Genomic DNA, 137,432 nt, shown 5'->3' with positions numbered 1-137,432 from the left:
CCAGAAATGGGGGGAGGGCGAACTTGAGGTGGGAGGGGGGCCCGGCCGGAGGGGGGCCCGGCCGGAGGGGGGCCCGGCCGGAGGGGGGCCCGGCCGGAGGGGGGCCCGGCCGGAGGGGGGCCGACGTGTGCTGGGTCCTTCTCTGCTGTGCTTCCGTGGTGCCTGCTTATGTAGAAATTCATCAAGCTGGATGGTGTGAGTAATGCACTCGTAAAAATTCATCACAGTATACAGTTATGAGTAGTGCACATTAACAAAAATATCTCTTAAAACTCACTTTATTTGGGGATACCTGGGTGGGGCAGTCAGTTAAGCATCTGGCTCTTGATTTTGGCTCAAGTCACAATCTCAGGGTCCAATCCCGCTGTGGGGGCTAGTGTGGAGCCTTAGGATTCTTGACATTCTCTCCCTCTCTCTCCGCGCTGCCCACCCCCGCCTCTCTCTCTCTCTCTCTCTCTCTCCTCTCTCTAAAAAACAAACAAACCAAACCAAAACCATACAGAAAACTAGAAAGAAAAATACATTCCAGATCATGCCTGATTTCCTCAGTATGGCCCTCCAACACAGAAAGGCATTCTCTTACAGACCACAATACCATTATCACGCCCAATTACCTGTGAGTCCCTAAAATCATATCATTCCCTTTCCAGATTTCCTCACTGGCCCCCAGATATTTGTATTTTTGTTACCTTTTTTTTTTTTCCAAAACTGAATCCATTAAATGACATTTCCTTTAAGATTTTATTCATTTATTTGACAGAGAGAGATCACAAGTAGGCAGAGAGGCAGGCAGAGAGAGAGGAGGAAGCAGGCTCCCCGCTGAGCAGAGAGCCGATGCGGGACTCGATCCCAGGACCCCGAGACCCTGAGACCCTGAGACCACCACCCGAGCTGAAGCCAGAGGCCTAACCCACTGAGCCACCCAGGCGCCCCCATTAAATGACATTTTGCATTCAGTCCTTAAATCTCTTAAACCTATTTTAAATCTAGGTCAGAAGCGCTTATGGTAGGAATCCATGGATGCAATTCCAAGGGTCCATGAACCCTTTGGTTCGTAGATAGCTAGAAAATTACATCTTTATTATCACCATATTCAAAGTGAAATCTAGTATTTCCCTTCATCAGAAATGAAGGAAACGAGCTACAGCAACGCTTGGCTTTGCCACACTGCCAATGAGGTGCTTTCATGTCGCGTTTCAGTTCTCATGTGTATCTCAAGGCTTTCATTTACATTTCATCTTGACCTTGAAATAGACTGTGTTTCTTAGACCTGCAGCTAGATCTTGTTATTTAATGCATTAGAAATGGAGCATGTACATTACCATATTTTAAGACATTTTGATAACTCTATTCCAATAAAATTGTTTTCCTTTATCAACCTGTGTGTTTCATACATTTGAAATCATTCTGAGCTGAGCCGAAGGCAGAGGCTTAAACCACTGAGCCACCCAGGGGCCCACCGAGCCTCAATTTTTGAATGTCTGACGTTCTAAATTTGTATGATGGTTTACTCATGGTGTTAACTCTCTTCTCCTCTCCTTGTACTTTCCAGAAGCTTAAAGTTAGGTCTAAAGCCTTGATGAGATCTAAGTTGAGTGTTTTGGACAAGAATATCGTAAGCGAATCAGACACATGAAAAATAGCTCATCATCACTAGCCATCAGGGAGATTCAAATGAAAACCACATTAAGATGTCACCTTACACCAGTTAGAATGGCCAAAATTAGCAAGACAGGAAACAAGGTGTATTGGAGAGGATGTGGAGAAAGGGGAACCCTCTTACACTGTGGGTGGGAATGCAAGCTGGTGCAGCCTCTTTGGAGAACAGTGTGGAGATTCCTCAAGAAATTAAAAATAGAACTTCCCTATGACCCTGCAATTGCACTCCTGGGTATTTACCCCAAAGATACAGATGTAGTGAAAAGAAGGGCTAACTGTACCCCAGTGTTTATAGCAGCAATGGGCACGGTCGCCAAACTGTGGAAAGAACCAAGATGCCCTTCAACGGACGAATGGATAAGGAAGATGTGGCCCATATACGCTATGGAGTATGATGCCTCCATCAGGAAGGATGAATACCCAACTTTTGTAGCAACATGGACGGGACTGGAGGAGATTATGCTGAGTGAAATAAGTCAAGCAGAGAGAGTCAATTATCATATGGTTTCACTTATTTGTGGAGCATAACAAATAGCGTGGAGGACAAGGGGAGATGGAGAGGAGAAGGGAGTTGGGGGAAATTGGAAGGGGAGGTGAACCATGAGAGACTATGACTCTGAAAAACAATCTGAGGGTTTTGAAGTGGTTGGGGGGGGTGGGAGGGTGGGGGAGCCAGGTGGTGGGTATTAGAGAGGGCATGGATTGCATGGAGCACTGGGTGTGGTGCAAAAACAATGAATACTGTTATGCTGAAAATAAATAAAAAATAAAATAAAAAAAGAATATCTTAAGCGATGCTATGCACTTCTCAACAGGAACCCATGAAGACTCTGAAGTCTGGCTGTCTCGTCGGTGACGCTAGTTCTGATCACTGGGCTGAGGAGGTCAAGGCCATTTTGTTTTTTCATAATCAAATAGTATTTAAATTTATGGAGATTTACGCACATATACAAAAGTAGAGGGGATGGTATGATGACCTATGCATCAGTCGGACTCGATGATCATTAACATGTTAATGTGTTAATACCCCCCCACCCACCCCCGCCCTGCTACCGACCATTCCTCTCAGCCAAAATCCCTAACACAAATCCCACACGTCATATCTATTTCCGTCATAAACAAGTCAGTACACATCTCTTTTTCATTTTTTTCTCTTTCTCCAAATTTTTAACGCCACTTAGTTGACACACAGTGTAATATTAGTTTCCGGAATAGAATTCAGTGATTCATCACTTACAACACCCTGGTGCTCATCCCAGGTGAAGGGCTCTTTTTTAAAGATTTTTTTATTTATTTGACAGAGAGATCTCACAAGCAGATGGAGAGGCAGGCAAAGAGAGAGAGAGAGAGAGAGAAGCAGGCTCCCTGCTGAGCAGAGAGCCCCGACACGGGACTGGATCCCAGGACCCTGAGATCATGACCTGAGCTGAAGGCAGAGGCTTAACCCACTGAGCCACCCAGGCGCCCCTCTTTTTTAAATACAGTACTGTTAATACCCTTAAGAATAAATAACTTCTAAAAAATAATAATAAATAAATAAATAGCTTCTTAGTATCTTCAGTATCCAGTCAGCAAGTAGATTCCCCAGATTGTGTCATACATGTGTTTTCATGAGTGGTTGGTTCAAATCAGGATCCAGACATCCAAATCAGGATCAGGATTCATACATTTCTTTGCATTTCATTTGTAAGATATCTCCCTTTTTCTTGCCCTCTGCTTGTCAGAGACACTGAATTACAGAGAACTAGCGCGCTTTCATAAAATAAATCCTTTACAGGACAACTGAATGTCAAGTGTGCTAATATGAGTTCAGGGGACAGTCAGGTGTGTTGATTTGGCATATCTTTGAATACATTCTTTTAGCAAAAATAGTAATCAGTCATCAGTCGGTATATTAAATCACCAGCCAGCAATAAGAAAAACATATTTTTTTTCTTTGAGACCAAGCTCCTTTTTAAGTGTTACTTCTGACGGAACTGTGACCCTGACTCTCTCCCTGGAGCTCAACGTTTGCCTACAATCAAACCTTCGCTTTTCCTAACGCTTTTAAAATGAAATCAAATGAGATGAATGGTAATTACTGAATATAGAGCATTAAGAAATCAATTTAAATCAAAATCCCCTCCTAACAGAACACCGATTAAATTAGTGTCCTGGGGCTACCATCACCAGGTGCCACGAGTGGGTGCCTTAACGTCAGACGTTTGCTGTCCGCCGGTTCTGGAAGCCAGGAGTTTGCGATCAGGGCGTGGGCCGGACGGCGCCCCCAGGCTGGGAGGAAAGCCTGCCCTGCGACTGTCGCTGGAGCTCCAGGGGTGAAGCTTGGCCGCCCGGCTTGGGGGCCGCTCCGCCCTGTGCCTGCGCCCTCACGGGGCTGTCTCCCTAATGTTCAGATCTGCATTTCTGGGTGTGTGCCTGTGTCCAAATTCCCTCTTTTTATAAAGACACCAGTCGTGCTGGGTTCAGAGCCCTTTGGACTCCAGTGTGAACTCATTTTGACTAATGACATCAACAAAAACTCGATTTCCCAGAAGGCGGCCTTCTGGGAGACGACGTTAGGGCCTGGACAGACGCATCTCGGGGAGCTCCATTCGACCCCTCCGCAGCCCGTGTTCGGTTTCCAGTGGATGCAGGAAACGCTTCTGGGCGAGGGCGCGAGCTTAGGGCGGGGAGCAGGGGGCGGTGCCCGGCAGAGCGGTCTGGACGCCCCGACGGACGTGACCCTGTACGTTCGCTGGAATTAAAACCCGGTGAATCCATACATGGGTGAACCCTTCATTGCCTTCCTGGCCATCCACCGCTTCGCCTCTTCTCTGGTGGGGTTTTTGCCTTTGAAAAATCCTGCACCCCCCGCACCCCTCGGTGAAGACGGTTCAACTCGTGCCCTGACCGACGCATTGGGGGGTCTTCTTTTCCGAAGAGGAGGTTTTCCGCGCGTATTCCGTAGCCCGACAGCGCGTCCCGCCCCGGCGCCAGCGGCCTCCCGCGGCTGCGGGGGTGCCGGGGGCAGCGAGAAGGGCAGGGGCGTCCCGGACGAGGGACCCCGTCGCGGCTGTGGGCAGAAACGCCCGGCTGTGGCGCTGAGACAGCGGGTTTGGGGACACCTCGGCAGCAGAAGGTCTCCGGAGACTCCCGCGCGGCCGCGGGAAACGCTCCGTCTGGGCCGCTGACTTCGGGGAGCCGTCGGAGGAGCCCCGCCGGCCCGTTGCCTGAAGCGGTCCCGGCGGCTCCAGCAGCCCCGGCACCGCGAGCCCTTCCCGGGCAGAAGGCGACGGCGTCTGAGGTCAGGAGTCCGCGCGCCCCGGACGCCCCGGGCGCCCCTGAGCTGCGGGCTCGTCGGCGCCGCCCAGCGCCCGGACAGCAGCCCAACGACCACGGTCACGTGCGGGTCAGAAACACGCAGTGCGGCCTCCGGGCGAACCCCGCGGCCTCGTTCCTCCGGAGCCCTCGATCCCCGACGTCTGAGCCCGGCCCCGGCCCCGGGCGCGCGGCCGCCGCCGTCCCCCTGCCCCCGGCCGCCGCCGTCGCCCTGCCCCCGGCGGCCCGGGCCGCGCGCTCGCACGTCGGGACCGCACCCCCGCCCGGTGGTGGGTTCTCAGACGGGGTCGGTGTCGGCAGGTCTCCGCGCGTGGCCCCGTCCGAAAACGAGGAGCCGCCGCTCGCCCCGCGAAGGGCGACACGCCGGCGCCCCGGAGAGGAAAAAGACGCGCCGCCCAACGTGGGGCTCGAACCCACGACCCTGGGATTAAGAGTCCCATGCTCTACCGACTGAGCTAGCCGGGCAGGCGGAAGCCGGCCGCTTCCCGGAGCCTTTCAGCGGAATCCGGCGCCTCCGACCTGCGGCGGGACTTGGGCTTCTCGCTGGTCTCATTTCTCCTATTTCGGGGGACGGAGTTGTTCTCTCCGCGCCGCAGCCGGTTCCTGAGTCTGCGCGCGCCTGCGGCCCCCCAGCGGCCGGGGAGGGGCGGGGGCGCGGGGCGCGCGCGGGCGAGGGTGGGGGGCGCGGGCGGCCACGGCGGCGCGGGGGGGGGCGCGGGCGCGCGGGCGGGGGGGGGCGCGGGCGCGCGGGCAGGGGGGGCGCGGGCGCGCGGGCGGGGGGGGCGCGGGCGGGGAGGGGGGCGCGCGCAGCCGCTGCTGCCCGAGACGCGAGCGGGCGAGGGGGCGGGGGCGCGGGGCACCTGCTCTCGTCCACCGGAGACCCCGGGGCGTGCGCTCGCCCCCCATGAACGGGGGCCTAGGAAGGGTCCGACACCTGCTCCAGTCGGTCCTAGAGCTCCCCCACCCCGAGCGCGTGTTCGGCCCCGATGCAAGGGGCAGGGGAGGTGCCGGATACCTGCGTGGACGCGGATCCTGCAGAAAAGCTCAGAACTCAAGGCACCATAGTAGAGCTCGCCGGCCTCCGCGGGCCCGTGTGTCCTTGATTTTCTGGAACTTTTCTGAGGTTTTAGGGGATTTTGCAACCAAAGCACGGCATATTCTTCACACAGTAGGCGGTAATGGAAAAACGAAGCAGTCTCGGAAATTAACTGAAAATACCCTATAGTGTTGCCTCTCCCACAGATCTAAAGGGGTGAGGACCTTTATCTCCTAGACTCAGTGTGGGAAGGGACACTACTTCAAGGCTCTCCCCCTGAAACTGAAAAAGCAAAGACTTGTTTTGCTTTTCTAGCAGGAACTGTAATTATCACCACCTAGTTCCCCTCGATGAAGGAAGGAGTCCTCTGCTTCATGGGAAGGAAAAATCCCACAAACGTGTAGGATCAGAAAAAGCATAATTTCGCAAACCCTTAGAAACAAGGGTTATCAAACTGTAATTAAACCATTCGGCTAATAGTTGGTGGGGAACTGGACATCCACACGGATCAGAGTGACCGGACCCACATGCCTCACACGCGCAGGATGGGCGGTGGGATGGAAGAATGCACAGACGGGTGGTCACCACCCTGGGAAAGTCATCTGAGTTTTGCTAGTGGCTTTCCTAACTAATCCTCAACAGGGGAGTGTGTCTTTAGCAGTGATGCGGTGTGAAGGTCGCGGGACCAGTAGCCTTTGTTTATTCTACCCAGAAGTGTCCTGTGTGTTATCTGCCGGCCCCGAGTGACTCCCGCTCTCAGGAAGCAACCAGCCGGGTGACGCCACTCCGACGCAGTAACACAAAATCAGAAGGTGGAAATGCTTTTGTGTTTTTTTAAGGTTTTACTTATTTTTAAAGATTTCTTTAATTTTACTTGTCAGAATGAGAGAGAAAGAGAGAGAGAGCACAAGCAGAGCAAGCGGCAGGCGGAGGGGGGAAGCGGGTTCTCCCAATAGGGGAATCGTTCCCAGGACAGAGGGACCATGACCTGAGCAGAAGCTGGGTCCTTAACCAACTGAGCCACCCAACGTCCCTGGGGGGTGAGGACTCTGCAGGACAACGGGCCCAGGGTCTTCAATGAGAACTGTGTTTCCAGAAAGGACTTCTGCTCCATGAAGAGGCCCAGGGGCCATACCAGGCAGATGGGATGGGCGACCCTGGATTGGACGCTGTTCTGGGTAAGGAGCTGTCCAGCAGATTTGGGGATCAACGGGGGGAAATGAACATAGTTGGACTATCCGGTGAGCTGAAAATTCACTCTAGGAGAAAGTGGAGGGGACTGATTGGAAGAAGGGGACTGCAAGCAAAATGTAATCTCTCCTCTCAGGAAAAAGAAGGCCACCTAGTAAGTTATTAATGGTGACACTTGGGGCTAGGAATCCCAAGTTTTACTTTTCGAATTTTTGTTTGCCTTTATTCTCTAGCTTCCTAAAATGCATTTAATCCTTCCAAAACCGTTTTTTTTTAAAAGGTTATTTAAAAAAAATAGATGAGGGATGCCTGGGTCATTCAGTGGACTGGGCGTCTGCCCTCTGCTCGTGTCTTGATCCTAGCGTCCTGGTATCGGGTCCCGCGTGGGGCTCCTTGTTCAGCAGGGAGCCTACATCTCCCTCTGCCTGCTGTTCCTCTGCTTGTGCTCTCTCTGACAAGTAAATAAAATCTTTTAAAAAATAAAAAATAAATTTAAAAAAATAGATAAGAAAAAAGAAAGTAAAACAGAGGTAGGACTGGTGAATGAGACCATGACCCGTTTTCCACGTTCATAGGTTGCCTTACAATTAGGCTGACAGAGATGAGAACCCAGAAGTCCTGAGTTCCTCTCCTGTGTAGGAGAATTGCCAATGTGGTCCACACCTTTCTAGCTGTCCAGGCGAAGGAGGAAAGCTGATCGTGGGGCTCATGGTACCTCCGATTTTAAGCCATTTAAACCAAACCAATTCCTGGGGTACCAGGACCAAAATGATACAACTCCACAGAGCCTGTTACTCAGAAGGAACCACTGCAGACCAAAGATATCTGGATGCTTGCTCCTTTAGAAGTGTGTGTGCGTGTGTGTGTGCGTGTGCACGTGTGTGTGTGCGTGTGCGTGTGTGTTTCTCTTTTTCAGAATGGTGGTGGAATAACTCATGACGTAAAATTCCCTTTTTCAACCTTTGTGAACCCCGGGGCTCTGGGGTAGTAAGTGCCTTCATGTTGTCGGGTCACCATCATCCATCTCCAGAACTCTTTCATTGTCCCAAACTGACACTCTGGCCCCATTAGACTCTAGTTCCCCGTGCACCTCCCGCGGACCCTGGGTCCCACGATTTGACCCCTCCCGGAGCCTCACCCTAGTAGAATTATCCAGTCCTTTTCTTTTTGTGATGGCGTATTTCACCAAGCCTATTATCTTCAAGGTACCACTCTAGCAGGTGTCGGAAAGGCCTTCCCGTTCAAGGCTGAGCCGTATTCTGGTGCGCGTCTGTGCCTCCTCAGGTTTATCTCTTCGTCTGTCAAAGGGCATCTGCCTTGCTTCACCTTCTCCCTGAATGTTGGTGTGCAAATATCCGTTTGAACCCCTGCCTTCCTCCTTTGGACATACTTCCCAAAATGGAATTTCCGTGTCCTTGGGTAATTCTAAGTTTAATTTTTTGAGGCCGTTCTGCAATTTTTAGCCTTTGTGCAGACCACGTCCCTAATGCGGGCCTCTATTTCTTCAGCTGCAAAATAGGAGGGTAGGGGGAGTGAGGGCGGGCTTCGGGAGGCCCTAAGGAGCTCATGACCCAGTGCCCACCCAGGCCCCTGGATGAAAGCCCTGGTCTCCGTAGACTCTCCCCAAGTACGACGAGGATTCTTCCCAAGAAACATGACCTGACTGCCAGTAGGTGCTGGTCCTGGGAGGCCTGCAGGGGAGGGTGGACGGATGGAGGATGCGGGGCTAAGGCTGCACAGGCCCCTCTGCCTCACACCACCTGACCCCCACGTCTCCTGCCCCTCCCGCTCTCCATTCACTTTCTTTGTTCTGAGGCGTGGGGACAAAGGCAGCGGCCTGAGACACAAAGACACTTGAAATCTCTCGCAGGGATTTTTCATTCCAAGGGACCTGTAGCATCTTCCAGAGTCACCACGGAGATGGCTGAGCTAAGAACCAGCCCGGTGCCCTTCCCTCTGCCCTCTGGGTACCAGACTCCTCAATGATCTGGGGAGACCTCTGAAGCCAGCGCCATCTCTCAGATATTTCCCCTAAAACTCTCCAGGCTTGTCCACTGCCGGGATGAAGTCCGAGGTCGGACCGTCAGCAGACCTGCCTGGCGTTGAGGAGTCTTGCTTCACCTCTGGGCCTTGATTCCCGACTCCCCCCACCCAGTCCCAACCCTGCTGCTCCAGCCACACTGAGCTGGGAAGAGAGGACCCTTGCATCCGCAGGCCTCCAGGAGGCCAGTGTCCTTCTCCCGGGCCCAGTGTCTCACTCCCCACTCTCCTTTGCCAGCTGCATCCCGGAAGAGCCCGGTCAGGAGGCCCCTTCCCCAGGAAGGCGCTGCTGCTTCCCAGATGGTGAGCGAGCTCTTCTTTGCACACACACGGTCAAGTACACTCCCTTCTGCCTCAGCGCTGTTTCTCGGCCAAGTGTGCAGGAAGTCAGCGCACGGGCATTGGTCTGAGACCAGCTGGGTCCGGATGCCCACTGGGAACCCATATAGCCTTGCTGTTCGCAAACCGCCTCCCGGACCCCGGAGAAGCCTGTATGCATGACTTCTGTCTGGCCCGCAGAGCGCTGGACTTCCTCACTAGCCTGTGGGTCTGGCAGGAGAGGCCTGGTTTAAGTGAGGAGAATCCTGCCGCGTGCTCCCACCAGGGATCTCTTTCATCTCCAGGACACGGGCTTGATGTAGGGAAGGAGTAGCCCCGGCCAGCGCTGGGCATCGTGGGGATGGGGTGAGGTGGCCGGGCGGTTCAGCAGAGGCCACACCCCGCTGCCAAGTTCACCCAAGGCTGTCAGGAAGCCGACAGGTGGACAAGAGCACAGGTGAGGAGGAAGAGGAACCACAACCCTCCTAGGCTCTCAGCCGGCATGGAGGCACGGCCTCGAAAAGGGCAGGCAGGTCCTCCGAAGCTCGCACCCAGAGCTACCCTCCAGCCCGGCAGGGCCACCACCTAGCACGGACCCACGAGAAATGAGAAGTGGAAACACAGCCCCACAAGACCCGTACCCCGCGCTCACAGCAGCGCTGTCCCCGACAGCCACGACGTGGAAACCGCCACACGTCTGCCATCCAGTGAACAATAATCTCACCGTCTACCGGGAGCCCCACACAGCTTTCGGCCAGAAGTGCAAGACGGCTCAGGCGGCAGCGGAGATGTTCCTGAGGACATTATGCTCAGGGATAGAAGTGAACCAAAAAGAGCAGGTATTGTAGGATTCCATTCATGAGAATTGTCCAGAAGAGGCAGATCCGTGGAGATGAGACACAGTGGAGGCAGGTTAATGGCTGTGGCGGGGGTGGGGGGGTGGATGACAAAATGTTCTAAATTGCATGGTCTTAATTCTACATCCATACATGAAAAACTCACTGAACTGTGCAGTTTAAAAAATGAATCTTATAGGGCCTCCAGGGTGGCTCAGCCCATGGGGCATCTGACTCTTGATTTCAGCTCAGATCAGGGTCTCAGGATGGCGAGATGGAGCCCAGGGTCTGCTCTGCGCTGGGTCTGGGGCCGATGGGGTTCTCTCTCTCTCTCTCTTTCCCTTTGACCGTCCCCTCTCTCTGTCCCTCTAAGGGAAAAAAAAAAAAAACACGTGAATTTTATAGTATGTAAATTATATCTCAATAAGCTATTTTTTAAATATTTTTTTAAAAATTTATTTCACAGAGAGAGAGAGGGAGAGGGAGAGAGGTCACAAGCAGGCAGAAAGGCAGGAGGAAGCAGGCTCCCGAATGAGCAGAGAGCCCTATGCGGGGCTCGGTCCCAGCACCCTGGGATCATGACCAGAGCCAAAGGCGGAGGCTTTAACCCACTGAGTCACCCAGGCGCCCCTAAGCTATTGTTTTAAAAAGAAGGGGGGGGATGCCAAAACAGAATAGGAGTTTAGATATATTCTAAATATTTAAGATAAACGTTTACTTTTTTATATCTCGTCAGTATGGTTAGTGACAACATACAACCTCATTCTGACAAAAGGTCAAATGTCTAAAGTCTGAGTCTCTAAACCCCGGGAGAGGTAGGGCCTGGAGCCAGGGGCCGCCGGCTTCCCGAACCACCCCCCAGTTTGGTCTGTGACGTCAGGAAGCGTCTCTCCCGCCCCGGGCGCCCGATTCTTCATCTGCATCCCTGGGAGAACTACCCCCCCCCCCATCAGGGTCCTGATGGCGGTGCCTCCCCTCTGACCTTCCGGGCAGCGCTGGCAGAGCTCCGGGAGGGCTCCCACGTCCTCCCACCGGGCCCTCCGGGCGCCGGCGCAGGTTGGGGACAGAAGGGGAACTGGGAGCCCCGAGCGCTCACAATGGTGCCATTGTGAGCCCGGCAGAGCCTCTTTGTTCTCTTCCGCGCCATCCCCCGCCGTCGCCCTGCTCCGGAGCCGGCTCTGCGACGGGCGGGCCGCAGGGCTGGGGAGCGGTCGGCGGGACGGCCGCGGGGTGTCCGGCCGCCAGGTGTCCCCGGGGCCGGAAGCTCGGTCATCCTGCCGGGATACGGGCCTGGCCGCGGCCTCCGGCTCACCGCCGCGGGGCTGGGCCTCCGCGCACCGGTGCCGGCTCCGCGCCGTCGCGACCCGGGGACGCCGCCCTCGGCCCTTGCTCTCGCGCCCCGCCTCGGTGCCCACGACCCGGCGCCGGCCTGCGCGCTGTGTGGCCGCGCGGGCGTCGGGAAGGACGACGTTGTGCCCAGAGGGGCCTGGGGCGCAGAGTGGCCGAGGCGCCGCTCACGGGCCCTGACGGACGGCGCCGCCGGCCGGCACCTCCCCTCCGCAGGGCGCGCGCGGCTCGCGAGTCCCTCGCCGGGACCGAGCCCCTCCCTGAGCCCGGGCTGCATTTTCGGGAGAGTCGAACCGGGTCTGCGCGGCGGGCGCACGAGGCTCCGGGGCGCGGACGCGGGGAGGCCGGATCCAGGGACCCGCCGGCCAGCCCCAGCGGCTCTTCCGACGGTGTTTAGAAAGGAATCAGAAACCTGGTTTTAACTAAAAACTCCTGATTTTTAAATGTTGGCAAGTAAGTTGTTGTTCTTTTTAAAACAAGATTTATGTTAGCCAGGGAGCGTCCGTGCGCATATGCGAGGAGGAGGGGCAGTAGGAGGTGGAGGCCCGCGGACTCCCCTCTGCGCCCCCAGCCAGACCCCAGGACCGGGATTTGGACCTGAACAGAAATCAAGAGTCCAGCCCTCAACCCACCGAGCCCTCCAGGCTTCCGGGAGCGCCGAGTGTTTTTAATGCCAACACCAAGCCCGCTGAACAAAACCCGCCCCTGGGCCTGGGGATTTGCCCGATTGTAGGGTAGCTCTAGTTTTCGCTTTTCGAGGAACCTTCCCCCAGTGGCTGCGCCCCTTTGCATTCCCAGTACCAATGTACTGGGGTTCCCTCTTCTCCCCAAGGAGCCAAAGCAATCTTGGAAAAGAAATACAAATATTTAACAGCAGAGCTGAGCTGTGGGCTGCTGGGGCCCAGGAGGCAGAAATCTCAAGTTTCTTCCCTGGGGAGTCCCTGTGTCTGCACTGAACCCTGGCCGGCTTCCCCAAACCCCAGCTGAGGGCCTTCTGTGTGCAGGGCGGGTGTCTCTCCCTTACTCCACAGAGCAGCTCAGTGTGGTAGAGATGAGCATCTCTGTCCCCCCCGTCGAGCTCGGAGAGCTCAAGGCTCAGCGCGAGGCATGGGCCTGGTGAGCGCTGAGTCACACTTGGATGTGTCGTGTCACTGTATTGCCCTCGTGAAGTGAACACGACACTGTACAGGAACTCACGGCACTTAACATTTTTAAAATAACTTTTTTTTAAAAGGTGTGCAGATTTGCTCGAGGTGACACAGAGAGTCAGGGACAGAGCTGTGTGGGTCTCCCTAAACTGCAAAGTAACAGAAAGACAAGCCACCCTGTAGCTAAACTGTCCCCAAACACCCACTTTGTGGATCTCGGCATTTATCAGAAGAAATGTTGATGGAGACTGAGGTTCAGCTGTTCTGAAAGAGCTTTTAAATTGTCTTTCGTACAAGAGAGTGAGTCTGTGGGAGACCTGCCACACCAGAGATCTGGGGCTCGGGCATCTGGCAGGGCAGGGCCTGGGCAATGTCAGAGCCTCGAGCAGTTCCAGCTCCCCCCACCCCCCACCCGCCAGGGCCCAGAGGGTCCAGGGGACAGGCTGGGCCTCAGCTATGTCTGCCTATTTCATTGACCCCCTAGAACTTGCCTGGGAGACCTTAGAGACAGGGAAGAGAGAGAAACGGTAACCCGGGGGGGGGGCAGGGTGACCCACACCTGGGTTTGCACACGTGTAGCATGGTGGGTCCCAGGTGCCAGAAAACCAGCCCCAGGCAAACCGAATGGGCCGGCTTGCCTTCCTCCTGGGACCTCGTCAGACTGAGGGAGAGAGGCCATGCCATGGGTTTCTGTCCTGGGAAACGTCTTGGGACCAGTCTCCCCATTTCTAAGGCTGTGGCTTGGCTAGAACCTGGGAGGCTGCCTCTCCCCTGTTCCTCGAGTTATGAACCTGGGTCTTGCTGACCGAACTGCTGCCCTGTCTTCGTTTCTAGCTGGCCGTCTCCCTGGGGTGTCTCGGAGCAACCGCTGGGATTACTCATGGAGGCAGCTGGACCCCCGCAGGGGCAGCGCCCCCTGCCCCACATCCGCCCAGTGTGGTGGCTAGGGGGTTATTCATTCTTGGCACAATTCGGAAAGGAGCCCATCCACCCCCAGGCAGCTGAAAGTGGCTTCACAGATCTCTGTTTACTTGGCATTTTAACCAGTGACTTGAGAGCCGAGAAGCATCTGGTGGAAAGGTCAGGGCCGGGGCCGTGCTCATGTGCTGTTCAGCCGAGTCTCCACACCCTTCCCGGCGCGACAAGCAGATCAAGGAAGCCTGTCCCCGGCTGCTGCGGGAGGAGGCTCCTGCTCGGCCCAAGGAGGGGGTCAGGCCACAAGGGACTAAACTATGGGCACCCTGTGGCAGGTGCCCTGCAGGCCCCCAGGAAGCAGGGGAAAGCCAAACCAAGGGGTGGCTGGAGTGCGTGACTTATCAGTGCACAGAGCGGGGACGTGCGTGCCGTTTGTCAGTCAGGCCCAGCCCGCTGCCCGTGACCCTGACGATGCGCTGACAGGGGGGAGGCAAGCAAGGGAAAGGGGGTTCAGACCAGGAGGCGGAGAGCCCAGGGGCCGGAGAGCCAGGACAGCGAGCGCCACAGGCCCTGTGGGCGCACAGGCAGACCCTATCTCGCGGGGCCGGCCCCCCAGGCAGAGGGAACAGCAGGAGCGGGTCAGCGCGAGGTCTGGGTCTAGAGGAGGCCGGCGGGGGAGCCTACGCGAGTGCCCGCTTTGCCGCCGCGCTGCCCGGAGGCTGCTCGGAGCATTTTCTAAGTCTGTTCTGTCATGTGAGGATTTCTATAAAATCAACATGGAGCCGACTGCAAACTGGATGAATTTTGAAGATAAAACTCAAGGCTGTAGGGAAGTTTCACTCCCAGCTGAACGCAGAGCCCTTCAGGGCCAGGCACAGGGACCCAGAGGGACAGCAAGGTCAGTTTTGCAGTTCATGGCCCCGGGGCACCCCACGTGGGTGGGAGGGCTCCAGAATGGGCCCTTTGAGTTGGGCCTTGATGTGGGCTGGGGTTTCAGCAGGGAAGGCTGGGGCCCGGAAGGGGGTCAGGAGCCCCTAGGGAGCCAGGGAGGAGAGGCGGAAAAGGCTAGGCAGGGCCTAGTGTGGGGCAGGACGTCCAGACCGAGCTCTGACTCAGAAGCGGCAGGGGAGGGTGGGGTGAGGCTCCTGAGTTGGAATGAGGTGCCTGACGGGGCGCCTGCCTCGTGCTCACCCGTCCACGTGAAGGACCGGCCACGAGCCACTTCCTTCCAAGAGCTGGAGCTGAGAGGGCGTCAGCTGCTCCGGTGGGTTTGGACACGAAGCTCTGGACTGGACCTCCAGGCTGGCTCTGGCTCCCGCTCCGCCGCTCCGCCGCCCTGGAACCCTGCGGTTTTGTCACCACGCCGTGCCTCGTTTTCCTCCCCTGGGAAACGGGGTGGGGAGGTAAGAAGCGTCTGGAGCAGGTCTGACACACCACACACACGGAGGACCTGTTCTCGCCGTCAGCGATCTCACTGTTTGTTTGTTTGTTTTTTAAGATTTTATTTATTTATTTGACAGAGAGAAATCACAAGTAGATGGAAAGGCAGGCAGAGAGAGAGAGAGGGAAGCAGGCTCTCCGCTAAGCAGAGAGCCCGATGCGGGACTGGATCCCAGGACTCAGATCATGACCTGAGCCGAAGGCAGCGGCTCAACCCACTGAGCCACCCAGGCGCCCTCACTGTTTGGTTTTGAATGTGTCCTAATTTCCATTGTGCTTTATTTCTTGGCATCACTTATAAGCTTTTCCTGCAGCGTGCAGGATTTTGTTACGTTGTTAGCGGATTGTGATCGGAGGCTGGAGGTCTGCCTGGCCGGACGGCCCTCCTCCTGCCGTAGATGGTTCCGCGGCCGCTCACGGTCCATCTTTACGAAGTCACTTCCCCGAACACGTGAATGTCCTTTCTCTGTCGGCTGCGGGGCTTTGAACTTACCCCATCCATGGAGCTTGTTAATGGCATCGTTGGCATCGTTGAGGTTTTCTGTCCGCTGAGCTCCCGCTTCCCGAGAGCTGTGTCAAACCCCTGCCACCGGCCCCCATAACTCTGTCGGCTTTAGCATTATGTAATTTGAGGCTCTTCCATTTTGTGAATAGAAGCTGAACGTTTCCAAGCATCTTGCTGGAGAATTATTACTTCGTATTGTTCCGCCGTGAGCTGCTGTCCCCTTCACGATGCCTTCCTGCCCCTGGGCGCCTTCCTCTGCCGCTAGCAGTGCCTACATCCCTGTCCCCGGCTTGGATCTCCTAGTCCCCACCCTCTCAGCCTGAGGGCTGTCTGCACCCTTGTGTTCAGGGGAGTCCATGCAAACAGAATAGAGGGAGACTGTGAGGTGGTTTTCAAAGCCAGTCACAGCCGCTGGGCATAAACACGTGTGTGAGCGTACATATGTGCGTACGTGTGTGTGTGCATACGTGCACGTGTGTCTGTATGTGCGTCCACGTGTGTACGCTTGGACGCATGTGTATATGTGCGCATGTGCGTGCGCGTGCGCGTGCCTGTCCTTGCCCCGCCCCTCGGCCAACGCACAGGGCCGGATGCACAGCCAGCCTGCAGCAAACGTGTGCTGGGTGTGAGCTGGCCCGCGCAGACAGTGAAAGCAGTAGCAGGTGGACAGCTGGGTCGGCTTGCAGGTGAGGGAGATGGAGGCTACGCTGCACTTCGGTGCGTGGATCGGCTCGTGGCCCTCTTGTCCACAGCTGCTGACGGTTCACTTCTCAGGGTGCGTGGGAGCCGTGGACCCACGCCTCCCTCCTCACCGTCCCCTCCGCTCCAGGGGCAGGACCAGGCTGTCCCTCGAGGCCATACCTGGGTCTTGTTCCCACACTCAGGGCAGTCCCCAGTGAAGCCTCACGAGGGCCGGCTCCAAGCTGGGCTCGGGCCGTGACTGCCAACACCTCCTTGAGAGCCACAGTCCTCCTCTGGGTGAGCACGCTTCGATGGTAAGAGCCAGTGAGAAGCGCCCTGACCTCCATCAAGGAAACAATTCACAAGAACGAAGAGTCAAAGGAACTATGATGCTTATAGGATCTCCACTTTGTGGCAAGAAGTGACCCTGAAAACAGTTTGCATGGGAAGAGCACTGAGAAAAGAACACAGAGGTGTAGAAATGAATCCCTGAATCACGCACGGACACCCTCATTTTATGGGGGAAGAAACCGGAGCTCAGATCGGCAACGTGACTCACTCAGGGTCACACAGCAAGGCAGACCAGGGTCTTCTGACCAAGCGGACTCCAGGCTGAATGTCTCTGCCTCCCACACCTTGGCTGGTGTCCATGATGCAGTACATACGGACTGATTAGTGTAACTTTCTACAATAGTCTGTAAACAAGATGATATTAGGGGCACCTGGATGGCTCAGTCGGTTGAGTGTCTGTCTGCCTTCTGCTCAGGTCGTGATCCTGGGGTCCTGGAATGGAGCCCCATGTTGGGCTCCCTGCTCAGCCGGGAGTCTGCTCCTCCCTCTCCCTCTGCCCCGCCCCCCTGCTCATGCTTTCTCTCTGACTCTTTCTCAAATGAATAAATAAAATCTTCAAGGAAAAAGAAATAGGATGATTTTTAATATTTGATTTGACAGAGAGATCACAAGTTGACGGGGGTGGGAAGCAGGCCCCCTGCTGAGCAGAGAGCCCGATGCGGGGCTCGATCTCAAAACCCTCAGATCATGATCTGAGCTGAAGGCAGAGGTTTAACCCATTGAGCCACCCAGGCGCCCTGAGAGGATAATTTGAGAACAGGCCACCTGGGTGGCTCAGTCATTTCGGCATCTGCCTTTGTCTCAGGTCATCTCAGGGTCCTGGGATCGAGCCCCACGTCGAGTTCCCTGCTCATGGGGGAGTCTGCTTCTCAGTCCCTCTCTCATTCTTCCCATTTATGCTCCCTGGCTCTGTTTCTCTGAAATAAATAAAAGTCTTTCAAGAAATGACCATGTAAGAAGCTATTATGTCTGATTCAGAGTGCTCACGGCTCCCGGACCGTCTCATGGTCTCTCGGGAGAGCACCCTGTGTCGCACTGCTGGTTCCTAGGGCCAGCGCTTCGGACGGCTGGGGCCTGGGTGGCCAGAAGACAGGTAGGAACAACAGCAGGGGTCCTTCTCCCTGCTGTTGCTCCCACAAAACACAATCCCCTGCGCATGAGTGAGAAAGGAGCTTCACGCGGCTTTTAAAATGAACACCAAGAAAAATAATCACAATTTGGTGCTACCGATGAAGGCACTGTGGTTCTCTACTTTCCAAACACGTATCTTCTTTGTAAGCGCACACGCCCTCCAAGACACTAAGATTCTTCCCGATGGCCGAGCTTCAAAGAAGAGGCATTGTGTTGGGGCACCTGGGTGGCTCAGTGGGTTAAAGCCTCTGCCTTCGGCTCAGGTCATGATCCCAGGGTCCTGGGATCGAGCCCCACATTGGGCTCTCTGCTCCGCGGGGAGCCTGCTTCCTCCTCTCTCTCACTCTCTGCCTGCCTCTCTGCCTACTTGTGATCTCTGTCTGTCAAATAAATAAATAAAATCTTTAAAGAAAAAAAAAAAAAAAAGAGTCGTTGTGCTGTTCATACCAGGATCCGCTGGGGCCTGCCTTCCCTCGGGCGCAGCGCTGGCCCTGGGATAACACACCTGGTGACATTCAGGTCGACCCAAGGTCCCACCTGGACTCCTGGCCTGGACACCACGTGTGGCAAATGGGTTCTTCCTTTACATTCAAGCTCAAGTCTTCCTCCCGAGAACCGTCAGCCATGAAATTCAGGTGCAGATGGTTGCATGGATACGAGTCTGGCTCTGACTCTGACCCCTCCTCTGCAGCCCTGCTGCTGGTAATGTTTTACCGTGGCTCGGCGTTAGCACGAGCATCAACTGCCGTCGACCAGGGAAGGCATTTCAATCACGTGCCTTTTGATTTAGCTTCTGGGGCGCACGTGGGAGCTAGGGGAGAAGGTACTTCCAGCCACATGACATGCATACTGAAGATATGCCCCCCCCAATCCAGGCTCACGGGAGTGCAGAAATCACCTAGCACCTCCACACCCCTGTGGGATGCATCCGTCTGTCTCCCTCATTCTTTGTGACCAACTGGCATCTACTGGGATACCTCCAAGGACAGGGAGCTTACTACCTCATGATGCTAAGGTGCTCAAAAATGGGAAAGGTCTGTCATAATCAGGGATCAAAATCTGCTCCCCCTGCTCCCACCTGGGTGGCAGGTGCACCCTCTGTGGCCACCCAGGCCAGTGATGCACCCCTCCAGCACCCCCACTCCTTCATGCACACCTCAGGCCTTCAGGTTGCTCCCTGTAGCCCCTGATTAGTCAGAGAAGCCCCAGAATCTAGAGAAGACCGGAGGCAGGCAGGCCTCCTGGATGAGAGCTCAGAAGTCCCCAGCAACGGAGGGCTACCTTCCTGCCTTCTGCTTCTCCCCCAAGGACTTCACAGATGCTTACAGCTTCCTTCCAAGCACAAAGGTGACACCTAAGTGGGAGTCGGAGTAAGTCCTTAGAGGGTGAGGAGTGGACCTCATACAGTTGGCAGGCTGGGGTGGGCAGAGTGCCGCAGGACATCCAAGCCCTGGACCTGGTAGGATCCCCAGCGTTCAGGTAGGACAGGACACTGAGGTTGGGCGGGAAGGAATCCATCACCCTGGGTGGCCCAGAATGCTGGTGGGGCGCTCTCAGCTTAAGGAACCTCCATGGGCCCCCTGGAGCGGTGAACACCGGCCAGACGCCAGACACTGCTTCTTGACGTCATCAACCCCCACCCGGACCCCTGCAAGAGACCCACTCTGCCCCATCGCTCCCAGTACTGACATGGAGGGAGCTGTCCTCACTGAGAATCCCACTTCCCGGGGTTCAGGCCTGGCTGGCCATGCAGCTGCTGGGGCCGCTCGGCTCTTCGCCCTCGCCGAATTCCGGGCACTGCACGAGGCAAGGAGCAAGCTGGGGCGGCTGTTGGAGTGGGCGAGGCAGACAGAGCTGGCTCCGCGGTTGGCTCGGTCAGCACCCCCAGAGCGCGGGGGCCTCGCCAGGCTCTCAGCAGGGCTGAGCGCAGCGGCACACAGGCCGGGCAGGGGCAGCAGCGGCAGGTGTCCAGCGTGGCCCGTGGCGGATACCCTCGGACGGCAAAGGGCGGAGTGAAGCGCAGCGGGCACAGGCGTCCGCCACCGCGCCCCGCTCCCCACGCTGTCGGGGCGGCCCGCAACCCTCAAAGACTGGGCCGTCGGGCGTGGAGACTGTGTGAGCATCCGCGACCCCCCGCGCCGCACCCTTTAGGCTCAGCTGCGGTCGCGCACCACGCTCCCAGTGTGGACGGGCCGCGTCCGCTCCTCCCGCCCGGCGACGGCCGCGAGGCTTCCGGGCTCGGGTAGCGCGGCTGGAGCGGCGCGGGGACCCGCCCCGCGGTGCGCTTGGCCCGGACGGTGGAGGGGGAGCCCGGGCACAGCACGTGGCGCCCGCGTCGTGCCCGCCTCGCCACCCGCGGGCCGTTCATGCGAGAGCTCTGCAGCCCTCGGTCCCCGAGCCCGCCGCGCGCGGCCGTGGTGCGGGAGCCAGCCTCGACGGCGCGGACCCCAGCCGCGGCACCCGCCCCGCCTGCTCCGGGGCTAGCTCCTCCCGCTCCGTCCACTCCGCCCCCTCCGCTCTCCTCCCGCTCCGTCCACTCCGCCCCCTCCGCGCTCCTCCCGCTCCGTCCACTCCGCCCCGCCCCCTTCGGCCGCCCCGCCCCCTCCGCGCTTCGCTCCGCCCCCATTCTGGGGTCCGCGCCCCCTCGGGCCGCTCCCGGGCGGGGAGAGGCGGGCTTGCGGCGCCGCGCGGCGGCACGTGGGAGAGGGGACTGGTCGGCCGCAGGCGAGCCCCGCCCCAGGGCCTCCGGGCCTTGTCTCTAGGGCCGCCCTTCTGCGATTCCTCGTGACCGAGGCCCCGGGGCAGGGGAACCGTCACGAGGGTGCTCCGCGTCCAGCTGCGCCAGCCGGACCTTCCGCCCCCCGCCCCGCGCCCTCGGACCCCCCTCGCCTGAAGAAGGTGCTTCCCCCGCGCGGCAGCCGTGGGCCCCGCTCGCCCCAACCCCGTTTTGGTCTGTTAACGTATCCGGGCCCTCATTCGTTCCCAAGGCCGGCAGGGCTGCCGCACGGGGCCTGGACACCGAGAGGTGACTAGGGCAGCCCGGGGAGCAGGAGCCGACGGTGGGGGGGGACGCGCCCTGCTGAGCGTACTCAGAGTAGGGGGCCCCAGACCAGGAAAGCCGGGAAGTCTTCCCGGAGGAGGCGGCTTTGCGCTGCTCACAAGACTCGGCTTGACGCACTCCGGTGACTTCCTCTCCAAACTGGAAGGAAGTTACATTTCCTGCTTTGGCCCCGTGGCAGAGACAGACCCACAGCGGGGGCTTCAAAGCAAATCCAGAAACGAACCCCAGACCGTGGAGGTCGGGGCTGGAATCTTAAGGCATGGTATTTGTGAAGGCGCCCGGGCAGCGTCCGTGTGCGCCGCCCTGGCCTCTGACCTAGGGGAGCCTAAGTGGCCTGAGTGGCTCTCCTGTCGCAGATCTTCCTGTGGCCTGGCGGACTCCTCAGCGCTGGCGTGGACCCCAATGCCACCCCTCAGAAACGCCTTCCCTCCGCGACCCGCTTCCTCACGTCCCAGGACAGTGCACACCGTGTGTGTGGTAGGCACTCTGCTGAACACTGGGGGGGCCGCCGCCCTGGGGAGCCCCCCTTGTGCTGGGACGTAGGATTGGGGTCTTGCTGGGGGTGCAGACAGACAGGAGATGAGCTGGTACCGGGAACGAGCAGCAAACAGAACAGAACAGGGAAAGAAGACAGAAGATTAGTAACTGAGCAGGAAGTTCCAGGACTGTGAGGTGTCTGGGCTGAAGGACGGGAGGGCCCCCGGGGAGAGGAGAAGACCACAGTCCCCTTTATGTCACTAGCCAGCCATGTGTCCTGGGGCTGACCCATGACCCTTGCCTGTCTGTAAGGGAGGAGAAAGATAACCCCTGGCCAGGGTCATGGGAGAAGTAGCCCAGCGAATGGGGGAAAGGTCTTAGCCCCGCCGCTGTGGGCCCTTGCTCCTCCTTCCCTTCCTCTCTCCCTCCCCCCCCTCCGTCCTCCCCCCCTCCTCATTCTCTGCCCCTCGCCCCCCCCCCCTCCTTCTTGCCTTCGTTCCCAGGTTCCTCTCGGGAAGACAGTCCCCCACGGGCCTTAGCTCTGGCCTTCTTTCCTGCCCTCATCAGGAACAATGGCACCGCGTGCCACCAGGAGCTGGGAGGCGGTCCCCAGAGGCCAGATCTTCCCTCTGTCTTCTGTCCCCACAACCAGACCTGCTCCCAGGCCTCTGCCTCCCTTGCCCAGGAGGAGAATCAGCAAGACGTGGGATTCCCCGCCCAGTTCTCAGAAAGGGGGAAATGAACCTGATTACCCAGCTCCAGTCTGGGCCGGACGCTGATTGAACTAGGAATCTGATAGAAAGTTTGCAAAATTAGGGGGATTTCTTCTTCTGGTGGGAGATGTCACGGTGTATCAGGTGGCTGGGGTTTTAGTCTCTGTGCTCTAGCCATTAATGTGCTGTGCAGTTTGGGGCAAGTGACTTGCCTTCTCTGGTGTCTGCTTCCTCCTCTGTAAAATGGTCTGTAAGACCCCTTGTGTTCTCATACCCTAAGAGCTCTCTGGGTACCTGTTGTCTTCATTCATTCATGTAGGACTTCTGGGGTGTTTAAGCCCAGGTCCTTTTTTCTCCTCTGCAGTAAGAGGGGAAGTCACACCACAGCATGCCCCCAACCAAGACCCTCCACGACCTCCTGTCCCATTTAGAGTAAGGTCCTTACTCCTCACCTGGGTATAGGCCCTGTCTGATCTGGTGCCTGCACTCTGACCTGTTAGAGTCCTCCAACCTCACACTCTGTGCTGGGATCCACCTACATCTGCCGGGGCCTCCCTCCAGAGCCCAAACCTTTGCTCACCTCCTGGGCCTTTGCACTTGCTAGAACCTCTGCTTGGCACTTTTCTCAGTTTCCTCCAAGACTGGCTTCTTCTTACCCAACAGGTCTCAGATCAAATGTTGCCTCCTCCAAGAAGTCCTCCCTGACTACCTATAATCCCCAACCCCATTCCACTTCAAGTCTCCCTCTCATCACCCTAGGATAAAAAAAAAAAAAAAAAGGCTTTTAAGTAACTTTTTTTAAAGTAAACTTTTAAGTAAAATGTAAAATCCACAGACCACACACATGCCTATGTGTCATAAGAGTATGGATGATGGGTTTTCACAAACCAAACACACCCATATAACCAGCACCCACATCAAGAAGCAGAGCATGACGCATGGTGGGGGGGGAGCGGTTGGTGAAGGACCGTCATGTGGACCAGCATCCACTCTTACCCCAGGAGCTCTGGGGGCATCGGGGAGCACAGAGAGGGAGGAGCTGAGTGGGGGCACACGGTGCTGGGGTCCTCGCAGAGGATGTAGGCCAGAGAGGGAGGGCTGAGACCTGACTGGGGCCTGCAGGACTCATTCCTGAGCACGTGTGAGCACACCTTGTGTGGTGGGCCCTGTGAGGAGACCCCCTCCGGGCCCTGGGCCGGCAGAGCTGGAGGGGCCGTGGAGGACATGGGCTGGAAAGTGCCTCCACCAGGATGGTGGGGGGAGTGTCCCAGAGAGGGCCGGAGGGTGGATGGAGCCAGGGGAGGGGGCAATGCTGAGGCTGCGGTGTGGGGAGGGGACACCTCCTGTGTCCAGGCCCAGGGCCAGGATCGTCACAAAAATCAGCTCCTCTCCCTTACGGCCCCCTGTGAGATGGGGGACGGGACCCCATTCCCACGGGAGGGAACTGGGGTGCCTCGGCTCTGCTCTGTGATGCTCTGATGGCATCTCCAAGGACCCGCACTCGGGATCTCCCCAAGACGAAGCAGTCACAGCAGGGAGAGGGTCGCAGGTTGGGGACATTTCGTTTTCTTTTGTAAAAGGAGTCTCTTGGCTATTGTTACGACAGTGGAAACGGAGCACTTCCACAGATCATGTTTCACCAGGGATGTGGTCCATGTTTTTCCCTTTGGATGAATTCCCCCGCAGAGAGATTACAGGTGGCTGAGTCACTGGGCGCGCTGCTCCTGGGCTTCTGCCGCTCTGTCCCTGCCAAGGCCCCCCTCGGCCTCCCGGAGCGCCGGGGTGTGTGCGGGGAATTCTCCGAGACCATGTGCCCAGCGGTCCTGGACGGCCTCCAGGACACGCAGGGCTAGGAAGCAGGGGACAGCGGGTGGCAGTGGGGATAGGCCTGGCTCGGGAGCCCCCTTAGAGCGGCACCCCCACCCTGCCACAGATCGTGTGTGTGTGTGTGTGTGTGTGTGTCTCAGAGAGGTCGGAGCAGGGTTGGCGGCCATCCAGCTTCCTTGGAGCACTGTTTGCCTCTTTAAATCTTGAACGCATGTTACTTGGATATATATGGAAACTAAACACCAAAAGACAGATACGTTTACAAATTTGACAGGTGCCAAGAGCTTCACGGGTGCGCGGTCCGACACTGCCTTCCTCGCCCCTCAGGACGAGTGTCACCAGGGCTGTGTTCTGGGAACTCAGCCCGAGCGGCTGGGGAGGTGGGACGGCATGAGCCTGGGGCCGGGCGCATGCAGACCTGCTCTGGGTCCTGCGCTGTCGGTTCCTGTGTGACGTCATGGCAGTGACATAAGCTCTGTTTCTCTCGCCTGCGAATGGGATGGTGATGCTCATCTTGCAGGGCTGCTGGAGGGTCAACTAGAAGATTCTGGTAAAGCTTCCGTCATGTACAGGAGCCAGTGTTAGCTCAGGTAAAGCGTCCGTCATATACAGGAGCCAGTGTTAGCTCAAGCGGCCGTAAGTGGGTGGTGGGTCGGGGGGTGGTGCAGGGTCCACACCGGGTGCACGGGACCTGCTATCCGTAGGCCCAGTGGCTAGGGCACCCTGAGGCCAGAGCCCAGGTGTCTGCTGTCCTGGAGCCTCCCTTGTGACCCACTCGAGTCCCAGACAGCTCCCCACGGTCTCCCCAGAACATCTGCCCACTCTTCAGAGAAGCGACACCACCCCCCCCTTCCACCTTGCACTTGGACTTGGGCTTATCTCTTTCATGGCGTTTCACGCCCGAGTCACAGGAGTGAGAGTGCGAGACCTGAGCTCTCGATCAGAAACCGTGTTCCTGGGAACTGGAAGGCCGCCGCTGGCCTCTTGCTCGTGGAGTTATGGGAGAGAATTCTGTGCATTTCCGACCATGGTCTTCGAGACCGTTTTCCCCGCTCTGGAAAACTCCGGATGGGACTTTTCTCGAGTCCTCGAGAGCTGGCTGGTGAGGAGGCAGAGAGGCTGTGTTCCAGGGCGGACCGGTCGGCTTTTTCTCCATCGTGCTGGATGCCGGCACACCCTTCCAGCCTGGATGTCTTGGTCCCTCCGCTGGAGAGGCGCCCTCTTTGCTTGAAGGTCTCCCTCTGAGCTCTCCGGGTCTCCTGGTGTTTGGATGTTGGATTTTTGGAGCTTTAGAATAGGGAGAAGTTTTCCTTTTGATGTAGGCACATCTATTAGCTTTCTTTCCCCTACAGATTTTGCTGTTGATTTCATCTTTAAAGTATTCTTCCCAACCCCCAAATTATATAACCAGCTCCATTTTTAATGTTGGCGAGAGCAACTTCGTCATAAGGCTCGTGCTGTTTTCCTTCAGCTGATTCTGCTCCACTGCGGGCAGCACACGTGAGTTTTCGTCGGGTGAATCAAGGAGAGAAACAATGTATCGGTTACAAAAAGAAGAAAAGAAATCCACATAATCTATTTTATCCAGAATTTTATTACCAGCAAGATTCTGTTTTTCTTTCTTCTTTCCTTCCTTTCTTTTTTAAAGATTTTACTGTTACATAATCTTTACACCCAGCGTGGGACTCGAACTCATGACCCCAAGATCCAGCGTCCCCTGCTCCCCTGACCGAGCTGGCCAGGAGCTCCGAGATTCTCGTAAATGTCAAAGCAAGTATTTTCTTTACAAAAGTTAATAACATGCATAGGAAAAAATGTTAAAGGACAAGCGAGCAGAAAGGGCTCCCAGGCCCTCAGTAAATGCAACAGAAAAGCCAAAGAAGTTTTCAGATTATTTCTAGATGCAGGGATGTGGGACCCCGTTGCTGAAGGGGTGGCAGGTCGGAGAAGGAGCGCAGCGGAGGTGATGAGCCCTGGAACCTGCGGGTCGGAGGTGGGGGAGCGGGACCCGACTGTGCTGGGCTCCGGCTGGGGGCGCGGCTCAGGAGAAGAGCTGCTTGGATTCACAGGCAACAGTTTTCTCCCGGGGTCCTGGTGGGCGCTGGCCCGGGAGACCAGGCCCGGCCCCTGAGGGCTGCTGGGCTCTGGGTGGAAGCCAGAGCTGACGGCAGGGAACAGCAACACCATCAGCAGGGTCCCCCTGGACTGAGCCTGGCTCCTGGCACTGGAGAGGCGTTCGGAAAGGAAGCCTCTGTGAATCCTCATTAAGGGGAAGGGGCCTGTTTCCTAAGCACCTGTCTGCCCAAGGAAACAGCTCTGGGGGGAGGCGCTGCAACAGAGGCTCCCTTGATGACCGCAGCCCACACTGGCCATCTGGGGAGTCAGAGCGTGCAGCGGCCAGAGACCCGAGTGCCGCAGGCAGGCCTGGCCAGGCCCCGACACCTGCACGTGTGGGGCCCTCGGCAGAGGACGTGGACTGTGTGCTCTGCACTTCTCCACCTGCACGCCCAGGAGAGTCGTGACCTCTACTCCACCTTGGGAGCAGGACGTTGCAAGACATCGTATGTAGGGCGTGGGGCTTGCACAGGGGACTCGGTCTGCGTTCGGTGTTCCACTTGGGCCTCCGTCTGTTTACTCTTCTAACTGCCCAATGGCAGTGAGACAGCAATGGCTCAGGACTCCCCAGAGGGACAGCTGCTGGGACCCCCATGCTGCTGTCCCTTTCCGTGAGGCAGACCACCCTCCAAGCTTGGGTAGCTGGTGCTGTGCATCAGAGATGGGGACAAATTGGCTTTAGTCTCCGGGCATCCGCAACAATGCCAGTCAGGCCTGGGCTGGTGGCTCAGCGACCCTTCCAAGGCAAGCATCCCTTGTGTGTCCCACACTTAGTCCTGTCCCACGGCGGGGGCGGGTGTTGGGGCAACCTTGCTCAGCAGTCTGGCCCCTACGCCAGAATTTAGAATGACTTTTGCAACTTTTGGGATGTACTGGAGTGGAAGGGACCCACCAAAAAAGTTTCTTTAATCTGGGGCGACCTACCTCCCTGTCAAGGTCACAAACATGCAGGCCCGGGACTTATAAGCCCAGAGCTGGGCCCGACCCACAGATGAGCTCCCCCTCGTGCACAGGGGAGGGTCCCCGCCAGACAGTGCTGCTTAGTGGGTAGAACACAGACTTCTTCCCCCGTGCGGTTCACAGTCCGGTGTATTCTCGGCCCCATGTTAACCAGGGCTGAGAAGCATCTCCAGGCTAGGCCGCTCACTGAGAAAAAGCCAGGGGCCGTTCGAGCGGAGCGTGCTGCCCCAAGCGTCCACACTCGTTTCCTGGGAGGATTCGTGGGAAACTGAGGCAGAAATGGCCCCCAGGAAGGGGCACCGAGGGGCTGGGGATGACCGACTTTGGGAGGAGGAGTACTTTTCACTGTATGTAAAGGTTGAACGTTTACCCTGTGCTAGCCTGGCCCCCAGAACACAAAGCACAACGAAGACACTAGAACTAAGCTCTTCGGTTTGCCACACAGGCCTTTGAACGACTTCATCTTCTCGCCAGAGATTTGCAACCTGGACACTAGTGACGTTTGCACTGGACAACCCCTTGCGGTGGGGGCTGCCCCAGGCACCGTGGGAGGCTCGGCGGGGTCCCCGGCCTCTACCCACCGGCTGCCCATGGCACCTCCCCCTTGGCTGTGACGACCAAAAATCTCTCCAGACATTGCAAAATTCCACGGAAGTGAAATCACTGCTGGCTGAGAACGACCGCCCGAGAAAACCTGCAAAATGGGGAGTGGGGACCCGCGTCTCCGTCAGCCGGATACGACAGTCCAGGCCCACAGTTTTCATTAAATTAAAAAAAATTGTGTGCCTCATTTTACCGTCGTTACCTATTCGTTTATAACCCTAAACAGACTGGGCTCCGCTCTGCTTGCTACCTTTTAAGCAACCTGTCAATATACACATGGAAACAGAGAAGCAGGACACTGCCAGCTTCTCCTTCAATTGGGTGAGTTTCTGGTCACCTTTTAGCAAAGTTAAATCTCCCTGGGGGTGTTGGGCAGCCTCGCACAGTGATCACGGAAACTTAAGCTACCAAGGTTGGGGTGGGGGAGTCTGTAATTGGACCTTCTGGACAGTGACATCAAACATGCTGAAAGATCATCTCTCTCGTTTGGTTCAAAACGTACTCTTTGCTCCCCAAATTTGGAGTTGGCCTTGTCTTTCTGGCTGGGTTATGCCCCACGTCCCGAGGGCAGCACTGAGCTCGCCGGGCCTTTGCATCCCGGGCTGTCCAGCCTGGTTTGTGAGGAGGGGCGCGCGGGATAAAGGTCAGGACCTGGGACTGGAGCGGGAGCAGGCGGCACTGTTGTCAGCCGTCAGAGAAGCCTCCGGTCAGTCTCGATGGCTGGCCGCGGGAGGGAGGGTGGCAAGTTGCGGGGCTGGCCAGGGAGGGCTGTGTGTCCCCTCACCGGGTCGTCTTGGTCTCTTGGGTGTCCTGTGCTGGGGGCTGCGTCCCGCAGGCGAGTACGACCCGACGTTGCATCTCACGGTGGTGGTCGGGTTTGCAGACCCACGCACAGACCGCAGGCATTCTGGTGATGGGCGCCATGACGGGCGGGGCAGTCGGGGCTCTCGGAGTGCCGAGAAAGGGGAAGGGGAGACCGCCCGTGAGCGCTGACATGGTCAGTGTCTGCAAAGGACGAGTCTCGGGGGTACCAGGTCTACGCCCACTTCTCCCGTCACTGCACGGGGCTGGCTCGCACCCCTCCGGCACCCCTCCGGTCGCTCCGCTCAAACGGCCTGTCCTCAGGTGCCCTCCCTGACCGTCCTCCAGTCTCCCAGCTCTACCCCCAACCCCCGCCCCCGCCGCAGCCCCTCTCGGCGGGGGGCCTTGTTTCCATGTCCGTCTGCTATGCCCCTGGTCTGGGCGCCTCTTTTGGAGCGAGGCTCTTGACAACGGATACCGTGTCTGTGTTGTTCACTGACTTCCCCACATCTGCAGGGTGAGGAGGAGACGGGCCTGGCCGATGAGCGTGGAGTGGAGGAGCGGGGTGGGGGGCATCTCTAGCATGCTCGGGCCAGGCCAAGATGAGGACTGAGCAGGGTCTAGGGGCTCGTGCACCAAAACGGAGGCTGGAGGAGGCGTGAGCCTGGGGAACCCACGGGAGGGGAGGGGTCCACATGCCCCCTGGAGAGTGGGACTGAGGAGAGAAGCAGAGCAGGTGCTGGAGGGGTGTCCCGTCCACGGGGGAGCAGTATCCATGCCTTTCAAAGGAGAGAGGCCAGAATGCTTTCAGATGGAGGGTGAGCAGCCGTGGGGACCAAGGAAAGAGGGGGCCCCAGAGCACGGTCCCTGGGGAAGAAGGAGGGAACGGTAGAAGCATTTGTCTCCGGCCGCTGGAGGGTCCAGATGAGGGGAAGCTCATGGGTGCCAGGCACAGGCTTGGTGCACAGGGTGAGATGTGCGTGTGGCTGGATGCAGCGGCCTGAATTGTCCGTGTCATGGGGTGAGGGGGATGGAAGGGGGTTGGGTGGGAGCCAGAGGTCAAGCAGTGGGTGTAGCTAGGAGGGCACGTGGGTGAAGCCAGGAGGGGTGATGGGGGGGGGAGAGGAAGAAGGTGACTCGGAACCAGAGAATGTGATGAAGAGGGTGGTCTGGGGAGGGTGGAAAGGGCCAGGGTCAGGTGAGAAGGGCCGGCCCCAGCCCTCAGGTTTCCCATGTGGGGCAGTTGGGAATGACAGCCTAGGCTGTGGGCCTGGGGGCTGCTAGCAGAGGTGGATGAAAGGTCCCTGGGAAGTGACGGCGTCAAGGAACTGAGTGGCCACGAACTCCCTGCGTCCTGGGAGGACAGCAGGGCTAAGGGTGCGGGACCTGGGAGCGAGCTTCCAGGAAGGAGGGCACGTGCAGGGGAGGTGACAGGGAGGAGTGCGGGCCTCCGAGGCAGGGGCGGGAGGCCGACCCCCCGCCCAGCCCGCGGAACTCCAGGAGGTCCCTGTGTAGGGGACAGGGTGAGTGAAGGCCGCAGTGTCCTAGGACCAGGCTCCGGCGAGCGCAGGAGGAAGGGCTGCGGCCACTGAGGACAGAAGGCGGGACCTGCACCCACGGGACCCCGCTTTGGCCAGCGCTAACCCAACAGCTGCGCGGGAGAATGGACACTGTGGCTGCGGGACGGGCCTCACGTGGGAGTCGCCGCCCACCGGCCAGACCACTCTCCTGAGCCGGCTTTGGAGTAGGGTCCACTAGGGAGTCCCCCGGGGGACCTCCGGACCCCTTTTCCCAGGGGGTCCGGCCTGTTCGGGGAAGGGCGACATTCCGGAAATTCCGGCTTGTAGCGGGGTTTGGAGGGTCGCGGCCCGGAGGCCCGGCTCGGCTCCGCCGCCAGAGGGCGCCTGCGGTCGGGAGGGCGGTCACGGCCGTCGGGGGGCGCCGCGCGCGCCCGGCCGGGACCCGCCCCCAAACCGCAGCCGGCGGGGCCCGCGGGGCGGGGCGGGGCGGAGCCGGGCCGGGGGGCGGGGCGGCGGGAGGAGCGGGGCGGGGCCGGGCCGGGGGGCGGGGCGGCGGGAGGAGCGGGGCGGCCCGGCCGAGCGGCCCCCTCCCGCCCTCCCTCACTCCCCTCCTCTCCTTTCTCTCTCTCTCTTTCTTTCTTTCTCGCCGTCGGGCTCTCTCGGTCCCTGGAGCCTCCTGCGCCGCCGAGGGGGCGGGCCCTGCAGCCTTTGTTGCCGCAGGCCGGGTCCCGACGCGGGAGCTGCGCGCGGGCCGGGCATGTCCTGAGCCGGACCCGGACCCGGCAGCGAGCGGACGGGACGGACTAGAGCGCGCGCGCGGGGTACCCCCCGGCGCTGCCCGCCCCGGCCATGCCCGGCCGCCCAAGCGTCCGCGGCGCCCGCAGCGCCCGCAGCCCCCGCAGCCCCCGCAGCCTCGCGCCGCGGCTGCGCCCCCTGCTCCTGCTGCTCTGCGCCCTGGCGCGGGGCGATCCCGGACCCGCACCAGGTGGGTGGTCGCCTTTCCCTGCCGGCCGGCCCCGCGCGGCCCCCGCGCATCCCGGGGGATCGAGACCGGGCGGGGCCGGGGGGCAAAGCCGCGCACCGGCTGCCCCCTGCCCGTGCCTGGAGGCAGCCCCTCCGTCCTCGGGCGTACCGCGCGGGGCCCCTCCGGGGCTGGTCCGCGGGGCTGCACCGAGCGCCGTCTGCGCGCGGAGGGCTCCGTGTTCAGCCTCGTCGGCGCCCGGTCCGAGAGCAGCCCGCCGGGACGCCGCGGGCCGGGGCGCGGGGTCACAGCTCCGGGCTGCGGCAGGCGGTCGCCGGCGCGGGGGCCCTGCTCGCGCGCCCCCAGCACTTCCTGCCTCCCCTCCCCGGAGTGTGCAGACGCCCGAGCGCAGCGGAGGGGAGCGGAGGGGAGCTTCTCTCCCGGCCCTGGGCTCGGCTTTCTCTGCCCCGCCCGGCCGGCCTCCGACGAGCCTCTGGCCGGCGTCCAGGTCTTCCTCGGCCGCGGAGCTCCAGGCGCGTCCGAGGCAGCCGACCTGGGATTTTAGGAGCCAAGGGTCTAGGAGACCCCCGGCCCCGCGCCCAGGGAGCCCCTGGTCTGATGCGGGTCGATCGGATAGCTTTGAGAGCCATGCTGGGCAAGCGGTCGGGAAGGCTTTGTAGGGGAGGAGAGGCCAGAGCCAGGAGGGACGGGAGATGGATGAACTCGGGGTGGGCTGGAGGGAGTGGGGACGTCCCTGACGCCGGGCGTGGGCCGCATTAGGCCTGCGTGCTGGGGATGGGGGACTCTTGCCTCTCCAGCACTGAGACTGAAGGGAAAAGCGTCCGGGGCCGGAGTCTAAGGAGGCATTTAAACCAGATCTTAGAGGTTTTGGGGAGCCTTTGGGGGGAGTAGCTCATGGGTGCGGGGGTTTTAGGGAGGTTTCCTCTAGCAGCAGGGTAGAGGGGGTGGAGAGGGAGCAAAGATTTAATGCGCTCTTATTTCTCACCCTCTCTACAACAGCCCTTCAAGGCAGGTGATAGAAAGTTCTTTCAGGATCCAGGGGAGAGGCTCGGAGAGCGTGCCTACCAGGTTGGGCTCCTTAGCTACCGTGTGAATCCTGTTTTCCCCCTGCCCAGAGCCAGGCCAGTGAGGACCGACCAGGTGATGGGGATGAGGCAGCAGGAAGTGGTTGCTCCAGGGGACTGTCCCTGAGCCCTTACTGGGGTCCAGGCCCCCTGGCAGTGGTGGGAGGAGCGGGGGGTCAGGACTCTTTTTACTTCCACTGCAGGCCAGCCCGGGTATGAGGTTGGCCGAGCTCCTGCCGCTCCAGGGCTGTAGTTAAGTGGGGAGAACGGTGTTTTCCCCAACAGGGTTCTTGGGAGGATCCAGATGCTGGGTATCAGTTCTTAGCCCAGGGTAGAGTGACCGCCACTGAGACCCACCGAGACCAGGGAGTCCCTGCGGAGTCCTGTGGTTCTGGCCTGCGCTTTGCGCTTACCTGACAGAGCAGGTACCTTCTCTTGTCTGATCAGCCCCCCGCACTCCCAGGGGAATGTCTGTTCCTCTAACCCCTAGGTATACAGCATGGGGACCCCCGGCTGCCCCCACTCAGGATGCCTGAGCTGTGTGTCATTTTCTTTGGAGCTGACCCAGGAGTCCTAGACCAGGGCCCTACCCTCTCAGCACTATCTTCTTTGAGACCAAAAGGGCCTATCTTGGACTCACTTTTAGGAAGTGTATCCTGACTTTTTCTTCTGTGACAAATCAAGGGGCTTGTGGGGGTTGATGGGACTGGGGCTCGGTAATGTCCCCATCCTCATTGTTGAATGGCACACATGAGCCCGGTGTGCATACCGGGCACATGCAGGCCGGCTGGAGGACACACACGTACACGCGTCCTGGTTATTTTTTCCTCTTTGACATGAGCATGGGGTCAGGTCGTTTGAAGGGCTGGACTGTGACTCAGGTTTTTGACAGAGAGGGGAGGGTAAACACATTGGCATTCTCTGGTAGAAGCTGCAAAGTGACAGTTCTGTCACCCAGAGGTGATACTCCAAGTACTTAATGCCCGCCATGGCAAGGGGCTCCGTCCGTTCAGCACAGGGCTCCTGACCCAGCAGCCTCCGTGCCTGGTGCCCGCAGCCGCACTCGCTCAGCCCTGCGCACCCATGGAGCCTGGAGCCACAGTTAGGCCCTGCCAGCCCTGGGGGGCTGAGAGTGTCAGCCCGTCTCTGCTAGGGGTCGGCTGTAGACAGTGGACGGGCTGTCTGCTTCGTAACTCCCCTGCCCCCTTTTATAAACCATTTTAATGGCAAAACAACTGAAGTTACCAAAAAGATGAGAGCAGAGCAAAACCAGAAAATAAAAGTTATTGTGGAGTGATAACTTCCTGTAAGTCTTTCTTTTTTTGATTAAAAAGCTCTTTCTTAAGCCATTAGGCAAAGAGAGAAAACAGGCTTTTAGGAAATCGCGGAGAACCCTTTAGAAGCTCGCTTGCTAACTCTGGGTTATAGCTTCGCTCCCGATGGCTCCGTGCCGTCTCAGGTTCCCAGCACCTGCAAGGGAGCTCACAGCCCAGGGTAGCAGGTGCGGTGGTGGTCGCTCCCCTCCGACAGGTGGAGAAGCAGGCGGGGCGGTTGAGTTACTCACCCGGGGGCTCACCAATGCGGTGGCAGAGCTGAGATTCAGACCTGCTGTCTGAAGGGCACGCGAGCCTTGTGCCTTTGACCTGCCTTTCGGTCACATTTCTGAACCAAATAGGCTGCTTCTTTATAAGTCACCTCGAATTTCTGTCTTGCGCGGTTTGCCCAAGGTGGAGATCAGGGATTCCCAGCAGGGCCACATGTCGAGGCCGGGCGGGATTCCCTCCCCAGGGACACTTGCTTGGAGTTCTTGGGGTCATTTCTTCGCTGTCGTTCAGAATCCCCCCGTCATTCGCTCCCTGACCCCCTGTCTGATGCCCCAACACGCTGCTCTTGCCAGGAGCAAGCCACACGGCGGCCATTCCTTGGGGACCCGAGGGCTTCGGGCTGGCCCCCACGCTCCCTTCCCTTCGGCTGGCATTAGCGGCCTGGGCAGGGGTGGCCCATGCTCGGGGCGCCGCTGGGAATGATACTGAAAATGGAGATTTGGGAGGCAGCCGCTGTGTCTTCACTCTACCTTTGTCCTTCCGCTCACGGCCCCGGGTTTTCCGGGCAGGCGGGGTGGCGGAGGGTCAGCCCGATGACGGAGTGACGTCCCCGGGCCACACAGCTATGGAGTGGCTGAGCCGGACGAACCTTCCTGTGTTCCAAGCCCATGTGTCCAACAGTGCCATATCTTGTCAGCGCACCGTCTCATTTTACACATGTATCCGGAGGTGGGGGGCCCAAGCTGGCCGCCTCTCTTGCCCGCACCTGTGGCATTTCCCGGGCCGGTCATGCGGCGTCCACTGCGGGACGCTCCAGGGTCAGAGGACCTCACACCACCCTGTCCGATGAGGCTTTTCCTCACTTCTGTCCGTCGGGGCTGTGTCCCCTCCCCTCGCCGGGCCGCTCAGCACTGGGCCCTACACCCCTTTCTCGATGTTGAGGGGAGGGACAGTGTCTAACACGTTTTTCCCGAACTTTGGCTCACCTAACTGTCCCTCGCAGTTCGCAGCCAGGGGTGACGCAGCAGAGGCCACGCACCAGGGCAGCCTGACGTGGGAACAAACCCGGCGGGCAGCCTGTCTCTTGTTCCCCCGTTTCTGTGAGAAGTGCTGTGCTTTAGTCCCTGAAAGACCGCGCAGCCCAGAGGCCAAAGGGCAGCCTGCATTGGAGGGGAACACACTAGGGGGTAGTGGGGTTGGCCGGGGGTACGGATCCCCTCCAGTGGGGCTCCCTGCTCCACGCCAGCCACTTCTGCGAGGTGGGAATGGAGGCTGACGTGGATGGCTAAGACTTCTCAAGGAAAGCTGAAAGTGGAGATTTTTGGACAAGATATGTCCCTTTTAAACATAGGCAATGGATTAAATACTTTTCAATATTGGTGCAAGCCAAAATGAAGAAACAAGATCAACTCAGGGACAAGACGGAGCCCGCGGGCAGCACTGGACCCTGAGTGCCCCGGCAAGGGTGTCGGAGTGTGGCGTCTCCTCCAACAAGCCAGCCCACTGGCTTCCAGAGCTCAGCCTTGGGGACTGTCACGTCACAGGCCCTGCATGGCCAAGGGACATACAGTCTCTGGGGCCCCAGAGTCCTGGGTCTATGGAATCTATCTGTCTGGAGGCCCCATAGCCCTTAGAGCTTGGCAGGTACTGCTGATGTCCGGCCAAGGTCACTCCCTGAGGAGGATTTCCGGACTTCCCTGATGATCACAGTCCCCTGAGGCGCTTAGTAAAAAAAACGCAGCTTCCCAGTCCCATTTCCTGGAGACACATTGATTCAGCGGGTCTGGGATGGGGCCTGGGAACTTGGTTTAATTTGGTTTTCACAAATTCTTACCCGAGAAGTCTGGGAAACCCTTGCATTCCTGTCCTCCAGAGACTTGGAGAGGGAAGCTTTGCCCGGAGCCTCACAGAGTGACCCCACCCGTCTGCCTCGGACTGACCTTGCTCTTGGACAGCGTCCCGTGGGCTGCCCACCGGGCGGCCGTGGATGCTGGGGCGCGGCCTCGGCGGGGGCACAGCACTGGCGTGTGCAGGGCCGTCCGCACGAGGTTCGGCAGGAGACGGGCGAGGTGGTTTCTGCAGCCTGGCCCAGATGGAGCTTTGGCTGGGCTTGGCTGCCCTCGCGGCCCCAACAGGCGGCCACAGAGAGGTCCCTGGCAGGACTTTGCCGGGCGCCCAGGCATTCCTACGGCCAGAGGGGTCATTGTCCTGGGCGGCCAGGATTCCGGAGAGCTGGGCATACACCCAGTTGGGCAGGACCTCGGGCTGAGAGAAACATCGGACGGGCCAGTTTCCTAACTGCTCCTCAGAGCCTAGGGACACGAGCTTCAGCGCCAGGACCCCTGACCCCGACAGCGGCACTGCTCTGATGTGTCTGTGTGTCCACACGAGATTCCTTTTGAAGACCAGGTCTGGTAGCTACACAAGTTTGCATAGTTGCTCTTGGGCAAGTCCTTTATGTTAGCGACTGGGAGACAGGCCCAGGCACGGACCGCTGTGAGCGCACAGCCGTGTTCCGGCAGAGACCGAAGCCATGTGGGGGGCCTGGAGTGTGGTCTCGGCTCTGTCCCTCTTGCTTTGTGGCTCTGAGCCAGTGTGGACATCCCCGAGTCCCCCTGTGCTTTCTCCAGAAGCAGCCTGCAGCCTTCACCAGGGGGGTCCTCGCCCGGAATCCCCAGCCCCAGGGACGCGGGCAAGATGTAAAGAACCATGGACTCCGACCGGAAGATAGAACGTCTCTAAGTCTTTTACCTCTAAGTTAGCGTTTTCTTCAGTTATGTGTGGTCGCACCCAACTACGATAGCTTTAGTAGCCCTTCTGACTTGGTTTCCGACCCAGAAAACGTGTTTTTCTGTCTCAAATACGGTTGTAGCTCATCACTAGGGTACAGTTACCATAGCTGTAGAATTTGCCCTTAGGTCCTGCTTTGTGCATTCATGAAGGAGCGCTGGCGTCGGTCGCCCACTCCCAAAATCATGCTGATGACTGTATTTCAGTATAATCTGCTTCCTTGGCACTCACTTGCATTGAATCCTATGCATTCGAGAACATTATTCTGACAAGGGGTCCATGGCAAAAAAGGTTAAGAGAAGGTGTGACCGGGAACTCCATGAGGACAGCAATGGCCATTCCGCCAACTGCAGGGGCCTGAGTGCAGGTCTGCAAATTTTTTCCAGTCCTGGAACCTTCTCTCCAAATGAACTCTTGTGTGTAACAGAAATACAGCAGAGCCGCTCTGCTGGGGTCGGGAGGGGGGGCATGCATCTGGGTGGTCCTCCTCTGTCTCCCCATGCCAGGGGGCCTGGAGGCACATGCAGAACCCTCTGGCCCCTGAGAGTGCATTTTTAAATCCCCCAGGCTCTGCAGTCAACGTAGTAATCCTGATGGTCGGCAGGTGCAGTCAGCCGACCAGGCCTCTGAGGGTTGGGGGGGTTGGTTCATTGATTCCCACAAGAGCCCCCAGAGTACAAGCAGTGATTACCCCCATTCCACATAGTCACCCAGCATTTACTGAGCAACTACTTCTTTTAACGACCGGGAGCAATAAGACCCTCTTCGGGCGGGTAAAGTTCCAGCAAAGACTAAGGATTCTCGCCCTCCTGGGGTTTACCCGGGGAGAAAATTGACAAACAGAAACATAGTTGAAATGTGAAGCCACATGGTGTGTCCGAGGTGCTCTGGGGAAAATACCGCCGGGAAGGGGTCAGGGAGCAGCGGTGTGAAGATAAAGGGCTCAGGGGAGGCCTCAGTGAACCCCTGGAGCAGGACGTGACCCGGTGAAGGTTCTGGCCCGCGGAGCCCCACCGGCGGGGCAGCAGGTGTGAGGCCGCTGGGCCGAGTGGCAGGCGCTCGAGCAGGTCAGGGAGGTGCAGGATGGAGCAATAGCCTTGCCCCGGGCCGCTTCGGCCGCTGCCAGAACTTGGCCTTTTCCTGATAGGCGGCCAGGTCAGGGTGGGGGCCACGGCAGGGCAGGGCGCGGCGCTTGATCCATCGGTTTGGCCGCCTGGGGAGGGGCGGGGGCTCTTGGGGGGTTAGCGGGTAACCCGGGCAGAGAATTGGGCTGGGGAGGCGAGGTTCCGCCTGCGGTGGCGGCGGCACCGCGGCCCCTTCACTCCGGGTCGGCGCCGGCTTTCTCCCCGCAGGGCACGGCGTGGACGGCCGCGCGGCGCTGGACATCGTACACCCGGTGCGCGTGGACGCAGGGGGCTCCTTCCTGTCCTACGAGCTGTGGCCGCGCGCGCTGCGCAAGCGGGACGTGTCCGCGCGCCGCGCCGCGCCCACCTTCTACGAGCTGCAGTACCGGGGGCGCGAGCTGCGCTTCAACCTGACCACGAACCCGCACCTGCTGGCGCCCGGCTTCGTGAGCGAGACGCGGCGGCGCGGCGGCCTGGGGCGCACGCACATCCGCGCCCGCCTGCCTGCCTGCCACCTGCTCGGCGAGGTGCAGGACCCCGAGCTGGAGGGCGGCCTGGCGGCCATCAGCGCCTGCGACGGGCTGGTGAGTGCGCACCGCCCACCCACAGGTCGGACCTGGACCTTGGCGGGTGTTGTCCACCAGATGATGGTCCTCCCTCCTCCAGCCTGACTGCGAGCCGGAAGCACCGGCTGGCCTCCTTAACACGGCCTGCGATGGGTCGGGGTGGGTCTCCCAAGCTGGCATTTCCCGACCTTCCCCAGTGTGGAAGCTGCAGGGGCAGAGAGCCCCCTTTGAGAATCACTCACTGTGTAGACCGGGGAACTCTTCAAACTTCAAACAGCGCAGCCCTCCTTCCTCGGGAGCCTCCATTATGACTCTGTTACCCCTCGGATCCCTTTAGGGTGTTCTCCGGGTCAGACAGCCGCGGGCTCCCTCTCCTCTGGGGAGAGGGGGCCCCAGCCGGCCGCTCCCCGTGGAGGTGCTGCTGGCTAGGGCTGGGGGCTGCCGTTGCCTCCCACTGCCTCTCTGGGCAGCACAGGGACCCCTTCTGCTTCTGGGTGACCGGGCCTGCCCTCTGTGGGATGTGGGGGGGGTGTAGGGGGGGAACGTGTGTGCACTGTCAGCCGTCCACCTTCCCTCAGCTCCGAGGGCTCAGGGAAGCCGTGGGCTGGAGGACAGGGCCTAATGACGGACAGCCCGCAGCACAGCTGCAGGTCACGGGAGCCTGGGCCGGGCCTCCTTCAGCTCGTTAATCTCGTAGAAGCCGCCTCAGCTGAGCCTGCGGGCGAGGAGACCGGCTCGGAGGGCACTGCCCACAGCCGCCCGGTTACACACTCAAACCCAGTCTCCGGGGTGTGCTTTCTGGCCCTCGGGGCTCTCGGCCCTGCCCAGCCTGGGGGGGGGTTAGATATGGGGCCAAGGAGGGAGCTGCAGAGGTGAGAAAACCCTTCTCCCTGCTGGAGGCCTAGGCTTCCTCTGGAGGTGGTGGGCTGCCCGGACACTTCCCAACACCCCCTCCCCGGCCTCTCTGAATGCTGGCAGACGGGCACCCGGAGACACCCGCGCCTGCCCCCCTGCTCTGGCAGGCCCTGGGACCGGGGGCCAGGATGTCCTGGTGACAGCGCGCATCCCCGCGGCTGGGGCGTGGGCAGAGCTGCCGTGTGAGTGATTCCCTGCCTCGGGGAGACTGGGGTGCAGGCAGCCGCGAGAGGACACAATGGCTGGCAGCCGACAAGAGGAGGGTGGTCTGGGGGCCTGGCCGCTGACTCGAGAGGCCCCTCCGGGCCTGTGTGGAAGATGCCGTCTTAGATGTACCGCGGCCCCCGTTTCCTGCCCCTGACGGGTGAGGGGGGAGCATCCTCCTGACACCTGCGGCTTCTAAGCTCCACCTTGGGCTGAGTGTTGAAGGCCCAGAGGGAGGAAAGTGTGTGCATTTGGGGTCAGTCAGGAGTGCTGGGAGCGGTGTGGCCTCAGCCGGCAGGACGGGCCTCGGGGACGGGTGGGCAGAGCGCACAGTGCCACCCCTGTCCTGTGACTCTGGCCCTTCTTTCCCAGAAAGGTGTGTTCCAGCTCTCCAACGAGGACTACTTCATCGAGCCCCTCGAGGGTGTCCCAGCCCGGCCCGGCCACGCCCAGCCCCACGTGGTCTACAAGCGCCAGGCGCCAGAGAGGGAAAGCACGCCCGGCGACCCCATGGCTGCAGGCACCTGTGGGGTACAAGGTAGGTGCCTCTGCTGCTAGCTCTGGGGAGGGCCACGGGCCTGGAGGCCTGGAGGGCTTTTCTGGAAACCTCCCTTGCCCACACGTCCATGCTCAGCTCCCCTGAATCAAAAGGATGCAGACAGGCCAGCAGACATCACCGTAGCCTCTGCCTTCCGAAAGTCCCATGGGCCTGGGGCCTCTGCTGCCAGGCCTGCGCTTGCCCTGGGCTCCTCCCTCTCTGGTGCCTCCCCTCCTTGCTCACTGAAGCTCTGTTGGTTCCTCCCTGAGCAGCCAGCCCAGCAGTGCAGCTGGCCACCAGCCTCCTTCCCGTCCCCACTCCGCCCAGCCCACCATAGCCAACCTCGGTTCCTGGGCAGCTCCTTCTCTGCCCGGCGGCCACATCGCTGGCCAGTCGAGCCGCCCAGCAAGCGCTGCTGGGCTGTAGGGACTGCTTGGCTGGCCTGCCGGCCCTGGAGGCTGCCTCAGCTCAGGGCCTCCGCTCAGCGGAACGGGTACCCAGACTCACAGTCTTCCCGGCTTCACAGATGTGTGTCCTCTTCTCTGGGGCAGCCTGGGACAGGCGACCAGGTCTCTAGTGGGGATGGCCTCCCGGGTGGGCGTTGGGCCCGGGGGTCCCCTGCGCTGGGATCCACCCAGCCCCACGGACAGGGAGCGCCTGGGGACCAGGGGGGAGATGGGGACCCATATCTACCCTACCATCATGCCCTGAGGGCACCTTCTGAGGGCCTGCGGCTGATTCCTCTTTACTCCTCTGGGGAGCTGGGGTCAGGGGTGGAAAGTGACGGGCGCAGGGTCACACAGCACAGGCCCATGCAGAGCCACAGTGGGAGTCCAGGCCGCTAGCTCTGGGCCCGGCGCCATTCCTGCGGCCCTGGGGCGAGCTGCAGAGTAGAGGCCCTTATGATGCACACCCTGGGCCAGCCCCTGACCCCCAGCTCCTGGGGCCCACAGCATCGGCGGAGCCGGAGGCACGGCGGGAGCGCTGGGAGCAGCGGCAGGAGGGGCGGCGGCAGCCACGGCCGAGGCGGCTCCATCAGCGCTCGGTCAGCAGAGAGAAGTGGGTGGAGACCTTGGTGGTGGCCGACCCCAAAATGGTGGAGTACCACGGGCAGCCACAAGTCGAGAGCTACGTGCTGACTATCATGAACATGGTGAGCCTGCGCTGTGTGCGGTGCGCGATGCGCGGTGTTGGAGGCGCAGGACGGCCGGCCAGCTGGACCCCGGGTCTGGGCAGGAGGAGCGGCGTCCGGGCTCTGGAGTCCAGGCGGGCCGGGTGGGTGCGGGGGGCCACCAGGAGAAAGCGGGGCCCACGCTGGGCCTTTTGGGGGGGGCTGCTGCGCAGAGCAGGGGGAGTGGAGACGGGCGGGGGTTACAGCTGCTGTCCGCGACTACCTGGGGAGCGGTAGTCGTGTTGGTTCATTCACCCTGGTCTAAGCAGACCTTCCCGCTTTGTGCCGTGATCCTGGGGCACTGGGGACGTGGAAGCACCCAGTCAGGGTGGCCCCTGCCTGCAACACCAGCATTTGTGAGTGTGCGAAGGGTCTGTCCAGGGTTAGAGTCTGCCAGCTGCTGACCTCGGGCTACACCTGGCCTGCCGGAGCCTCAATTTGCTTATCTGTGACCTGGGCGTGATGATGGGAGCCGGGGCTGTCCCTGGGGCTCTGGGCTCCGCAGGCCAGTTGGGAAAAGGAGGCCGTGAGAGGGTGAGTGACCTGCTCAGGTCATGCTGCACACGAGGCAGGGCAGACCTGGATGGGAGCTGAGGCGTTCTGTCCCCGCCCTGCCCAGTGCCTGGTGGCTGGAGCGGGTGATTCCTGAACTGCGGGGTGCCAACCACCCCCTCCCTCCGGCCTCCCTGTGACAGGAAAGATCAGTGCCCCAGCCCTCGCAGGCCACCCAGGGGGCAGATGCCACGTGGCCCCCTCTCCTGGGTGAGCATGGTGTGCGCTCCGCGTGCCGGGGCCACAGTCGGCTGTGTCCTCTGCACTAGTCCCTTACCTCCCGCAGCCCCGAGACATCCAGCGTCTGGCCACCGCCTTCTAGAGGTGAGGCGGGGGTTCCAGGACAGGAGGGGCCTCTGGCCGTGGTCTCCGCGCCCCCACGGCTCCAGCCTCACCAGCAAGCTCAGCTCTGGGCCAGTTCCGGCCTGACGTGGCCGTCCTCAGGCTCCCTGCTCCTCATGCGGTGAGAGCCGCTGCCTTCCGCCTGGCAGGTCTGCCTTCCGGGAGACCTCAGAGCCCAGCCAAGCCTCCGTGCGGCCTCGTCTGCCCAGCACGGGGACGCCCTACAGGCCAGGGTTTGGGGGGACTGAACCCCAGGGGGAGGACGAGCAAGGCCAGGTTCTAAGGCCACAGGGTCATTGTCCCGTCTCAGGGCTTAGCCCGACAGAGGCCCAGGAGCTGGGCTGGAGCCCCCGGCTGTTCATTTCCCCTCATCCTTCCTGGGTGTTCCCCAAAGGCCAGGTGCTGGGCCCTCCAGGCTCCCTCATGGTGTCCCCTGGGGGATGGGTCAGCCATTTGGCCTGGGGCCTGGCCCCTTCCTGCCTCCCTGTCCAGGGGCACAGGACCCGTGCCTTCACTTTAGGAGCCCCGTCCTGGAGGAGGGGTTGGGGCTCTCATTCATCTGCTTTGGACCATATCAGGCTTTCCTGAGCCGGCAAGTCAGGCATGGGTCAGGATGGAGTGAGACTGCCCAGGAGCCTCACAGTGCTGCGTACCTGGGACATGGGGGCAGGGTGAGGACAGCCTCTGTCCCATGGTCACTGCCTTGCCTCAGGCTCACTCCCACTTTACGGGAGAGGGAACAAAGGTTCAGAGAGGTCACTGTTCACTGTCACATAGCTGATTACTGACCGAGCCAGGTCTGGAGCTCAGATCTGCCTGCCTCCAAAGCCCCACTCTGTCCTCTGCCCAGGGACAGGCAGCTGTGAGGCTGTGGTGGCCAGAGCTTGCTAGAAGGATGGGGGAACAGAGTGGTTGAGATGGGGAGAGCTCACCCCTTTTGTCCCTCTGGAGGACGTGCTCACTCACTGAATGCAGAAGCCCACGCATGGGAAACTCTGCTTCATTGTAACGTTTCTCAAAGAATGTTCCAGGGAGGACTTACTCCAAGAGACGATAATAAGTATTTTGTGAAAAAAGGTGGCACAGTTGGAGAAGTTTGGCAATAGAGGTTAACAAAAAGGAACACAACTCCTTTGCTGCAGAACTTCTCAGAGCCTTCAGAGCTAAAGTGCACTGAGAATCTCTAAAACCAGACAGATGGCATTTCCCAAAGCTAAGAAGTAAGAGCAGGGGCTCTGGGTCAAACGTGATTGTGATCCCTGATTTTCTTTTAAGATTTTATTTATTTATTTGACGAAAAGAGATCACAAGCAGGCGGAGAGGCAGGGGTGGGGGGTGGGGGGAAGCAGGCTTCCTGCTGAGCTGAGAGCCTGATGCGGGGCTCGATCCCAGGACTCTGGGATCATGATCTGAGCCGAAGGCAGAGGCTCTTACCCACTGAGCCACCCAGGCACCCCAACATTCAGTGGATATTTCTTTTCTTTTCTTTTTTTTTAAAAGATTTTATTTATTTATTTATTTGGCAGATAGAGATCACAAGTAGGCAGAGAGGCAGGCAGAGAGAGAGGAGGAAGCAGGCTCCCTGCTGAGCAGAGAGCCCGATGCGGGGCTCAATCCCAGGACCCTGGGATCATGACCTGAGCCGAAGGCAGAGGCTCTAACCCACTGAGCCACCCAGGCACCCCTCAGCAGATACTTCTTGAGTGCTCATCGTAGGTCAGGCTCTGGATGGGTCGCTGGGATGTCAGGGGGCCCCTGCAGACATGGCCCGCGTGGAGCTCGGGTCTGGCCGGGGAGTGTGATGTTCTTGAAACCGTCATCCTGAGGAACATGCAGGTCAGCAGAGGGGCTGCTAGGAAAGATGAGTTCACGGGGCTTTGGAGCGTTGGGTGGAAAGAAGGCTCCGGCAGATGTGCTGGAGGGGGAGGGCTGGAGAGATGAGACGGGTGTTCCAGGTGAGGGCACAGCGTCTGTCAATGTAGGGACGCTCACGGGATTCTTGGAGTGAGCCAGGTGGGTCGGAACCAGGCAGTGGGGACAAGAGAGGTGGTGAGCGAGTGGGTCAGGGCTGGGACTTGGTCCTCGCACAGTGGACGGGAAGCCCCGCTTATGGCTTTAAGCAAGGGCACAATGTGGTTGGACTTGAGTTTTGGCGGCAGGGGGCTGCGAGGCTGTAGGTGGGCAGGGTGCGTGGGGACACTGCTGAGAGGCCTCCACAGCCAGCCAGGCAGGAGGTGCTGGCCCCTTGGCCTGGGCAGTGGCCTTGGGGGTGGATGCAGGGCAGCTGGAGGGGGCAGAAGGGGTTGCCCCGGTGGGGTGGCACACAGGGCTCCCAGGCTTCCAGCCCGTGTGCCGAGGTGCACATGTGGTGCTACTTGTCCAACCCGTCCCTAACCTTGGGTTCTCAAAGTGCAATTCGTCCCCGTTATCAGGGCCTACGGCATCCTTCTGAAGCGTGTGTTTTGTCCATTCCTGTCTGAATGTTGTATCTCTGGATGGACTTACTAGAAGCCCCCCATAACCCCCTGTCCTGCCATCTCCACCACCAGCAACCTGACGCCTGCCTGGTCCTGGGCCAGCCCCTTCCTCGTGCTGAGGGAGCCTCACAGAGAAGCTAGCTTTCCCTGCCCCTCGATGCACCTGCCGTCTTTGGGGTGGCCTTCTCTCCCGGGACCAAGTGGGGAGCTCCGTGTAGCCACGGGGTCTCGGACACAGGCACGTCTGCCCTGCGGGACGGCAGGCCAGTGGGGAGACCCCGGGGGCTGTGCCTGCCCCACCCCTTCTCTCCGCTCTGCTCAGGTCTCCTGTCTCATGGGAGGGCTCAGTCCTGGGATGCTGGTCTGGTGTCCCCCAGGGCAGGAGGAGGCGGTCGAGCTGCCCCAGTGAAGAGAGCAGGCAAGCAGGACCCTGGGATGGGCCGAGAAGCCCGTATTTGAGCTGTGAGGCAGGGAAGCCGATCCCATGCCGGTGCTCAGGGCCGGCTGGGGCCTGGGAGGGGGTTACACGTGGACTCTGCTGGTGCTGGGTTGGGGACATGTGGGGACACGGTGTGCTGTGTGTGCAGCCTGTGTGTGGGTGGGGCTGTGCACACCTCTGCGTGGGTTGCTGGTGGCTGTCTATACCTTCTATCCAGGGTGACAGCCCAACCCCATCTCTCGGGCAGGTGGCTGGCCTGTTTCACGACCCCAGCATCGGGAACCCCATCCACATCACCATCGTGCGCCTGATCCTGCTGGAGGATGAGGAGGTGAGAGGTCACGGGCCCCAGGCTGCCCCGTCCCCTGAGCCGCCCTGTGCAGAAGGGCACCAGGAGCCAGCTCAGCCCAGGCGGGGCCCCTTTCAACCCCCAGTCCCTGGCCGGCCCTCTTTCCGGTCCCCTGGGATGTGCCTGCGGGAGGGGTGGTCAGATGGGAGCTGGGACAGAGCCCACAGGCTCGGCTGTTATGCACCCCCCACTCTGTCCTCTGTCCTGCGTCCCCACGGGGGAGCATGGGACCTGGCCCTCTGGGCTTGGGGAGGCACCAGTGGCCGCTCTCTGTGCCCCCAGGAAGACCTGAAGGTCACACACCACGCAGACAACACCCTGAGGAGCTTCTGCCGGTGGCAGAAGAGCATCAACATGAAAGGGGACGCGCACCCGCAGCACCATGACACGGCCGTCCTGCTGACCAGGTGCCGGGGGCGGGGGCTGCCTCGGAGCCGCGGAGGGCGGCTGGAGACCGGTTCCGTCACTGTTCCGCGAGACCTTTCTATACTGAGACGATGCGGGACGCCCTACACCGGCGCCCCTTCCCTGGGGCTCGTGTCTACGCCCCTGTCCCTTCCCCGGTGCTCCCAGCGCAAGCCCACGACCAGGGCACCGACCCTGGTTCTGTCCACAAACCCGTTCACACGTCCCCGGCCGGTCATCACGGGCACGTGTGCTTTACGCACTTTGATCCCACGTGGGAGTCCCCGTGTCCACCCCTGCGGTCTGCAGACAGGGTGGTTCTGTTGGAAGGAGCCCCCTGCCCCCTGTTGGACAGCCAAGGCTGCCCTGGCCGCCAGCCCCCCCCCCCGACCTTGGACAAATGCAAAGGGGTCAGAGGTGGGTCAGTCGGGGTCTCCCTCTGCTGGGTCCCAGCAGTGCCTTGGCACCCTCCTGGGGACAGGAACCAAAATCCTGCTGGGCTGCGCCCCAGGCGCCAACCGGTGTCCATGTGCCTGAGGGCCCTGCCCCGGGCGTGGCTGCGGTGCTCGTGGGCTGTCCGGGTGGGAGGGGACAGCCGCCCTCCTCGCTCGCTCGCTCTAGGCTCAGCTGGGCCTGGTGCAGGGCCAGGTCAGCCTGAGGGCGGCTTCCCTCTGCACCCGCAGGAAGGACCTGTGTGTAGCCATGAACCAGCCCTGTGGGACGCTGGGCCTGGCCCATGTGGCGGGTATGTGCCAGCCGCTCTACAGCTGCAGCATCAGCGAGGACACTGGGCTGCCGCTGGCCTTCACCGTGGCCCACGAGCTCGGACACAGGTACGCCGCCTGCTCGGCCCCCCAGCTCCCCTCACTGCCCCTGGGGCACCGGGTCCCAGCTAGGGGGTCTGTCCTGGCCTGGCCATGCACTGCCCCTGCCCCGTCCCCACAGCCAGGCTGCTCTCCCGTCCGGTGGGGAGAGGTCCACCCAGGTCCCCCGGGGCCAGCTCAGGGAGAGTCCCGTGTGAGGTGGGGTTGATGTGGCCGGGACGTCGGCACGGGTCTGCAGCTGCCCCTCCACGGTGCTCTCCTTGCTCGCATTCCGACTCTTGGTCCCGCCACATGTGTATTCCCGGTTGCCCTGTGATCCCGGGCAAGTGCTCTGCCCTCTCCCGGCCTTTGTGCGCGCCCTGCTGGTCGAGCGGGTCGGATCCAGGGTGATGCTCACGGTTCCGGCCAGCTGGCCTGTCCACATGAGGCTCTAGGGTTAAGGGTGGTCCACGCGCTCAGCCGGCCGTGCGAGGGGGTCCGGCTGTTCGATGGGGCCGCGCCTCAGGCCGCTGCTCCGATGAGGGTGGCCCACAGCCAGGTCTGCCGCCCAGAGGTTTGGGGGTTCATGGTTTACTTGCTCGGGCTCCTTGAGGGACAGCATGCAGGGTCTCGAAGATGCCCGTGGTGCTAGAAAGAGCACGGTGCCCTGGACCTGCCGTTCCCTGGCTGCGTTCCCTCGGCCGGGCCCCAAGCCTCTTTGAGCACCCCCCCGGCCACTCTGAGGGCTGAGCGAGATGGAGTCTCTGCCAGGGCATAGCACGGCACCCGGCACGTCCTAAGTGCCAAGCCAACATAGTCTTCTTGGCTCCATCCCAAGGATGGCGTCCTGAGAACCTTTCTGTCGTAGGGCAGCTCAGACGCCCCTATTCCGGCGCACAGCCGCAGGCCGAGGACGAAGTCCAGGGGTGCTGGGCGCCAGGGAGGGAGCGGGGGCTGCCCTCCCGGCCGTGCCTCCCACCGGCCAGTACCCGCAGGTGCTGTCATGCTCAGGCAGGTGTCCCTGGAGGAGGGCTCGGGGAGCACAGCTGTCCCACCCCCACTGTAGGTCAGGGAGGCAGAGGCTCCCAGAGGGGTTGACCTTCCAGAGGCTGCACAACCGTCTGATGGGTTCACCCCGTGCAGGCGGGAGGGAAGGGTCGGGCAGGCGCTCTCCCACGGCTCACCTGCCCCGCGGCCTCCGCTCTCACGCAGCTTCGGCATTCAGCATGATGGAAACGGCAATGACTGCGAGCCCGTTGGGAAACAGCCTTTCATCATGTCTTCACAGCTCCTGTACGACACCGTCCCCCTCACCTGGTCCCAATGCAGCCGCGAGTACATCACCCGATTCCTGGAGTAAGCCCCACGGGGGGTCGGAGGGGGGCGGCCTGAGCTGCGTTCCGGTGCCGGATGGAGGGTGGCCCAGAAAGGCAGCCAGTAGAGCTGGGGGCCGGCAGGTGGAGCTGGGCACGGGTCTCAGCCTCCCCCGGGGCTGGAAGGAGAGGCCGTCTGAGCTGGGTCTGACAGAAACAGCTGACACACATGGAGAAGGGAGAGCAGTGGTGTCTGCGTGGGGTGCGGGGGCTGGCATACAAGGGACCTGAGGGCTGTCGGGAAGGCCGGGGGAGAGTAGGGACTCAGGGACCATGGGTCCAGGATGGGGATGCGATCCTTGGGTTTGGGATGGGAAGGAAGCCAGACAGGGCACAGACCTAGCCACGTGGCCAGTGGAGTCCAGGGAAAAGTGCCGTTTCAAGTTTTTAAAGTTCAAAGTGCCGAAACTTAAAAGTTTTTCCTTTCTTTCACGTCCCCTAAATTTTGTTTATTTGCTATTTAATGTTCTAAACAAAGAAAAACTTAAAAATTTAAATTATTAGCATACATCTTACTGTTGACCTTTATTTTGTGCAGTGCTAACTCTAAGTGCTAGCGTAAGAGCATCGACCTGCCCCCATCCGCTTCTGCCTCCTCGCTTCCACTGTGTGCTTGGCTGAGACGGGGAAGTAGGACCAGTAACAAGGGACAGCACAGCTTCTGGTGTTTCGTGTTTCTTGACACGTCACTGCCTTTTTTCTGCATTTGGAGCAAGTTCTGGTTCCAGGGGACAGTGTGGCCTCTGCCCCCTGTTCCAGTGTAGACTGGGTACTTTCTGGGCCTGTCCTAACATTATCCTGTGGGGTCATCCTGCTACCAACTTTAGAGGGGATGCTTCTTTGTTCTGCTGGAGCACATCACCAAGTAGCTTTCTGAGAAAAGGTGTGTGGAGGTGAGGGGTTTGAAGGAGTTCCTTCTTTCCTGACCCCTGATTGGTAGTTGGATTTGATATCAGCTTCGAGCCAGAAGTCACCCGCCCTCAGTCTTTCAAAGAATTTTTCCCATCATCCTCTGGCTCCTAACGTTGCTGCTGAGAAGGCTCTTTCCAGTCTTATTCCCAGGCCTCTGTCGTGACCTCCTAAAACATCTGGAAGCTTTTCTTTCTCTTTTTCTCTTATGATGATTGGAAGTTTTGCAGTCGTGCCTTGATCTGTTTTTGTCTTGGAGGGTTCTTGTTAGATGCCTTTTTTTTGGTTGTTTTTGGTTTTAATTCCAGTGTGGTTGATGCGCAGTGTAATACTAATTTCAGGTGTACGATTTAGTAATTCGACACATGCATCCACCACCGGGCGCTTACCACGACAAGTGCCCTCCTTAATCCCCATCACCTGTCTCCCCCGTGACCCCCCATCTCCCCTCTGGTGACCAGCAGCTTTTCCTCTAGAGTTCAGTCTGTTTCTTGGTCTGCCTCCTTCTCTTTCTTTATCCTTTTTGTTCATCTGTTTTGTTTCTTAAATTCCGCATGTGAGTGAAATCACATGTTGTTTTGTCTTTCTTTTATTCCGCTTAGCATAATACCCTCCAGTCCCATTCACATCATTGCAAATGGCAAGATTTTGTTCTTTTTGATGGCTGCGTAATATTCCTCTCTGTGTGTGTGTGTGTGTGTGTGTGTGTGTGTACACACGCACCACATCTTCTTTACCCATTCATCTGTCAAGCAGCTCTGGGGCTGCTCCCATATTTTGGCCATTGTAAGATAACGCTACAATAAACAGGGGTGCACGTATCCCTTCAAATTAGTATTTTTGTATCTTTGGTTAAATACTTTAGTGCAATTGCTGGGTCGTAGGGTAGCTCTATATTTAACTTTTTGAGGTACCTCCATCTGTTTTCCAGAATGGCCGCCCCAGCTTGCATTCCCACCAACAGTGTAGGAGGGCTCCCCTTTCTCTGCGTCCTTGCCAACACCTATTGTTTCCTGGCGTGTTGATTTTAGCCATTCTGACTGGTGTGAGGTAGGACCTCACTGTGGCTGTAAATTGCATTTCCCTGATGGTGAGTGATGCCGAGTGTCTTTTCTTGTGTCGGTTGGCCATCTAGATGTCTCCTTTGGGGAAATGTCTGTTCGTCTCCTGCCCATTTTTAGTTGGATTATTTGTTTTGCGTGTTGGGTTGTATCAGTTCTTTCTATATCTTGGATACTAATCCTTTATTAGATATGTTGTGGGTGAATACCTTCTCCTGTTCCATAGGTTGCCTTTTAGTTTTGTTGATTGTTTCCTTCACTGTGCAGAAACTTTTTATCTTGATGCAGTCCCAATAGTTTACTTTTGCTTTTGTTTCCCTTGCTGGAGACAGAGCTAGGAAAAAGTTGCTATGGCTAACATCAGAGAAACTACTGCCTGTGCTCTCTTTTAGGATTTTTATCATTTCATGTCTCATGTTTAGGTCCTTAATCCATTTTCAGTTTATTTTCATGTATGGTGTAAGAAAGTGGTCTCGTTTCATTGTTCTGCATGTGGCTGTGCCGTGTTCCCAGCACCATTTGTTGAAGAGACTGTCTTTTTTCCATTGGATATTCTTTCCTGCTTTGTCGAAGATTAACTGACCGTGTGACTGTGGGTTTGTTTCTAGGCTTTCTGTCCTGTTCTATTGATCTATGTGTCTCTTTTTATGCCAAGATCACAGTTTTGATTTCTATAGCTTTGTAGTATATCTTGAAGTCGGAATTGGGATGCCTCCAGCTTGGCTTTTCTTTTTTAAGCTCGCTTTGGCTATTTGAGGTCTTTGTGGTTCCAACCAAATTGTTTGTTCTAATACTGTGGAAAATGCTGTTGGTGTTTTGATCGGGGTTGCATTAGATCTGTAGATTGCTTTGGGAAGTGTGGACATTGCAATAATTTTTGTTCTTCTAACCCATGGGCATGGAATGTTTTTCCATTTCTTTGTGATGTCTTCAATATTTTGTAGTTTTCATAGTACAGATCTTTTTCCTCTTCAGTTAAGTTTATTCCTAGGTACTTTGTTATTTTTGGTGCAATTATAAATGGGATTTTCTTCCTAGTTTCTCTTTTGCTGCTTCACTGTTAGTGTGGAGAGATGCAATTGATTTCTGTATGTTGAGTCTGTATCTTGGGATTTCATTTTTCGGTTGAGTCTTGACGGTTTTCTATATGTAGTATCATATTCTACTTCTTTACCAATTTGGATGGCATTTATTTATTTGTTTATCTATTTATTTAGTCTGACTGCTGTGGCTAGGACTTCCAGTACTATGTTTTGTGAATGTGGTGAGTGAGTGTGGACATTTTTGTCTTCTTCCTGATCTTAGAGGAAAAGCTCTCAGTGTTTTATCGTTGAGTGTGATGTTGGCTGTGGATTTCTCATATGTGGCCTTAATCATGTTGAGGTTCACTCCCTCTCATCTGAATCTGCGTTGTTGAGGGTTTTTATCATGAATGGATGTTGAACTTTGTCAGATGGGTTTTCTGTGTCTTTTGAAATGACCACATGGTTTTTATCCTTTCTCTTACTCATGTATCACATTGATCAGTGTGTGAACCTTGCAACCCCGGAATAAATCCCACTTGATCAGGGTGAGTGATTTTTTAAGTGTTTTATTGGATCCAGATTGCTGGTGTTTTATTTACTTTATTTTATTTTATTTATTTTAAAGATTTTTATTTTATTTATTGGACAGACAGAGATCACAAGTAGGCAGAGGGGCAGGCAGAGAGAGGGAGAAGCAGACTCCCTGCTGAGCAGAGAGCCTGATGTGGGGCTCGATCCCATGACCCTGGGATCATGACCTGAGCCGAAGGCAGAGGCTTTAACCCACTGAGCCCCCCAGGTGCCCCGGGATTGCTGGTATTTTATTGAGAATTTTTGCATCTATGTTCATCAGGGATCTTGGCCTGTAATTCTCTATTTTAGTGGGGTCTTTGTCTGGTTTTGGCCCGGGAATGCTGGCCTCAAAATGAATTTGGAAGTTTCCTTTCTTTTCTGTTTTTTAGAATCGTTTGTGAAGAACAGGTATTAACTCTAATTTAAGCGTTGGCGGAATTCATCTGGGAAGCCATCTGGTCCTAGACTGTGGTTTGTCGGGAGTTTTTTGTTTTTTAAAGATTTTATTTATTTATCAGTCAGAGAGAGCGAGCGAGCAAGCACAGGCAGAGTGGCAGGCAGAGGCAGAGGGGAAGCAGGCTCCCCGCCGAGCAGGACGCTGGGATCATGACCTGAGCCAAAGGCGGCTGCTTGACCCACTGAGCCACCCAGGCGTCCCTGTTGGGAGTTTTGATGACTGTTTCATTGCTGGGATTGGTCTGTTTAAATTTTCTGTTTCTTTCTCATTTCTTTTTGGGAAGTTTTTATGTTTCCAGGAATTTATCCGTCTCTTCCATGTTGTTCAGTGTGTCGAATTGGAGTTTTTCTGAATTACAACCCTTTGCATTTCTGTGCTGCCCGTCGCTCCTTCTCATCTTTCGTCTCTGGTTTCGAGTCCTCTCTCTCCTGTCTCCGTCTCTCTCTCTGTCTCTCTGTCTTTGTTTTGATGAGTCCAGCTAAAGATACACCAATCTCGTGGACCTTTTCATTCAACCAGCTCCTGGTTCCATTGATCTGTTCTGGTTGTTGGTTTCTACCTCATTTATTTCCGCCCTGATCACTGTCCTTCCTTCCTTCCGGCTGGTTTGGGGTCTTGTCTGTTCCTCTTTTCCTGGCTCCCTCACAGGTAAGGTGGTTGGGTCATCTCCGTGAGACTTTTCTTGCTTCTTTAGACCTGGTGGATGCTTTTTCCCGTAAAGGTCCTGTCTTTTCTGAAAATGTTCCTGTGTTATTTGATCATTTGTATTTTCCCCTTTTGGAACCCTCGACGTTCAGCTGTCCTCACATCCTTTACATGTTTTCTATGGTTTTTCTCTCGGTTTTCTGGAGGACATCCTGTGTTCACCCTCGGTTAAGTTTTCTCCGCGATACTTTGAACCTGTTGTACTTCCTTATTCGCGAAATCCCCGTGTTCGCTGCTGCCCGCTGTCGGGGCTGCCTCGCTTCTCTCTGAGGTCATTCCTTCCGTGGGCTCAGCTCTTCTCTTCCACGGCCTGCGATATCTTTCTTTCCTTGGTTTAGTTTTATAGATTTATTTAATAAATTTTGTTTTATTTATTTGTTTGACTGAGAGAGGACACAGCGAGAGAGCGGGGGAGGGAGCAGCAGAGCCAAGCAGGGAGCCCGATGCGGGGCTCGATCCCAGGACGCTGGGATCATGACCTGAGCCGAAGGCAGACGCCTAATGACGGAGCCACCCGGGCATCCCCTTTCCTTAATTTAAAAAACCATTTCATATTAAAGGGGTTAAGCCAGTTCAGCTTCCTCTCGTGCCCGGGAGGCGGCCCTGGGATACCAGCTGGCAGGCCTCCGGGCCCAGCAGGCTTCTGGACTTGGTGCGGACGGAGCGGCCGGGGTGGGGCTGTGTCTTCGGGAGCAGCACTGAGGGAGAACCCCCCAGAAAAGGAGTGGTTCTGTTTCCCCTGAGATACTCTCCTCTTGTCCCGGGAGCTGTGAGTCCGGCCGTAGCATTCTGGCACCAGGTGGGGAAGGGCCTTGTTGGTTTCCTGTCCTTCCCTGTGTGAACTCACACATGTCCCCTTCTCTGTAGGTCCCTCTGTAGGTCCCCGAGGGCCAGATCCCCCGGGTCAGCCTCTTCAGAGAGTAACCCCGGCGCTCTGCAGGCAGGGCGGCGGCCATCACCTGGCCATAGGGGTGCGGGAGTGGAGGTGGGGTCTGATGTCTCCTGTCCCCAGCCCAGGCCTCCGTGGCTCCCTGGGCCCTAAGCCTGAGCCCGTGTCGGGTTCTGCTCCCGGCTGGTCTCTCCAGCAGGCCTCGGCCTCCGACTCTCACCAGCCCCAGCTCTGCCCTCGCTCACATCGGCTTTCCGCGTCCTGAATTTCGCTGACATCTGTCCTATGTCCTTGTCACCGCCCCCTCGCCTTGTGTCCTTGCTCATTTATTCTTCTGCTGTCATCCTGGGGGGGGGGGCGTGTGGAGCTCCCTCTGCCATGTTTTTCTAGAAGTCCCTCACTGTGGGTTTACGTGGGGACAAGAGCGTGTCCCCTGTGGGTGTGAGCAGGGACTCTGGCCTCTGCAGCGGAGGGATGGCTGCGGGGCGGCTGGGCTGAGGGTTAGGGCCTGGACTCTGGCCTTGGCTCTTGCCCGCGTTGGCAGACACGGCCCATGGGGCTCCTGACGGGCCTGCCTCGCGGAGGCTGCTAGCGTCCGGCCTGTCGCCAACCCCGTGGTTCATGTTCGGTGCTGGTGCCTCTCACCACGACTTCTACGCAGCCTGATAAGACAGGTCTGAACCCGCGTGGTAGCCGGGCAAGGAGAGCAGGCCTGGAAAAAGTCCCAAGGGCGTGTCTCCTGTCCCCCCTCCCCCTGCGAGGAGAGTCTCCCCCACAACACCCCCAGGGCCTGTTCCCAGCTGTCCCCACCCAGGGAGCCGCCCAGCACCCTGCGGGCAGGACACACACGCACACACAGACACACACGGGGTCTCTGTGCTCTTTGCTGGAATGTATGAGGGCCTTGGCTCGGGGCCTGGGGCGAGGGCGGGAAGATCAGGCCAGAGCCTGAGCCTGCTGGGGCCTTTGGGAGGTTGGTGGGGGGAGGGGGGAGCACGGACAGGAAGGGCACCAAGAGGGGCCGTGTGAGGGCAAAGGCCAGAGAGAGGCAAGCCTGTGTGGACGGTGCTTTCCCGCCCCTCCACCCTGGAGGGCCAGGAAAGGGCCAAGGAAAGGGGGTCCCAGAGGGAGGGGTGCTGCCAGCCTGTCCTCCGTCTCCCTGCTGGAGTTGGACGGGCTTCACCCAGTAGGGTCTGGACGAGTGAGAGCCGCATGGACTCTGGGGCCGGGCAGTGTTCCCTGGGCCTGGGGAGGCTCAGAGGCCCTCGCAGGCTGCCTGGCTTTCCCTAGCAGACCGGAGCTCCCCGGCCCCCCTGTAGACAGCTGTGGGCATGTGTCCGCGTGAGGGGCCTGGCGGGGAGCCGGCCGGAGGAAGGAAGGGCTGGCGGCCGCTGCCCGTGTGACTTTCCCGGGTAGATGCTGCTATTTATACCTCTGTAGCTCGGGCTCCCTCGGGCAGCCTCGGCCTCTGGAGATGAGGTCCCCCAGGGAGCGGGACGGGTGGCCCAAGGCTGCACGGCGGAGCATGGGACGGGGGGGTGCCGACTCCCCATCAGCACTTGGGCCTGAATATGGCCCTGATTTTGGTGGCGGGTCCCGCGTGGGTCCCCAGGGCTCCCGACCCCTCACACACATGTAGGATAGCTACTCCGGCCGCCCGGCCCACAGCACAAGACACATGGCAAGTTCCAGCCAGGAGACAAAGGCCAGACTGGGGCTGCTGCGGGGACGTATGGGACCCCGAGCTGGAGGAGCCCCTAGCCTGGGCCTGAGTCAGAGGGGTGGGCCAGCCCTCCTAGCCCAGTGTCTTGAATTGCAGGAAAGAAGGAGCCCCAGGGCCAGGCTGACCCTGCCCCCCACGCCCCTAGCTGACACTTTGCCCCAAAGGCCAGGCCAGTGGTCAGAACGGGCCTTTCTCAGCCAGGGCTCTGCTGCCATGGTTTCGAACTTGCACTGGGGTGAAGCATTTGAGGTCAGGCGTGTGGGTGGAGGGGAGGGGGCCTGCCCTGGTGCCGCCTGGCGAGTGGGTGTGTGAGGCCACTGGCAGCTTGAGCCAGCATCGGAGCCTGACCTCCAGGGCCTGGGGGTGACCCAGGGCAGGGGACGCTGTGCTTCAGGCCCTGCGTGTGTGTAGAGAGGGAACAGGTGTTTGAGGAGCGACCAAGAAGCTGGCCGGTGATCACTGGGGGGCAGAGGCCTGGGTTCCCTTGCTACTCAATTTGCCAACACTCAGTCTGGTTTCCACCAGCACGGGTGGTCCAGGTGGTCTGGGGAGGGGTCGCCAGGGTCCTCCGATGGGTCTAATCTCAGAGGCTGTGTTCTTGGCCGCTCCAGGTGGAGCTTGGGCCTCAGGAAACCCCACAGACACCCACACTACCCTAGCCCCCACAGCTCCCCTCTGAAACTTGGAACTCCGGGATCCCAGAGGCTCCCTGCCCCGGCTTCCTCATATCTTTCAACGGCCCCGCCGTCCCGTGGTGTGTCCTCTGTGCTTGTCAGAGCCCAGTACCTGTCACCTCTGCCCTTCTGACCCTAACCAGGATCCTCTGCTTAGCTGGTCCTCCGCCTGCTACCAGCCACCCTAAGCACCCCAGACTGGAAAACTGGAGGGTTTCTGCCGACCCTCCCCTGCCTGGCTGGGGTGTCCTTGCCGCCTGGGCTGGCTAGCTACCCAACCTCAGCTCTCACCAGCCGCTGTTGCCCTGAGGGAGGTCCGGGGACACTTCTCTGACTCCTGCAGGACAGCAGTGGCCGTAGGGGCGTGGCCAGGGCCGTGGGATGGACACTGGGCCCCAGAGCCAACAGCTTTGCCCAAGGGGCCCCGAGATGGGTCTGAGCCTGCCTGGGATGCCCTCTGCGGGGCCCTTCTGCCTCCGTGCGCCCTGCCTGCTGATGTGGGTCCCCTGCCAGGGAGGGCTGGAAGAGGGCAGACAGGGCTTTCCCTGGCCCAGTGGGCTGTCACCCCCCACGGACACCCGAGACCTCAGCCTGGGGTGGGGCGGACAGGGGTGGCTGCTGTATCAGCTGCCAGCTGATGCTCTCCAGATCCCAGAGTGAGGGGACCCCGGCCCCAGGCTGCGGGGTGGCGGCTACAGGAGCTCCGGGCAGGGCCAGGGGCTGCCTGGGCAGGAGAGTTTCTGCAGGAGGGCGCGCAGAGCAGGCAAGGGAGCAGCTCGTGCAGATGTGTGACCCTGGGGAGTGGGGCTCGTTGCTCAGAGGCCAGAGGGCCTGGAGGTCGAGGGGAGGGAACGGGAGCACCCTGAATGCTAGTTTGGGGATCGGAGGACGGGCTGCAGTGAGCAAGGACGGTTGGTGCTCTGTGCCCTCCCTCCCCTCAGAGGCCTCCCCTGTGGGTCTCTCAGGCTGCCCCCCCTCGCCCTGTGCTGTGCCCTCTCTGCAGTCGAGGGTGGGGCCTGTGCTTGGACGACTCCCCCAGCAAGGATATCATCGACTTCCCTTCCGTGCCACCCGGGGTCCTCTACGATGTGGGCCACCAGTGCCGCCTCCAGTACGGGGCCTACTCCACTTTCTGTGACGACATGGATGTGAGTGTGGGGTGCGCACAGGGCGGGGGGCTGCCTCCCCAGCCTGCAGTGTGCGCTGGTTTGGGCTCGTCCCCTTATGGGGTGCATGGGAGACACCACGGGCTGTGGGATCCACTGCAGCTTGCGTGGCACAGACCCAGGTCCGATTTCTGGGTGGACCCTTTGTGGACTGTGGCTTTGGGCAAGCCCCTCACCTCCCAGGGCTGCGTTATAAAGGGCAAAACAAAAGCTCTGCTGCGTGGCCCCGGGGAAGATCGCCTGAAGTGAAGGCCATCACCCTGTAAAAGAGTACCCAGGCTTGTTGGGAGGGGTCTTTCTGGCGAGTGGGCGGGGCTGGAAGAGGTGTGGGTGGAGCTGGTACGAGTGGGTGGGGCTAGTTATGAGTGGGCGGGGCCGGGAGAGGCATGGGTGGAGTTGGTGTGAGTGGGCAGGACTGGGAGGTGAAGGTCTGGGGTGAGTGAGGGGTTAATTGTGAGTGGGCGGGGCTGGAAGGGCTGTGGGTGGAGTTGTTATAAGTGGGTGGGGCTAGGAGGTGTGTGGGTGGAGCTGGTATGAGTGGGCAGGGCTGGAGATGCTCTGAGCTGCAAACCCCAGGGCTGGGCACGCCAGGACGGCAGGGTTGGGAGAAGATGGGAGGGGCCCACTGGGAGTCCCATCCTCAGCCCCACCCCCTTGCCACCCCCAGAGGCCCCAGGCAGGGGTGAGAGTATGGCCTGTGTTGTCTTCCTTGCAGAATGTGTGCCACACTCTGTGGTGTTCTGTGGGGACCACCTGTCACTCCAAGCTGGATGCGGCCGTGGATGGTACCAGGTGTGGGGAGAACAAGGTAGGGGTGCTGCAGCCCCCGCCGGCGTGGTGGGTGCGTGGGGAGAGGCCCGGTTCCCGTCAGGGTCTCCATCCCGTTTAACTCCCAGGGAGTTCCTGGGTGCTGGGAGACTGGGAGGGGGCCCCTGACTCCTCCATCCTGCCGGGGCGGGGATGACTGGTGGCCCCGGTGCTGTTTCCACCCCCGTCTGTCTCAGTGGTGTCTGAACGGGGAGTGCGTGCCCGTCAGCTTCCGGCCCGAGGCTGTGGACGGCGGCTGGTCCGGCTGGAGCGCCTGGTCGGTCTGCTCGCGGAGCTGCGGCATGGGTGTGCAGAGTGCTGAGCGGCAGTGCACGCAACCTGTGTGAGTGCGGGGCTGGGGACACCAGGGGCGGGTGGGATGGGGTGCCCTGAGCAGAGTCAGCCCCAGCCTCCTGCGCTCCGGAGTGTCCCCACAGAGACCACGTCTAGAGTATCCAGGGCCACCTTGGGTCACTCAGAGGGCATCGCGGAGGCAGCAGAGTCCCGGTGCTGGCCACAGTGCAGAGGGGAGCGGCAAGGCCCAGCAGCTCAGGAACTGGCTGGAGGGAGGTTAGACCCTGGACCTTAGAGGGATCAGGGTTCAAATCCCCTGTCTACCCCTCCTCTGGGTCTCAGTTTCCAGGGAAACCGTACTCTGGGGTGACTGCAGCAGGCAGCCCCAGCAGAGCTAAAGCACGAAAACCCCAACTGGTCAGTGGGAAGGGCATAGTAAGGACTCACATCACACGTGCCTGTGGTCTGAGACCAGAGGGGACAGCAATGTGCCCTGGGACAAGTGACTTCATCTCTCTGGGCCTCAGTTTCCCCACCTATAAAGGGTGATCTGAAGAATCAGGAGAGGCTGAGCCAGTGGTAGTGCGAACCGAGGAGCTCCCTGGCTCCTTCGGACGAGCCCTCTTGGCGAGGCTGCCCTTCCTGGTGCGGGACTCAGAGCCGGCCCGGTCTCGGCATCCTGGCCTGGGCTGGGTTGGGGGCAGCCACCCTGGCCCAGATGAGGGTGGGGTTCAGGTGCTGTGCTTGCGGGGGCTACCAGGAAGGAGTCTGCAGCCACGGGGGATCCTTGGGACCCTGGGTCTCCTGGGCCAGAGATGGGGTGCTGGCCCCTCCCCAGCTCGTCCCAGGCTCCCGCCAGTGCTCTGCATGGGCAGCACTGTCCCCGTTTGACAGGCGAGCAGACTGCAGCCCAGACAGGGCCGAAGACATGCCCAGGGGCGCACTACAGGGTGGGGGCAGAGGCAGCTTCTGGCAGCCCCGGTTCCCCCCGCAATCTTGTAGGTCCTCACATGCAGGGAGAGGGTCTGGGCCAGAGCCGGGGGCGGCGGGCGTTGGGAGTCCCCGGAATCCCCAGAGTCAGCCTGAGGGCTTGCTCCTGGATCCAGGTACACCGTCGGTGCTCACTATATGCTCCCTCGGCCCCACCTGGCTCTCCCCACAGGCCCAAATACAAAGGCAAGTACTGCGTGGGCGAGCGGAAGCGCTTCCGCCTGTGCGGCCTGCAGGCCTGCCCGCCCGGCCACCCCTCCTTCCGCCAGGTGCAGTGCAGCCGCTTCGACGCCATGCCTTACAAGGGCCGGCTGTACACGTGGGTGCCCGTGGTCAATGACGGTGAGTCCTGCTGCCCACGGGCCACAGCAGCCCCGGGGGGCCGGGTCCTGGGGGCCCGAGGTCACCCACCCCAGTGCGGGGCCCCACTCCTCCGCGATCAGCCTGGCTGAGAGCCAGCCACCCCAGGGCCTCCCTGACTCCCGCCTTGGTTGTCCCTCATGTGTCCTCTGCTTGGGGCCCCAGTGAACCCCTGTGAGCTGCACTGCCGCCCGTCCAACGAGTACTTTGCTGTGAAGCTGCGGGACGCTGTGGTCGACGGCACCCCCTGCTACCCGGGCCAGCCTGGCCACGACCTCTGCATCAACGGCATCTGCAAGGTGTGCCTGAGCTGGAAGAGCGTTTCCCCCACCAGCCCCCAGTGGGTTCCCCCCAACCTCCCCTGCGCCGGGTTCCCTGCTGGCCCCGCCCCTCCCCAGACTGTGCTATGGGCTTCCCAGCTCTGCCATCCCATCAGCAGAGACCCCACCCCTGCTGGCGCCGAGGCCCCAGCCTCTGCACCACGGACCTTCTCACCACCCCCTGCCCCCGTCCACCGTCCCTGGCCTGTACTGCGCAACCCCCGCCGGGAAGCTGGTCCCCAGCCATGGCCCCGTGCCCTTCTGCATCCATGACCCCAGGCAGCGGGTCTCTCTGTCCTAGAAAGGCAGCCCATTCCTGCCTCCATATCACGGGCCGCTGCAGGGACCTGCGGGGCTCGGGCTGGCTGAGTGCGTCAGTGTTTGCTGGCGACACGGCCTCTTCTTTCCAGCACCAGCAGTGGCCTGTCCTGCTCACCTGTGTCCCTCTCTCCCTGCTGTCCCTGCCTTGCAGCCCCTGGGGTTGGGGAGCAGCAGGGAGGTGCTCGCCCAGGGCCTTCGACATTGATCCCTGCTTCTGGGAGACTCGCGTCCACCCTGGGTGGACGTCCCTGGGTGCCCGTGCCCTGCCTGCTCTCTATTCACAAAACGTGCCCTCCTGTGCTACATGCCCCTCAGCGTGGCTTTACAGCCGGGACGGACCTCCCCGATTCTCACTGGGGAAACACCCTCAGGGAGGCAAAGGGTCCCGCCTGAGGCCAGAGGGCACGACCGGTGGGCAGGTCTTGTGAGGAGGCCCCTCCTCCCCGCTCTGGCAGACCCGGCAGCTGGAGCCGGGCCCGGGGCTGGCGGCCAGCACGAGGGCCTCCCTCCCGTGTATTCCAGAATGTGGGCTGTGACTTCAAGATCGACTCCAGGGCCGTCGAGGACCGCTGTGGCGTGTGTCACGGCAACGGCTCCACCTGTCACACTGTGAGCAGGACCTTCGAGGAGTCTGAGGGCCTGGGTACGGGCTGACGCCCCTGGTGGGGGGAGCTCCTAGGTTGGTGTCCCCTCCTTGGCCCCTGGGGTTCCCACCCAGCCTAGAGATGAGAAGCAGGGAAGCCGCCCAGGCTGGTCCTGGCAGTTGTTGGGGCGCCTTGGCCCTGATGCAGAACTGTCTTCAGAGGGCGTCCTCCTGCCTGGGGACCCCGGGTTGGCTGATTGGGGTGATTACGGATGGCCCCAGGCCTTTCAGAGGGCTCCTCCCTTCTGGGGAGGCTTCAGAGACCCCCAGCACCACTCCCACACCCCCAGTTCTGTTTCACAGACACTGCTTGAGTGCCTACTGTGTGCTAGGTGAGGAGGGCACAGAAGCGAGGAGCTCGCAGTCTGAGGAGTGGCCGAAGCGTTTAGTGCACAGCATTCAGTTTAGGCTGAGAGCGCTGTGGAAGGAGGTCCTGACCGGGGGCATCCTCAGGGACTTCCTGGTGGAGGTGGCAGGTTAGCTGAATCACAAAAGGCTCAGGGGAGGTGGGAGAGGTGTTGCACTGGGAAGGAAGAGCCGGAGGCGCATCTCTCTCCAGGACCGTGAAGGGGTGCTGTGGGCTCTGAGTGCCGGGCCAGGACACCCAGCCGCAGCCCACAGAGTCCAAGGCATGTTACCTCGTTCCTTGGGCCTCAGTCTCCCCATCTGTCAGACGGGGGTGACGGCGGTACCCGTGCCCTAGGGGGAAGCATGTGCAGTCTGCGAAAGGACAGTGAGGCTGGCAGCGAGGACAGTGTCCAGGGGAAGGGCCAGGCTGGTGGCACGGACCGCAGCCCGGTGTCCAGGAGGGGATGAACGCGTGGGTCCCAGTGGCAGGACTTCAGGGGCCTTCGGAGGTTTGCTAGGTGACCTAGGACAGAGGGATGCCTCTGCCTTTTGTGGATCTCAGAATCTTGAGCTCTTGGTGGAATCAGCAGCCTGGGGGGCCGGGAAGAGAGGGGACGACCACGCCCCTTACCCTCGGCACCGCGCCTGGCCCACAGGCTACGTGGATGTGGGGCTGATCCCGGCCGGTGCCCGTGAGATCCGCATCGAGGAGGTGGCGGAGGCCGCCAACTTCCTGGCCCTACGCGGCGAGGACCCCGAGAAGTACTTCCTGAACGGCGGCTGGACCATCCAGTGGGCCGGCATCTACCGGGTGGCCGGCACCACCTTCACGTACGAGCGCATCGGCAACTGGGAGAACCTCACATCCGCCGGCCCCACCCTCGAGCCCGTCTGGATCCAGGTGCCTGCCGCCTGGGACTCGATGGGGGAACAGGGGCGGGGCCTGAGGGGTCCAGCCCATCCCCCTCCCCGCCGGGCCAGGCAGGCCGCCTGGCCGCTCAGAGTAGTTGGGCTCGGCTCCTTGGGGATGGCGTGCGGGTGGGTGGGGGGACGCCTGGTGCTCATGGCCCTCGCCTGCCGCCCCCAGCTGCTGTTCCAGGAGCGCAACCCTGGGGTGCGCTACGAGTACACCATCCAACGGGAGGCGGACGGCCCTGGCCAGGTCGAGCCGCCCAAGTTCTCCTGGAGCTACGGGCCCTGGACCCAGTGCACAGTCACCTGCGGCACAGGTGAGGACGGGTCGGCCCGGGGTCTCTGGGCAGCGGGACCGGCTTCCGCCTCCAGCTCAGTGCTGGTTGGCGAGCGCCCACGGACTGGAACGCCGGCCCCCGGACCCCCGCAGCCCCGCGTCTGGAGTGGGGCTGCTGAGAGCCGCTTCTCACGGGCCTGCCGGGGATGGGGCAAGGCCGGCCCCGTGCTGATGCAGCCCCCAGAGCGGCCGCGGCCGGCCCACCCTTTGCTCTCCCCCGACGGGCCTCCCGCCTGTGTCTCTGCCCCGTGCCAGAGACCCGACCCACGGCCCCCGTGAGTGTGGGCCCCGGGCCTCCCCCAGCTCTTGCGGCAGACAGGCTGCCGCCCCAGGCACCCCCACTGCCCCTCAGTGTCCGGGGAGCTTGGCGTCGGGAATCCAGGACAGACAACTGAGCGTTCCCAAAAGCGCTCGTTTGATGATAAAATGAACACTGCCCCCCCCCCCAAACCCTGGCGCAAATCTTCAAAAGCCGTTGGAAGGCTCTTGCGCCACATAAGCATCCCTAAACTTACAACCATGAAAACAAATCCACTGGACACACTAGACGCCGGGGCCTTGCTCGTGGAGTGGTGGCGGCGGTCGGGGGTGCGTGCTGAGCTGTGAGTGCGGTCCCTGGCCCTGGCTGACTGGAGCAGCTCAGGCCCCGGGGCGTGGTCCAAGCCGGCAGGATGGCCTGGGGTGCCCTTAAGGACCCAGGAGCTTCCTCCTGTCAGGGAGTCCCCCTCACACCTGCAGAGATGGCTCTCTCCTGGCCTCTTGTGCTCCAGGCAGGAAGGAGGGGCCTGGGGTTAACCCCCATGGGGGGACTTGTGCCCTCTTCTCCCTGGAAGGACTGTGCCCCAGACCTCCCTCGGTGCACGGGCACTACAGCAGGGGCCCACGGTTACCTTGCACAGCAGAATTATGTTAGGGAGGAGTGGGTGGGAGGTGGGAGGCTCAGGCTGAGGAGATCCACTCTCCTGGGCTGTGAGGGAAGCAGGAATGAAGGCAGAGCCTGCTAGAGGGGGTCCTGCTGCCAGAGATGGTGTGGGGGTGCGTGGGAAGGTGAGCGGCACAGCCGTGCAAAGACCCAGAGGCAGGTGGTGGCAGGGACTGTGGGGCTGGAGAGGAATGTCTGTCTGCTGGAGGGGAGGAGAGGTCTGATGAGTTTCCTTGCGGCTCCCCCTTTTCTGAGCACGGACCCTGCTGGGAGGGAGGCGCTCAGGCAGGGGTTGGGTTTGCAGGACCCCATGATGTCCTCCCTCGCTGGCGGCTTCGAGGCAGGTATTACTGTTACAGACAAAGACGCTGAGGTTCAGAGAGGCCCAGGGAGCTGCCCAAGGCCTCCCAGCTCGGAAACCAGGGGGCTGGCCACCGTCCCCTGAGCCTGCACACTCTGCTCCCCCTCCAGGGCCAGAGGTGAAGGCCAGGAGGACTTGCTCTGGGAGTGACTAGCAGAGTGGGTGTGGGCTTGTGTTGGGGTGCAGGGCAGTTCAGGTGGGGGGCACCCTCGGTGCCAGGCTGAGGCTGAGCCCCCGTGACCCCCAGGTGTGCAAAGGCAAAGCGTGCACTGCACCGAGCGACAGGCGGGGCCCGTGGACGAGAGACACTGTGACCCCCTGAGCCGGCCCGACGACAGGCAGCAGAAGTGCAATGAGGAGCCCTGCCCAGCCCGGTGAGCCGGGCCCCCACTGCCCCCTCTCCTGGGGACCCCAGCGGAGCACAGGGAACAGGGCAAGGCCTCTCTTCCCAAGCCCTGGGGGTGATTGCCCCCGCCCCGCCCGGCCTTCCCAGGACATCCCAGGTGTTGTGTGTGGGGGGGGCTCAGATGGGCTCGGGACTTGCCCGGCTCCCCCAGGGGTGAGAGGGGGAGGAACACGGGGGGCTGCGCCCTGAGCCGTGGGGACCCCGACGCTGACAGCCCGGGTGCCCGGCAGGTGGTGGGCAGGGGAGTGGCAGCAGTGCTCCAGCTCCTGCGGCCCCGGGGGCCTCTCCCGCCGCGCTGTGCTCTGCATCCAGAGTGTGGGGCTGGACGAGCAGAGTGCCCTGGAGCCGCCCGCCTGCGCCCACCTCCCCCAGCCACCTGCCGAGACCCCTTGCAACCGCCACGTGCCCTGTCCGGCCACCTGGGCCGTGGGGGACTGGTCTCAGGTGAGCATCAGCACGGGAGGGCCCCAGCTCCGCCATCGGGCTTGGGCTCTGGGCAGGTGGAGGCCGTCTTCAGGGGGCCCTGACCTCGAGGCCCCCACGGCGGGAGGGAGGGAGGCATTCCCCGGCTGGCCCGTGTCCCCATAGCCCCGGGGACAAGGGTGCCCCGGCAACCCGCTGCCACCACCGGGCATGGTCTTGAGTTGGACGGGGCCAGAGAGAGCGGGCCGAGACCTCTCGTCTGATCTCGAGCAGGGGCAGGTACCCCACTGGGCCCCAGCTTCCCCTGGTCTGTGCCCCTCAGCCTGGTTTCCTCTGCAGTGCTCGGCGACGTGTGGGGAGGCCACTCAGCACCGAAGTGTCTTCTGTACCAACAACACCGGCGTCCCCTGTGATGAGGCCCAGCGGCCAGCTGCTGGGGCCCCCTGTTCCCTGCCGCCCTGTCCTCGGGGCCCGGACCCCGAAGGCTCAGGCAGCGGCTCCCCCAGCCACGAGCTCTTCAATGAGATCGACTTCTTCCCCGACCGCCTGGCCTCACACCCTCTGCGCCCCTCACCCTTTGAGCCGGCTGGCATGGACAACGCCATCAAGGAAGACCCGGAGCCGGGCCCGCCGGGGCCCGTGTTTGTGGACGATTTCTACTATGACTACAACTTCATTAACTTCCACGAGGACCTGTCCTATGGGCCCTTCAACGAGCCAGACCCAGACCTGGCAGGGGCAGGGGACTGGACACCCCCACCCCTGAACAGTCCTGCCGAGTCCCCCACAGGCACCCCCCTGCCGGCCTCCGAGCCTCCTGGGACCGCAGAGGAGGACGCACGGGGAGACGGGACCCCTGCCCCTTGGCCCAGCCAGGCTGGCCGCTCTCTGGCCTCACCCTCGGAGCAGGCCCCTGGGGACCCCCTGGTCAATTTCTTACCTGAGGAGGACACCCCCACCGAGGCCCCAGACTTGGGGTTCCCTAGCTGGCCCTGGATCCCTGCTTTAATCGGTGGCATGGAGACACCTGCTGCCCCTGGGGGCCCAAACAGACTCCCCGGAGGGGAAGACGGTCGGAGCCAGCCGAACCCCCCACGCTGGCAGGGGGCCAACGAGCTCTCTGAGGACGAGGAGGAAGACTTAGACCCCCGAACAACCAGCCTGCCCCAAGGCCCCGCGGACACCAAGCTGTGGCCCCCCATCGGGGGAGCTCCTTCCCCTCCTGCCCCAGCCGCTCTGCCAGCCACCTGGGGCAGGGCCGGCCCCCTGGAACCGGGCACTCCCACCCCTTCAGCCCCGTGGGACCTGCAGACCGCAGCTGTGCCAGGAACCTTCCTTCCGGTGCCCACCCCTGGCCTCGAGCACCCATTTTGGGGGCTGGCCCCAGGACCTGTGGGCCAGCCTGAAGGCCCTGGCTCTGAGGCGCCCCCGAGCCCCGTGCTGCTGCCTGCACCCGCTCAGGACAGTTCGGCCAACAGCAGCAGAGTCCCCGAGGCCGAGCCCCTGGACCCCAGCCTGGCCGAGGAGGGGCCACCAGCCGGGAATGCCAGCTGGGAGGTGGGAAACTGGAGCGAGGTAAGGCGCTGGGGTCGAGTAGGCCCTGCGACCGCGCACTCGTCGGGAAACGGCCCTGCCTCCCAGACTTGTGGTGATGCCGGGATCCGGGGACCGGACGCCCGTGGCCCCACATCATCCGGTTGCCCTCCGTGTGCTCCCGGGGGCAGTCGGTCCTGTTAGCCTCAGGTTCCCATGTGAGCAGTAAGGGGGGCGAGTCTCAGGGTCTCCCGAGGTCTGTGCCGGAGAAGACGGGGCCACAGTGCAGGGCAGGCGGAGTCGCACGCGGAGCGCGGCAGCCGGGACCCTGACCCTCAGACTCTAGCTTGCTTGCGCCCGGTGCTGCCCGGCACAGCTGTGCTGGTATGGAAGCCCTTCTGGGGCCCCCAGGCCCAGTGGGCTCCCCCGGGGGCAGTGGGGCTGAGCCCAGCTTCTCTAGGGGCCGCTCAGGCTCTCGCCACCGGGAGCCCCCTTGGGGCCCCACCCTGCTCGGTCAGGGGCCGCGAGGTCTGAACTTGACGGACAGAGGCTGAAGGGCGCCCGCACATCATCCCTGTGGAAGTTGTGTCCAGACACCTCATTTTGGGGTGGGGAGGGACAGGCAGGGACTCCGCGAGGGATCCAGACTCCCTTCCTAGGGGATTTTGGGGAGCAGTGAACCTGGTCGTGACCACGAGGCCCCCTCCTGTGTCCCCGTGAGTGTGGACAGTTGCGTCTCCTTGGAGGCGGGTGGAAGAGCTCATTCTGCAGATGGGGAAGGCGAGGCGCTGGCTCCCCTGCCCCCCGATGGGTGGCCCCGGCGGGGGGGGGCAACGGGGAGGTGCCCGCCCTCACGCCTGTGCCCCGGCCCCGGTCCCTAGTGCTCCACCACCTGTGGCCTGGGTGCCGTCTGGAGGTCCGTGCGCTGTAGCTCCGGCCGCGAGGACGACTGCCCTCCCGCTGGCCGGCCCCAGCCCGCCCGCCGCTGCCACCTGAGGCCCTGTGCTGCCTGGCGCACGGGGAACTGGAGTAAGGTGTGTGGGCCTCGGGGTGCGTGCCAGGTCCACCCGGCCCCCTGTGCAGGCTGGGGCAGGGGGGCTCTGTGCCTCCGTCCTTGGGCTCGTCCGGCTGCCTCCTCCCCTTTCCCCGGGTTGCTTGGACCTGCTGTGAGCCCGTTGGCTGCTGGCTGCCCTCTCCCTCGGCGTTTCCTTGTCCCCGCCGCTCCCTTGTTCGTCCCGTCCACCTGTGCCCTGGGCGGCTGCCCTGGCTCCGGGCCAGCTCTCTCGGGGTTGGGGCATGGGGTCCGCTCACCCCACACCCCGGCCTGCAGTGCTCCCGCAGCTGTGGCGGAGGGTCCTCCGTGCGGGACGTGCAGTGTGTGGACATGCGGGACCTGCGGCCGCTGCGGCCCTTCCACTGCCAGCTGGGGCGGGCCAAGCCGCCGGCGCACCGTGCCTGCGGGCTGCAGCCCTGCCTCAGCTGGTACACCTCTTCCTGGAGGGAGGTGAGGCTGGGAGAGCCCGGGGCGGGGCGGGGGGGGGTGTCCTCAGACTCTGGCCGCACCCCAGCCCTCTCCCTGCCTGCCCCTTCCAGTGCTCGGAGGCCTGTGGTGGCGGCGAGCAGCAGCGTCTGGTGACCTGCCCAGAGCCGGGCCTCTGTGAGGAGACGCTGAGACCCAACAGCACGCGGGCCTGCAACACGCACCCCTGCACGCAGTGGGTGGTGGGGCCCTGGGGCCAGGTGAGGCAGCCCGCCGGCGAGGTTAGGGTCCCGCGACCCAGGCCTCCCTCTCTCGGGAAGGAATCACCCCGTGCTGTGCACCAGGCTCTCTGGTCACCACACACGGTGGTGGCAGCCAGGCCAGGGCCCCACCGTGCCGACGAAAGGAAACGGGCAGGTGCTAGGATGGGGTGCAGGGGTGAGGCCCGCAGGGCTCAGTGGTTGGAAACCTGACGGGATGGAGGGCCCTGGTGGAGGCACTTGCCACCCCCTCCTCTTGGCTGCCCATGGTTGTGGCCGGCCCGGCCGCTCGCTGTGTCAGGGTTTGCCACCCACCCTCCGGGGGCTCCTGGGCCCCTCCCTGGCCCTGCAGGGCTCTCTGGGGGAGGGGCGACGGGGTGGGAGGCGGCGGGTGCAGGGACTTGCCCGGGGAAGGTACTGGCAGTGCCCCAGGGGTGCCCTGCCCCCCCAGGTCCCAGCCTGGCCCAGGGGGACCCTCACCGCGCCCCCTCTGCGCAGTGCTCGGCGGCCTGTGGCGGCGGTGTGCAGCGGCGTCTGGTCCGGTGTGTCAATACCCAGACGGGGCTGCCCGAGGAAGACAGCGAGCAGTGCGGCCACGAGGCCTGGCCCGAGAGCTCCCAGCCGTGCGGCGCCCAGGACTGCGAGCTCACCGAGGCACCCCGTGAGTCAGTGGTGCTGTGCGCGGGGTCGGGGTGGGGAGGACCAGGAGACGGGATCCTCGGTGGCCCACAGAGGACTGTGAGGCTGCGGGCCAGAGCTAAGGGGCCCCAGCCTCATGGGCGCCCCACGGGCACTCCTCTCTAGGGAAGGAAGGGGGGAGGCAGCAGACACGGCCCCCAAGTCGCTGTGTGACCTCCAGCAAGCTCCCTTTCCCCCTGGTGTCCATGGCCCACTGAGTGAGGCCGGGCGTGGGTGAGCCGCTGGCCCCCATTCTGGCCGGGGGAGGGGTACCCAGAGCAGGCACTGCGGCTGCAGAAGGTGGTCTCCCTGCCAGGATCTGGCTGGCCGCCGGCGGCTGGCTCCTTCCTGGCCAGCTACGTCCTCCTGGAAGAAGGGCCCGAGCCAGAGGTGGCCAGGGACCCGGCAGCCCAGCCTCCCCTGCGCTACTGAGCGCAGGAAGCTGGCCCTGGACTCACACCCAGGCCCCCTCCCAGCTCTGTGGCCTTGGGCTCCACTTCCTGGGCAGCCCCCGGCCTGGGCAGGGTGGGGAGAGCAGAAATCAGGTGCTGGGGGAGGGCCCAGGAGCTGCTCGGGGAAGGTGGTGCCGCGTAAGACTGTCCGTGTGGGCAGCCGCCATGAGGTCAGGAAGAGGGCTCAGGGCCCCTCTGTCAGTGGGGGGACCCTGGCAGCTTCTGTGCCTCTCAGCCGCTGCCCCCCCGCCCTGAGGATAGTCTGTGGCCATCAGGGTGGCCGTCAGTGCCTCAGGGACTTGCCCTCACCTGCCGTCTTGATGCCACGGGCTCCTGGTGGCCCTGGTCCAGGCCCAGAGGAGACGCGGCCTTGCCACGCTGCCCAGGCCTCCCCCCATCCCAGGGCCCTAGACCCCTGCAGGGGTGCCGCTTTCCCTGCCCCGACGCCGGCCCCCTGCGGGACTTCCCAGCAGCGGCTACAGCACCTGCCTCCACATGGGGGCCGCCCTTCACACCGGGCTCCGGGCCACGGGAGCTTGGGGGGCTGGGCTGTCTGCTGGGAACTGAGGCCAGGGGGTCCGGTGGACTGCAGGCGGGGGCAGGGGGGCTGGTGACGTGGCTGAACCGCCAGGTGTCCCCCATGAGGCATTCAGGGCGGAGGCTGGTGCGGGGAGGGACGCCAGGATCCTGGAGCCCCAGGATGTTTGGATGGTTTGGGAGATGTGTGGCAAGACATTAAGAAAGCCTGGAAACCCCAGAGTGTGAGGTCACCACGGTGAGCGCTGACCTAGCGTGACCCACATCCGTTTGTGGGGAGGAGGGTCGCTGGCAGAGGAGGGAACTCTCACCCCACCCCCCCGGAGGTTAAGCAGCTTGCGTGAGGTCACAGCGTGAGATCAGGACGCAGCCGCTACCTCCTGCCCTCTGCCGGCCGCAGCTGTTCCCTCCTCCCCCGGGACGTCCGCCGGCGTGAGCTGGGCAGCTGGGGGCCGTCCGCGGCAGCGGGAGCAAGGCCAGGAGGCTGGAAGCAAAGTGCTTCCCCAAATAGCTCCGATCGCGCAGGGCGGGAGGGCAGCCTTCCTCCGTCCCTGCTCCGGAGGCCCGGGTTGTGCGGGGAGAGCGCGGGCCCGCCCGCTCTCCCTGGGCCTCGCCCGGAAGCTGAGGCTGAGGCCGACCTGGGGGGCTGCGGGGGTCGGGAGGGATGGAGGGCGGCAGGCTGGCTGGCTTCTCAGGAGCACTGGAGTTGGTCCGAGGTGGGGGTCCCAGGGCCTTTCCTCTGGAAAGCGGGGTGTAGCCGGGCCAGTTCCCCAGAGACCTGGGGGGACAGGTGGGACAAAGCCAGTGACAGTTGGAGCCCAGAGACCCTGGGAGTGGCGGGCGGCCCACCGCGGCGTCCAGGCTCCATCGTGAGGAGCCTCCCTGCCCTGCCTCCTGTCCCGTCCCCGCAGGCTGCGAGCGGGACCGTCTGTCCTTCGGCTTCTGCGAGACCCTGCGTCTGCTGGGCCGATGCCAGCTGCCCGCCATCCGCAACCAGTGCTGCCGCTCCTGCCCCACTCCGGGCGACGGAGCCCCCTCCCGCGGCCATCAGCGCGTCACCCGCCGCTGACCAGCCCCGTCCGGGCCGCACGGATCCACCAACCCCTCGCCGAGACGCACGGACCTCACGCCCCACCGGGGGCTGCACCCCGAAGGTGCTAACCCGGCCTGCTGGTGGCGGGCTGGGGACCTCTCCCTCAAGAAAAAGTATTTTTTTAACAGTTTGCATAACCTTTATTGTTATTATACATAAATGAGCACCCAGTTCTAACCTGCTGCGTGGTTTCCTCTCGCGTCGGGAGATTTCAGGACCCGTCTCCTGCTCTTCGTCCTCACGTGACCCCGAGGTGTATGGTGGCCTCCATGGGTTGTGGGGAGCAGTGGTCCTGGCCACGCTCATTCTGTGCCCCCAGCTCAGGCCCCAGCCCTTCCCCTGCGTCCCCACCCCAGGGCCTCAGAGACCACTGTCTCACGGCAACCGCCTCACGGCCCACCTCAGGGAATAGGGACTGCCCCCCTGGGGATGGCCTTGAGGCCTCTGGGACCCCCACGTTACCTCACCTGCACCAGAGGGAGGAGGCGGCAGCTCTGTGGAGCCTAGTGACCTCCCAGGGGTGACAGGGCTGCCGGCAGGAGCAGATGGGCGGCCTTTTGTCCCTTTCTGCTGGGGGCCCCGTGTTCAGAGATGGCTGGGCGGGTTGTAGCTGGTTCTGTCCCCCCTCCAGACCTCCACCCACGGAGCCGGGCCCCTGAATGCGGCAGCAGGGGGCAGAGGTGCTGCAAGGGGCTTTTGGGCTTCAGCCCTGCCCTGCCAGACCCAGCCCCTCCTCTGGAAGTGGCCGTGTCGTTTGGAGCCTGCTCCCCAGTCCTGCTCCTGGGGCCTGCGATGCCCCTTCTCCAAATGGGAGACAGCAAAGTTCGGGGAGGTCCAGGCCCCCAGATGCCTGCAGGGGACACATCCTGTGACGTGCATGGTGGCTTCTGAGCTGTGTGTGGTGGGGTGAGGGCCACGTGGCCCCTTATGGCTGGCTGGGGTAGGAGGGCGCCGTGGAAAATCACTCCCCAGGGACCGAGAGCAAGAGACCCAGCAGCCACTAAAGCCAGCTGCAAGTAAGTGCCAGCCGGTCCCTCCGAGGAAGGACGGAGGGCAGAGCTACTCCCCGGCTTCCCACTCCCCGCTCACACACAAGAGCCTTTCCAGGAACACGCCCCACGGGGCCCAAGAAGCTCCCAGCTCAGTGTGGGTCTGGCCAGACCCCCCTGGAACCGCCCTCCTGCTAGCCGCTGTCCCTGCGGGGCCCAGGGTGGCTGCATGCAGGGACAGGTGGGCTGAAGTCACTCCGGAAAGCAAGTCTCCCGGGCCCGGGAGAGTCCCAGCATCGCCGTGCAGTTGGGGAGGAAGGGGTACCAGACTTCCTTCCTGTGTTTGCGACAGCCCCGCAGCCCCAGGAGGCCCTGGGGACCCATACTCTGTAACGGCCTCCCGGGGCCGGTGCCGTGCATGGCGGCAACCCTTCCGAGGTCGGGCCCCTCCCTCTGGGCTCCTGCCCCACGCCGAGCATGGGGGTCCCTGTCCCAGTGCTGTGACCTCAGGTGCCCCTGGCCTAGCTGAGTCTGTCCCAGGAGGAGAGAGCTCAGCCCATCCTTATCCGCTCGCTCTGGAAATCCCCCCGGCGCCCCTCCCCCACACTGTGGAAACACATTTGGTCTTAATCATGCTTGCATGTGTTCCCAACGGTGGGGGCTGCGGGGGGGGGGATGGCGTCCCCCGAAACAGCTGGGCCGGAGCAGTCAGCCCAGACAGGAGGCAAACAGCCTGTGACTCAGGCGGGCAAGACGCAGCTGTGGCGGGGGCCTGGGGGGCTGCGCCGGCTCCTGACAGAAGCCCTGGACCCCGAAGCGCTCCCCTCCGTGCCCCCAGTTCCCCTGCGGCTTGACCGCGGCACCCAGGGCAGCACGGCCGACCAAGACCCCCGACCCACGCACCCCGGGGCAGACCAAGAGCGTGGACCTAGAAACCCCAGCTGCAGGTCGGAGTCGCCCCCCTCCCAGCCAAGTCCTATCCCCTCTGAGCCCCATCACGAGGGACTGCAACCGCATCTCAAACCAGAACGTTATACAAATTAGTAGTTTATTTGGCTTTTTAGTACGACTGTTCCAAAGTTTAACTCCGAGAAGCCGCAGTGACACGGAGGGAGGTCACCTGCCCCTGCCTCCCACGCAGCCCCTGAAGCAGCCGCCAGCCTCCCCTCTTCCCCCGTCGGGGCTGCCCCAGGCGGGCCCAGCTGCCCCGGGCACGTGCCGGAAGACGGCCCCGCACAAAGCCAGGGAGGGGGGTCTGTGCATGAGTACGAACACTGCGCTGGCGATTTGCCTAGAATACTTCCTAGTTGGACACGATGGGCAGGAAAGCGACTCGGTCCAGCCCTGGGGGCTGTGGGAGGGCAGGGCGCGCTACCAGGAGAAACTGCCACACAGCAGCGAGGGGTCGTGCCGGCCACGGGGGGCGCAACCCTGGCTGCTCTGTTCCTCTCTCTCTCACACACACACGCGCACGCGGAGCTATTCACAAAGGAGAACACGTTACATAAAATAGGTGTACGTAATCTAGAAAAACCTTGATAAAAATAGTTATAAAAATATAAACTGTAGTGAAAAATATACAAAAGTATAAACAGATGTTCAGCCTGTGAAACACCCAAGCAGTCCCCGTGCAGGCCAGCAGCTGCCCTGCGCTGTGGGCAGTGGAGACGTGGGCACACGGCCTGCCGCTCTCCACCCTGCCCCCCGTCCGGGCCAGGCCGAGCGCCCCCCACCCCGCCGGACACCCAGGGATGGGGTGGCCCCGGCAAAGTGTCCCCCATCTGCTCCCCACACGACAGCACCGCTCTCACGGCCACCGCCCGGCATGGACAGCTCCCCAGCGACACTAGCACTGCCCTGCTGGCCGTGCCCGAAACCACAGCTCCAGCTGCACACAGGCACCTGTGCCCACCTCCGGTGCTTCGAAGAGGGGCCCTTCTGGGGCAGAAGAGACACAAGCAGCCCAGTCCGAAAGGCAGCATCTTCCCCCAGGATAAGGCCTGTCAGGGAAGTCCGCTTGGAAACCAGAGCCCAACCGTGTGGGGCCTCCTCGCTGCTGTGGTCCCGCCGGTCAGCTGCCCCGGGGCTGCAGCGGGCACAGTCTGCAGATGGCAGCGAGGCCATGGCCCGAGTCAACCTCCAGCAGCCACCCCGTCCACTGCCCTGGAGCGCCGGTGCAGCAGGATCAGGAATGGTCCGCCGACCGATAAAGCAAGAACTGCCTTCCTGGGTAAAGCCTCTTTGCGGAGCCTCAGAAAGATGGTGCCCCCAGTCTGCAGAATGGTGTGGGCAGCCTGACCTGCTGAAGGCAGTGGGGACCCCGAAGCCAGGACCACACAGGCCCTGGGGAGGGGTGAGGCTGCCTGAAGGACGCGCGTGCCTCTGGGCAGCACGGCAGGGGACCGCTCCCCCAAGCTGTGCCCCAAGCGATGGCTCTGGCCCAGCGGGTGGAGATCCCCAGCACCGGCGGGCAGTGTCACCCCCCACCACACGCTGCCCCGTAGGGCATCCCCAGAAGCTTCCTGTGTCCCCTCCGGCAGGGCACGCCCCAGCAGTGGGCCTGCTGTGCAGAGCGGGCGGTCGTCCCAATGACCCCACGTCACTCTGCAGACAGGAGGTCTCCCCTAGAACCTCCCGGAGACGAGCTGCACAGAACGCGGGCTGGGATAGTCCAGCCACCCGCCGGCGGCTGACGGGGCCAGGGGAGCGTGGGGCATTCGGAGGGCCACGGGGCACCGCAGGCCGCTCGCCCTGCACGGAAGGTGGCCGGTTTCCACAGGCTGTTTCTGAACGTGGATGCGCTTGTGCCGCTCACCTCACGGTCCCCGAAGCAGCTGCGCTCCGGCCTGGGGTGGGGTGGGGGGGCGACGTGCAGCGCAGCGGGTCCGCGCACGGGGGCAATCCGGGAGACGGCCCACAGCAGGTTCCCGGGGTGCGAGCCATGCACAAAGCCCAGACGGTGCTGTCAACAGGCTCTGGAAAGTGGCCAGCGGCTCCCCCGGGGCACACCGGGCAGTGCCCGCCCCGCACGGGAAGGCTGGACGCAGAACAGACCCGCCTGCGAGTAAGAAAGAGCAGCGTGGCCGCGGACGTCCGCCCAGCAGACTTCCGGAGGCCACGGGCACCGCCTTCGGGCTTCCCGACGAGCAGAGATCCCTGCCGGGGATCTTTGGCACACTTTGGTTGTGAAGGCAAGAGCAGCGTCCTGGGGTGGGGAGCGCTCAGGTGTCCTCCTCGTCACTGACCAGCTCGCCCTTGTCGGGGCTGGCGTCCCGCTCTCGCAGGAAGTCCTCGCGGATGGCCTCCAGCTCCGTGAGCTCGAGCCGCACCTTCTCCAAGTGGTAGGAGCGCCGGTTCCGGATCTGGCGCAGGGGGAACGGGTTCAGGTCCCCGAAGGAGATACTGATCAGCTTCCTGGCAGAACACAGGATGGGGACAGAGATCAGCAGGGTGGGACACAGGTCGGGAACAGAGGTCGTCAGGGCAGGACACGAGATGGGGAGAGAGGTCAGCAGGGTGGGACACGGGATGGGGACAGAGGTCAGCAGGGTGGGTCACGGGTCGGGAACAGAGGTCGTCAGGGCAGGACACGGGATGGGGAGAGAGGTCAGCAGGGCAGGGCACGGGATGGGGAGAGAGGTCGTCAGGGCAGGATACAGGGTGGGGACAGAGGTCAGCAGGGTGGGACACGGGTCGGGAACAGAGGTCGTCAGGGCAGGACACGGGATGGCGAGAGAGGTCAGCAGGGTGGGACACAGGATGGGGACAGAGGTCAGCAGGGTGGGACACAGGTTGGGAACAGAGGTCGTCAGGGCAGGACACGGGATGGCGAGAGAGGTCAGCAGGGTGGGACACGGGATGGGGACAGAGGTCAGCAGGGTGGGTCACGGGTCGGGAACAGAGGTCGTCAGGGCAGGACACGGGATGGGGAGAGAGGTCAGCAGGGCAGGACACAGGGTGGGGAGAGAGGTCGTCAGGGCAGGACACAGGGTGGGGACAGAGGTCAGCAGGGTGGGACACGGGTCGGGATCAGAGGTCGTCAGGGCAGGACACGGGATGGGGAGAGAGGTCGTCAGGGCAGGACACAGGGTGGGGACAGAGGTCAGCAGGGTCGGACACGGGTCGGGAACAGAGGTCGTCAGGGCAGGACACGGGATGGCGAGAGAGGTCAGCAGGGCAGGGCACGGGACTGAGACAGAGGCCAGCAGGACAGGACACGGGACAGGCCCTGGGGCAGTTGTGCCACCTAGAGGCCAGCCCTTCATGCACAGAGGTTACGGGGCTGGCCCTGAGCCCCGGCCTGGGTGGAGGCCCACACTGGCTGTGTCACAGGGGGGGTAAGGGTCCTTCCCTTTCTGGCTTCTGACTCCCTGTCTGCTGGGGGCACTGTAATGCCACCTCCTGGGATGCGGGGTTATCAGTGTGGCCACCGGTGGCATGGAACCGTGTCGGCACGGGCTGGGTGGCTGAGGGCCGGCGTGCCTGAGCAGGGCCAGCAGGAGGCTGGTTTGGGCTTTCCTGGGACTGCCCGGGAATACTCAGACTGCGCCGGCGCTCACCAGGGCTCGGACACGGTCCGCACACAGGCGGGCTGTCGACAGGCTTCACATCACCCGCAGGTCCAGGCAGCAATCCCGCTAATGTGCCCCTGGCTGCCGGCCTGAGGTTTAACAAAAACAGAACAGAGCCCCTGGCTAGGGCTCCAGCAGGAACTGGGTCGGCCGCGGCCGCCCGCAGGCGAAGACAAAAGCCAGTCCCCCCACCCCCGGGCACCAAGCAGCCCGCGCTCCAGCCCCAGCCTCGGTGCTGAGGCGTGACGGCAGCCAGCGAGCTCTCCGACGCCCACACCTCAGAGAGCCTGGTGCCAAACAGCTCCCGCAGGAGGTCCCAGGTTAGAGAGCCCAGCTTTGAAGGCCAAGTTCCCGCAGTGTTTGAGGACACAGGCGTGTGGGACAACGGAGCCGTCCTGAAGGGAGCGGGGCTGTAAGAGGCGTCTCTGGCAACAGACGTGCCAGCCAAGACCGGGGACCCAGGGCCCAAGCGATCAGACACTCCTCCCAGTTAGCCTGACGCTCCATTCCTCTGAGACCGGGCATCCAGCTGACCCCAACCGGGCGTCCAGCCTCTCCCCTGAGACAGGGGAGACAGGGCATCCAGCTCCCGCTTTGCCACAGAAGGCAAACCCAGAAAGCACTGAAGTCTTTGGTCGGCCTGTGCTGCTGCGGCTGTCAGCCCCGCGGACACAGCAGGACGCTGCCCTGCAGGCCCGGCCAGGAGACCGCAGGTGTCCCGTGGTCAGTCGAGGCTGAATCCCCCAGAAGCCCCGATGTGAGACTGGTCTAACCCCATTAGCCCGACAGCCCCAAACACGCGCAGTCCGGAAGCCTGTCCCTTGTTCCTTAGGGAACCGCTCAGGTTTGCGGAACTGCGGGTTTGGGGTCTGGCTGCCACTGCGTCTGCGAATCTGAGGCCTGTGGACCCTGACTTCCCGAAGCCAGCAGCTTCCACTGACAAGGACGCACTGCCACCGAGGCCGGGGGGAGCTGGCGGCCCCACCGCCTGCACTCAGGCCATTCTCAACCCTGACCTCCCCGAACCTCCCGGAGGTTCACCCTGGACTTGGTGTCACTGGCCGTCACCCTCCGGCCGCACACGGCAAAGCTGAGGTCACTGCTGCACGCAAGTCGGCACGCCCGAAGATACCCTCAGAACCTGCTTCCAGAGCGGGAGACCCTACAAACAGCAATGGCTTCTGGAGGCAGGTGCGGCCTCCACCAGCCCCTTTCTGCTCCCAGTGTCCCTTCCCCACACTGGCGCCCAGTGGCTCTGGGGCCTGGAGGCTGTCCCGCTGTGTCTCATGGGCTGGCCAAGGAGGGGGTGCCTGCCAGCTTCCCGGGGGGCTCTGGAGGTTCTGAAGCCTGTCGTGACACATCAGTGGACAGAGGAGGCCATGTGGGGAATTGTGACCAGCATTTTGTAACAGGGAATAAAACCCCTCAGAATCTGACACAGACCTTTAGCAAGAACCAGAAACATTTCAACAAACTGTTTCGTTTCTACACACTCTGGAATGGGCATCCCAGGTCCTCAGACAAAGCACCCGTCTTGGGAGCGACAGTCCCAAGAGACTGAAAGGAGGGCCCCTGGGGGGCTCTGTCGGCGGGGCGCCTGCCTTCGGCTCGGGTCATGACCACAGAGTCCTGGGATCGAGTCTCGCATTGGGCTTCCTGCTCGGTGGGAAGCCTGCTTCTCCCTCTGCCTGCCGCACCCCCTGCTTGTGCTCTCTCTCGTGCTCTTTTCCCAAATAAATAAAATCTTGAAGAAAGAGTCTGAAATCACAAGCCGCAGATGCTTCTCAGCGCTAGGACCTGTGGCTCTCACAGGGCTGCATGAGCCTGACGCGGGAGTGCACACGTGGGTGGGGACGGTGGCTCACGCCGGGCACTGTCCAGCAGAGGGCTGTGACCCATCCCCGGTGGCCCAGAGCCACGCTGTGCTCCCTGGCCTGACCAGCGGCAGGTTTGTGGGAGCCCCTGTGGGAGCCCTGGAGAGGTGGCCAGAGCAGCCACCAGCTGTGGTCGAGGCACACACAGGACAATCGCCCCAAACGGGTGATACCGTGTGGCAAGGGGGCGGGGGAGGGATGGGGAGACGCCCCCCTGACACAGTTGCCAGAAGTCGCAGGGTCCTTCCGGGTCCCTGTCCTCTGCCACCCTCCGGCTCACGCCTCGTCCATCTCTGGGGGCACCTCCAGCCTCACCCCAGGCCACCCGGATGCCCCAGCCTCCCCTCCCCCCGCTGCCAGTTCTCTTCTTGTCTTTCCAACACCCCAGGGACAAAGCCTGGTCCCGCTCTGCTGCCTCCTGGCCACGCTGGCCTGCCTGGACCAAGCCACTTGCACGGCCCCAGACACGCTGCCTCTCACGTCCCTGCCGCTGCTCCTGCTCCCCAGACCCAGGACACCCTGTCCTAGGTGTCCCTGCCCAGCCCTGCTCACCCCGCCTTGCCCCCCGCCTGGCTCTGTCCTGGGCCTGGGCTTCCCTCCAGCAGCCCCCAGCCCCTCAGACAGCACGTCTCCCCTCAGATTCTTTATCGGGGGCTGTCCCCCGCCCCCGTCACCCTCAGTGCCCGGTGGCCTGTCCTGCTGTGAAGGCTCGGCTAGTGCTTGCCGCCCCACGGGCCATGGGTCGGCGGCATCCGGGACGAGCCGTCCTCCCACCTCGATCCCCCGGTCGGTGGAGGCACCGGCATCCGCAGCTGCTCCCGCTCCCCGCTCGTGCACCGCAGGCCGGCAAGGCTGCTCTCCGCGGTAAAGGGCCGCCGCCGCCTCCTGCCGTTCCCGGGGCCCCCACCAGCGCTCACCGGGCGTCCAGGATGGTGCGCGTGAAGTAGCGCAGGTATTTGAACATGGACATCGGGTCCTGCAGCTTCAGGATCTCTTCCTCCTTGTACTTGAAAAGCGCCAGCGCAAACCGGAAAATGACCTGCGGGGAGCACGGGGACGTCCGTCGGCAGAACGAACGTCCTTTCCCTGCCCCGGCGGCCGCCTCCAGCGCCCCAGCCCGCCTGCCGCCCAGCGAAGGGTCCCTCCGGCTCGGGGACCTTCCTGCATCCCCGGCGAGCCGGCCACTCTGCCAGCACTGCCCGGTCGCCCGGCGAGCACACCCACCTTCGGGCCCTCGTAAAGGAAGGAGTCCCAGATCTTGAAGAGGACGTCGCTGACGACGCTGTCCACGAACACCACCAGGAACCAGTTGAACGTGATGAGGGTGTAGTCGACGCCGTGTTGCTCTAGGTGCGCGTGCACCCGCGGCAGCTTCTCGCTCATGAGGTCCCGGAACACGCGCTGGTCCACCTGCGGGGAGGGGCTGGCGCTCAGTGCACTCCGCCTGGGCTGCCGCTGTCCCGCACGCCCAGCCTCGCGCCCGCCCGCCGTCCACCAACAGTCACCAGGGTGCTGTGGCCTGGAAGCCGCCCGTGAGCCCAAGCCACCGGGACAGGCTGCTACAGGGCACTGGGGGTCAGCCTCGCCATCTGCCCGCAACCCGGGGCTCCTGGGCTGGAGGTCGAGTCCCGGGCCTGAGAGGAGCAGTGACTGCAGCCCGTCTGCCCCACAGATGCCCCCGGATGTGGGGACAGCATGAGGGTGTGGCGGGGTGGCCTGGGGAGCATCTCACCCGCTCTCACAGGGCTGCGAGGGGTACCACAGGCCACGTGCAAACCACCATGGGACTCAGAGCTCTCGTCCTCCCCCCGTGTCGGGCACAGCGCTCCTCTGGGCATAGGCGTCCACCCCCCCGGCCCCCGAGGAGCGAGACGCAGCGCGGGGTGCCAAAGGCCGGGCCTGCTGGGTCAGTGTTGGCAGGCCCCGGTGAGGGGTGCTGGTGGTGCTCCCAGAGCCGCGCAGGCGCTGTCCCGGGTTGCTGGAGAAGCACAGGTGGCCCAGGCTGGAAGCCAGGGATCCACGCAGGGGGCAGGTGTCCCCCACGGGCTCTCCTGGCCTCTGGCGGGGACCCACACAGACATACTGAAGTCACGGCCACCCCAGCAGAGGCCCAATGGGGGCTCGAACTCACGACCCTGATATCATGAACAGCTGAGATCAAGAGTCATACACTTGGGGCAACTGGGTGGTCAGTGGGTTAAGTAGTTGACTTTGGCTCAGGTCATGATCCCAGAGTTCTGGGATCAAGGCCCTGCATCCGGGCTCTCTGCTCAGCGGGGAGCCTGCTTCTCCCTCTCCCACTCCCCCTGCCTGTGCTCTCTCTCTCACTGTGTCTGTCAAATAATAAATAAAATCTTTCAAAAAAAAAAAAAAGTCACAGTCTTAAGCAACAGAGCCACCCAGATGCCCCTAAAATGACATTTTAAAAGGTTCTTCTTGGGGCGCCTGGGGGGCTCAGTGGTTAAGCGTCTGACTTCCACTGTGCTCATGATCCCAGGGCCCTGGGATCGAGCCCCACATCAGGCTCCCTGCTCCGCGGGAAGCCTGCTTCTCCCTCTCCCACTCCCTTTGCTTGTGTTCCCTCTCTTGCTGTGTCTCTGTCAAATAAATCTTTTTAAAAAATAGCATATAGAAGATTTTTTTTTCAAAAAAGGTTGTTTTTTAGGAGAATCTGAAACTTTAAACAAGCCCATGGTTCCTCCCTTTTAGAAGTTTTGATTTTTCCTTTAACATAGAAGCTTTAACAATCAAGAAGACTTTTTTTTTTTTTAAAGGGCGTGGTTAGAGTCGAGTAAGCATTACTGGTTCATATTGTAAAATTTAAAAGGCAACAAAACTTAAAGTGCTAAAACACTGTTACAAAATGATTATGTTACTGTTACAAAAATGATTCCAAAGTGCCATAAATCCCCCTCAGCACATGAAAGACAACACAATACAAGAACCCTGCTGGACACTAGCGCAGGAGACTAAGTCTCAGAGATGAGAAGGCGGGGGGTGGGGGTGGGGTGAGCTATAACGGATACTCCTTAAAGCCCGCACAGACGAGAGCGCGGAAGCCGCTGTTGGAACGTCCCGCGGCGAGCGAACCGGCTGCCGGCCCCCCACACTGTGCCCCCTGGGAAAGCAGCCCAGAGTCTCACAGGGCAAGCTGGACGGCTGTCCCGCTGGGTGACACACCCGTGGAGACCGTCCCTGGGGAGCCCGCTCCTGTTGCCCCGCAGGGTCAGCGTCACCCACAAGACGCGGTGCCTGGACATTCCAACAATGGCCCTGGAACCCCACACAGGCAAGAGAGACGGACAGGTGGCCACGGGGTGAGGGACAGCCGCGAGACTCCTTCTGCAGAGGAAGGGCAAGCAGGCGGTCCCCAGAGTGGGAGCGAGGCCACACCCAGCCCTCCCTGGCAGGTGGCAGGTGGTGCCTGGCTTGGGAGGCCGCGTGTGGAGCAGCCCGCAGGGTCGACTCCAGCACCCTGCGCTCAGGAGGACGTGGAGGACAGTGTCCTCTGTGCCCACCAAGGTCCTGGCGCCCAGCGTGCACTCAGCTGACAGGATGGACAGAGGCTGCAGACTGGCCCGTGGCGGCGGTCTGATGGGGACCTGTGAATCTCGGCGCCGAGGGCTGGCCACATTCGCCGCCCCGTGGCTCGGCCTGACCCGGAGCCTGCCATCGCAGAGTACACGGGTTACGTGGATTTGCCCGGTGGAGGGCGACTGCCACCAAATAGGGCTGTGACAAAGCACAGAACGACACGGGAGAGCCCTCATGCTATCGTGTGAGCCAGCTGGGACATGTCCTGCCCCAGCAGGAGTACCTAAAGTACACGAGAAGGCCAACTGTGGCTCTAGCCGGTCGGATAACACGGGGTTTTCGTTTCCTTCTGAACATCTCGATCCCCAGCCACCGCTTCTTGGAGCGGACCCACGACTCACTGTCGGGGAGGAAACAGTCTCTTTGGACTTGACAATTGCGTTTATGTGACAACATGATACATGTTTTATCTTACATCCACATAATTAAAACAGGTTCACATTTCCTGCCTATAAGGATAATCTACGAGTTTTATGCTCCAAGTGTGAGCACAAGCTCCTAACGCATCACCACCTGAGTTCAGCCTGGAGCGGTCTGAGCGGGCCGGGGCACTGCTCACATCCCGGGAGCTGAGGCGCCCGGACGTGGACGGAGGTAGCCAGGCTCCACGGCTCACAGGCGGGAGGGCCTGGCTCAGAGGATTTAAGACAGACGGAAGCCTCACCCTTCTTACTTTGAAACAGTCACGTGACATCCCCAGTCTGCAGCTATTAGCACCCAGGCGTCCGTGACACACGGAATTTTATTTACTGACCTCTTCACTCCCATCAGACAGTGACGACTGCCTCTTCCCACGGCTCATTTCCCAGTTTACAAAATATTCTGGCAGAAAGAGCCTCCAGGTGACTTAGCAAAGTGACATGCTCACTGGGAGACCAGCCGAGCTTCTCCCGGGATCAGTCGGCCCCTGTGGCACCAGGGCCACTCAGGAGAGCTGCTTTATGTCTCTGACCTCCAGTTTTCTCCCGAGTACAATGGGGACAAGATGCCTCCACCAGGATGGTTTTGGTGCGAGTGCCAGCTCCCTGTCCCCAGTCGGGGCGTGCACGCACACCCGGCCACTGGCCACGTGGGGGAGCTGGCGATTCTGGAACGAGCATCAGGGCCGCGGCCGGCCGCAGGACAAGCAGGCCCACAGGGAGGCCGCGGTCCTCCAGGCGCGCACCAGAGCTGTGGGAAGAGCAGTGGCCTCGGGTCAGCGGGCAACGCAGAGGGGCCCACAGCCCAAGCTGAACGGGAGCTCTGTGGGGAGGCAAGCAGGGGACAGTGACGGGGGGTGGGTGGGTGTCAGCTGCACACGGAAAACAGGGTGCTTCCGGGAGCAAGGGTTCCATTGTAGGGCACCGTGTGGTTCCAGCAGGGGACCCTGTGACACGGGGTGGTGAATGGGGAGGTGACACAGAGATGCAGGAACGGAGGTCCCTGGCTGGGATCAGGGGTCAGAGGGGAGCAGGCACGTGAGCCGCTGGGCAAGTGGCAGCGACAAGAAGCCTAACTACAGGGCTGCAAAGGGACAGGAATGAGGCTGCATCCTGGCTGGTGGGCAGGGGCAGGGGGCAGGTGGTCACAGAGGCCACGACGAGAGGCGCGCACATACAGAACTCAGGGCCCAGCCAGGCAAACGGATGCCACCCTCACTGTCTACGACAGAGGGATCTTACGCGGACACACGGCCACGGGTGAGAGAAAAGCCGAGAAGCCACGCGGCTGCTGGAGAAGTGACCCAGAGGCAAGGGCAGGAAGCCCCTGCAGGCTGGAGCACAGAGAGGCTCCCGGCCTAGGGGCCTGCCAGACAGGAGCGGGCACCACGGAGTCGTCCAGGCCACGGGAAGCCAGCGTCCACGATGGCGGGGCGCGAACTGCCTGCCCTCCCCTCCAGCCACCCGCTGGTCCCCTGCCTGGCCCTCCTCTGGCCACAGCAGTGCCGGGAAGTGGGAAGTGAGGCCCATGAGCAGGGCTGCAGGCTGCACAGCGGCCCCAGACTGGCCCATGGGAGCTCTGGCCTGGGCCCCAGGGGCTGCTCCCGAGCCAGGACTGCCCAAGTGGGGATGGTACTGGGCTCTCGCCGCCCACATCGCCCTGTCTGCCCTGGCTTCAGGCTCCAGGCGTGGTGGGCATGAGCTGTGCCCTCGTATCTCCTGCCAGGAAGGGGACAGCAGCCCACAGGCTGCCCCTCTGGGTCCAGCACTGCCTCCGGCTGCTCGCAGCCAGGGAGTGACCCTGGCAGGCCCCAGTGTAGCCTGTTCCCACGAGACACACGCCCGGAAGCGGTGGCCCCAGTGTGTGGACTCCCCACCGGCCTGGCCAAACTTCCTCTCTCTGAGGTCCGTCCCCCCCGTGCCTCATTCCTTTCCCTGGTCTGGGGTTTCCTCGGTTCTTTGCAGGTGCCTCCCCTCAGAAACCTCGGGCTCGTCCACTCCTGCCTTGGCCTCAGCTTCTTGGGAGAACCTGAAGTGACACATCAGGTTTCCAAGTACTCCTGGACGGCAGCTCAGCTGCCCAGATGTACAGTAGTGTCCGGGGACGGTGGAGCCCAGGAGGCAGCAGAACTGGGAGACAGCGGAGCCCGGGGGATAGCAGAGCCATGGGGACAATGGAGCCCAGGAGGCAGCTGAACTCAAGAGGACAGCAGACGGGCGCCTGGGGGGCTCAGTGGGTCAAGCCTCTGCCTTCAGCTCAGGTCATGATCCCAGGATCCTGGGATTGAGTCCCGCATCAGGCTCTCAGCTCAGCAGGGAGCCTGCCCACGCCCCCGTCTGCTGCTCTGCCTACTTGTGATCTCTGCCTGTTAAATAAATAAATAAATAAATATTTTTTAAATTAAAAAAAAAAAAATGAGGACAGCACAGCCGTGGGGGCAGTGGAGCCCGAGGGACAGCGGGGCTGCGGGGCTGGTCCACTTCTCATGGCGTGTAACGGCCAGCCCGGCCCACGGACCGCGGCGTGCCCTGCCTTGTGCGCCTGGTGCGGGGGTTGGGGTTGAAGGCCCGAGCAGGAGCCCCCCACCGGGGCTCAGGTCGGCCCCATCTTGGCTCCGGCTCCACGCCGCTGACCGAGGCGCAGGACAAGTGCACGTACCTGGGACCCCAGCAGCGTCTTCGTGTAATAGTCTCGCGGCATGAACACCTCCACTATGGTGACGAGACACCAGAAAGCGTCTTCCTGCTCCAGATACAGAAGGGCCACTGCCACCAACCTGCAAGCAAGCGACGGTACGGTGAGCGCCGGCCCCTGCAGCCCAGGCCGCGCGGCCCGTCGGACCCCGGTGCCCCTGGGTTCTCGTGGCCACAGCTCCTCCAGCCCCAGGAAACAACACCAAGTCAGTGTTCCTAGGCTGGTGAGCCGTTTTCCTTCTCTCTCTCTCTCCTCCGTCTCGTAGTAGTCTCCGCACCCAACATGCGGCTCGAACTCATGACCCCAAGGTCGAGAGTCACAGGCTCCACCGACAGCCAGCCAGGCGCCCCACATCTGATGTTCCTGATACTTTGCGAAAGTATGTTTGTTTCTCTCCATTACTGCAGAACTGGGGATGCCGCATCACTAAGCCTAGCTGACGGCAAACCTGCTTTACGAGATGGACCTACCTCGGCTAGCCAGGAGGGGAGCGGATGGGCCGAGTGCCCCCCTGCTCAGACCCAGGAGAGGAGGGGAAGGCCGGGCCGAGCGCCCACCTGCTCAGACCCTGCAGGGGACGGGAGGAGATGGCCAGGTCGAGCGCACCTGTTCAGACCCTGGCAGTAGCCGATATCGGGGTTCCTCCAGGAGAAGGCGAGCAGCACGTTGCGCAGCTTCTGGATGCCCTCCGATGTGGGGCCGGAGTAGTGCTTGTTGTTGGGCAGGGTCCGCAGCAAGTCCAGCTCGATCTGCTTGGAGGCCGGGTTCTGTTTCTCCAGCGCCTTCTGCAGCAGCGTCTGGAAGTACCCGGGCTCAGTGCTGTCCTTGAACTTCCTGGCGTGCAGGTCCACACACCACTTCCACACCTTGGAACGGTGCTCGTGTGGGATGCCGGCCCGGATCAGGTTCTTCAGCTCCGGGCAGCACGCCATCTCCCTGTTCATCGTGCTTGCAAAGTAGTTCTCCCACTTGACCCCGGTGGACACCTCCTGGTTCTCCGTGAGGTGCAAGGTCTTCAGGTCCAGCGCTCGGACCTTGGCCACCAGCTTCTCCTCCTCGTCGTCCTCTGGGACGGTCCTAAACCCGTAGATGTCGTACTCACTGTCGAGAGATACAGAAGGGAAACTGAGCGATGGGATTCTGATGAAAACACCAACTAAAGAGAAAGAGCATCGGCCCCCGTGCACATGGCCCTTGGGCCTGGGACCAGCCACCGGAACTCGGCAAACAAAGCAGCAGCTTCCTGACAGCAAGGGCAGGATGTGCGGCTGGCTCTGTGGTAAGACGTGAAATTAGATCTCTTCGTACTAGAATAAAAATCCACTCCAGGTGGTTTAAAGCCCTTTGTGTGAAAAGCACAGGAGGGAAAAACGTGCCCAGTAGCCTGGCCACGTGGACATGGGTTTCCATGTCACACACGTCCACATATAACTCGTGTGCTTGGAAAACACCATTCCAGAAGGGGAAAGACGAGGCAGAAAGCACCTGCGTAGATATCAGGGATGAAGACAGCGTAGGCGTGAGAAGCAGAACCACGGCCCCTCACCTGCAGCCGGCCATGCCATATGGCTGAGGTGCATGGCGTCCCTGGACAGGGCCAAGGGCAGGGCGGTCCCCTTGGGCTACCCTGGGCCAGCGTACGTGCAGGAACCCTTCACGACGGGCAAGCAGGGCAGGAGCAGGGTGAGCAGGCCACTGCTGCCGCCAGAGCAGGGGAGAAGGGGGCCGGAGCCCACCGATGCCTGTGGCCTCCAGAAGCCGGAGAGGCTGCGCCCAGTAGTCACTGTGGGAACAGAGCCCTCGGCTGCGAGCCCAGGAAGGGCACGAGCGCGTGAGGACACCCACTGAGCCCCGCAACCCCTAGGAAGGAACAGTGGCTGTGATGCGCAAACACCCAGGGAGGCCCAGACGGACGGCCTGCACTGGCTGAGCCGGCACACGGGCGGTGTGCAAGCCGCCACGTCGGGGACGATCTGCGAGGAGCCGCAGAAGACGGACACAGGGCCTCTTGCGCCTGCCGCCGCCGGCATGGCCCGTGCGAACCTGGCAGAGCTGAAGAGGCGTGTTCCCTGCGTGTCGGGATCCCGCACTAGAGGAGCCGCACACGGGCGCCGGAAACACAAAGCCCGACGCCGGCCGCCTCTCATCTGTCACGAGGGAACGTGTTGGGACCCCACTTGTCTGCCACAAGGGAGCAGGCATGACAGCGGGGTTTGGGCTCCACCTGCATCTCCCACAGCGAAGGGGCACGAGGCCCCTGAAACATGGCTCGGAGGCCGCGTGCGTCCCCCTGGAGCACCGGGTACAGTGGGGTTCGTGTATCAGGACGTGGTCAGCGAGGAGCTAGAGATATGCGCGGAAGCTCATCAGGGGAGAACGCCTGGATGGGCCGGACGGTACCCTAGGCAAAACCCTGGGGCGGGGGGCCCAACCAGATGGACGGGAATTCCAGAGGGGGTGCGTGGGGCGGGGAGGCTGGGGTCCCAGGACTTGACTCTGAGGGTCTGGAAGCTTTTGTAATGATGAGGCAGATAGACATCAACGCGACCAACAGGAGGAGCCCACAAGTACACAAGGGGGACACAGGCGACCCGAGCCCCACGGACCCAGGGAGGAGGAACGCGGAGGCCGGCTGCCCAGGCTGGCGTCCTGTTCCCGCCACGGCCACTCAGGGGCAGCAGCAGCGAAGACGCGAGGATGAAAACACCACCTCACCCTGTGAGAACGCGCATGGTGGGGGGACCTTCCCCCTCCCTCCGCCCCCCGCCCTGGGGCAGCTCAGGGCACGTGGGCACAGGCAGTGCTGTGCAGCAGGGGTGAGGCCCCAGGGCTGCGAGCCAGATCAGTTGCAGCAGGTCCTGCTGGAGCGAGGCTTCCCCTGGGGTGGGACCCTCAGTGGGCACCGAGCCACCTTGCAGGGCTGGCTGAGCCCTCTCCCCACGTGGGGGCCCCTCGGCTCTCCAGCCGTGGACGGGAGCAGCTGCGTCTCAGGACGGGGACCCCACTCCTGCGGGGATGGCTGCACAGCGGGACAGGAGCCACAAAGGAGCCCGCGGGAGCCGCAGACACAGATGTGCTCAGGAGAGGGGGCCTGAGCCTGGCCCCACCGCGCACCGGCTGCGGCAACAATGCCGAGATCACCCGCTCTGAGGGCTGACAGTGCCGGTGGCAAAGGAGCAGAAGGACACACGCACGCATCCATCCCCAGGACAGGGCTCCCTCCCCACAGCCGCTGGCGCCCCCACCTGACGAGACGAGGCTTCACGAGCGCCTGCCCGGGCTGCTCCGGGCCGTCAGCCTGCAGGGCGTCCTCCAGCAGCTGTGCGATGACACCGTGTGCCGGGCCCGGCTCCTCGGAGCACACGGGCGTCTTGACCTCCTGCAGCAGGATCAGGTACTTGCTCTCCATCTGACACAGCTTGGCTTCCAGGCTGGAATACTGCAGAGAACGGGGGTCACCGCCGCCCCGACCACAACCAGGACACAGGAGGGGCCACCTGGGGCCGCGAGCCAATGGCGGGCGGCGAGCCCTAGCCACGGGGCCATGAGCCGTGACCGCGTGGAGGACAGGAGAGTCCTGTCGCCTCGGGCCACCTGTCACGTCTGCACGGGCCACCCCGGGCCCCCGCCTCCCAGGGCGCTGGCCCAGAGGACACACTGCCAGTGAGACCCCAGATGCCGACACTGGCGTCTGTCCCGCACAGCAAAGGGAGTGGCAGGAGCCAACCACATGGCGGTCCCTACGGTCATGCTGAGTGTCACGCGGCACGTCGGCCGTGAGATGGGGCCTATGTGGCACTGACGTGTCCCGGGACACTGTGTCCCCAACCAGCTTGCCTGCTGCGTCGTCAGACACACCCCAGGACCACGTGGACATAGGTCTGGGGAGACGTGACCCACGGAGTGCAAAGCGAGGATTGCGAGGGCCACTGAAAGCCACCGTGTGCCGGCTGCTATGCAGGGGCTACCCTTCCAGCCACCACACCGACAGACGCGCATACCGACGGTTTCCCACCGTCCCCGTTTACAGATGGGAAACCAGGCCACACGACTCAACGCACAAAGTCACAATTCAAACCCCTCCGTTCGGGGAACCTGGGAGTCGGAGTCAACGGTTTTCTGTCAACCCCGTGACGCAGGCAGACGGGGACACGTCAGGGTGCCTCTCGGAATGCAGCGCTCTACGGCCTGTATTTTGGGTTCTTGTGCCCCAGCACAGGAGCAGGACTGGTTCAGGGTGTGCCGCTTCTAGAGGTTCCGCGTCCCCAGCCACCAGGAAACAGCCGAGCCACGCCCCGACCCACCTTGGCCATCAGATCCCGCTCCCTCCTCTCCGCATTTCTCCGCAGCGCCGAGAGCTCCAGGATTTCCTTGTTGAGGAACTTGTTCTGGGTTTTGTACCCCTGTAGGTTATCCTGTGGACAGAAAACCGCCGTCAGTCCAGCCCGCTCTCTCCGATACGGTTAACGTACCGCCGTGTCCCCCGAGGGCCCCACCGAGTCCGCGCGAGACGACCACCGGGCACACCCTGATGACCTCTGCGGCTACCCTCGGGGCAACGAAGGAAGGAGTAGGACCACGTCCGCAGGCCGCGAATGCCACATCCTCCACGCACCGACGCGTCACAAGGCCAATCCTCGTGACCATTTCCTCTGTAACTCGAGGAACGACACGTTTTCTGTGGCTCTCGCGGTCACTCAGGGGACAGAGAAAAGGCCACGCGGACACCCGGCACGCTCGACTACGGAATCACGCCCGCCCCCTGCAGTGGATGAGGCGCTCGGGAAGCACGTTCCTCCCACATGTACGTGCAAACATTTCCCGCTCTGGAGACGCGGGCGGCAAAGCACGAGGAAGCGGACACACCTGCGCCGAGAAGTCGCCGGCTGTTACTGTCGGCCGCGCCAGCTGCCGGCCGAGCCTCGCCACGGTGACGGGTTCTGCCAAGTGCGGCAACGCGCTCGGCGGCCGCCCAGGATCACCCGCGAGGAGGGGAAGCGTCTGGGAGGAACGATCTCCGCCAAGCTCAGTCCTCTGCCCGCGTGCCCCCCCCCCGCTCTGCGGGGCTCCCAGGGCTGTGCTGGCCCCCGGGGGGCCGGGCTATTCCTGGACCGGCCGGGAGTGTCCGCCCCTCACGGGATGGAGGCCACGCCTGCTCCTTGAGTCATGTCCCGTCTCCGGGCTGGACGCCACCATGGGAGAGGGGCCGTAATCACCCTACGACGTACAGAGGAACGGTATCGTCTCGGCGGCCCCTTGATGCCTAACGCTTGTGGGTCCGCGTGAGACTCCTGGCGGCTCCGTGAGTGAAAGCCCTTGGGCCGCTGTCTCCGCGTCTCCGCTGAGAGCCAGGCCACAGGGCTCCGGGCCGCACCGGATAGGCTCACAGCTCCTGCGTCAGCAGGACCGCACGTCCTGACAGACCCCGAGATGCTGAGGGCCAGCCCCACACGAGGCCTGGGGGCCCCAAGGCCCATCCTCCCCTCTCCTGCGACAGCTCCCAGGCCCCAGCCGACACACACAGACAGCAGAGCGGGCCGACGGAGGAGCACGAGGGACGCGGGCAGGTGAGGGCGGCGGGAAGGCCGAGTACGCGGGCCTTCCGGTCACATCCTGTGTGACGTCGTCATGAAGACTCTCCCTACACCAACGCCGATGACCATACAAGTGAAGGCCCTGCCTGTGCCTGCCAGGCCCCTAGTCCCCACCGGACCACGCAGGACCCCTGCCGGACCCCACCGGACCTGGAAGGACCCCCACCAGACTCCACAGGACCCCACTGGACCCCGCAGGACCCCCACCAGACCCCACAGGACTCCGTAGGACCCCAAGAGACCCCGTCAGGGGAAGCCTGGTTCACAGGTGAACATGGTCGGGCAGGAGTGGACCCGGCACCCAGGCGGGGGTCATACGCAGCAAAGCTGAGCGGCTCTGAGCTCCTCCCGTGCTTGCTATGACCGTGGCGTGTCTGTTCTGTACTTTCTGACTATTGTGGGTGCCCCGGGACGGGCCGCGCACTCCCAGCACAGCCCCTGGTGTGCAGCTGAACCAATGCCCGTCAGAGTCCAGACGAGGAAAAGTGGCCAAACAGCAGGTCACAGAAAGACTGGCCGCACAGGCAGGGGGTGGTGACGCAGACGGCAGCCCCGACTGTGCCCGACGAAGCCATGGGGCCCCCACGCCAAGTGAGAAGAAACACAGAAAAGCCTGGAAGGAAGTACAGAAAGAATCAAGTACTTAGGCTGTTAAAATCCTACGACCCATGTACGTTCCTTCCTCAAAATACCCCAGAAACAGAAAGTGACCGCGTCCCAGAGCCAACGAGAAGCGTCAGCAGATTCCGATCAGGCAGAGTCAGAGAAAGTGGGCTGTGACCGTGACGGACAAGTGCTCCCCAAGAAACACAGGCCGTGCCTCCCCCGGAGGTGTTCTGAGTTCAGGGTCGAGGCAGGAAGTCAGTCTGGAAACTGTGCCGCCGTGAGAACTAGGGACAGCAAGCACACACATGGCAGAACCCCACTTGCGTCCGCAGCCCTCGCCCCAGACCTGTTTCAATACCCGCAGAGCCGCTGTGAGGGCCGGTGGAGGGAGCAGGCGGCGGCAGAAAGCTCGGAGCAGCCGCCGGCCCACTCGGGAGCCCAGGGCCTCGCACCCGCCCCTGAACAGCCAGCTGCACCCCCCCCGCCGTGGCCTCTCTCCCAAGTCACCTCATCACGGTGGGATCTTAAAAACCGTGGAGAAACATTGGAGGAAAAAAGTCATAAAATCACCAAACGCATCACAACCACCCCGCCTGGCACGCCACAAAACCTACAGCGTGAACGGGGCGACTCCTGCTCCCGATCAAGTCTGTCTGCTACATCCACAGGGCGCTGTGTGGACCAGAGACAAGCTGCTTGCTCCCGCATGTCCCCGCCCAGCGTGCCCAGGCGGCCCGATGCGGTGCCGTCCGGGGTGGGCGTGTTCGCTCTCGGAACTCGCGCAGAGTCGCGCGGTTCAGCCACACCGACCACGGCGGTGTGTGGTCCAGTCACAGAGGAAGGGGCTGGAGCTCTGCGGCTGACCTCCCAGCCTCACACATGTCACGGGGCAGTGGTCACTCTGGAAGGCCATGTGCTCGTCCCCACGACACTCCCATCAGCCCAGGGTTCACTTCTCTTCTAGAATTCTCGGAGAGACCCCTGCGCGTCTACCACTCAGCTCCGTGCTGACAAGCCAGCGAGCCACTGCTGGGCACGTGGTAGGTGCCCACTGATAACCTCGACGTGCACATCTTCGCCTTCAAGGAGAACTTGCCCTCGGGGGGCCAAACAACCCTGGTGCACGGTATTTATAGAAAAAGGGTACCCAGGCAAGCAGCACATTATGACTGGGTGGGGACTGGGGCTACAGACCTACTTGGGCTGAGCCAGGCCACATTCAGTGCCTCTCCGTGATCTGACGGCCGGGGGCACAGCCCTTCCCCACCTCAGCTCCGACCTGGACAGTCACAGTTCAGGAAGCAGCCTCCCCGCCCAGGCCAGCCCCCGGCCCTCAGCGCCAGGACCCGCCCAGCCTAGGTGCAGCAGGGACCCTGACTTGAGCAGGCCTGCCTGGGAGCCAACCCCGCACCAGCTGCTGGGAACAATGGCCCCTCGGCTCCCGCACCCCCGGGGCTGAGGCAGGCCGTGTGCGGTGCTGGCCTGGGCGCTCGTGCGCAGTGGCTGACGGGCCCCGGGGCTACGTGGGGCAACGAAACTCTAGGGGCACAGAGCAGAAAGGGAGAGTGTCGGCTGTGACAGCAAAGGAGGACAAGGTCCAGGAGCCCCCGGGCAACGGCATGGTCAGACTCCGGCTTGCCACGGACGCGTCTCAGAGAACGCCCCTCATCTGCCGGCAGGTGCTCCATCTGCCCCCAAGAGGCACCGCGGCTCCGCAGAGGCCCGCAGCCCTGGATGCCGTCTGACCCGCCCCGCAGCCGAGCCCGCGCCCCACTCACTCTCAGCCTGTCCAGCTCTAGCTGCTCCCTGCTGGCGGGGGCCGGGGAGCCGGGCGCCCCCGCGGCGGGGGCCGGGCCATCTGCGCCCTCGCTGAGCCGCCGCGAGAGCTTCATGATGACCTCGTCCTTGGCCTGGATGGTCTCCAGCAGCATGCCCAGCTGCTCGCTGAGCTCGCCCACCTTGCCCTTGAGCGTGCGGGCCTCCTGCTGCAGACTCTCCCGCTCCAGGGACAGCCGCTCCAGCTGGCTGCTGAGGCCCAGGATCTGGTCGTCCTTGCGGTGCAGAAGGTCAAGCGCGTCCTTTGGGACCCCCTCAGAGAGCCGGCTGCTGGCGAAGTACTTGTCATACTGGGAGGACCGGACCGTCTGCTGCAGCAGCCGCACGAGCTCCTGGAGCCAGAGGGGAGGGAGCAGACGCAGTAACCACGTGACCCGGCACCGAGGAGCCGGCGCACAGCGCCCTTCCTCTCGGGGGGGCTCAGAAACGCTGGCCCCTGGGCAGAGAACAATACTAGGAAACGGGAGACGCGGACGCGCGCACCATCCCCGCACAGCCCCCAGCACACACGCATCCGGGAGCTTGACCAGCAGCTCCGAGCTGCCCACAACGGGGCATCCTCGGTCTCAGAGGGACACGGACACGGTCTCCCTCCTGTTACCAGAGCAGCCGGCGCTGCGCTGGGGTGGGAGAGGGCCCAGCAGCAGGAGACACGCCCCTGCCCACGCCCCCAGAAACCCACGTGTCTCTGACGCTGACATCAAACTTCCGGGGAGAAGGCCCATCTGGGGACGGAGACCCTCAGGGGCCCGGGCTGCAGCCCCATGGCACGGCCGGCGGCGGGGGGCACACGTGGGGAGGGAGGACAGCTACCTTCTGGCTGGACAGGTCCTTCCGCAGCCGCTCCAGCTCCTCCTGCTGGCTCTGGACCTGCAGCTGCACCCCAGCTGGTGGCCTGACCCCGGCTGCGCCCTGCGACCCGTCTGCCGATGGCTCGCCGCTGATGTGCCGGTTCCTGGATGATCCGATCATGTCTTTCAAAGGGCGCTTTCCTTTGTAGGGAATACGTCCAAAATCAAAGGGAAATCCTGAGCCAGCGACTCCTACAGAAAAACAGAACTTGTTTTGTACGTGCAGGACAAGCCGTCCTTCTGCAAACCCAGGAAAACGCATCGACCTCCCCCTGCCATCCTCCGGGAACTTCCACGTCCGCGTGCAGCGAGCACAGGTGGGGCCGCCCCTGGGCCCCGACTCGCTCTGGACAACCGAGCCCAGACCCTGAGACGGTCGCCCACCCCGGATCCTTCCTCGGGAGACTCGCCTTGGGGTCCTCTCCCCAGAGCGTGTCCTGGCTGTGACTGCACACCTGACTGAGCACGCGTGCAAAAGGGCGCAGGGCCCCGGCCCCGACGAGGGATTTAGGACGAGGCTGCGGGACACCTCGCTCAAGACTCGTCTGTGACACCCGCTCTCCCCAGATGCTCGGGTCTCATCACCAGTCTCCCGAAGGGGACAGAGACACAGGCTGGGGAGGAGCACGGTGGCTCCGAGTTCCCGCAGCATCCCAGAAACACGGAGTCCAGCCCCTGCCGCCCCCACCGTCAGACAGCAGGCTCCCCAGCGGGACTCACAGACACGGGGCCTCTGGGCTCCCTTTGCTCACCTGTTCTCAGGAAGAAGCAAAACAAAACCCCCCAACACATGTTCTTCATCGTGAACGTGTGTTTTAAAGGATGACTACGTTCTCTTCCTTAGAAAGGGGCCTTTAAAATACTGACGGATCCTTATAAATAAATATCAGCATGAACGAAATCACATTCACGCTCCAACCACGGGAGGAAACGCGCACTGGGAACGCATGTTGGGATTCTGTGAAGCTGGAAATCAGACGACTCCCGGCTCCTAAGTCCGGACAGTGGCTGCCCTGGGAGGAGCAGGTGACTGGCAGGGCCGGTGGAGGGGACAGAGGCTGGGGGATGAGGGCTGCAGACGGGGGACCGGCGAGGGGCAGGGGCATGGGGGACAGCGTGAGGGGCCAGGGCTGGTGGACAGGGCTGGCCCGATCCTGTTTCAGAACGTGCTGCCCGCATGGTGCACTCACTGTGAAACCCACTGACATTCCCTTCCCGACAAGAAGGACTTTGCGCACTTGAACACAGAGGAACAGATAGAGGGAGAGCAGTTCGTGCCCACACCGTGCAACACAGACACGTCGTGGGGCTGACGTTCGTGGCTGACACAGGAAGGGTCCACGAGCCCGTGCGATCAGAGTCACAGCCCGTGTGGCTGCATGTCTGGCCCGGGGAGTCCCCAGCCCAGGCGAGCCACTCAGCCTCGCAGACCCTTCCTTCCGGACCTTGCTTGCAGGTCATTCCCAGGACCCCAGCCCCCCGGCTCAGGAGGTGCTGATGTGGGGGCCCTTGGCAGGAAGTGCAGCATGCCCAGCCTGCCACCTTCACACCGCGTCCCACGGGCCTGGGCCCCATGCTACGACCCTGCGAACACAGGCAAGCTCCCTGGCACAGCGGGCCAGGACCACCCTCCGGGGGACAGGAGACGTACTTCCTGGAAATACTTGTGCTCCCGGGAAAGATTTTGTAAGATCCTGCCTCCTCCTCCAGCCCCTGCTACAATCGAGCACGAGGCAGAATTTCCAAATCACTGTTGTTCTACATGAAAACATCAACATTCCCTCATGGATCCCTGGACGGGCACAGAAGTGGCCGCAGAGACAGGGCGGGCTGATGACACCCGAGCCCTGATCCTCCCCAAAACCAGCGGGGGCCACACACAACATGGTTCCCACCACGGTGCCGGGGGACACGTGGCCCCAGAGACCCACCACATCGTGTCCTCGTCCGAGGAGGTCAGCCCCGTGACCTCATGCAGGGCACGCGAGGAGCAAGGAGGGACCTGCCCTCCGGAGTGTGGGATGTCCTCGGCACAGAGACTGTCTCGGCCACATGATGCCGAGACAAACGGAGGATGGGGACAGGGAGCTGCACAGACGCAATGAGGCCATCGCACATCAGCGAGGAAACCCGCCTGCAGGCCTCGTCAGTGCCTCACGTGACTGGGGACGTGAGCGTGCAGCCACGGAGCCAGGGCAGGCGTGAAGACTGGATTTACAGCTGCTGTTTCTCGGTACGATGATGAGGCATCATAAGGTTCTAAGTTTAGACACAGCGGATTCATGTCTAGAATTTACGTTAAACCGGCCCCGCCCAGGGTGAACGTGGGACGGGTGGGGGCTTGGAGAGAGTGACCCCAAGTTCAAAACCGTGGGGGCCACACGGGGCTACATGGAATCCATGACCCTGTATGTTCTACCTTCGTGTAGACACGTGTAGACACGTGTTCTGTAAAAAAGGGGTTAAAAAAAACCAAAACGGTGTATCTGTGAAGAGCGCTGTGACTTCTGGATGCCCCACCTCCCGAGAAACCTTAGGAGCCACGGGCTGGGGGTTCTTCCCTGTGACACCTCACCCCACAGGCCCGCAGGGCACATCCCCCACAGATGCGGCTCCTGCTTCCAGAAAGGCTGGGACCACGGAGGCTCCCCCGTGGAGAGGATGGGCGACCAGAACCAGGTCCGTACCTCTGTTTCCTTCCGGGGCCGGCTTCTTCCTCTCTTCCTGTGCCATGGACTCCTCTAGGTCCTTGGGGTTCGGGTCTAAGAGCTCCCACTCTTCGTTGGTATAAAACACACTCTTCCGACTGTCGCCATGGGCTCTGCCAGGACGGAGAGACGACATGGAGTTTCTGGTGGGAGAAACGAGGGCCGGTCCGTGAGACGCTGTGGAGAAAACCTAACCTCACGCCTACAGGAACGGCGACACCAGCAGCCACGACGTCACGTGTCGGGAGGGAGTGCAGAGAGGGACGCTGGCGGGCGCTGCGGGCGGGGTCTGAGTCACGGGAGTCCCACGGGGGTGCCGCTGGCAAGACCCAGTTAAGGGGGAGGGATCCACCCCAAGACCCCGCGTGTCCCAGATTCCCGGGCATGGGCATGAGACACGGAGGACCGCTGTGCCGTCGCGTGGACCCGGTGAACGTGGCAGCCAAACACACATCCACGGGAGAACAGGTGTGGTGGGCCGAGCACCACGGCACCACGGAAGGGAATCTGTCCTACATCACTAGCGTCCGCCGTGTGCCACCACGACTCCAGCTCGGGAGCCACTGAGCCTGGGACACGGTCCTGCCCTGGTAAACACGTCAGCCACAGTCCCTCGTTGGGAGAGAAGGGTCTTTAGATGCCGAACAAAAGGCAATGGAAGAGTGACAGGTAGTGACGGTGTTTCAGATCCTCGCGGGAACAGTGGTCACAGACGCTGTGCGTGTATGTGTGGCAAGACCACAAACGCCGGGACGTAGGGCCCCGCTGCCTCCGTGAAGGGCAGGTCGCGGGCTGTGGCTGGAGCGCGGGACACGCAGACAGCAGGGCGGCCCACACAGTGGGACCCGGCCGGCCGGGGGCACCGCCGTGGGTCCCTGGCGAGGGGTTTACCCACAGAATGAGAACGTGTGTGCGCACGCAGGGTCTGCACGTGGACAGCCACAGCTGCCTGATTCCTCACACAAATGTGTCCCTGCAGGCGGGTGGCCCCGGTGGGGCACGTCCACACACACCACACACTATGCAGCAGAGAAGGGGAACCACGAAACACTCGTCAGCGCAGAGCAGTCCACAGAGGACAACCGTGAAGGACCACGCACAGCCCGGCCACGTTCACAAGGCGACAGCGACAGAGGGCAGAGCGGCGGCTGTGGAGACGGAAGTGCCCGGCGCCGGTTATGGCGGCTTCTACACGACCACGCACGTTTCGGACATTCACCAGCCTGGACACGGAACAGGCGGAGTTTCCCGCAGGTCAGTCACACCTCGGAGCTGCGGCTGAAACGCAGAGCAGGGAGGAACGTGTGCCGTGGGGCTCCCCGAGGGGGATGCAGCGCGGGGGCCGAAGCGGGGCTGTGGGCCCGCGGGAAGCAGACCGACCGCACCCACTTGGACCACGGCCATTTGTCAACGCGCTGTTTGTGATCAAGATTGCTTTTGGCTGATTCCACCGCACTGAGCTGCTCTAGATGTAAGACCCCAGGGGACCCGTAACGGCAACGTTCCCGCTGCCGCCTCCCGACAGGCACGCACGGCCTTCCACTCCAGCGCGAGAGCCCGGCCGACACCTGCCGCGTGTGGTCTCAGCGTTTCCTCCCGGCCTTGAAGGAGCTGCCGCCCACGTGCTGCTTGTCCCCTAGGCTCTCCCTCTGGTGGCCGAGGCGCGTTCGCGCCGATGCCCACGACCACCAACAAGGATGCCCACAAGATCCCATGGTGCTGCAGGATGCTGCGGAGAACAGCAGCTCAGGACGGAAAGCCCACACGCACGCACGCCCACGCACACCCGACACACTCTACTCCTTTCCGCGACAGGCCAGAGGCCGCTGTGCACGGGTCCCCAGCTCCCACGGCGGCTTCGGCGGCCGTCAGTCGCCCGTGTCACCATGGACCAGAGCGGTTACCAGCTCTCGGCACAGGTCCTTCCTGGGGTAAGCGCAGGAAGGAGCCCCAGGGCAGGAGGGACGGACGCAGACGCTGCCGGGAAAGAACAGCTCTTTACCCAACTGAGGCCGTCCCGTCCCTGCCCTGCAGGGAGGCCCCGCACCAAGCCCCGGGGGAGGAGGAAACAGGATCAGACTCAAAGCTCCAAGTCCTTGACCCGAAGTACGGAAGAGCCCGTCCCCGGCTTGGACCTTCCGTGCCTGCGCCTGGGGGGCCGCAGACACTGTCCTCACACCACATCCCCCCGCCCCGGCGGCAGACCACCTCCTGCTTGCACCACTGCACGGGGCTCACGGCCACGGGGCCCTCCTGTCGGAGACTTGGGGCCCTTGTCGGAGAGAGCCCGCTCTTCACGAGACCTCAGAACCGGCCCCCTGTGTCCCCCGGCACCACGCCGGGTGCAGCTCTGGTGCGATAATCGGCGGAAACACACAGCGAGGCCCGCGGGCGGCGGCAGCGCTGGGATCCCCAGCAGCGGCTGTTCCCAAACAGACGCGTTTCAGGTCAATTTCTCCCCCATCCGGCAAACACAGGCCAGGTCGGGGACGCCGACACAGGGACACCACCCCTCCCAGGAACAGGTCCCTTCTTCGTACAGATTCTCACAGAGACAGACCCGCACGAGCCAGTCAGAAAACACTGTCTCAAGTGATGAAAGTCAGAAACAGCCAGAAGGGGCCTGCGGAGGAGACGGAGGCCCAGAGACACGGGCCTCCCGGTGTGGGAGAAAGGGCCGCTGCTGCTTCCAGGCTCTCGTCTGGGGCGATCTGCTCCAGCAGCCACACACCTTCCCCGTCCCCGCACGAACCCCTGCCGGCTCGCAAGTCTGGAACCACACGTGTACGATTCAAGCAGCTGCACTGCCACCAGAGTGACGTGGGAACGTGGTCACGGGGGCCCCTGCCAGTGCCCGTTTACTACACGTGCACAGTCGAGCACGCCATCCTTCACTTTGGGGCATGTCACGTCTACAATAGTGTGTCCTGTCCCAAAACCCCACCAGAGCAGGAGTCATGGCACCGGTGAGCCCCCAGGCAGGGGCAGCAGGTTGGGTCCCCCCGCCCGACGCACAGACCTGGCATCCAGCCCCGGCCTGGGCCCCTCCCCTGCACCACCTCCGCTCAGCACCTGAGCTCCTGACACGTGGACCTGGGGACTCAGGAAACCTGCTCTCATGGCCGCTGCCTCGCACACAAACCCCCTCGTGCAGGTCCCCCGTGTGGTTGAGGGCCACTCCCCGGGGCACGGCAGGGGCCAGGCCCTCCCCTCGTCAGACCTTCCCAGCACGCGCCCGGTGCTGTGTGACCTGCTGGGGACACACGGGCTCGCGCGGGCGGTGGGCGACGGGCCAGAATGCAGAGAGATGTGGCGGGACTCGCCCGGCAGAGGGAGGGTAAGGCAGGGCCCAGGGGGACAATGTTTGAACAACTAAGGGAGCCAAGCAGGCCGGCGACACGGCTGAGCCCATGGGACCTCGATGGCCAGGCCCAGAGCACGGGCATCAGCCACCGGCAAGGAGGAGCCTCTGAAAGGCCTGTGGCAGGAAGGACGGATTTGGGTCACTGGGGGTAGGGTCCCTGCAACAGGAGGGTCCACGACAGGCACACAGTGCTCACGGGGTCCCCCTGCCAGCCCCCAACTCCAGACACACAGGAGGCACGGCGTGTCATGCCCTTGGCGGCCCGGACAAGACCATGTTGTCCTCAGGTCACGTCCCACATGTGCTGTGCTCCGCTCAGGCCTAACGGTCTGTGGCTCCTCTTGGGGCCACAGTGGTCACCGCAGCGCAGCCTTACAGGGTGGCTGTAAGGCCACCTCCGGGGGCGGCACGACCTCCAGGGGCGGCACGGCCTCACGGGGTTCCCGCCCTTGCAGTGCGGGGCCAGCTGAGGTCGGGAGACAGGTGTGCCGGGCAGGCCCTCACATGCCCCGGGGCTGCCGGCCCCCACCCTGCCAACACCGCACCCCACACCACGCTCATGCACACGAGGGGTTTGTAGGCTATTTTTCTAAGTCCTGTGCTGAGGCTGTGGCACGTCTTTCCTGCACAGACCGAGCTGTGCCCGCAAGAAGACCCCAGATACACACGTCCCAGTTCTGGCGCAGCCGCCCCACATTCCCCAAACGTCTGGGGGCACGGTCCCAGCCAGGGAGACGGCGATGGCGCCCAGGATGGCCAGCCGCGCACACAACTCACTATGCCCACGGCCTGCGGGCCAGAGATGGAAGAGCTTGCAGGAGGGCCGGGGGGACACCTGTCGGAGGCCGGCTGGCAGGACGGGCAGGCGCTCCCAGCCAGCTTGGTCTCCGCTGCCGCCAGCTCCCTGACGGGAAGCTCCGCTGCACCCACGGTCTCTGCAGACACGGTCACGTCCGCGGCAGCTACATCTGCGGACAGGCCCACGGGGAGCCAGCACCGAGCTGGGCAGCTCCTGGTCACGACCTCAGCCCTCACACCCAGTGTGTGGGAGTCATTTACACGTCGTGTGCCCGCAGCCTGGTTTTCTACCGGAGAACACAGAGCTCAGAGAGGTTTGGTTGCCAGCTCAGCACCACACAGCTCCTGACCACAGGGCCTCCTGCACAGAGCAGTGGCCGGGGCGGGACCAGCCCTGCACGGAGGGACGGCCGGGCCCTGTGGTCACGCAGTAGGCCGAGCTTGGCGCCCACCAGCAGGCCCAGACTCCAGGCCCGCAGAGACACAGGGCAAAGCTCATGGGGGCTGCCACACTCCTCCCATGCACACCTGTCCCGCCCAGGCCCCTCACGAGCTCTGGGGCACTCGCCTCCCCCCTTGCCCACACACACGCCTCCAGCCCCGAGCCCGCCCCCACACGCGGACCAGGCTGAGCTTCCTGGGAGCACGGGCCTCTCTCACCTGAGGGGGCCCGGACGCCGGTGGGTTAGCAGAAATGCTGGTAAAAGCAGGAAACCACACCCTGCTCACCAGCATGGGCGCCTCTGCAGTTACCCGTGTGGGCCACGGCCCCGGCCCCGAGTCCGGCTGCTGACCCTGCTCCCTGGCGCCCCTCCCGGGCCAGCCGCACCCGCAGGACATCACCTCATTTGTCCAAACCTGTTTGGCTTCTTTTAAAAGTGGACCCTGGACTTAGGGTTGGGAAATAATCCCTGTACAGAGTCTGTAGGTCGCTCACAACTTCTCCCTGCGTGTGTCGCCCACGTCCTGGGGGCAATTTTTTGGAGTCACCCCATTTTATCCAATTTCCCCCAAGCGTCCAACTAATTTTTCACAGGAAAGGTAACTCCACGTCATCCACATGGGCTTACTGTTTTGCCGACAGAGTGACATAAAAATCTGGCAAATCAATAGTTTCCCAATTATGTTCTTATGATGGATGGCACGGGGGGTGCGGGGCTCCAGCCAAGGGACCCCAGGTGTCTTGTCACTCTGCCGCACACCTGCCAGGGCCCTGGGCACGTCACCTTCCCGCTCTAAGCCTCCGCTGCGTAGCCCGTCACAGGGAGAGACGGCGTCCCAGCGGCTCCTACCGTCTCCAGAGTCCGTGCTCCGCACCTGCCCGTAAGCGGGATGAGCAGGACGTGCCAGTGGCCAGGGGGCCTGGGGATCAAGGGTCCTGTGGCCGCATACAGGGCCTCCAGGGTCAGAATATGGGGACGCAGAGGCCTATGAGATAGACTGTCATCAGACCGAGGAGACGCCCGCAGGCGGAGGAGGACCAGTGCTGCTTCCGACGTGGGGGGCACCAGCAGAGAACAGGACGTGGAGAGTGGACGGCCCGACGAGCAGGGGCGAGTCTGCAGTGGGCGGGGTGCCCCCCATACCCCACGCGGCTTCCCTGCACACAGCGGCCGTGTTTTTACCACCGACAAGTATGAGCTTCTTCGTTTACTGAACCCGGCCATAAGGTAAAGGGAGAACGGGGCTGCCTTGGGAAAGAGTGTCGCCCTGCATGCGCGCGGTTCCCGTGGCCGCCCCCACCCCGAGACCCCGTGGGAGCGGCTGGCCCACTGTACCCAGCCGGCGGCCCGCGGTGAAGCAGGGAGCCCCGGCTGTGCCCCCACAGCACCCACCACACCGAACCGAGTACCCGGGGCTCCGCGGCCGCCACCATGGTTGTCTCGAACACGGCGATGCAGAGAACTCCGCAGCTCAGCCGGGAGAAGCCAGCAGGGCGCTCCGGTTCCCGTCCTGTGGGAGGGGCATGGGAGTGGCCGCGGCAGCCCAGCGGCAAGCAGCGAGCTGAACTGCAAAGCCAACACCTCCCCTCGGACCCACAGCGGACAGGGACACGGAGCAAACCGCCGTCCCCAGGACGGGAGAGCCAGGCAGGACAATGCGGAGGCTCAGCTTCCTGCAGGGGACTCGGAAGCACACCAGCGCGGGCTGGGATCCCAAGCTGTAATGGGCGGTCACCAGAGGCTCGGGCAGAGCCTCCCCGAGGGCAGGAGCCCCAGGGCACTGGATCCCAGAGGCCCCCAAGGTGCTGTGAGGTTAACCTTCAGGAGCTCAACCAGGTTCCCCCCGAGAACGTGAGGAAAAGTCCCTCGGAATTCCGGCAAGGAGACGGGAAGGAAGTAGCTGTAAATTCTCCAGCACACCCTGCTCTTAACAAGGCCTGCCCTCAGGGGACCCTGGTAGCCAGAGCCTCACGGACCTGGGCACAGGGGCCCCCAGCTCTGGCCCCTCTTCCATCCTGGCTGCCTACGAGGGAGGGAAAAGACAGAAACCCTTGTGGGGGCACAGACAGCAGCGGGGCTCACCCGTCACAGAACAAAGCACCCCTACCTCCCCACCTCCCGACCCCTGCTCCGGAGGCCGGTCTGCGGCCTTTCCTTCTCCCAGTGCGTCCTGTCCCGTCCCTTAAGGAAAGAGACGAGGCGAGCCAGCATGACGTGGAGAGAGCACAAGCAGCGGCAGAACCAGACTAGGTGGGATGCAGAACATCGGGCCAGGAACGTCAAACAATCCCGACTCACGTGCTCCGGGCCCTAAGGGATCAAGCGTCAGCTCGCAAGGTCAGATGCGTGACATAAAGAGAGACGGAGACCCCAAGAAAGAACTGAAAAAAAATGACAGATTAAAAAACAAAAACAAACCATTGCAAGACAAATGAGAAGCGCCTGCTGGGCCCACTGGCAATCGGACAGGCTGAGGGACTCCTCGGGAGAGCACAGACCTGACATCAGACCGAGGCAGCACAATAAATACTTGAATCTGGGGGTTATTTCCCCAAATGACTGTCAGGCATCAACCACGGCTCCACGAAGCTCAGGGAGCACCAAGCAAAACAGTTTGTCAAAACCTCCTCACCCTGGCACGCCCGGCCCACATGAGAGAGGATCACAGATTTAGAGGAAATCCGGAGAGAAGTCCCTGAAAACCCGTGACTGGCAGAGCTAAGACCGTCATCCTCATCTCGGCCGGCCGGCGAGTGAGATGTGAGCGGAGGAAGAGATCGATCGCCGCGCTCCGCCGTGCTAGGATCCTCACTCCGCGAAACTGGCCTCCGGGAGCCCAGGAGAAACGGGCTTCCTCGGAGAAACAGGGAGGGAGCTTGTGGCCAGCGGACCGGCGGACACCCGCTGCCCTCCGCAGACAGAAAGACGCCGTACAGACGAGAGACTCGGACCGAGCACGAAAGAGGAAAGGAGGAGCCAGGAAGACAGGACGGGGAGAGTAAAACACGCACCTTCTCTCTTCCGCTCCAACTGCTCTAACCGGCAACAGCTTCTTCCAGATAGTGACGCCATCGGTGTGCCGGCTTCGGTGTGTGCGTGCGCCCCCGCGCCCCCCGCGCCCCCGCCAGGCACCACGGCAGCGACCCCGGGACGGGGGCAGCGGCTGGGACCGCCGTGCTATTAGGAGGCACCCACCTGTGGCGCAGCACGGGGTGATTTTAAAGGGAATTGGATTAGCAGGAAATGCGTGTTGCAAACTCCAGAGCAACCGCTTAAAAAAAAAAAAAAAAAAAAAGAAACAGCTAAAAAGGAAGTATAAGGGACAGGCTAAGGAAGGAGAGAAAACGAAACCATATAAAACGCCCGATGAAAACCTCAAGAGGCAAGGACGCCCCGTGGCTCTGCCGCTCAGCACGTGACTCTCAATCACAGGGTCGTAACTTCCAGCCCCGTGCTGGGCGTGGAGGTTACTTAAAAATAAAATAAAACCACAGGAGGCAGGACGCGTGGGAGACATAAACCAGGAACAAAGAAAAGGGCAACAAACAGAAAACAGGGACACGTTAATCTAACCGCTCCAAGAGTCACCGCACGCCAGAGGCCCACGTGCACCAGTTAAGACAGAGGCGGTCGGGAGGTCGGGACGAGAGGGTGTGCCGTCTCCAGGAACCACTTCACAAACGCGCACGGAGGGATGAGACGCAAAGGGAGAGAAACGCGGGGTCCTAGTGATGCGGATCACACGAAAGCAGGAGCAGCTAGATGCGTCCTAAGGCGGACTTCAAAGTGAGGAAGTCGGGAGGGATGAAGGCATTTCACAACGAGCAAAGGTCAACCCTCCAAGGACACGCGCCTCTCCATGCACACACCCTACCCGCAGAGTGCTGGTAAAACCGCAGACCCAGAGAACCCACGACGGTAGACTGAGCCTTCAACACCCTCAGCCAGAAAGGAGAGGACCCAGCAGGCAGAAAACCAGTACGGCCCTCGTGGACGCCGACGGCCATCCACCAGCTGGATGTCACCGACATGCAGCCGACTGTGCGACGACGGAATGCACACTCCTCTTTTTTTTTTTTTTTTAAAGATTTTATTTATTTATTTGACAGACAGAAATCACAAGTAGGCAGAGAGGCAGGCAAAGAGAGAGAGAGAGAGAGAGGAAGGGAAGCAGGCTCCCTGCTGAGCAGAGAGCCCGACGTGGGGCTCGATCCCAGGACCCTGAGATCATGACCTGAGCCGAAGGCAGCGGCTTAACCCACTGAGCCACCCAGGCGCCCTGCACACTCCTCTTGAGCTCGTGAGGAAGAGACCATGTTCTGAGCCACAAAACACAGCCCAACAAATTTCACAGAACAGAAACCCTATGCCTGTCTTCAGACCACAGTGGGACTGAACTAGAAATCAGTAACAGAAACATTAATAAAAATCCCGAAATACATGAATAAACAACACACTTCTAAAAACAAAAACAAAAACAAAAAAAACCCCACACAGGTCAAAGAAGAAATTTCAAGATACATTTTAAAATGTTTTAAACTAAATGAAAGCGAGAATGCAATTTATCAAAGGTAGTGGGACACAGCCAAAGCAGTGCTCCGAGGGACGTGTGTAGCCCTGAGTGTGCACGGTGGAAAGGAAGAGAGATCGGAAAGCAATATATTTTTTTAAAGATTTTGTTTATTTTTGACAGAGAGAGACAGCAAAAGAGGAAACACAAGCAGGGGGAGCTGGAGAGGAGGAAGCAGGCTCCCCGCTGAGCAGAGAGCCCGATCGGGGGGCTTGATCCCGGGAGCTGAGCTGAAGGCAGACATTTAATGACTGAGCCACCTGGGTGCCCCTAAAATCAATAATCTATGTTTCCACCTCAAGAAACTTTTTTTAAGAGGACAAACCAAATCCAAAAATAAGAAGGAAAAGAAATAATAATTAGAGCAGAAACCAATGAAATTGTCAACACGAAAGAGAAAAAAAAAATCAATGAACTGAAAACTGGTCCTTTGAAAATATGCATCAGTTCAATAAGCCTCTCGTCGGGCTGGGAAAAGAGAGAGAAAACACAAAGATCAAGATCAGATATAACACGGGGGGACGTGGTTACAGATCCCACAGAAACATAAAAACAGAAATTCTAGAACACAAATGTGATAACTTAGATGAAATGGACCAGCTTCTTGAAAGACACAATCTGCCAAAATTCACACAAGGTAAAAACGACCCGAGTGGTCCTGTATCTGTTACAAATACGGACTCAATAACAACCTTCCGACGGGAGACACCAGGCCCAGATGGGTCCGCGGGTGAGCTGTACCCACCATTTAAGGAAGAGATTACCCCCGTGCTGTCCACTCCCTGCCAGAGGATGGAAGCAGAGAGGTTACCTCCTAACTCACCCTGCGAGGCCAGGACTCCGCGGATACCAAAACCACAAAAAGACATTCAAAGAAAACCACAGGTAATGCCTGTCAGGAACACGAAAATCCTCCACGAAACAGGAGCAAATCAAATCCAACAACATATAAAAAGAAGGACGCCCACACCCGGGCAGACTCATCCCAGCCACGCGAGACTCGCGCAACATTTGAAAACTCATTAACGTAACTAAGGACTAAAAATAAATCACGTAATAGGTTCATACCAATAGATGCAGGAAAAGCGTGACAAAACGCAGCTCCCGTGCATGATAAACACTCCCGTTAAACCAGGAAGAGAGGGAACTTTGTCCATGTGATAAGGGCTATCTACAGAAACCCGACAGCCAACATCCTACTTAATGGTGAGAAACTCAAAGCCGTCCCACAAAGACGAGGTCCAGTGCAGGGACATCTCCTCTTACCGCTCCTGCCCGACACTGAGCCGGAAACCCGTGCTCACGTAACAAGGCAAGAAAAAGAAATGAAAGGTATACAGATAAGGAAGAAAGACACAGCTGTCTTTGTCTAAGATGACATGGTCATCTATATAAAAACTCTGAGAGAATAAACAAAAACTCCCGAATTAATACGCAATTACAGCAACGTGGTAGGATACGACGTTCATAGCCTACGTTCTCCTACAGACCAACAGCAGACAGGTGGAGCCTGAAATCAAAAACAGTATGACTGGGGCGCCTGCATGGCTCCGTGGGTTGGGCCACTGCTTTCGGCTCAGGTCATGACCCCGGAGCATCAGGCTCCCAGCTCCTTGGGGAGTCGGCTTCTCCCTCTGACCTTCTCCCCTCTCATGCTCTCTCTCACTCATTCCCTCTCAAATAAATAAATAAATAAAATCTTTAAAAAAAAATTTTTTCTAAAAAAATAAAAAATAAAAACAGTATGACTTACCTGAGCACGCCTGAGCAGGGAGTATCGGGGGGGGTGTGTGTGTGCGTGTGTGCGTGTGTGCACGCACGTGTGAGATCCACGTGAGGAATGCCAGGAAACTCACGACTGGAGTCCAAGAACAACAAAGTAACGGACAGACACTCCACGTTCATGGGTAGGAAGACTTAACATCGTCCAGATAGCAGTTCTTCCAAAACGGATCCCAGATTCCACGCCATCCCAGTCGGAATCGCAGCTGAGTGTCCTCTGGATGTCGACAGACCGACTCTAGAGTGTACACGGGGAGGCAGGAGACCCCGGACAGCCAACACAATGTCGACGGAGAAGAGCAAAGCCAGAGGGCGACGGTGCAGACCTCAAGACAGTGTAAACCTACCGTCCTCGAGCCCGGATGACGGCGGAGAAAGAGCTAATACATGCACGGGACGGAAGAGAGAGCTCAGAGACACAGCCCGGTCAGCACGGTCCACTAAGCCCGGACAAAGGGGCAGAGGAGCTCCTCTGCACATGTCGCTAGAACAGCCAGATGTGCACATGCCAAGTCAGAGTCGAGACCCAGGCCTTCCACTCTTCACAACGACCCCCTCAAATGCGTCACAGACCGAAATGTAAAACGCGAAACTGTGAAACTCCAGAAGGTCACACAGGAGAAGGCCTAGACGGTCTTGAGCACCATGATGCCTTTTTAGATCCGACACCAAATACAAAGTTAATGGAAGAAATAACGATCAACAGGACTTCACGGCAACTAAAACGTTCTGCTCTGGAAAGACAGTATCGAGAGAATTGGATGACAAGCCACACACTGGGAGCAAACATTTGCAAAAGGCACACCTGACAAAGGACCATCATCCAAAATATACAAAGAGCCCTTACGACTCAGTGAGAACCCAACCCAGTCACCATGCCGGCCGAAGACTGGTGTCCACGGGATGGAGGAGTCACGGACCTCCCCCTCTGAAACTCTAACTGTAAATTATTTGAATATATAGGCAAATTAACTTAATTTATAAGTAAATTCATTGAATTTAAAGAAAGAAATTAAAAAGAACAAAAAAGTGGTCCAAAGACCTTAACAGGCACCCCCCAGAGAAGAAAGATGCTCTGTGTCACAGGCCCTCAGGGAAACGCGGATGAAGACATCAGTGACCCCCACCACACGCCTTGCAGAACAGCCAGAACCCGAACCCCAGGAGCCACGTGCGGGCAAGGAAACAGGCGCTGAGACCCTCCCCCATGGGCGGTGCGAACGCAACCCCGCTGGGTGCTTTGCCGGGCAGCTAGGCGGTCTCCGACAGCAGCACACGCTCACGTGCCGCCCGGCAGCCGTGCTCCTTGGCATCTACCCGGGGAGTCGAGGACTACGGCCACACGGAAACCCGCGCGGACGTCCCTGGCGGCCCTGTAACCGCCAAACTTGGGAGCTCCGAGGACGCCCTTCAGAGGGCGACGGGATTAACGGCCCCACATCTCCACGATGGACCATTCAGCACGAAAGACAGACGAGGTCTCATGCCAGGAAGACAGGGAGGAACCTCGAGTGCGTGTCACCAAGTGGGAGAAACCGATGGGAAAAGGCAGCGTTCTAGGATTCCAACAAAATGGACCTTCTGGAAAAAGCAAACCCATGGAGACAACGAACTGCTGAGATCGGGCCGCGGTGGGGCTGGGGTGGGAGGGAGACGAGTGAGCAGAGCACGGAGGGGCTCTGGGGCCGAGAAAATCCTCCGTGTGATGCTGTGATAGACACACGTCGGCACACCCGCGTCCGGATCCGCGGGACGGCAAGCGTGACCCTGACGTGCGCAACAGACTCTGGGGCAGTACGACGTGTCAGTGCAGGCTCGTCCTCGGTAAAACATATGCGCTCTGGTGACCATGGGCTTGGGGACACACATGTGGGGAGAGGGATGCGTGAAAACTCTACATCACGGCCTCAACTCAGCGTAACCCTGAAACTGCTCTAAAAAAGGGAGTATTGGGGAAAAAATTGGGGGCGTCTGGGTGGCTCGGCCAGTTAAGCATCCGACTCGACTTTGGCTCAAGTCGTGATCTCGGGGTCGTGGGACCAAGCCCCGTGTGAGACTCTGCACTGAGCGTGGAGTCTGCTTGAGGGTCTCCCTCTCCCTCCGCCGCTCCCCGCTGGCGCCCCGCTCTCCCCCCCCCCAGGAATAAAAATAGAAAATTAAAGAACAAGGTAGTTCCGCGCATGTCAGCATGTGAATACCTCCACGATACTAAGAAGACAACGGATCTGAGGGAGGGCTCCCCAAGGATCTACAAACGGCTGTCCGCACACGAGAAATCGCTCAGGATCGGGAGTCACTGGGGAACGCAAATCCCGACCGCAGGAGGCTCCCCCCCCCAGTGCGGATGGCGAGGGCCGGAAGACGGGGGACCGCCAGCCCCAGGGAGGGCGTGGGGGGGACCCTGAACCTCCAGCGGCGCTGCTGGGGACGCCTCATGCGCTGCGTCCAGAATGGCAGGCAGGTCCCCGAAGGTCATGCAGACTCACCGCCCAGCCCGGTAGGGCCATCCCGAGCATGGACCCAGGAGAAACGGAAACACGTCCCCACAGACCCCGTCCCAGCGCTGGCAGATGCACCACTCCCGACAGCCACGACGTGGAAGCCACAGCATGCCCGTCCATGGCGGGACGGACACACAGTGTGCTCTGCGCACAGAACAGAGTCTCACTCCACCAGACCGGCCCCGGGGCGCATGCAGCCGCCAGCGCAGGGTCAGGGCCCACGAGCACAGGGCTGGGGGACGGAGCTGGGCACCTGTTCACAAGGGGATGCACAGGACGGGCAGACCCGCGGAGACAGAGGCCATCGGTGGTCACCAAGGGCGGCTGGGAAGCGGGAAGGGGTTGCTAGCGGATATGAGGGTTTCTGTTGGCGTCAGGTCGGGATGAAAGTGTCCTAGAATTGGTGGCAGTGATGGCCATTCTGCCGCAAGTACTAAAAAGCACTGAAACGCACATTTTAAATGGGCGAACAGCATGTACATGAATTCTATCTCAACAAAGTCTTACACACTCACACACACACACACACACACACACCAGCCCTTGCACCCCCGCCCCCCGCTCGCACACCCACCGAGGGCAGATGTCTGCAGCACGGGCCAGAACAGCCTCGGGGCGGGGGAAGGGGGCTAGCCCCCGGGGAAGACGCGCCGACTCAGCGGCCCGGGGGCCTCCTGACCTCGGACAAGCTCTTCCGGGCTGGTTTCTGTTTCTGCAGCCTGTCGACCGCGCGACCCGGTTCACAGAGCCCAGCGAGCGAACACCAACCCCGTGTGAGCACGTCTGGCGCAGGGCGAGCTGTGCAGCACACCCTCTGCACACGCTGAGGAAACGCCCCCGTGCCTGAGGGGACTGGGCCAGCGGCAGGCACACGGCACTTTCACAATCATGACATGTTATCACACACAACCCACGTTCAGTTTCAGACGCCGCTTTCCAAAGACTCACTTGAGCTCAGTGCCCCACTGTTTGAAAGAGAAATTAATGGAATTTGGGTGCCCGGGGGCCGGCTGGTGAGCTGCTGCTTCTCCTACCAGCTCTCCGGGGGTGGCTTCCACAGCGAGGACGTTTCTGGCTTTCTCTGCAGAAGCATCCGGAGGTGTGCAGACGACATCTGAAAGACAGGCAAACAGAGGTCAGCCTCCACCCTCCCACGCGGAACTCCCCGTCCCACGTGAGACACGGACCCGTGCGCCATCGGCCACGGGACAGAAACCATGGTGGCTTCAGTCACCTAAGGCCCTTCCATGTCTGTGACGGGACTGGGAGGGACCAGGTCCCCTGTGCGGTCTCAGAGATGAGCACAGCGGCAGGAAACTGTGACCAAGGTCCACTGGCCTGAGCCAATGAGGGCCGACTCCTGGGATCCACCATTTCGCAGTAACGCAAAGTGCCTATGGACACCGCCTCTAAGAAAACGGGCGGAGGGGAGTGTCCTGCACACACTTGCTAATACTGGTGGTGGCGACCCGAGGAAGCAAGCTGGCACATCCCAGAGCAGTGGCTCAGAAAGGTCACAGGAACATGGGCTCTAAGGGGTGATCAAATCTCAGTAGAGCTTTTGAAATACTGAAGGTTGAAACAGTTGGTGTGCAGGATTTGCTTCAAGATACCAGAAAATGGGGGCGCCTGGGTGGCTCAGTGGGTTAAGCCTTTGCCTTCAGCTCAGGTCATGATCTCAGAGTCCTGGGATCAAGCCCCACATCAGGTTCTCTGCTCAGCGGGGAGCCTGCTTCCCTCTCTCTCTGCCTGCCTCTCTGCCTGCTTGTGATCTCTCTCTGTCAAATAAATAAATAAAATATTTTTAAAAAAATACCAGAAAGTGCGTCAGGGTGTCCAGGGAACCCAGAAGGGCCCATGGAGCAGGAATTCTGGGAGTCACCCAGGAAATGTGGGGCAATGTTATAGATTCTCTCTTTGCATAAAACTCCCTATAGTAGAACTTCTTCTAACATTTTAAAAACCGTCCCCAACTGCAAATACTCTGCGTTCTCCGTGGTGGTGTCCTCTCCTCTCCGAGGGCAGGGATGTTTGTAGACAGAGGACAGCCTGCACTCCCCGTCCCCCTCCCCGTCACAAAGAGCCTCTGCTCCGGCAGCAGCGACCCTCGCTTGCTCGGAGGCAAAACCAGGAGCAGCCTGAGCACGGACACCCAGGAAGACGCGGCTTCTCAGGGGAGGAACCGGATCTGAGCGGCTCAGGAGGGTGTCCACAGAGGGCCCTGGGCGCTGGCAGGGAGACCGACCCCAACCACGGGAGCCCGCCGCACAGGCGCGACACTAAGCGACCGGGTAGCGTGGGAAGGGCTCGGAGAACCCGTGGGAAAGCACGGGGCGGGAGGCCGTGGGGGCCGTGTATCCGTCGGGAGGACTCGGATGCAGCCCCAGAGCGGGCTCCTGAGAGGGACAAGCAGGAGGGGCGCTGGGGACACAAGAACAGGGGGCGGGCAGTGGGCTGTAAGACTCAGCGATGGAGGCCAGAGTCACGCCTCAGCACGGTTTCCCGATTCTCAGTTCGAGTCACCACCGCTGGTGAGCACGGCATGCGCGGTGCACGGCCAACAAGAACACGTCTGGGAAGGGCACACGAGAGAACAGAAGGTCACGCAGGAGCAGGGAGCCCCGGCACCCGGAGCCTGGGGTTCTGGAAGGCGCCGCAGGGACCTCGAGGGAGCGGGGGGGGGGGGGACCCCGCCCATGCCTCCAACCACAGCAGCTTCTCTTTCCTCCTTCAGACGGGAGGCCCCGAGGTCTCACCTGCGAAGGGTTCCAGTACACACAAAACGAGGTCAAACACTGTGAACCAGGTCCAGCCCCCGGCCCTCAGGAGACAAACCCCGCACAGCAGGTGCCCTGACCGCACCGCCCAGGGTAGGGGACTGCACCAGGCGGTGGCCCACGAGGGGCACCCCCGTTCCTTCAGGAAACGGCAGCAGCCAAGCTCAGGAGGCCGAGGGCTGGTCTTCCCAGAGCTCGCAGCGAAGACCCACAGGCTGGGCCAGGACGTAGACACGGCGCCCAGGCTCCTGTCTGCAGCCGGGCCAGCCTCTCCTGCGTGGCCGGGGGCGAGTGAGCAGTGGCCCTGCTGTGGGCACAGGCTCCCAACCTTCCTGGAAAGCACCTCCTGCCCAGAGAACCCCAGGCCCTGGGACCCTCTCCCCCCACACACACCGGAAACGCTTCCGAAGGAGCACGAGCCGAAGGGGTACAGAGGCCGGCTGCAGACAAGGGCCAGGAGGCCCGGGACGATGCCGGCGGAACACACCGTCTCTGAAAGTAATCATTCCACGTGAAAAAGAAGCAATTTCCCAGGTTTGGTACGACTGTCATTTTGCCTCGTCTTCGGTTTTTGCAGGAGCATGTGAGGTTTCCTTAATTAAGGACAGCGTCAGGCTTGCCCTCCCCCCGCAGCGTCCGCGCACCAGCATTTGGGAGCCGCCGGGAAGGGGATATAAACTAGGTCACGGCAGGGTTTCCCTGGAGTCCGGCCGGCAGCCACCGGATCCCCCAGCTCTGGTCACGGGAGCCGCGCTGAAGGCTTCCGGCCTCTGTTCTCTGCTCTTTCCAGCATCTGCAAACCTGGCAACTCGGACGCATCCTGACCGCAGGGCTCCCCCTTCTTACTGCTGCTGCTTCGCAGTCAGGACGCCGGGTCGTCCACACAAGGGGGAAGCCCACTCCCACAGGTGGCACAGAACACGGCAGAAGAGGGGTCCCTCTGGGCGCTGGAGGACAGCGCGGGCTGGACAGGAAAATGCTTCTCTCCCCTTTGCCAGAGTGAGTTTTAGCCCAGATCGCGAAGCAGCGGTCAGAGCTGTGGTCAGAGGCAGAAGAGAGATCTAAGTGAGGGCAGTGTGCGTCCTCAAGAGCCAAAAAGGAGGGGCTCCCTGGGCCCCCAGGGGGCTGGTCCACGCATCCGGCCTGGCTGGCTCCACCCCGGGTATAAGCCTCGTGACCAGCAGAAAACAGGGGCTCCCATGCACTGGGGACCTGGCCCACAGATGAATAAAAGACAGAGTGACGAGGGACCAGGGTGGGAGGCCCTGTACCTCCCCAGAAAGCCCACGTGTCTCCCTTCTGACCTGCCTCTCCCGTCGCCTCCCTTGGAGAGACCCCGGAGTGGAGGTGGCACCACACCTGGCAGACGACTTCCCTCTCCTGCCTGCGCCACTCCCCACCTTCTGCAATCGGCTCCGACCCCAGCCTCGGCGCCAGAGCCCACCCAGCTGGTCCGCACCCCCCCACCCCCCGCCCACGGCACCCCCGACCAGCTCGCTCGCACCCCCGCCCCCTCTGTCCATCACCAGGCTCCAAGGAGGCCCCTTCCAGGCACAACTGGAAGCCATTCCCCTACACACGCACTCCCTTTCCCAGCCCGATGTGAGGCCAGACGGCATCTGTTCACAGATGGGCTACGTGCTCACGTCCTGTGAGCTCTCCCCACTGGGATCGGCTGCCTCTCGGGCACCACGCAAGTCACTGCGACTGACACTTCCAAGCAGGTCACAGAGAGGAAAAGCCTCTCTGATCAGCTCACAGGGTGACAGGTCTGCATCCCGCCCCACGGGGGTCTTCCCTCTGACCCGCAGTCCTGGCACAGACCGCTCCTGGCCCCACCGGCCCCGAGAAGGAAGTGCATGGTCTCCCCTCAAACTGGTCGTTTTCTTCGGGAAGCACGCCACGCTCAGCCAGGCATCTGGGCGCTGGTGGGCCCGTGGGCCCGGACTTGCCAGAGCCTCAAGAGACAAGGTGTAGTCACCCTGCAGCAGTTGCCATCAGTCTACATGGGAAGTGAGCGCGACAGAAGGAGCTCTGTGCAGCTCCTGGAACTGGGCCCTCAGCCTCCTGCGCCGGCTTCCTACGGGTCTGGCTGCCTTGTGCCCAGCAGCTGGGAAGGGCTTTGATCGCTGCCTTTCGTCCTTGCCAAGTACTCCTTTGTGTGGAAACTAGGTCTTCACCACCCCAGTGCCCAGACGCACGGAGTCCGTGTGTGCGGCGCAGCGATCCCGCGGGGGCCGGGCTGCGGGCTAGTGGAGGAGACGGACACAGCCAAGCCACCCCTCCTGTGCGGCCTTGCGAACGTCAGCTGCAGGCACGAGACACAGAGCACTGAACTCTGGAGAAGGAACGTTCTGGAGGCCAGAGGGTGACGTGCTGCTCAGGGCTCCCCACAGCCCTTCCTTCCTCACAGACGCGGGTGGGGACGTGGCCATGGGCTCAGCTCAGAGCCCGGCCTCTCCCGCTCCCTCTGGGCTGGGGACAGCCATGCTGCACTGGCCAGCGAGGAGGGGGAGGCCAGGGACCCCCGCAGAGCCGTCTCCTGTCCGCCCCCCGCGGCGCTGCAGCAGGCACGAGAGCTGCGCCCTGAGGCCCATGAACAGAAACGGCTCGGCCAGCCACGGACAGCGCTTCCTGAGACAGACACAGCCCTGTGAGCCAGGCCGCCCACCGACGACCCCAAGGCGACCCTCGCCGACTCCAAGTGACGCTTCCACAGGTAAGGGTCTGCTCTCTGCCCGTCGCGGCACAGCGTGAGGCGTGGGGAGGCGTGGACGGCCCGTTCCCGCTCCAGCCCTGCCCTGGGCCTCGCTCCAGCCCTGCCCTGGGCCTCGCTCCCTCCCTTCTGACCTACTTCCAAACCCTCCAACCCTTCCGGCACCCCCGGCCCCGGCCCTGCCAGGGCTGCGGCCACCATGGCTTCGAGCGGGACCCCAGCCCTGTTCCGCCCACCGGTCCCGTCCCCCGCACTCGGCACGTCCGACCCGCCGCTCACTCTGCTCTCGCTCACCCGCGATGCCCCTCCGGGTCCGGGCTCGGACCACCCACGCAGCTTTGCTGGCCTCTCACGGAGCCAGACACCCGAATCGGCTGCTCCTTCTGCATCCCGAGGCCGCCCTGGGCTCACCGCCTCTCACGGTGGTCCGATCAGCCCAGGCCCCTCACCCGGCCACACGGTCCTCGAGGACACGGGCTGTGACTTCTCAGTCCTTAGAGCCCAGATGCGCACCACACCGGCCAGACCGTCCCTGCCAATGTAGCAAACAGGCTCAGACAGACACGCCGGGCGCAGTGCAGTGGGGCTCAGCACCCCTCTCGACGACCTGGTGGCATGAAGCACGTTCAGCTCGTGGGCCGCGGCCTCCCGAGACGCTCAGCCACCAGCCCCGGAGCTGTCGTTCCCGCGAGCCTCCCCCACAGCGACGTCAGGGGCTGCGGGCACTGGTGGGACCGCACGGGGTGAAAATGAGAATGTCCCAAACCAGGGGCCGGTGAAGACAGAGAGCGGGAAGATTATTTTTAACACAAATCAGAGTTCTAAACACATTCGGTCTAGCTCTGCGTCTCCCAGACGCACCCCGTGCTCCCAGTAAAGGAGCCGGGGCAGCGCGCTGGCTCGGGCGCTACAGCCTGGACCTCTGGCCCTCGAGGTCGTGAGTCCAGGCCCCACGCTGGGCGTGGACATTATAAATACCTACAGCTGAAGAACAAAAGAAGGGGACCGATTGGTGCCCCCAACCCCGAGGGACCGGGGGCGTCACGAATGCGCTCGGTCAGTCTCGAGGTCGAGACCAAGTCACAGGCTGCTTCTGGTGCGAACCCCTAGGGGCTTTCACACCCGCAGCGGAACCGTGACGGAGCACTGAGGGCCCCTCGGCTCCATGTCGTCAGTGTGGATGTCCCCGAGAATGAGCTGAAGGCCTCACGGGACCACGAGGGGACAGACGTGACGGGCGTCCAGCACCGCGTCACTGTGCGTGGGGACAGGAGTGACGCACATCCAGCACCACGTCACTGTGAGTGGGGACAGGCGTGACGCGCCTTCAGTACCATGTCACTGACCACAGGGTCAGGCCACAGGACCTGGCAAGTACTCGGGGGGAGCAGGGCAGCAGGGGGCCGCGGGCCAGGGGCCTGCAGGGGAGGGGCTCTGCGGGCAGCTGTCCCCAGGCTTGCGGGGAACTCGATGGAGACCATGCTCCGTGGAGCAGAGGGCCGTGTGGGCATCAGGAAGGGCAGACCTTACCCTTTCCTTGGACTCTGGCATGTGTGCCCCCCACGCCTGGCTTCTTCAGGCCTCCACTGCCTGCCCTCTCCCTGGAGGAAGCCAGGAGCCCTGTGCCCGGCCCGCCCCGGCCCCCGCCTGACGGTCAGTAGGCACGTGCTGCTCCACAGTCACGAGGACGTCAGGGCGTGTCACTGTCGATCCTGGAGCCCCTCATCTCCACACGGAGACCGTCTGTGAGTTACCAAGCATCGTGAACAAGCCACAAATCTAGACTGAAATGGAACCGATACAGTCTCGCTTGGGCAGACGACGGAGCACAGGCTTTGAGGATGAATCGCGTACAAGTGACTGTGAACACGTGGTGGGGCGTCACCTCAGTGGGCACACGCAGGCAGGACAGGGGTCACCCTCGCCTCTCGACTGCATGGGGAGCCAGGCATGGCCTCAGCCGACCCCCACAGTCATCCTCAGGCTGGAGTAGGACTCCGTTCGGGGAAGCACCCGGAAGAAACGGAACGCCACCGTGGGAAAGGGATGGTCGCTACTTTGGGTGGGAACATACATCAGGCCGCCCCACCACGGCCAACGGCTGTGCGCGGGGAACGGACGCGAATCCCCCTCCCGTGACTTACCTGGGTTATCTCTGGCTACGAGACCTTTAGAGAAATCCCCGGGGGTCGGGGAGGTCCTGCTGTCCCCCTTCACCATGTCCAGACCGCTGCAGTACTCCCACCGCTTCTGCTGGAGCTCCTGCAGCCAGTAGGTCATGAGCTGACGGTTAGGAGCCTACAAAGACAGAAGGGGAGAGCGTTACGGCGGGACAGGGGGACGCGCTCTGCCCATGGACCACGGTGGTGGGAAGCACAGGTCAGAGAACCCGCCGTCGGGACGAGCCGGCAGAGCTCCCAGCACAGACAGTGGGAGCTCAGCCCCGGGGAGAGATCCTCCCACGTGCGGGACCTGGAAGTCTAGGACCATGAAACACTGTCCACAGGCACTTTCGGGACGGCTGGACAGCCTTGCAGCCCCGGCACGTGGCGCAGGCATAAAGCCTGTCGAGAGCTCACACCTCGTGTACTCCGGGGAGCCGTCCTGGGCGCACCACGTCGAATAACCCTATTTCCACCCGTGAGCCTCTGGGAGGGTGTCCACGGGCACTGCAGGCTGGACTCGGGTGCGTTCAATGGCCACGACTTTTCCCGTGGATGAGACCAAGTGGTGGGAGGGGTGCCTGGCCGCGGGCCCTGTCGCGACCACCCCCACGGTCCCTGCACGGCAGGCACCAGGGCAGATGTGCTTATAGGAGGATCCCTGGTTGAAAGGGGAAAGCCAGGCTGGGGAACAGTTAGAGACCTCGTGATGCTCTCTCACAAAATTCCCCAAGGCAGAAACAAACATGAACGTCACGTGCTTTCAAGGTCTGACCCATTGTTCGTGTTACAGAAGTCTGGTCAGTATGGCAGGGAAAACCGCCTCGAGGCGATGATTAACTGAGGTTCCTTCCCTTTTTAAAATCTGGAAAGCTCTGAGTGCATCTCGACCTTGATTCCGAGCAGCGGGCGGAAGGCTCCGGGGATGGCACCGGGGCTGGCACGGTCTGCGGGGAGGCGGGAGGGCCGGGGAGACCCTGCCGTCAGGCGCCCAGAGCCCTGGACAGACGGCAGAGGCTGTGAGGCTGGGCGGCACCCACCACACCAGGCGGCCTGTCCGCGCAAGTCCAGCCGCTGGCATCGTGTGTCCGCTCGGCGTCTCTGCACAGAGGGAGGGCGGAGCGGAGGGCCGACCTCGCCCGACCTAATTAGATCACGATCACTAGCAAGCTCTCGGTCACCCCAGGTTTAGCCTGGGTTCACCACGGGAAGTACATCTCCAGACCCGCCCAGCGTGGTGGCCCCCAGACGCACGCGGCCACAGAGCAGGGGAAATGCGGCAGGTACCACAGGACGGAACCCTCTGGAGGCCTCGGACGGTCTCACCCGTCCCTGAAAACCGAAAGCCTGTCACGCTCCCACTGTGTGCCGCTCACCCGAGCTGCGCCGGACCGTGATGGGAAGCGCAGTCCACTCTGGGAGCCGAGGCTGGTGAGAAGGCCAGGGGTGGGATGCAGCCTTGGGCACTGAAACGGAGGCCAAGGGCATTGGGTTCCTGGGGCAACCCCACTGTGCCCCTCCACAGGGCTGTAGATCTCAAGATGTCGTCTCCAATCTTTAACCATGGAGATGCCAACACTGTTTAGGGACCAGCAATGGGTCTGGCTTGTCCGGCTGATGGCTCACATATCTGTACCTCCTCTGCCCTTCTCCAGTGGGGTAAGTAGGACCCTCAAGCAATCTGACGTCACAAACACCTCCACGAGCCCATCACCAGGAGTGTCCCGCAGTGAGCCCCAGCTCGGCTGGGAACACAAGCCAGTCCATCGCCCAGCACCCATCTGCCGCAAGGATGGGGAGCAGCAGGACTGGGAGAGAGGATCTGCCCCCAGCCCCCCATTTACAGGGCTCTAATCCCAAATTCTGGACAGCCAGATGGGCATCCCAGTCATGCTGGAAGGGGCAGAGCCAAAGCTCAGCTGAGACACAGTAGGTGCCCGTGGGACACAAGCGTCCAGCAGGAGGCCAGGTGCCAGTGTCTGTCATCTGAAGACTCACCAGGGCCACATCCTAAGTCTCAGAATACCAGTCTGCCCAACTCCTATGCATCCTGCAAAGCCCAATGCAAATGTCACCTCCAGAGGACGTTTTCCTGAGCTGAGCCTGCATGTTCCCTCCGTCCTCTCAACGGAATCTCACCACACCATGTAACCCAGGTCAGCTTCCCACAGACATCGGCGCACTCCTCGCGTGTCCCTCATCGGCCTGAGTTCCCTGAAGCCGGAGGTCAGACCTGCTGCTCTCAACATGGTCCACGACGCCTGACATACTCAATATCCGACTTTCTCATGTCTAGCTGCTCCTAACGCGCCAAGTCTACTAATCCCAGCCAGACAGGGCACCAGTCCCGGCACGAACCACACAGGACACCTTGGACAGCCATACGTGTGAGCATCTCAGGGGCCAGGGGCCAGACTTGGACTGGGCAGGCACGGCCCTGATCTGAGGCACCTGCTGCATGGAGGGGCAGCGTCACATCAGGTAGAGGATGAAAACCAGGCCACCCACATCCAGCCTGACGTGGACTTCAGCCCTCAGTGGCCGAGAACCACACGACGCTCCAGCTGCTCCACAGACTCGGTCCCCAGGCCTCCAACCCAGAAGCCCGCATGTGCGGAGCGGGCCCCAGCCCCCTGTCCCTTCCCCTGGACACTCCCCCCAAGCCTGGCTCTCTCCCCAGGGCGCAGAGAAGTCCTATCATAAGGTCATCTGGTCACCACTCCCGGCAGGCGTGTTCCCACAGGAGGGGCTGGTGCAGCGACCCGGCAATCACAGGAGCGGCGTGCCCCGCACCCACACCACCAGCGCCGAGCTCTGCACCCTGGGGTCTCCAGCCCTGTGGGAAAGAACTCAGCCACACAGAGCTCGTCTCCTTTGACCCGCATCATTCCTGGGCCTCTATCGAAAGGCATCCAAATGAGGGAAAGGGGAAAGATGCCGTGTACACAAAAACGCTGGTTCATCTGCTCGGCAAATATTTACCAAGTGCCTGACTTGGGCCAAGCGCCGGTCCAGGCCGGGGACGCAGAACTGGGTGGGATCCGCGGATTCCTGCCTCGGTCACACCCAGGGAGCAACGGTTTCCTTCACAACAGCAATCAACAGCTAGACGCGCACTCCCCATCAGAGACAGGACACGAAAGCCTGACCTCGGAGACAGAAACCCTCGTACGGGACAGAAACTTCCCAAAATCCCGGTCCGCGTTCTAGAGGAGCTCATCGAGACGTAGCAAGGAGACCACAAACTCATCTGAAGTTCACCCCTCAGTGATCCTGGACAAAACCAAGGGGGCGTGGGACTCTGCCCTTCTAGGCACAGAAGCCTGTGAGGAAGGCACCGCCGGGCCCAGCGGGCGAGCCCCGCAGTCCGACGCAGAGCTGAGCTGGTACGGAACGCAGGGTTCCAAACAAAATCAGGAGAAAGCCTCACAATTCGACGACGGCAATTAGGACAGCTGGTTAGAAATTTGCAAAGAAAGAAAACGAAGTCAAATTTGGTTCCAGATTTGAATGTACAGTAAAAGTCATTAAATCACGCAAAGAAAATGCCTACATGATCAAGTTTCTGTCTCTTTTTGCATCCCGCGACAGTAGCCCAGCAGATTTCTGCGGAATTTTGAAGGTGGGCTCGGGGGTCTGACTCTGGCCCACCGTGATCCACGCGAAAGCTCCCAGCAGAGCGGAGGGCGGCTTTGGTCAAGCACCGTGGACGGCCACCACAGGGGCCGTGTGCACCTGGGAGGGACCCCCGCTCCCTGAGGCTGAGCCCCAGACAGAAGGCCCAGGGACAGGCCTTTGAGGGCTGCTTCCTACACGTGGCCTGGCCCAGGAGTCAGCTCCAGGCGGGAGGCGCGGGTCCCGCCGGGCTGATTATTTTCCCCAGAAACAAAGGGGAGTTACTAGTGCAACAGTCCCAGTCTCTTGGAATGTAAAGACCTTTCTACTCCCACCAAGGAAGGCACAGAGAAAACCCTCTGTCCCGAACGACACATGCAGAAGTGGCAGAGAAACGACGAACGGACACAGAGAGCCAACAGCCTGCAGGAGCCAGAGGTGGGCGCCGCCGCCCTTGAGGGGGCCCACCACCAGGACTCCTGCCTGCCTGGGGGCTCCCGCTCTCTCGTTAACAAACACCACAGCAGAGGGCCAGGGGGGCTCTGCCGGTTGGGCGTCTGCCTTCCGCTCAGGTCATCATCCTGGAGTCCTGGGACCGAGTCCCGCATCGGGCTCCCTGCTCAGCACGGAGTCTGCCTCTCCCTCTGCCACTTCCCCTGCTTGTGCTCTCTGTCTCTCAAATAAATAAATAAAAACCTTAAAAAAAAAAAAAACAAACCCACAGCACATCGCAGACTTTTATTTCCAACAACAGGTTTGCCGTGCAACTCTGGGGACGCAGGAGAAAGAGCACCGGACCGCCAGCCCTCCACCAGATGGGACGGCATCCGCCCTTCGCTGTGACTCCTTCCCGATGCTCTCCTGTCCCCCAGCCCAGTTTCCTTCACACGACTGAGCACGACAGACTGTGACGTGCGCCCCACACTGGCGACAGCATCAGACACCATCAGCGGTTGGGGCGCCTGGGTGGTTCAGTGGGTTAAAGCCTCTGCCTTCGGCTCGGGTCATGATCCCAGGGTCCTGGGATCGAGCCCCACATCAGGCTCTCTGCTCAGCGGGGAGCCTGCTTCCTCCTCTCTCTCTGCCTGCCTCTCTGCTTACTTGTGGTCTCTGTCTGTCAAATAAATAAATAAAATCTTTAAAAAAAAAAAAAAAAGACACCATCAGCGGCGCCATTGCCACGGGCCGGACGTCGGACTGAGCGCGGGCACACGTGGTCATGGGATGCGCACAGCCGTCAGGCAGCCGTCCACGTACCCCAGTGTCAGGACCAGGCCAGGCACCTGACGTCTGGGCTCACAGCATGCCGAGAGCGGCGGGGCCCAGATGCCCCCTGGGCAGACGCGAGTGAAGGCAGGAACGTACTCGGCCCCCCGGCGGCTCTGAGGGCCAAGCAGCCCAGTGCGGCCAGCCAGGACCGGCGGCAGCACACCAGCCGCACCTGCTCTCCCGTCTCCACCGTCCCCCACAACCTCCCGGTGGGTGGGTGGCTCCGTGAACATCCAGCCGGAGCCTGGGGTCCTTGCGGTCTCATGAGGAAGAGGAGGGAATGCACGCCCAAGACCGCACCCATCTTGCCGGCACCCCAGCAGGACCCACAGCCGCAGAGCTGTCCTCGAGGGCCAAGCATGCCGGGCTCTGGGCAAGGACGCCGGCTCTGCCCGGACACGGACTGGGGTCGGCACGGCTGCACGGGGTCACAGCGAGCGTGGCCACGGGTCCCCACGGTGCCACGATCCCGCACCGAGGACATGTGTCGCACACACACCGCAGGGGGCAACAGGAGCACCTTGGAGGGCGCGCAGGAGAAGCCGCGCTCCAGCCCAGAGGCCCTGCAGGGTGACAACCATCTGTCCCGCCACGCCCGCTCCCTGCGCTCTCCTGACAAGTCCACTTGCCCCGCAGCAGCGAGCTGTCCTCAGCGTCCTCCCCAGACCTGGCGAAGTCACACGGGCCCCGTGCTTCCAGACTCCCTGACGGTGTCCGCGTGCCGCACCCCACCCCGCACCCCGCTCCACTGACAGTGGCCCGCCCCCGTCCCCCCCAGAAGCTGGCTCAGCTCCCACAGCCCAGGCTCCTGCTGCACCAGCGACCGCCTGCGAGCTCCTATTCGCTCAACACCCAGCCCAAACGCCCCCCCAGAACCAATCCTGTGGAATGTGAGGACACAGCACCCTGTCCTCCATGTGGGGTGCAGACTCTGGGCTCCCGGCAGAGCCACGGAGAGGAGGGTACGCACGGGGTGGGCTCCCATGCACACCTCACTTGGCGTGTCGCGTAAGAGGACGCGGTGGCTACTCGTAGGGAGGGAATGCTGTCTCCTAACCCTGAAGACGGATGCCTGTGCCCCAGGACGCTTGTAAGCAACAAGGAACCGGCAGCAGCCCGATGACACAAAACTCAGACGAAACACAGACTATAGCCACATCTGGTTAATAACTTTAGGTTCTAAACTGCCCTTTGAATGTTTCAAAGTCACGGGCCTGGAAAGATCTCAAACGAAGCGGACGTGAAGCCCTGCATGTGAGCCGGTGGCAGACACCAGGACGGGGACCCAGGTGTGACCTCTGGGCCCCGGACAGCGGAGAGCGGAGGCTGCTGCGCACGCGTCCACACGGCCCTCCGTTCCTCCGGCGGCGGCTGCGCGCACGTACCTCTTAGGTCGTCACACGACCTCCACATCGGCATTTCACATTCTCTACCAAAGCAGTTACACGCCTGGGACCTTGACCCGTCTCAAAGGCTGAGCAAGAAGACAGACCCCCGGAGCGGTGTCCCCTGCCACCCGCTTGGGAGGTGGAAGTCGGCAGGCTCCCCGTGACCACTCAGGCCCCTTCTTTGGACAAACAAATCCGCCAACACAGCTCTCCGTCCTGGTGCCTTGCTGGCGTCCGGGGGCCTCACAAAGATGAACGAGCAGAGGCAAGGACAGGGACAGGGAGCAGGGGACCCAGACACGGAACAAGGTGACGCACGTGTGCAGGAAAGGGGCCCCAAAGACAAGGGCCGGGGACGCGGGCTGGGCCAGGTGACAGACTCGAGCCGCTCCGCTCTCCCAACAGCAGGACAGGGGCACGTGGCCCCCCACAGACCACGGGGCTGCATCCCCGTGGCCCCGTCAGCTCTGCTGTCACAGTCGGGAACAGCCAGGATGCCTGTGCCCCAGGACGCTTGTAAGCAACAAGCTCTGCGAGCTCAGAGAATGAAAAAAGCCAGCAGCCTGGGGGGCCGCCCGCAGCACCCCTGCCAGGAGGTTTCCACGCACCGTGAAGATTTAGGAACGGGGGTGCCAAGCTCCACCCGCCAGAGACCTCGGGGGCAGGAGAGCGTGGCAGCCGAGGTCCGCAGCCCTTCCGGCTAGTCTGCGGGGCGTCTGGGAGGCACGCTAGTCTCTAACGGTCTTTCGGGCTGAGCCGTGTCTCAGGAAAGGGTTGGGTCATCCTGCCTCTCTCCCTTCGCTGGGTGAAGCCTGGGGGCTCTGGCAGTCCTCAGCAGCTACACGGGGTAACACTCTCCGAACGCCCCCAGAGGAGCGCCCACACTCGGGGCAGCCCAGGCCCCTAGCAGCCGGCATGGGGGACCCAGACCTCAGGGCCTCGGGGGATTGGGGGCCCCAAACCGCTGCTGGTAGAAAGTCAGAATGCAAAGTAGACGGGCAGACAGAAACCACAGAGCGTTCCCCCGAGTACGGGCTCACGCCTCACTGGCCTCGCCCACGCGGCCTCGCCAGCTCCAGTCTGCACGGGGAACCGTGACCACACGGGGCCGCTGGGTTCTTGGCGGGGGAGGGCGCAGCCACCCGCAGTCCAGGACGGCAGCAGTCCCCAGAGACAGGCGCGCAGGCTGTGGCGGAAGGGTCGGGGCATCCTACGCTGTGGGTTCCCGGGGTGCACCCTGGCTCTACAGCCGCACCGGGGTCTCTGGGGCGAGCCCGCCGTGTGTGTGCTCCGCAGGCCTCTCTCCTGTTTCACGGTTCTGAGCAACATGCTTCCTGTGGACGCCAGCCACGAGGGCACTCTGCCAGCACGCCGCCGCAGGCCAGGATGTGGGGGGTGCAGTGCGAACCCTGTGGCCAGGCAGGTGGGCACGGCTCACTGGCAGCCACAGGACAGCCCAGCCGCTGGGACCTGTCCCCGCCGACACGAGCCGCCCTAGGGAGGACTCCCAACGTGACCCGCACTTCCCGCTAAGCCAATGCCTCCCGGAAGTGCGCCGCCTGCACCGCTGGTGTCCGGCCCCCACGGGACTCCGCGTCTTGAAGCCACACGCCACAGGAGGAGACGGGTGGACGGTCAGTCTGGGGCCGGTCCATCCCTGCCCTGCACGAGCCCACTGATCACGGCCAAGGGCAGAAACACAACGCGGACTGCATTCGCAGAGCTGCTGGGTTCGTGCGTCCAGGGACGGCCCCGGTGTCAGAGCCGCCACCACCCCGCTGAGGGCCTGCTCCCTCATGCTGACGCCTCGGGTCACGGCCCCTTCAGCTCCAACTCGGGGACAGTGACCCCAGAGCTAGAGTGCGCACGGACTTCCTCCAAGTCACCGAGCCACGTTTAACGACACCACCCCGGTCACAGCCCCGAGCAGGCCGGGCACACCCCCCGAGGCCAGAGTCAGCACACGGCTGACTCCTGCCAGGACCTCGTGCTGCAGACCCCGCCAGGTGCTGCACCTACTGGCCACAGTGCCCCGGGACAGTCAGGCCAGCTTGTCGGCCACACACAGAGCTGGACATCACAGAGCTGGAAGGGAAACAAAATCATGCCTCTAATCCAGGATCGACAGCTCCGAGGGCAGCGCCCGCCCACCCCATGCACCCCGTCCACCGCGAGGCCTGCTATCCGACAGACAAGTTCTCCACGGAGGGGCACAAGGACTCGGGGAATGGTCCCAAGGACGCAGCTCTGGACCCCTCCCCACCAGGCTCCAGTTCCCCACGCGGTCAACCTGAGAAAGGCCAGCGAATGACGACACAGACTCCCACCGGACCGGGGACACGTCTGTGGGCGCGAGAGGCTCTAAGTGTTCGAGTTCTACCCAAACCTCCCGGCTCCCAGCCCCCCTTCTCCAGGGAGCACTTCTGACAGCCACAGCCCAGGCCTTCCCATCTCTGGGGTGTCCACAGAAACGGTCACAGAGACCACAGCCGTCTGGCCTGGGCCATATCCAAGCCAGTCCTGACATACGGGACTCTCTCCTCCTCTTCATTCCTCTGGGAAGACGCCACACGGCCCCCCGGGTCGGGACGCGGGGAGCCTCGGACCGTCACACCCCACGTGGATGAGGCCGACAAACACACTCTCCCCACGAGGCCGTCAGGTGCCGGCGTGTTTGTAAAGTCCCCGCGCTGTCATCTCCGAGCACGGGAAGACGGCTGCCCTCTCTGTAGGAAGAGCGAAAGGCTTACCACTTACCCAGCGGCAGGAGCGAACGGACAGACCCCGCGAACCTCCCGGGTTCGTAGGAACCCACTCAGCCGGCCAGAGTGGCCTGAGCGCCGACGGCCTGCCTGACCTCCTCCCCTACACGCCCTGGACACAGTGTGGAGCCGCAGACAATCGCTGTCCTGGGCAGCATGCGGTGCCCAGATACCTGGACAGCATTGGACCCACCTCAGGGCAGCGTGTGCCCCTGGGGTTTCCTGCGCAACCTGATAAGCCGCATCTTATGGGGCAACTGTGGGGTCCACAGGTTCCCCGGGGGCGTCTCCTCCTGCGCTGCCAGAGTGCCCCAGTCACGGGGTTCTGCAGGGAGGTAGGTGTGCGGCGGGTGGGCCATCAGGAGTCCCGCAGCCCCCAAACTCATGACCTCCCACGGCTCCCTCTGGGCCGGCGGCCAAGCCCCACGGAAGCCCGGGCCGACAGCAGGCAGGCAAATGGCCTCTCCGCCATTGTTCACACCCGACTACACAGCTCTCTGAGACACGACTACCCCCAACCAGAGAGTCATCTCTACACGAAGGGGGTCTTTCCTGTCCTTGGGGGTAGGCTAGCGTCTGAATGCCATTCTGACCACACAGGAAGTCTGTGGGCAGAGCGCCCGGGTGAGGACACCTGTCCAGTCCTCGGGGACCTCAGGGCGGTGGCAGCTGGTGTCTGGGCCTCAAGCCTGAACGTGCGGGGCCCCTCCCCGTTTCTCAAGAAACAGCTGCCCCCGCACGGGAAGGAAGCTGGCACCGTGCACGAGAGTGACGCGGGTGGGGGCGGCAGGCATGTGAGGAGGGTGGTCACGAGGGGCGCTCTGGGGCGGGCAGTCCACCCTGCAGGGCAGGCCCAGGGCACGCGGGCCGCCCCGAGCGGCCCCCCAGACCCCACTCCCCCTGCAGTGCCTAAGGAGCGAGGGGCCACGGCAGTTCCACCTTCACAGCCACGTCCTTTGGGGCCTTTCTGCCAGTCTGTCGTCCGCAGCGCAGCCCTGCCCACCGGACCCGACGGTCCTCCGCGGTGACATGAGAGCCGGGCAGGACCTGCCTCTGTTCGGAAACAACCTCTCAACCTCCGCTTAGAACTCTTTGCCGATTCCTGCGGCTCTGGCCCCGACCGTCTCCCCCTCTAAAGGCTGTGCCCCTCGTCCCCGGCTGCCCCCCAAATCCCCGAGCCCCGCCATCAGCACTCCCGCCTACACACGTCTGCGCCGGCCATGCCCCCCCCCGCTGGTGCGGTCAACACCAGCCCAGCCTTCACACCTCAGCAAGTCCGTCCCACCCTCCCCTGTGAAGGATCTGGTGCCGTCGCACGCGTCACACGCGCTCGCACCTCGTTCCTCCCACGCGGCAAGGCGCCCATCGCTGTGACCCGTCTGTCTCCCCATGTGACCGAGAGCCCCGCCAGGCAGGAACTGGCTCACGTTGGCCTGCCTGTAGGCCCAGGGCCTCAGCTCAGGCTGAGAGAGAGAGAAGGGCCGCAGGTCCCCCAAAACACGCGGGTCCGTGACCCACCGCCCGGGCTCACACCCGGCCCACTGCCTGTGAACGTGCCCACACGCCAGGAACGGTGTTTACGCTGTTAAGTGGTTAGAAAAGAACGGAAACAACAGTGTTTTGCGCCCTGTGAAAATCACGTGAAATTCCAGTTTCGGAAACACGGCTACGCTCACCCCGCGGCGGCTTCTGGGCTGTGACAGCAGAGCAGTCGCCGACTGTGCGATGGCGAACCCGAAATATCTCCCGCGTGGCCCTGATGTCCAACACTCACCGCAGCTACACCGTGGTCCTCGCCGTCCGGCCAGGGGCATGACCCAGCACAGCCGGAAGATCAGGACCCTCTGCGCTCCGGGAAGGCCGCGCCCTCCCTGCAGAGCTGATGCCTGCTCGGTTCAGCAGGCGCTTGTGCGTGCCCCGAGGGGAAAGGGTCTCCGGATACACTGGAGGGTCTGGCTCACCGTCCCAGAGTGCCAAAGCCCATGCTTACTGGGCAGCCCCCATCTGCGCCCTCCAGATTGTGCAGAAGCTGCTTGGAAGCTGGGGATCGAACTCCAGGAAGTGGGGTGCAGGCCCCGGCATAAGGCGCGCGGGGCCAGGCAGCAGGACCAGGCAAGCCGCGGGGAGTGAGCATGAAGGGCGCTGCGCTGGCCTCTCGTGTCGGCCCCGGCCGGGACACCCAACAGACCCGCGAGGAGTGGAGTCAGGACAACGCGGTGGGGAGGACTTTTCAGAGGACCCAAGGGGGAGCCTTTGGTCGGGAGCGCTGGGCAGGACCCCGGCGCTGGCAGGCAGAGCTCCCCGCCCTCTTCTGTGGGGGACACGCGACGATTATCCAAGCTAAGAAATGTTTGTCATTAAGCTGGGAGCCGTTTCAACAGCAGAGAATGCGCACCCTTCCCAGAAAACTGGGCCAAGACTGAGCGTGCGTGACTGGGTAGTTCCGCGGCTCAGAAGCCGCCCCAAGTCCTTCTGAGCACCGAACGGCCTCAGGGAAGGGGTGGAGGGCGGGGAGTTCTTCGGCTGTCCCTGGGCTGCAGAGACCCAGCAGGGGAGGCGGGTTCCCGCTGGAGCTCCCCTACCACCCCGGCAGTCACGCGCCTGCCTCACTCCAGAACCGTCTCCTGCTCCTCACACCCCTGGATGGCCCAGTGGGCCGCCTCCCCACCCCCGTTCCGGCGCCCGGCGCCGCTGGCCTCGGCCTGACCACCTGGCAACTTCCGAGTGTTCTGATGCTTGTTTGCTGCGTGGAAAGGACAGAAATCAAATGCAGTGAAGGGAAAAGCACCAAACCTTCTCTCATCCCAAACCACGGATGTTCCCACGCCAGTACCTACCCCACACCTCGGGCACTCGCTATTCCCGGAGTCCCAACCTTCAGAGGAGTCTTGTTCTGGCTCCCCGACCTCAGGCACATCCCAGCCCCTCTCTGGCCTCCATGCCCTCATCTGCAAAACACGGCGCTGGACCAGATCCCCCAGCTCAGCAACAGAGAAGCTTAGCAAGAAATTCCAATATCAGCTTTCATTAAGACTCAAGTAGTAAAACGTTTCGAAAAAGCCCAGCGAAACCACAGCTGTGCCAGAGGCATCCGAGAGACGCTTCAAAACAAGAAACACATGATAATGCAAGAAGGAAATTGCTGATTTTTCTTTTCTTTATAAGTCATCTGCCCGGGATGTGGTATCTGTAAAACGATATGCGACCAGCTGAAGCCTGAGCTGGGCTCAGTCCCGGGCTACGCTAAGACCCCCCGCTGCAAATCAGGGGCTCCCCTGGCCGAGGAGCCCTGGAGCCAAGCATTAACGCTTACAGGACCTGACAGGTGACAAGGAAGCTAAATGGCGGACCCCCACTTCTACCGCCACGCAAGTTTTACTCCTGCGGCTCAAAAGGGACGCCCTACACCAAAACGCATCCTCTCAGAGTGTGCCCCTGCTCTGGACCCCGCCGTCTCCTCAGCTCCCTTCTTCCGGAAAGCTCTGCCGGCGCTCCCATTCCCAGCGTTTCTGTAAAGCAGACCCTCAGCCTCGGGCATCCCGTGACACTCAACTTCCCATGTTCGTCACCCAGGACTCCACATGAACGCGGATTTCCTTTTTTAAAAATATTCTGAACCTACAAGTAGATCGACAGAATGCTAGAAAGTGCCCTGGGGCACCCACCACCCAGTCCTAGAAACAAACACTTGCAAACACACCGGACACCAGCAGGACCCACTCCTGCTGCCCGTCTTCCTATGCGGCAAGTCCATCCTAAATCCAGGGCTCATCACCCCACGCGACTCCCCACTCACCACACGGCACAGACCACAGTGGGAGCTTCTCGACGCTTCCATCCTTGGTGCCGTCCACAGGCAAACCCCTGTCCCGTCTCCTTGCCCCGTTTTACGCGTCTGCCGTGTGGACAGTACTAGCTGTCAGCCCTTCCGGCTCTCTGCTGTATAAACACTCTGTTACTCGGCTGTGCCACGTACTGGGCCACAGATGCTCCTCGTCATTTCGCACAAGGGCCTACGCTGGGCCAGACAGTCCCGCACTTCCAGACTGCTCACAACCCCCTAACAAGAAGGCGCGCATCCCCCTAGACCAGAGGGGGCTGGGACACACAGGGGTGGGAGCTGGCAGACCCAGGCGAGCTCCGGCCCACTGGGCTCTCCCGCCACCCTCCCCGCCCGATCCTCCAGCCCCATGTGGGGTCGTGCCTCCATGACTCACATTTCTGCCCGTGAGACGACGGACAGACAGCTCCAAAGTCGGCTGAGAGAACCTGAAACAGGACGCTCCATTTTTCTCTTTTAACTAACAATTCCACAGGAAATCCATTTGACACACAGGGCCTGCGCGCACAGTGAGGACAAGCCTTTCTCTGGCAGGAGGCCCTGTGCGCTCCCTGGAGTCATTCCCAAGTTTACACCAACTGTTTCCAAGTCAGCCGGAGTCCTAGTGCACCCTGCAGAAGCAGGCTGTCTGCCCCCACCCACAGAGGGCACAGGGGGCCGTAAAGGACCCGGGAATCACAGTGGGCCTGAGTGGCAGCGGCTGAGCTGACCAGGCTGTAAGAATGACCCTGCTCGGGGAGGTCTCGGGGACATCGGGGGCTCAAAGGGCTGAGGGAAGCAGGCACACCCACCGTGCTCAGTGCTTGGCCTGGAGAGCCAGCCCCGCAGCCCAGCCCAGCCCAGCCCTGCCACTGGGGAGAGAGCCCAGCCTGAGGACGCGGGTGGCGGCGCCCAGCAGCCAGGCAGGGAGCCAGGCCAGAAGAGAGGTGTGAGCTCCAGCGCCAGGGCCCCTGGGGACGGGGGGGGGGGGGGGGGGGGGGGGGGGGGGGAGGGGGGGGGGGCAAGGCCGGGGGAGGCGCGGGGCACCAGGACCACGACTGGTGACTCTAGCCCCGGCCCCTCGGCCGGACGTCCCACGCGGGGTTTCTGTGCGACAGGACGAAGGACGCCTCGCACCGGCCACGCAGACCTGGCGGGCGCAGCCCCCTCCCACGTCCCCCAGCAAAGCAAGGAGCAGGAGAACAGGCTCGGCCGCTTCCAGGCTGCGCGACCGTCGCCGACGCCCCTGCCCCACGGGGCGCGCACTGCGGGCGACCACCGGTGGGGGCCCTGAAGCGCACCCCGCCAGGGGTCCAGGGTCAGCCCGCCCCTCCCCCGGCCCGAAGCGGCAGCGGAAGCACCGAGGGGCCGGGCGCTCGGTAGGGCCAGAAGCCCCCGGGCGCGAGGGGCCGCGCCGGGCGTCCGCGTCGCGCGTGGGGGAGCCCAGGTGAGGGGCGGGCACCGGGGCCGGAGCGCGCCGGGGCGAGGCGGGGAGGGGGCGCCGGGGCGAGGCGGGGACGGGGCGCCGGGGCGAGGCGGGGAGGGGGCGCCGGGGCGAGGGGCGCGGGGCGCCGGGGCGAGGCGGGGACGGGGCGCCGGGGCGAGGCGGGGACGGGGGCGCCGGGGCGAGGGGCGCGGGGCGCCGGGGCGAGGCGGGGACGGGGCGCCGGGGCGAGGCGGGGAGGGGGCGCCGGGGCGAGGGGCGCGGGGCGCGGGCTCCGCTCCCACCTTGAGCACCGTGACGGCGCCCGCGCTGTGCACCTGGAAGTGCGCGGGCGGCTCGGCGCCGGGCTCGGCCGCCTCGTCGGGGCCCTGGTAGCTGAAGCAGGCGTCCGCGATGTCCAGGTGGCCGAGCGGCAGCGCGTCCTGCGGGCTCTTGAAGTAGTAGAGGTAGCAGCGGCGCGCGTCGAACACGAACCAGCGGCTGCGGTAGCCGCGCAGCGGGCCCTTGCCCGACAGCTTCTGCAGGTACCCGCACAGCCGCGCCGGCTCCCGCGCCCCCGCCGCGCCCTCCCGCTCCTCCTCGTCGGCCCGCGCCCCGGGCCCCGGCATCGCCGCCGCCACCGCCGCCGCCGCCGCCGCCCCGGCCCTGCGCGCCCCCGCGCCGCCCGCGCCCCCGCGCCGCCCCCGCGCGTCAGGCCCCGCCCCGCCCCGCCCCGCCGCTGCGCACGGCCCGCGGCCGCGCAAGGCAGCCTGGGACTTGTAGTCCCGCCGTCACGGCGCGAGCCCGTGAGGCGCTCGGGCTCCGCGCACCTGCAGCCCGAGGCCCGCAGCACCTGTGCCGCGCGCCCTTCCGGGAGGGACGCGGGGGACGCGCCACGACCGCGCGACACTGGCCGTCGTCCGAAAGAGGAAGCGCGAGGAAGGACGGGCCGAGCCCGCCGCGAGCACGTGGGCCCAGGGCCGCGGTGCGGAGAGGAACGCGCGCGGGGAGCCGGACCGCGCACGGTCTCACCGGTCGGGGGGATCGGGAAGGCAGACGCAGCAACACCGCGGAAACCCGCGCCTCGGGGCGGGGAAGAGGCGCGTCCTGGCCGACGGCGGGAGGTCCGGGCCTGCAGGGGCGCGGCGCGGGGGTCCGCGGAGCAGGTGTAGCTCCGAGCGGGACCTGCCGGGCAGCGGCCCCGGCGCCTGGACCTGATGTGACGCCGAGTGCGGACTGCGGCTCCGCGGAAGGACGGAGAGAAGGTTCTGGCTTCGCTTCAGGGGCCAGATCCAAGCAATACCCCTCTTCCTTCTGCGTGTCCTCACCAGACGCGTGGCAGGACAGCACGGAAGCTGGAGGGCCTCGCTTTCGGAGATGGACAGGGGACCGAACCAGTCGCCCACTCAGACACGCGGGCCGAGTGAGCCTCCCGGCCCAGGCAGCCACACATGAGCGCGGGATCCGCTGACCCTCGGACACCCCTTGCCTGGGGCCATCAGCAGTCCCGCAGGTGGCGACAGCGCTGCTACCCCACCTTCATGTCCCAGGTGCTCTTTGAGCACCAAACACACGGTGTGGAGGGTGGGCTCTGGAGTCAGGCAGATGGGATTCATCTGGGAGCTCTGCCGCTCTCCAGAGCTGTGACCTTGGCTAGGTCACTTGACCTTTCTGAGCCTAGCATCTTCATCTGTAGAATGTGATCATACAGCTCGTACTGTTGTTCCTGTGAGGTTTACAGGTGCAGTGCTCGGCACTCCCTCCAGACCTGTACAGTTAACATAGATGTCCTGAGCAGGTAGCTTTGGGGGGGGGGGGGCACTGAATCCAGCAGTGGCCCAGCCCCCACACAGGGAGGACCAAGCGTGCCCTGCAGGAGCCCTGCAGCAGTGGGGCCAGCCGCCCTCCAGAGAGAGGAAACCGAGCTGGATCTGGGCCTCGCCCTGTGGGTGAGAGGAGCAGTGACTAACCAGCTTGCAGGGTGAGGCAGCTGGGGGGGATGTGACTGGGAAATCCCATGGAAAGGGGACCGGCTGGGAGCACGGGATCTGTGTAGCCGCAGCTCTGTGCACAGGAGGCCAGGGAGGAGGGGCGACAGCCACTGTCCTCAGCTCTGTGAGCCAGCTGTGCAAAAGTGCGGGTGGCCGTGGCCTGTGGTCCCCGAGGACAGAACTGAGCCCAGATACACCTTGCAGAGACTGAGATCGGCTCAGGGTCAGGAAGACACAGGGCTGAGTCCCCAGCCTGGGCAGATGGGACTGGACAAGGGACCACTACCGTTCCTCGGCAGTTGCTGTCTGTGCTTCTCAGTGGACAAGCTGGGCCCCCAGCCTGACCATCCTGCACCAGAGCCCGCTGTCCCTCCCGGCCACCCCTGGCAAGGGAGGAGGCCGCCTCTAGCCCCGGCTTCCTTGGGTCAGGCCACATCCCACATCATATCCAACACATTAAAATGCCCCACATTCTATGGTAAACATTGCTCTAAAAATGTTTGAAGGCATTTGTATAATCATGATGCTGGTATTTTCTGACTGTGAGGAATTCATTTTACTTTATGTCTGGTTGACAGTTTCTTGGCAATCACCACGTCTGTGTGGGCGCCCTGGCCGAGAGAGAAATCCAGCCCACGCATTGTTTTCAAAGGGAGTGATGTTTCTTTTTGAAGTTTATTTATTTCTGAGTGACCTGTACGCCCCACGTGGGGCTCCAATTCACGACCCCAAGGTCAGGAGTTGCCCACTCTGCTGACCCCAGCCGCATCCCCTAACAGAACTGACGTGTTGAGGATTACTGTGACATTGCCATAACGGTACTTCTTGTGGACATCTGATTCAATGGGTATTAATGTGGATTTTGCTTTTCCTCGTGGAGCCCCAGTTTATCTGTTTTAGGCTACAGACATTTCGTCAGCCCCTTGAGAGCTGGCCGAGGGCTCTGGGCCTTCAGAGTCTACAGAACAGACCACCCTGGCCAGGCCCTGAACGTGGCCCCCACTGTCCTGGGACCCCAGCAAGCCGGACAAAGTGGCCACAACCTCTCAGCAAAGTCCCTGTCCCTGCAGCCCCGCTGAGTAGACGTGGCCGAGAATTCAGGACCCACTCGACCCCCTCCCGACCCCCTATACCTCTCCCAGGCCACCAGCCCTGTCCACTCCCTCAACCAAGACACTTTTTTCCTGAAACACACCCTGCATTGTGTCACACCGGGGTCGAAGGGGCTACAGGACAGCCCTTATCTCGGCTCCTGCTGCACTTCCCCCCCACCCTCTGTTTGGGCAAGTTCAGTCAGTTTATGTAAAATGCTGAACAAACGCAGCTTCAGTTCCCATCCTTTCCAGGCAGGTCCCCTGCTCAAGGCCGTCGTGCGCGGGGACTCTGCCGGCTCCTGGGCCCTCCCTCGTGGCCCCTCCTCCGTGGCTCAGGTCCCCAAGTCTCCTAGCTGGACGTCCGCATCCTGTGGCCAGGGTCCAGCCTGTGTAGTCCCCCCTCCCCATGTCTAGGACAGGCCTGCTTGGGGCCGCAGGGTCTGCCCCCTCTAGCCTCTTGGAGCCCAGTGACCAAAAGGAAGTGGCCAACCCAGGAGGAAGTGGCTGCTGTTTACCCAAAAGGGGAAATCTGGGCAGTGAGCGTGCTCCCACATGGCCAGCCACTGGGCAAGCCCCAGGGACACAGAGCCAGTGACTCATCCTGGGCCAGTTTCCCTCGAGAGGAATGGGGTGAGAAGCCGGGCCACGCGCAGCCCCTGTGCCTCTCAGACCCCGGGAAACAAGCCTGCCAGGTCACTGTCCTGACACAGCAGCAGGAGCCCCGCAGTTCTGTGGGGAGTCCAGAGAGGAGAGACCTCACTGCCTGCTGTGCTGTGTGTCCTCAGACTTGTCTGTGCCCTCTCTGGGTTGCCGTTTCCCACCTGTACTGCCAGGGGCTGGGTGGCCAGCTGAGGCCCAGTGGGCCCGTGGGCCTTCGTCCTGCAGCTCCTGGGACCAGTGGACACTCCTCTTTCCAGCTTCTTGAGTGTTTGAGGCATCACAGCCAACCGATCCCTCCCTTCCGGGCTCTCTTCCATCCTGCCCTGTGGCCAGTGTAAGCATTACCCCCGCGGGGTCACAGGTCTGCGTGTTCCCTGGGCCCTAACCACAGCTCCCCCTCCCCACCCCACCTCGCTGCCCGCTGCCCGGAGAAATGGTGGGGATGGAGCCCTCCTGTGCCTGAGGCAGAGAGCACGGGATCCCGAGGTCAGGCCCAGGGGGATCTCAGGGATCTCAGGAGGACCTTGCTGACCCCAGAGCACGTGCGGAGGAAGCTGGCCTGGGAGGGAGGGGATGGAGTTCAGGGCCCGGTGCTGGAGAAGGAACCGAGGGAGCCGGCCGGCGGCAGGGCCCGGGGAGCGGAGGCCTCACCACGGGCTCGGGGAGACGGCGGTCCACGTGCACGTCCACACAGCCCCGCACCGTGCCTCCTGCCCTGGCAGGGTGGTGGGAGGGGAGGAAGAGGGGCTCTGTGACTCCGGCTGTGCTGCCCGCTGCAGGAAGCGTGCTGGGCAGGCCAGGCGGCTGCGGAGAGGAACCCAAAACCCCTCCCCCACCCCGGCCCCAGGGACCGTCTCTTGGCCTGGATGTGCAGACCCTGGTTTCCAGAAAGCCTAGTTTCCCTACCAAATGGGCAGGCAAATCTCCACACCTTGTGATTGCCTTTCCTAGAGGGAGGTCCCCGAGGTGCTGGCCACCTTCCCCGCCCCAGGGGCCAGGGCTCCAGGGCTCTAACCGGCAGAGGCCTGGCTGCCCCAGGGAGCTGATGGAGGGCAGAGGGTGGGCAGAGGAGGCCTGCACCGGAGTGAGGGGGAGTCCCGCAGCCCAGGCAGCGGTTGAAGCCTGGACCCAGGGGAGGGCAGTGGGGCTGCAGGGCCAGAGAACCCGGGTCCTCCTGTTCCCTGTCCTGTTTCTCAGCCTGGCTCTGTGCCCAGGACAGCAGCCCACCTGCCTTCAGGGCTCGCCCCCCGCCCCCCTGCCTGCAGGCTTCCCCCTTCGCAGCCCCCCTGCGAGGCCCATGTGGGAGGTGGGGGGAGAGGGCCTCCTGGCTGGGCGAAGGGGTCTCCCAAAGGGGTAAGAGGTGTTAACTTAGGCTGAGCAATGAGGGGAGCAGGGCTGGGGGGGTCCCCAAGGGAGGGGCAGGGACATGAGGACACCCAGCAAGAGCCCACGTGGGGTCTGTTTTGGAGTGCGTTTGGAAGATAAGGTACAGAACTGGCCTGGCAGGGAAAGGCACCCCCCACGGGGGTAGGGCAGAGGCGAAGCTGTGGTTCCGCTGGCGGGGGCGGGAAGGGGGGGTGGGGGTGGCCTGGCACCACCTCCTGCTCTGTCCGGACCAGGCCAGGCCTTCCCGGTCCTGGGTCTGTTTCACACCTCTGCGGTCACCGAGCCTGTGACAGGGAGGGGAGGAAACGGGGTGTATTTGAAGTGCCTGGCACATCATCCTGGACCTGCCATGGTCGGGCTCCATGCTCCCAGCAGTCGGGGGGGGGGTCATCCCAGGGCAGCAGGGCAGGCTGTTGGGTGGGGGGGGACCCCAGGGCCATGGGGCAGGCTGCAGGGGGGTGCCAGGGCCACGGCTGCCACCTGGCCTCTGAGAAGCTGTAGAACAAGGTTGTTTTTTTTTTTTTTTTAAGATTTTATCTACTTATTTGACAATGAGAGATCCTAAGTAGGCAGAGAGGCAGGCAGATGGAGAGGAGGAAGCAGGCTCACTGCAGAGCAGAGAGCCCGATGCGGGGCTCGATCCCAGGACCCTGAGATCATGACCTGAGCCGAAGGCAAAAGCCCTAACCCACTGAGCCACCCTGGTGCCCCTAGAACAGGGTTCTTAACATTTGGTCTTTGACCCCGATCTTCCCAGTGCACCGAGACAGACCTCCACGTGGCTGCCTCTCCTCCAGGCCTCACAGTCGGCAGGGTTTCAGCTTTGCCTGGACTCAGACCTCACTGCTGAGACAGATCATCTGCGGAGAAAGAAGTTCACTTGT

At 61.8% G+C, this 137,432-nt stretch overlaps 2 protein-coding genes, 1 long non-coding RNA gene and 1 other non-coding gene across 13 annotated transcripts; 2 read left to right on the top strand and 2 right to left on the bottom strand.

Annotated features, from left to right (window-relative positions):
- Window positions 1–5,369: 5,369 nt before the first annotated feature.
- TRNAK-CUU lies at window positions 5,370–5,442 on the bottom strand. The gene has a single exon. It is a non-coding gene; the product is annotated as a tRNA-Lys (tRNA).
- A 15,167-nt stretch (window positions 5,443–20,609) lies between these two features.
- LOC123388119 lies at window positions 20,610–27,859 on the top strand. 3 transcript variants are annotated; one of them, XR_006602668.1, is made up of 3 exons: window positions 20,610–20,814; window positions 21,334–21,454; window positions 21,958–27,859. It is a non-coding gene; the product is annotated as an uncharacterized LOC123388119 (long non-coding RNA). The 3 variants fall into 3 exon arrangements; XR_006602669.1 differs by lacking the exon at window positions 20,610–20,814 and adding an exon at window positions 20,822–20,941; XR_006602667.1 differs by lacking the exon at window positions 20,610–20,814 and having other exon boundaries at window positions 20,822–21,454.
- A 2,733-nt stretch (window positions 27,860–30,592) lies between these two features.
- On the top strand, window positions 30,593–70,467 carry ADAMTS7 (ADAM metallopeptidase with thrombospondin type 1 motif 7). Of its 2 annotated transcripts, none has more exons than XM_045067326.1 (24): window positions 30,593–30,978; window positions 37,726–38,081; window positions 39,555–39,720; window positions 40,674–40,873; window positions 44,949–45,032; window positions 45,333–45,457; window positions 46,139–46,288; window positions 47,471–47,614; window positions 56,651–56,795; window positions 57,529–57,621; window positions 57,818–57,963; window positions 59,077–59,246; window positions 59,430–59,563; window positions 60,428–60,548; window positions 61,553–61,797; window positions 61,984–62,125; window positions 63,676–63,802; window positions 64,065–64,278; window positions 64,597–65,832; window positions 66,672–66,824; window positions 67,121–67,294; window positions 67,384–67,530; window positions 68,029–68,191; window positions 70,109–70,467. In XM_045067326.1, exons 1-24 carry the CDS (start codon window positions 30,843–30,845, stop codon window positions 70,264–70,266), a joined length of 4,929 nt encoding a protein of 1,642 aa, XP_044923261.1. In that variant the 5' UTR covers window positions 30,593–30,842; the 3' UTR covers window positions 70,267–70,467. The 2 variants fall into 2 exon arrangements, with proteins under 2 accessions (XP_044923261.1, XP_044923260.1); XM_045067325.1 differs by having other exon boundaries at window positions 40,644–40,873.
- Window positions 70,468–72,310: 1,843 nt separating this feature from the next.
- Window positions 72,311–132,076, bottom strand: TBC1D2B (TBC1 domain family member 2B). Of its 7 annotated transcripts, XM_045067330.1 has the most exons (14): window positions 131,723–132,076; window positions 117,123–117,276; window positions 110,434–110,599; window positions 96,007–96,170; window positions 93,282–93,511; window positions 92,411–92,800; window positions 88,737–88,847; window positions 87,678–87,871; window positions 85,039–85,533; window positions 84,397–84,514; window positions 78,949–79,134; window positions 78,642–78,763; window positions 75,839–75,939; window positions 74,557–74,693 (listed from the first exon to the last, which is right to left on the bottom strand). In XM_045067330.1, the coding sequence occupies exons 1-14, from the start codon at window positions 132,044–132,046 to the stop codon at window positions 74,686–74,688; spliced, it is 2,763 nt and encodes a 920-aa protein (XP_044923265.1). In that variant the 5' UTR covers window positions 132,047–132,076; the 3' UTR covers window positions 74,557–74,685. The 7 variants fall into 7 exon arrangements, with proteins under 7 accessions (XP_044923262.1, XP_044923264.1, XP_044923263.1 ...); XM_045067327.1 differs by lacking the exon at window positions 75,839–75,939 and having other exon boundaries at window positions 72,311–74,693; XM_045067329.1 differs by lacking the exon at window positions 75,839–75,939 and having other exon boundaries at window positions 72,311–74,693; window positions 93,282–93,460.
- Window positions 132,077–137,432: the final 5,356 nt, after the last annotated feature.

This window comes from Mustela putorius, unplaced genomic scaffold (genome assembly GCF_011764305.1).
Source record: "Mustela putorius furo isolate JIRA1106 unplaced genomic scaffold, ASM1176430v1.1 tig00003875_pilon_pilon_pilon, whole genome shotgun sequence".
Taxonomy (NCBI): domain Eukaryota; kingdom Metazoa; phylum Chordata; class Mammalia; order Carnivora; family Mustelidae; genus Mustela; species Mustela putorius.
This window is presented reverse-complemented; position numbering and strand designations above follow the sequence as displayed.

What these genes read in the sequence shown, in the direction of transcription:
- ADAMTS7 (XM_045067325.1), top strand. Translation starts at nt 30,843, where the DNA reads ATGCCCGGCCGCCCAAGCGTCCGCGGCGCCCGCAGCGCCCGCAGCCCC. An exon ending in TGCTGACTATCATGAACATG is followed by an intron (nt 40,874 to 44,948) that starts GTGAGCCTGCGC and finishes TCTCTCGGGCAG; the next exon opens with GTGGCTGGCCTGTTTCACGA. An exon ending in TCGAGCCCGTCTGGATCCAG is followed by an intron (nt 61,798 to 61,983) that starts GTGCCTGCCGCC and finishes TGCCGCCCCCAG; the next exon opens with CTGCTGTTCCAGGAGCGCAA.
- TBC1D2B (XM_045067327.1), bottom strand. Translation starts at nt 132,046, where the DNA reads ATGCCGGGGCCCGGGGCGCGGGCCGACGAGGAGGAGCGGGAGGGCGCG. An exon ending in TAGAGCTGGACAGGCTGAGA is followed by an intron (nt 88,848 to 92,410) that starts GTGAGTGGGGCG and finishes TTCTGTCCACAG; the next exon opens with GATAACCTACAGGGGTACAA. An exon ending in TACTGCCAGGGTCTGAACAG is followed by an intron (nt 84,515 to 85,038) that starts GTGCGCTCGACC and finishes GCTTGCTTGCAG; the next exon opens with GTTGGTGGCAGTGGCCCTTC.